Here is a 114,977-nt window from a genome sequence, read left to right on the forward strand (position 1 = left end):
ATGGGATTTCGTTCATCGACTGCAGTTGTTGTAAATATTTACTAATTAGAGATTTTTTAACTGTAGCAAAGTTGAATATAAAATATTTGATTATATGTTACATTTTTATTATAAAAAAATTATATTCATCCTTATTTGCTTTTAAAGTAGGCATTTTAAAATTATTTTAGAGCAAGAAATAAATAAATTAAAAAATTAATTAACACAATTTAAATTCATGTCGTTATGTTCCCAAAATTATGACCTATTGACTATTCATTAGATAAAGAAAGAAATTGATTTGATGAACAATTTTTTTGTTTTGAAATTTATTGACAGATAAGACGTTTTAATTAGATTTACTCAATCTATTATTAATATTTTAAAATGTACGAAGCATTGGTTCTTATGATTCTGATTCGATAAACATTCCTGATTTATTGATATGGAGGAGAAATGCGAGCGCGAAGCGTAATTTATTTTTAATATTTTATCACGATTCTTATATTATTTCTGAATATGAGCGCAAAGCGCAAGAGAATGAGCATAGAGCGCGAAATTTAGATTATTATCGAATCTGATTTCGTAATACGAGCGCAAAGCTCGATTTTTTGAGTGCAAAACACGAGATTATGAGAGCGAAAATATGATTATGTGCAAGAAATTTAGTTTCTTATTCTATTAATTTTTTTAATACGAGCACGAATATTATCTCTTCTTCATTATTATCTGATAAATATTTCTGATTTTTTAATTTGCTCGCGTATTTACGAGAACATAAGGTAAAATTTAGTTTCTTATCGTATCTGAGAAATATTTCTAAATTTTTAATAAGAGCGTGAAGCTCGAGTTTTCGAGCGTAAAGCATGCGATTATAAGCACAAATTTATGAATAAGTTAGAAAAAATCACTCTGAAAATTCTTTCTAAATTCTTAATAAGAGCGTGAAGCTCGAGATTTCGAGTGCAAAGCGTGCGATTATAAGCGCAAATTTATGAATAAAATAGATAACACTTACATCCGTTACAGAAATACATATATAATTTTAATTAAAAAACATGAAATATGGTGAGCTATTATCAAATAAAAATGTAGTTCGTAAAATTAGAAAATTTCTCACTGCGAGTTCTTAAACTATCACATATTTTCTTTGCAAAAGTACATTTAACGAGTCTAAAAAGTAGTAGTAGCAAATTTACTTATTACACATTCCGTAATTTCGGTAAAAAAGTATTATAATAGTAAATGTTTTTTAAAAAGTTTGGAAGCATCTGTATATTACAAAAAAATATCTATTATTTTTTGCATATAAGATAGATATTTTCTTAGATATGTTTTGTTTTTGAGTTTTTAAAATGTTTCTAAATTAAGTTTTAGCAAAGCAAAGTAAAGATATTTCAATAAATATAAAGTCAATGAACATACGCTGCTTCCACAGTATTACAAAAAATATTTGATCGATTGGTTTAATAAGATTCATAATACCGTCTTTCATATTGCATAAGAATACGAAATTGTATACGCATTATCCAGAAGATAATAACGGAAAGCAGACTTTCATTCATAAATATTGAACAACAACATTACAACTAGTTAACTCGGCGTGCCATTTTATTCAAATTAAGCAACGAATCTATTTTATTAATACGCGACTATTCAGCGTCTAGTTTTGTCTTTATCTCTTCGACTTTTTCCAACACAATCTCATCTGTCCCTACATCTTCAGTGTTAATATTTGCAACACTTTCAGAACTCTGAGTTGTGTCTTTGTCATCAGCTTTTGCATCGCTTTCGTTGTTTGTTTTTTGATCAAACGAAAACGTTTGATGCGCAGTAATGATAAAAAATATGGCCGATAATAAATAATTCAGGCGATACAAAGCCATGGGAGCTATCATAATTACCGCAACCGCCGTTACGTAGATCACCTTGTCCAGTATATTGTAATATTTTCTATAAATAAAAACAGAATCATAAATATAAATTATTAATAATTACTATAAAATATACTTACATATTATATTTTGGAGCGTCTATTTGCCATAAGCTGAAAGCGCTCGCTGACATTATGATGCTAGGATAGAACGACGGGTCCGTTTCTAATATTTTATTATATCTGTAAAAACATAAATCAGATTTTAAATTCAGATTTTTTAGATTAATATATTAATATGTATATTACTTGAAATTGTGAGCCCATGTTAACAGTGTCGGTATGTTTAAAATTGTAACCATCGCCCAAATGAAGAACATACAAAAGTGAAAGTGCAACGAATTTAAAACTGCCTCACTATCAATCTTTGGATTTTTTCTTTTATTTTTTGTGTCCTTTTCTTTGCTTTCTTCTTCTTTATTATTTTTGTCTTTCACTTCTTCGATCACAGGAACGAGTTTTGATTCGTCAACGATATCTTCATTGATTTTTGGTGCAATTTCTTCAGTTTTAGAAGTAGTAGTTTCTTCTTCAGATTTTTTATCATCACTCTTATCAATGTTAATCTTTCCGATCTTTTTTGCGACCTTCGCTATGGTTTTATAGACAAAGTCTTCCAAATAGTCTTCATATATTTTTGTAAGCTAAAAGAAAACATTTTCAATAAATACAGTTTGAAAATATAAAGCAACATATACTAACCAAAAAGAAGTAAAAAACTGCTCCGGCTACTAAAGAAGCTGCACCACAAGATCCAATTCCGATAGCAAAGAGAAGGAATCCGCCAAATCCAGGAGCGTTTCCGACCTCTTTGGCCACCCATTCCCAAAATTTACTTCCACCGCCTCTTCCGAAAGATACTAATCTATTAAAAATGAATAGTATTAAGAAATCATGAATAATATAAAATAGTACAGTAACAAAGACTTACCTCAATAATACTCGATGTGCAATTTGACCAGAACATATGATAAAGCCCCAACATACAGCTCCAAGTATATGCGCAACGCCAAGAGCTATGATAAACAGGAGTAAAGGTAAAACTAAAAAGTTCTGCGAAGGAGTTCCGCCGATTAGTAGCATGGAGCTCATTTTTTGGAATATGGGTAAACCTCTAAAATTTTATAAAAGCATTATAAAAAATATATATGCATACATAAATAAAATATTAACTAATTTACATTAAAAACATAGACCCTAGACGTGCTGATAGTAATATGTAGTAAGGCTTAACGAAATCGCTGCAAAGGCCGGCGTGGAATGATATACTAGACTTGGTTTTTGAGCCCATGACAGCAGCCCAATGGCGTAATACTAGTAATAGTATAGCGGCCAAGTAGGCAGGAAGGGAAGTGATGTAGTGTCTTGAAAACTGGCCGAGAACATCGTATAGTGACACTGAAATGCTGAAATTAAACATAAATGGATGAAACCATGAAGATTATTATTATTTGTTTTAGGTATTGTATACATTGAGATAAAAACGCTGATATATTCAATGGAAATAATCAAAGCCATCTTATTAGAGAAGGACTCATATCAGTTGATTGGTTTTTAATAAATTGTGGTGTCAGACACAATAGAAAATATATCATTGTTAAATTTCTTATTAAAAATCAGAAGATCAAATTGAGATCTCAAAACTTTTGGTGTAAATTCAATGAATGATTGTTTAATTTATACTAAAAGTTTTACTTACACATATTAAAAAAATCGATAATAACAAAAGTGTTTTACAAACAAACTCTAAATAAAAACTATCATGATAGAACAGTTTTGGCAAATTAAAAATAAGCAAAAATTATGATCTGTCTGTACTTCTTCTTCCGCTTATTTTTTACTGAGATGAGTTGGTTTAGTTTTTATATTGAAATTGCCTTAATGAAAGTTTTAAAACCATAATTAGTTTTAAAACTTTTATTAGGTCACGTTGGGTTTGGTTAATTCGTACAGGTTAGGTTTGAGTTTGAACAGCAAACATTTTGCTACTGTCAAATTGAGTTTCAAAGGCAATTTAGAGCAGCATATAATTTAATCAGTTAAATTATATTTTCGCTAGTAAAAATATATGTCTACTGGTGAAAATAAATTATATTTTCACTCAAACATATATATCTACTGGTGGAAATGTATTGCGATATAATTTCACTGAAATGACATATTTAAAAAAATATTTACAGAATAGATTCGAGACTGCTTTTTTTTAAGGATATAAACACGAGAATTTCTGATTTAGTATCAGGGACGTTATTTAAGCTTTTTTAGAGAAAAGGGGTGGGGGCAAAAGTTGGTCAGTCAATGGTCGTTTTTTTAATAATTCGATTTTATTATGATTTATAATTTTTAAATGATTTTTTTTTCTAAAATTAGAATCGAGAAATAATAATTCACTTTAGTACCCCTGCATACATATACAACACAAATAAGTCCTCTCTTTCTTGTTGCTCAAAGAGCGGGTTGCAAAAATGCATCTTAAGATTCCAACCCAGTATTTATTATATTTATATAGATATTTAAATTATTTGAAGCAATGTGTACTACACTCTATTTGTGTTAACACAGTCAGTGCGAGAGCTATCCATTTTATCATTATTCATAATTGAGAAAGAGATGTCAAGTTTGGGTTTACGGCCCTAATATTAGCTCTAAAGCATATGATACGGATATACGTTCGATATACTTACATAATTTTTATACAAATTTATAGAAGTTAAAATATTTTTCTATAAATTTGTATAATATAAAAGCAGGGCAAATGATAAGTATATTGAACGTATATCAGTATTGTGTGCTTTAGAGCTATAGCTCTCTTTTAAAATTATCAATAATGATGAAATGGATAGCTCTCAAACTGATTGTGTTAATGCGAATAGAGTAAAGTTACACATCCCAGAAAATAAAGGTTAAAAAAATAAGATAAAGTGGTGCCAAAATTATTGCTTTGGCTCTGATTATGGGGGTGTGACAAAATAATTGGACCACTGCAACACATATTTTGATATTTTGCAAGCAACTAATGTAGTAGGCGATGATTTTCAACAAAAAAAACAATGAACATATCTATAACCAAAGGGTTGGGCATATGATTCAGTGTGCAGCAATTTTTGGTGCTGTCAAAACATTCGAATAAAATAATTACGTTTTCTTTTTTAATCTCTTTCTAAACTTTCACCCATATCATAATTGGTAATTTGTAAATTAATTCGATAGTATTTAAAAAATATTTTTTTGTGTAAAACAGCTATTTTTATAAAATGGCCCAAAGAAGCACAATGATATAAATGTGGACGAAAACTCGGACGGACAGATTTCTATTGCATTGCGAAATAGATGGGTTACAAATAAAAGTGTAACAGATATTTTAAATGATGAAGAAAATGAAACATCTAAGAGATATTTAAAACGTCGATTACGCGAGGTGGATGTTAAAAGCAACACCAGTGAAAAAGCCACAATTAAAAAACGTGATGAAAAAAATGCTTTGAATGGGCCAAGGAACACCGAGATTAGACTGCTAATGATTGGAAATTGTATGTCTTTAAATTATTTTTGTCACTTCATGTTATAAATGTTTACTGTAATGTTTCTCTGACGAGACAAACATACGCACGTTGACAGAACAATGCGATTATGTAAATAGGTGACCTTCGGAGAAGTACAAAGAAGAATGTATAAAAAAAGTAGTAAAGTTCAGTGATGTTATGGTCTGTTATTAGCGGCAAGGGTGCCGGTCCCCTTAGTTTTGTTTGAGAAACGATTAATCAATATTAATATAAAAACGTTTTAGCTAGATATTTTTATCCATATTTTATTGACGAAAATATGAAAAATAACTATATTTATGCAAGATGCAGCTCCCTGCCACACGGGAAAATCAATAAAGACTTGCCAAGTAAAAATATATAAGTTTTACCTTTGCCAAGTATTTCACCTGATATGAATCCAATATAAAATTGTTAAGCAGTTCTTAATCCATCGTTTACAAGTGCTCAAATACTAATTTAGATATTTTGAAAAAAATAACATGGAAAATGTGTGGGTGAACTATCCAAAAAGAAATAAAACTATAATAGCGAGTATGCCGAGAAGAGTATTTAAAGTAAATTTGTTGCTATATAATAATTTTTTAAATTAAAAATATCTGGTCCTATTATTTTGTCACACCTGTATTTTCATCATATCTTTCCTAGTAATAATACTACCTTATTTGATAACTGCATTGAGGATCGAGCGTCAGTATAACATTGACATGATGTGTGCTGTTTTTCTGTATATTGGGATTTCCGTTCATTAAACGAATTTTCATTGGCGACTTTTGAGTTTCTCTGTAAAATTAAAGGCGTTGATTAGTGAGCTATGTTTATTTTACACCCTAAAAAAAATACTTACGTGAAAAAATGCGAGCTTTCGAAACCGTCAGCCCAAGGTATTATCAGCTCTGCTGTTGCATGATGACTTTTGGCTAATCCGCATTCATCCACTGGCTCAACATGTAATAAATACGCCTGATACAACATATCTAATCCGGGCAGAGTGATATTATACTGAAGCGCGTTTTTTTCGGTTTGTTTGATCAAAACCTTTTTAGATAAACCGTACAGAGGTGGAACGCTTCCTTGAATCTGTCTTGAGCCTTTGCTGTGAATATCCACTTGAATCTCCACCTATAAATTATACAAAATCAATACAAATGCTTCAGATAATAAGGCAAGAATATGTACCGGTCTGTTTATCGGCGAGACTCTCAATAAGACGTGAGTCCAATGCGGATAAGAGGCGCGAAGAGCTCGAAGATCCAACGTGGCAATACGTCTTCGTCCGAGACGAGAAGCTCCCCAGCGAGAAAAGTGAGATAAATGTCTACCGCTCATACTGTGTACCATATAATCATTTTTATATTACAATATATATTAGCATAGTAAGTTTAAAAATTACATACCATACTCGATGTTGTCCGTGTACGTATTTAGCTTGACAGCCAAATAACCACTCTTTATCCATCAGATCCACGGATTGAAAAGTTACAGCTTCGTTATTGGGTAAATCTATTAGCCGAATCATGTAATACCAGGTTCTGCAAATATTTATATATAGAGTAGTTCATTAAGATTAAATTTAATTATTGTGATGTATATGTTACTTTGAAATTTTATCATGTCTGAAGTTGTAATTGCGTCTGCTATCTTCGTGCCAATTTGCATCTGGTATGAATTCTACTGGAGTGTTGTACAATGTATAATTCTTACTGTGTCCTATCTGAAAGTATAATGTATATTAGGTAAGTTAGTCTTTAAGATTAATTTGAATTGAACGCTACCTTTAAAAAATGTTTTCCCATGTTTATCATATGAGTTGAATTCGTTGTCAATTGTTTAGTGTTTTGATCTATGACGGAAAATAGCAATCTGTTCAATACCAAAACAAGTTGTTTGCACCAAATAATGCACAAATGATCGGTTGATAGCCAAACGCCAGGTATTGCTGTAGTCTATAATTAAATGATAAATATAAAACAATTAAAATATTATTTGTATATAAGGAGTATAATTAAATTATACTATATAATAAAAATACTCTATATTTATAGTTTAACTCACCAAAGCAGTTATGTCACTATGGGTGGAAGTTATAAACGGCGGGGAAACCAGAAAGTCTCTCAATCCTCCGCCGATTGTAATAAACACTTTATTTTTCCAATGACTCGCTATCGGTGCTAAATTAGTACTGTTGATTAATTTTAAATTCCAATAATTATCAATGCGATCGTAAAAATTCTTAAAGTACGGATCTATAGTAACGATAGGCCATCGATGAGGCGCTGCTAAAGTTATTATTAAATTTACGATATTCTTATTTTGTGGATATGTCAATAAAGATCTGGCGACTACTCCGCCCTGTAAAAATTAAACATATATATATAATACTATAAATAAAGATTAAAAGGTGCAGAAGATTTAAAACAATACCATAGAATGTCCTATAATAATCACAGACTCAGGTTTAAGATTTGAACCTCTGTTCGATTGGTATAAATCGAGGATCGTTTTTAAACAATGCGATGAAAACGTTGCCTGATTCTCTAAAACGCCTCCAAACAACCCGGATAACTCTTCGTTAAAATCAACTATGAAAATCAATCAATATTATGAATTATTAACATCATTTATTTGAGGTATATTTGAAAATATTCATTATACCTGTAAAAAAATCAAAATGAAATCCATATCTAGTTAAAGGAAAGGCTTTCCTCAGTGCTACTGATGCTAAAGAACGCACTTGTTTATGGCTTCCGACATTTCCAGGTAAAAATAATACAGGTATTCCATCAAATCTGTAAACATTTTATATAAATATAATCTTATCTTATCGTCTGATTTATTATTCACTCACTATTATGCAATACCTCATCTTTCTGGCTTTCTCCGTGAATCTACCTTCGCTGTAAGCATACAATCCATACTGAGGAAATATGTTGTTCTCTGGTACTTTGATTCTCTGAAAACGCAAATAAGATATAACCATAAAGTAATATCAGTATATAGTTAAGTGAATAATATATCATTCTAATTAAAATGGCTTCGAATGTAATTTAATATGAGAGTGTTTTTAGCTATCATTAATTAAAACGAGGAACTTACCACGAACTGTGGATATTCGTACATATACGTCATCTCACATCCATTTTCCTTGTCGGTGAGTAAATTATTAAGTAAGCCGATTAAAAATATACATAGCGTAATTACAGAAAATATCTGAAAAACGCTAAAGATGGCCATTTTCGATGAGTCAACTTGACATTTTCAATTTGACAATTGATTTTGGCTCTAACAGCGTTGTTCGCGGCCATTGAAAAAATGACACTTGAGATTATTGTAAAATATGATTTTAATTTATAAAGGCGTAATTAATTATTAAATATATATTTTTTAACATAAAATATAATAATATATTGAAAAAAATATTAATATGCTTTATTTATTAAAATAATTTAAAAAAGGGTAAGTGGTTAATATAAATAAAAAAATATTTAATATAGTCATATATTGATTATCAATAAAAAAATATTAAATACATTTTACAATAATACATATAAAAACATGTTATTAGTTACAAACAAATAAAAGGTATATTATAATAATTAAATGTCTATTTGTCTCTCTTTTTCAATCCAATCCAAAATCCTTTCACAGGTAACATTTCAAAGAAATGGGGCTTAATTTGATAGCTGGAATCCGTTTTTGGTGTCGCTACTATATCAAAATTTGCCAGTATTTTCACAACAGCGATTTTTATTTCTAATATAGCAAACCTTGATCCTAAAATAAAAATAATATAATTTAAAATCAGCATATATTTAAAATTAAAAATATATTTACGTACCAATACAAGCACGTGGTCCATAACCAAATGGCAAATAACTATATGGATTTATTTTTGACTTGTTCTCTTCAGAAAAGCGTTCAGGAATGAATTTTTCTGGATCTGGATAATATTTAGGATCATGCTGAATGACATAATTGGGTATAAACAGAAGATCACCTTTTTTCATCTAAAATTTGGTATACGTATTATTAAAATATCTAGGAATTAAATCTACGTGAGTAAATAATGGACTTACTTCATGAGAGACACCTCCATTATCGTTCTGTGGTGGGAGTGTATAAGGTTTTACACACATTCTATCCAAAAAAGGCACTGGTGGCCAAATTCTCAAACTTTCTGAATTAAAAAACGTATATTAATGAATCAATTATGAATATTACCAGTATTATTAAAAAAATTATATATACAGTTGACCCCCTATAGAGTAAAGATTGGAACTTCGTTATAGGAATACTACGCTATAGGGGACTAGGCACTCATACAAAATTCTTTTAACTGTATTTTGTGAATTTAACAAAATCGGCAAATCAAACATTTTCCCTATTTTTATGTATTTAATGATTTTGTATTTAGTTTGTAAACAAGAACACGTCCCCTATGTTCTTATCTCATAAAATACGCACAAAAGAGAACGATTTCGCTTTTTATAAAGTATAATTTAAATTTACGCATTTTACAGCGTAAAAAGCAGTGACGACAAAAGGAGTTCACTAAAAGTTAACGTCGTATTAGACAAAAAAATGACCGCCAGTTACTTTTCTGTTTATTTTCACTTCGATTAATCATATATAATTATAATACAAACCACTCAAAACCATGTCGAGATATGTAAGCTTGTTAAGACTGAGATATTCTATTTTTCCATCATTTTCCAACATATAATCGTCTACTTCCTGTTGAAGTTTATTTCTTATATCATCATGTACAGCTAATCGATGCAGAAGATGACTGATACCGTTTGAAGTAGTGTCGAGACCAGCAAATAAAAATATCATTGCTTGAGCTAATATATCGTCATCGCTCCATTCTAAAAAAATAATATTTTTTATACATATGTTAAAAAATAAATAAACATTTAAGTATAATACCAATCTTTTTGGATTTGCTGCTAAATGTGTGTTTTTTTACAGTCGCAAAGGAAGAATCGGTGCCTTGTTCTTTTTCAGCTTGCAACGCTCCTTTTTTAGCCAGCATCAGTAAATGTATCATGTCTTGTCTGACAATATTTTTTTCTTCTCTCATCTTTATGTTGCTCATTACAACGTCGCGAAAAAACGACGTTATTTCATCTGATCTTAATTTTAAATTAAAAATCTGAAAAAATAATTAATGGTGATTTAGATAATTGAATACATGAGCAGTACCATGTCAACGTCTTACTTTAAACACTGAGGAAAACATGAAAAATGCCATTAGTTTTAAATTGTCCCAATTAGAGAATTGTGTAAATTTTTTAGCCAGTGTATAAAATTTATTTTTTTGGTCAGCAATAGAGTTTATTTTGTAGCCGAATGCGCAAGAAGCAATCACATCATTGGTCAAGTGTTCAATGAGATCTTTTATTTCTATTTCTACATATCCAATTTCTAAAAAAAAAAAACATATTTTACATATATATATTTTAATAAAAAATATTTTCATAATTATAAATCATAATAAACCTTTAGCAGATGGGTGTTCTATTTCTTTGTTGAGATATTCCACTAAGTTGTCGGTACATTCCAAGATTAGGGGTAGCATTCCGCGCATTTTGGCACTCGTGAAAGCTGGACTTAAAGTCGTTCTCATTTCGCGCCATCTGTCCTCATTTAAGGCAAATAGAGATTTTCCCATTGTAGGGTCCACATCTTCGTCCGTGAATGGCATATGATCCACGAAATGGTCGAAATCCTTTACTGTGACGTTTTTGATCAATTCCAAGTCTAGAATTAGGACCAATGGGTTCGTGAAGTTGTAAATACCGACATATCTGGAAGTGAAAAAATATAATAGTAGTAAGTTTTACGTGAGAAGTTGTTTTTTAGAAAAACTATAAAATAATTAGGTGTTACAAAGTTAAATTAAAATAGTGTTCATAAATATAATTTATATACTGTTAAGTACGAATAAAAAAGTATTTTAAAATCAAAAGTTATATGAATATTTTTTGGTATTGCTCGAGCACGCGACATATTTGCAATGTGTTAAGACACCACAAATAAATGTAAAGAAATGCGTGCTAAAGTGAGGTTTTCACTCACTAAAACCATCATCTTAGTTGAGATTGCGCCTTGGTACCCGTTTTAACGCATTTCTTCAAGGGGTAGGTGGATTTCTTTCTAGCTATAAATGACAAGGCTTCAGAGTTTTTATTTTTTGTATCGCTCTTTTGCTTTATTTGTCGTGATTATGATATCAGTTAAATATATATTCACTTGTGAAAATATATTTGGACTTCACAAGTCAAAATATAACTTCACTGAAAAACATACATTCACTATGTAAATGTATATATTACTACGTATGGAAAAGTTCATATAATTTTACCTGCTCCTGTCAGATAAAATATATTTTCATTGCTAAAAAATATACATTTACCGGTGAAAATGTATTTTATTATTATTTCACTGCAATGACATATTTAACAAATATTTATGGAGTAGATTCGAGACTGTTTTATTATATTTTTTTAAGGATAATTGGAGAATTTCTGGTTTAGAATCTATAATATTTTGATTTCGTTAAATGAAATACATTTTTCTGGCATTTTTCAAGAAGGGAAAATAACACCACCTGCCCCCCCCCTCACCCCCAAATGACGTCCCTGTTGAAGACACTGAAACTGAACTCCGTTCCTTTGAAATATTCAACACCGCATCTTTCGCAGGTTGCTTTATGCGCTTGTCAATGTCTTGTTGATATAATATAATTTAATTTATAAATGACCCAAACAGTCGTTGGAAATGCCAATCGTCGTAGAGAAATGCAATTACTTTAAATGCACTCGTTGGCGGGTTGTTAAGATTATTAGGAGTTTTGTTTGCATTTTAACGCGTATATGCGACAAGTTATTTTTTCACGGTTAATGCGGAAATTTCACTCAGTGCTTTATATCTGGTGATTGATTTTTTTAAAATATTTTGAAAAGCATTGTGTATCTAAATATAAAAAAATATATTGTTTTAAAATAAATAAACGTTTTTCACATGACTGTAAATATATAACTTTGGGAGAATTAACCATTTATAGCCATAGTAAACATTATAAATGACCATGAAATCATCTCCTAAATAGGCGTAGCGAGAATAATAAAGCTCGAAGGTCAGCTGGTTTTAGAGCGGGTCTGGAGTAGTCTGTGTTTTAAAAGCGACGTGAGTATACGCATATTCTGCAATATTTACCTATCATCTGGAAACGCGTCTTTTGCTTCCTTGTTGACATCTGACAAGTGCCTCTTCTCACGCATGACATCCAACGTATTTCCGAATAGCAGCTGAGGTGTCAGGTGATTTACTCCTTTTCTTTTAAAAAATTGATTCTGATTCCAAAAATATAACAAAATCAACCCTATAAGGGTTAACACTAACAAACACAAATCCCACCAGCCGAAAAACATGTTGAATATTTTTAGAGGAACACTTTTTAAATAGAAACAGTTTATCAGCAGAATACCATTGACTTGAATGGGTATAATTTTTATATAAATGCCAAAACAATACTTTTATCTTTTATCACTGATAATAATAATTGTTTGCAAAGTATACTTTAATTTGCCACATACGTACGTTAATATTACATAATGTTTATAATCTATAAGTGATGATAAACATCCACTTGTATTCTAAACACATATGGCAATGAGCTATTTTTAAAAGCAGGAGAAAAAGAAGCGAAACGTGTTAGTCGTTATGAATATATTCACATACTGCCAACATCTATCGAGTCACCTAATAAACATTCGTATTGTAGATGTGATATTGTAAAGCCACATTTACATACATTACATCACAGAATTTTATCGCTATAAATTAGAGCATATAGCGCATCATCTCTCACATGTGTAACATTACTTACAAAATTTGAACCGATATATGATTAATAAAACCAGATGGTTTAAGGAAAACTTCACTTCACTTAACTTTTTTATATTCCATCAGAGCAATATAAAAAAAATATTTGCGATCAATATAATAAAATGCATATTTTACGTGAATAAATAGTGTCTTGAATATGGTATTGAGATAGAACATCTTAAACGCGCGTTTGATAAGTACAATTACATTGTTCAGTGGTGATAATAATTTTAGAAATTTAATCCACAATAATTATTTTTTATTGTAAGATTTTTAGTAGACATTGAAAACGTAATTTCTTTAGGTTTTCAAAAAAATTGTGGTGCTTTTATTTCTGGGTGTTTTCATGTAGCGTTTATTTAAATGTCTTTTTAGCACAAAATTATGTAAGATTCCCTATCCGGTAATTATTTTTTAACTAAGTTTTTTTTAGTTTTTATATGAATATATCCATGTCAGCACTAATTTAAAAATTGCTTTACGATAATCTTGTCACAGTTATAAAACAGAAAAAAATATACGAAAATACCAGGGCTGTGGAGTCGATGGAAATTTTTCCCGACTCCGACTCCGAATTTAAAAATGTTGATAGTGTCTGCAATACACTCTCTGGAAGTTGTCCGAACCGAAGTTACAACTGAAGTCGACCGAGATCTACGACTTCGAGTAAGCGACCACACTGTCGCAAATTTCTTATGCCGTCCGGACGGCGACTTGTGTCACGTACAGCCAGCATATTTGAGCATTTTTAAATTGTCATATTATTAAGATTACGCTACTGATAATTATAAGAGTTTGTGTGGGCACTCACCAATACAATATCAGTGAAAACTTTTCGGTCATAAATATTCAATTTACGCAAAATCTTTGTCGGCTTTTGCAAAATGCCATAAGGCATAAAAATGATACTTCAGAATACGAACACTTCATCTGTGACTATCCTAGAATTTGTCGCCATCGATTCTAAATAAGAATTCGTTATGGTGTGACATGTATATAAACCGATCTAGGAAATACATAAGGATATTCGAAACGATTTTTTTTAACAAAATCAAGTACCACTAATTATTTTTTAATTATTTAATTTTATATGAAAAAAACTATAATAACGATATCTGTTAGAAGAATATACTATCAAAAATATAATTAATCCCTTTTGGTGCCCTAAAATATTCAAAGATGTCAGTAAGAGTCTGTTGAAGTCCCCGATAAGTATGTTGTATTATAACACGATGCAGCGCTTGACATGCGTGTTAACCATAGGACGCCTACGCGCATACTGAAATTGAACCGAGTTACTCGTTCTATTTCAGTTTACAAAACACCATATCATTATCTCTCGCACTGTCGTCACTAAACACGCGAGAGAGGAAGTATCTCACCGCTCGCACTCGAAACAGGAGCTCCAACTTCGGTCCCTTTGACTCGGAAAACAATGCCGACAATGTTCGGAAGCGCTCGAAGCTGGCCAAGTCGACTGAATTACCTTCATGGTAATCTCGGACAACTTCCGAGAGATTTTAGAGCGGGCAGACTCAACCGAAGTAAGCCACTAAATTCTCCGTCCTAGGCCAACCTTGGCCACTTCCAGAGAGTGTAGTGCAGGCATAATCTTAAAATATAAAATTTATTTTTAATTATTTTATTTATTTATTTTCATGTAATTAAAACAACAAAGAAGAAAGAACAAAAATTAATTTATAATTTTTGGTATACACTTTTTACGTGATTTTTTCTATAAAAATGTTGTTGAGTTCTAAATTTTTATAACAGAATGTGAGTCAGATAATGTGTTAGCGAATTAAGTGGGAATGTAATTACTATTCCTAATATGTGATATGTAAATATGACCAGTGTAGAAACATGACCATGGATGTCATTCGCTTGGATTAGTGCCGCGCCATTGTATGTGTCTACGCGTGACCACGTCGTTGTTTGGTATTCGATTAAGTGCATAAAAGCTTTTATTTAATTCATATTATCTACTTAAAACACGTGGTTTCGCATATATTTATTTTATTAGATTTATTTCTTACCGTTTGTGCTGCTAAAAGTCTGAATCCAAATGCATTCTCTAAAGGGGAGTATTTGTTTTTATTCACAAATTTATTTCTATCCATTTGTGTTGCTTTAAGTCCAAATTCGAATGATTCTCTGAAACAGGGTATCGACTTTTATTCTTCATTATCGAAAAAAATAAACCTCTTATACTTATTCGCCTACTTCTCTAACCATTTAGAGCTAGTGAGACGTAAATGGAATTCACACAAAAATCCGTTCATAAATAACAATCGGCTGAATGGACTATGCAAATTGTGATTTTAAACGATTTTTTTGCTACTTGCTATAATTTTTCTACCTGTCCCTTTTTAAGGGGACCAGATTTTAAAAATATCAAGGGTAGATACTAAAAATTAAAAAAGGTATTATTCGGAAATTTTCGTTTAATGAGCATAGTGGAACAGATTGCCGATAGAGTTCAAAAAAATCATTATAGATTTTTTTTTTTGAAGGAAGACAAAGGATAAAACGAGGACAAGGAAGCAAATATTTTAAGTAAAACGTCATATCACTTTACCTTTTTAAAGTTTTAGAACATGATATTAATAATTCATTTTACGTTATTATTAGAATCATCATTATAAAGGTCAAATAAGTAACCGTTCTCAATTGCACTTAGTTTACCACGAGCAATTTATCAATACAGAAATTGGTCTCAAAATTGACTGGGCTATAAATGGTAATTTGGAGATCGTTTTATACTATAAATACATTTTTTTATTGAATAAATACAGTACATAAAATAATGATTTATCTACTATTGATAACACTAAAACAATGTGTTGTATGATAACATTTGTTTTTTTATATATTACAGATAAAAGCACTCTGTTGTGTAAAAATCATTATTTGGAGTGCATGTATTGTTAAAGCATTTATTTATATATATAATGACTTTTACGTGGTTTGATTGTGTCGCCATTATTGTCATAAGTGTCACTTTATTTATTTACTATATAAAAACAAGACCCAATTCTTTCACTGGAACTGACGTTAAATATGTGAAACTTTTCAAAAAACGAAGAATGCTACACGATGAAATACAACTGCATTATAATTCGCACGCTGATCAAAAGTAAGCTTTTTAATAAATAAGTTAAATTAACATTTCTGTATTTGCAGTAAGAATATTTATTATGTATTTGCAGATATGTTGGGTGTATTAGTTTGGGTAAACAGATCATATTATTGAGAGATCTAAGTATTATAAAGCAAATATGCATTAAAGACTTCGACCACTTTCCGAATCATAGCAAAACTTTGTCTCCAGATTTGGATACTTTATTGGGAAACAGTTTATTCTTTCTTCAAGGTATATTTAATTTAGCTTTCGAGTTGAGAAATACTTATTTAATCGTGAAATATTTATTGTAATAGATGAAAAGTGGAAAGATATGCGGAGCACTTTAAGTCCGGCTTTCACAAGTTCTAAAATGAGACATATGTTTGTTTTCATCGAAAATTGTGCTAAGCAAGTTGCTGAGTATTACGCCAAAGAATCAGAAACAAACTCTGGTAATAATATTTTTATGAATAGTTATTAAATGAATCAATATGTATTTATTTCAATTAATATTAATTATACAGGTGATGTCGTAGCAATTGTTGCTAAAGATTTATCAACAAGATATGCAAACGACGTTATAGCAAATGCAGCATTTGGTTTAGAAATAAATTCGTTGAAAGATACAAATAATGAATTTTATAAGCATGCTAGTATCGCTACCAACATGAGAGGAATATATTTGTATAAGATGTATCTTTTCGTGATATTTCCCAAATTGTTCAAAGTAATGTTTGAGAATAATATAATATAAGTTGTGATAAAACATAACGACAATTTTAGTTTTTCGGTTATGCTCATATTTTATTTATTTTTTCGATTAAATTAAGACCATCGTGGCCTAACAGGTTACCCCAACACACCACACACATATGTTCTACTATATACAATAAACATGTTGATTGTTATATAAGAAGCGTAGTTTGTGTCTGTGAGACAAGCATTAATGACGCATTTTGTCACGCTCGATAATTTTTAAAATTTTAAAATGTCAAGTCAGTAAATTTTGCGATTTAGACAATCTTTGCTTTTCAGTTGAACTCATATTTTTTTAGCACGTTTCTATTGTATAGAATACACATGTCAATTGTCAGTCATAAAAGACGCTTAGTTTGAGTTTGAGAGCCAGGAATTGACAACGCATTTTGTCAGGCTAGGTGATTTCTTTATTCTGAAAATGAGAGAATATTAAAATTGCAGTAAATTTTGCGCTAAAGTAGGAGTATAGTGCAGTAAAGTAATGTAAATGTTAAAAAGCATTAAGCAAGGATATTATGTCCAAAATATGAGTTTATGAATGGTAAAATATTTTCAAGAGTGTCAAGAAAGTATCGTAGATGATTGAAAAGATAAAAAAATACAGATTTAAATGTGATTTTTTAAATAGAAACTGTACTAAATCACTAAAATAATATTGCTTAAGAATTTAGTATCTCATATGATTCATGAAAAGTAATCTTGATTGATATTTTGGCCATAAATCAAATAGTGGACAATTGGTTCCAACATTATTTATATTTACAATGCGACATATTAGATATTAAATCATAGGTGTTTAGTTATGCCATCAAAATAAAGGTGCGATTGTTCCAATGCCAGCGCACTGAAGAGCCTAAACCAAAAAAACACGTAAAGTTCGATCGAATTTTAAGGTTCTCTTTACTGTAGATATATATTTTATTTTAAATTAAAACGGTATTGCTTACTACGGCAATAAGGAGTAAAACTGTATATATTTTCATTGTTTTACTCGTACATTTTCAGCTAAAAGCTATCACTAGATATCCCTTCTGCGACTTTTTCATGACCTCGCAGATAAAGAGGATATTGAAAGTATAATGTATAATATGCTCGCGCGCTTCGCGGCGTGGATGACGTCCGGACGGCGGCTGCTGTCACGTACAGCGCGCGATCGAAAAAAGTGCCGAATAATTGCAATTTTTAAATTGTCATATTATTAAGATTACGCTACTGATAATTATAAGAGTTTGTGTGGGCACTCACCAATACAATATCAATGACAACTTTTCGGTCGTAAATATTCAATTTACGCAAAATCTTTGTCGGCTTTTGCAAAATGCCATAAGGCATAAAAATGATACTTCAGAATACGAACACCACATGTGTGACTATCCTAGAATTTGTCGCCATCGATTCTAAATAAGAATTTGTTTTGGTGTGACATTTATATAAACCGATCTAGGAAAATACATAAGGATATTCAAAAAAAATTTTTTTAAGAAAAGCTAGTACCACTAATTATTTTTTAATGATTTAATTTTATATGAAAAAAAAAATATAATAACGATATCTGTTAGAAGAAAATACTATCAAAAATATAATTAATCCCTTTTGGTGCCCTAATATATTCAAAAATGTCAGTAAGAGTCTATTGAAGTCCCCAATAACATGACCACATGACTACGATGCAGCGCTCGTCATGCGTGTTAACCATAGGACGCCTACGCTGATATTCAACCGAGTTACTCGTTCTATCTCAGTTTGCGATACACCATATCATTATCTCTCTCACTCTCGTCACTTAACACGCGAGAGAGCGAAATGGGAAGTATCTCAACGCTCGCGCTCGAAAGAGCAGCTCCGACTTCGGTCCCTTTGACTCGGAAAAAATGACGACAATGTTCGGAAGCGCTCGAAGCTGGCCATGTCACTTTACCTCCCGTCCTCGGTAACCTCGGACAACTTCCGAGGGATTTTAAAGCAGGCAGAACCGAGCTCGACTGAAGTAACCCACTATATTTTGCGTCCTTGGCCAAACTTGGCCAACTTACAGAGAGTGTAGTGCAGGCATAACGTTTTTTTACTAAGCTTTAGACTGAAATAAATATTTAATAATGGTATAGTCCACTATAAGTTCTAATATCTAGGTCGTACATTCATTTAGAAGTAATATATTGCAGATTTTAGACGCTTCTTGAATTTAAAACTAGGATAGTGCACAGTGGCACTCGTAAATTTTTGGGTAAAAGCGACACCGTTGTGATGCCGCATCTACCATGTAAACCAGATATGTCCAACTGTGACTTTTTCCTGTTCTTATAAATAAAGAGAATAAAGATTGTTTAATGACCATAGGTAAGATAAAAGGGAAATTTCTGAGTGAGCTATATTACTATAACAAATAGTGCATTCCAGAAATGTTTTACGGAACCGAAAAACGCTAGCTAAAGTCAAAGTATATATAAAAAAAATTGTCGATATTTCTTATTACATCTCGTATATATCATATATTAAACACGCCCTGATCATATTTTTAGATTATGTATGGTATTTTTATTAGGTAAAACGTGCTTATGATTAGTATAAAGGCGTCAAATTAAAATTTATTCGCCCGATGGCTGGAACGGAGTGATGCCATACTGTCATTATAAGCAATAACTTTTTTTTGTGATTTTGGATTATTTTATGTTTAAAAAGTAAAGTCGTTTTTAATATATTTAATATAAAATGTCAGATAGTATTAAAGTAAATGCAGATCCTATAAAATATGACTTGGGCTTGACTTATTTATTTGTTAACGCTAATTTTAAATTCGATTATTATAGTTTTTAGGGATTGAATATGTGAGCAAAAAAACTAAAACTTTCTTTCAATCATTGGTTCATAATACAATGAAATATAGACGAGAAAATTCAATAGTAAGAAAAGATATGATACAACTATTGATGGAAGCCGAAAAGGGAACTTTAAAGCACGATCAAGATTCTAAAGATACATTAAATATAGGCTTTGCTACAGTAGAAGAATCAAAAATTGGAAAAATAGAACATAACAGAAGTAAAAATATTTTTTTTATATAAAATATTACTTTGTATGCGGGATAGAAACAAAAAAATAATTGCAATCATCAAATCAATTTTTTCTTTATTATATTACAAATCAGGCTGAAATTTTATTCGCGAATCCATTTTCATATAGATATTTTTTTAATTTATATATCCCTGTCGCATTCAGATGGTTTTAGAAGCAAGACATGTTTTGGTTCAAGAAATCAAATTAGAACGAAATTTTAACATTCCAGAACAAAAAAAGTTTCGTCCTGGTCTCCCGCTTTTAATTATCTCCCGCATACAAAGTGTAAGAATTTTTGAAAAAAAAAACAATATTTTAGAATGGAGCTTGGATGAGATTGCGGCTCAAGCTTTTATATTTTTGGGCGCTGGTTTTGATACAACATCAAACGTAATCACTTTTCTGATTTATGAATTGGTGAAGAATCCAGATATACAAACATCTCTGCAAAAAGAGATTGATGAATATATATCAATGAACAATAAGCATGTATCATACGATGATCTTTCAAAATTAAAATATTTAGACAACTGCGTTTCAGGTAATATATGTTAAATGCATATATGATTATCATTACTATAATATGGATTTGTTTGAATTTAAGAAACGCTTAGATTATGGCCTGTTGCGGCGATGATGGATCGAGTTTGTGCAAAAGAATACACTTTACCGCCACCTAACGAAGATAGTAACTTGTCCTTCAAAGTAATTAATTTATTTATTTAATAAAATAAATATTTATTAAATGCGTCAGTCAAAATAAAAATATGAAGCTTAAAATCGGATCAGATCAAAGTTGACAGCGTATTAAGAAGCTGGATGACAAGTGCGTTCGTCCATGCTGAAACCTATTTATAAAAGGATTTATAAAAATTCTCTAGAATAAAAAGATCTTAATAATAAAAGACGCTGTATCTTAGAAATATTTTCTGGGCTTTTTAAATATAATAATTTTAAGTTTTTAAATTAAGAAACCTGTTTCAAAATTAATATGGATTAAAGTCTATTCCTCACAACATCTTAGAAATTTTATTAAAATTTAGACAGAATTTCCACTTTATCTCCAAAGTAAATAAGAAAATCGCAATAGAAATTATTATATTTAAGATATGAAGTATTAAAGCAATATAATTTAATGACTGCTTCTGTTTTATAACATACATATGATATTTTGGACTTAGGTGAAACCGGAATATGTTCTATGGATACCAATACACGCGATTCATCATGATCCTAAATATTTTCCAAATCCAGAAAAGTTTGATCCAGATCGGTATTCAGAAGAAAATAGATCATCTATAAATACTAATGCATATATGCCGTTTGGTATTGGGCCGAGGAATTGTATTGGTATTAACATTTCTTATGGTATTCGTACTGTTTTTTAATATGTTATTTGATGTTGTTATTATTTTTAGGGTCTCGTTTCGCTTTGATGGTTGTCAAGCTAATCATGATTCACATTCTGGCTAAATTTGATATAGTCGTGACTGAAAAAACCCAAATTCCACTAAAATTATACGTCCATACTTTTAATTTTGTAGCTAAGGATGGAGTCTGCGTGGGTTTGAAAGCAAGAAATTTTTAATAGTTATACGATAAATAAATATTATTATTATATTTATATATAAAGTGTTATTAAGACTGATATACTTAGTGTTCGTTAAACTTATCAGCTGTAGAGACGTGTGCAAACTATTAATTAGGTAGGTGTTTGCTATGCGACTTACAAAAATAATTTTTATCACACATTCGATCTCTTTTTTAATGTATAATAACAATATATATTTTTCATTAAATTAAGATGTTTGATAAAATATTTTTTAATTTTTTTTGTATGCAGTATTATTGTAATAGTTATAAGATTCAGATTAATACACATATATATGTATCAAAAAAATCCTTATCATAAATAAATATCATTTATCAATTACAAATAGTTTAATATTTATAAAATGTGATTTTGTAAGATAGTTCTGCAAATATCATATGGGAGATGCATCAATATATCGCAATTAAATATTTAAATAGTTGTGGTGGAGCACTTACCCTTTATATTGGTAAACTATGGCCTTTTCTTGTTGATTGCTGACAGCACTTAGTGGAATCAATAGTGTGTAGTATGCGATAGCATTCCAATTCCGTCAAATAAATAGTTGCCCAAATAATATTTACAAGTAAATATAAATCATCTGACTGGGAATCTATATAAATAATTATAAAATATTATGTTTCATTTTAATTTATAATAAATATATGTCATTTTGCATCTGGGAGCAGTTTTCAGTCCAGGTCTAACAGGGTTTAAACGTGACATTATTTGAGTGCAGCTAATTCTTTATGAAGTTCTGTAAAAGCTTGCATCAAAAACGTATGAATCGCCAAAACTTTTTTTTTTGTGAAGCAGTTTTAATTTCGTTCCGAGAAACGTAGTTATTTCATTGAAATTGATACAAGATTTTTTATGTCAAAACTTGATTCTTGATTTCAAAGAAGATTATTGCAACTTAAAAATATATTTTTTGAGCAAGAATCATATTTATATAAATAAATAATCGATATAAATAATAACAAAAAACTCCACACCTCAATTATTGACGTGTCCTTCCATATTATATGTCTTCCCAGCTTTTTAGGTTGAGTTAAATTTTGATTAGTCAGCAATCAACACTAATTATCTTCAAGTGACCCGCCCACCTCTTCGCCTTACAAAATCCAGTAGCTCTCCAATTTAATATTATTATTATATATTGTAATCCTGTGAATTTGTCTACAAATTTAAAAACTATATTAATAATTTTTTATCATCATAAGTTTAGATTTTTTTTCTTACTTAATTCTTGAGTCAAAATCATTTCGTAAGGATGCGATTTACTCGTAAAGAAGAGTATTTTCTGAATTTTCGGCAGTGTTTTTTCCTTATTTTGTTTATCAGTTATCGTAGTTATTATAAAATAATTTCAAAAAACAAAAGAATAATAAATAACATAGCGATATATCGAAGAAACAAATAACTACCTGAGTTGTCATAATAAACAAAGACTAAAAATATTAAATATCAAAAATAAAATATTTTTATTACTTAATATTTGAACATTAAAAATATAATTTATTTTATTTTATAATTAATACGATACATCTAATTGCTTTCAGCTGATAATGATTACATATTGGCAACTTGCATTAGCTTGCATTTTAATAATAACAGTATATTTTTACTTTAAAAAGTCACAACCAAATGATCTTGATATAGTTGGTGTCAAGTATGAGGCGTCACTTTTTCCATATTTTGGAAATTCTTTGTCAATGCTTGTGAAAGGAGAACATATCAGTGAATTTATGAGAAGACTTTATAACTCACATCCTAATGAGAAGTAAGATCATATTTAATACTGTAGTTTATTGATTTTTTATATAATTAATATTATGATTTAGATATGTAGCTGCTTTTGAACTAAATCGACCAGTGCTTATTCTGAGAGATTTGAACCTAATAAAACAAATCACTATAAAGGACTTTGACCATTTTCCTAATCATCGCAGTACAATAAACAAAGATATGGATTTGTTATTAGGAAACAGTTTATTTTTCCTAAAAGGTAAACTATGAAATAATCGACGTTAGTCTTTAAAGATATATTTTAGAATCAAGTTTTTTATGTTTTACTGAAAATTAAAATTAAAATAAAAAAATCTTTTGGACGGCACATATTTTTAACACTTTACCGACCGGCAGTTTCACTACCAGACTTACGCTAAATACCGGCACTTTTTCGCAAAACTTCGCGAATTTTACCTTTTTTATTTAAATTTATGTATCTTTTGATCGGGTCCGAATATTTCGTTGAATTTTTCTAGACATGTTATAAATGTATCAATGCATCGATTCAAGTTATTATTAGATGGTTCTCACCATGTGGTTCGCCGGAAATAAAAAATAATTATTACTTTTCCTTATTATTAGATTTTTAAAATGATTATCTTGATTTTAAAATTATAAAAACGAATAACCTAGAAATTTTAATAAAAATAATTTAAATTGTGTTAACCAGCGGTTCTCAAACCTTTTTAAATTTGTAAAAACTTTTTTCAAGCAAACTTTTCTTTTGTATTGTGACATTTTTACTAATACGAGTTTACTGATATATAATTTATTTGCAATAAAATATTCACTAACCGTTGTAATTCACTCCATCGTAATGTGAAATTTTCCAGGCACATACACAGATAATTTACATTGTCTTTCACGTGTAAATCACTTTTCACAATAACTAGTTATATAATGAAAGTTTAAAGTGTCTCGATTTTTTACCGTTTTTCGCAATTGCAACAATATTACCCCATATCGTTTATATTTGGTTTCAAATATTCGTAATTTTGCATTTTTCAGATATTCTGGTAAAATCCGATTCTTCCTTATGGTACCACAGATTCTATTTTTTTTTCATATATATTTTTTTTGCTATTTCAACACTGTTATAAAAATCGTCCATATAAAGATGATGACATTTGTATTTATTGTCTGATGTTAGATGTGATATTGAATCTTGTAACGAAATTCCAGGTCCTGAATATATTTTAAATTTCGATATGTATCCTGACACTAATTCACATACCATTCTTATCACTATACCGTACTTTGTGAGCTTACTGGGGTTGTATACGTGAAAATTTAATCTTCCACACCATGGGATCATACCCTCATCCAGAGATATGTTTTGGCTTGGTTTGTACATATTTTTTAATCTTTCGGAGAAATAATCAATAATTTTTTGTACTTTGAACAGTAATCCTACATTATCAGGAACATTTTCATTATTGGAAAAACGCAGGTAACGTAATATTTGCTAAAACCTATTTCTACTAATGGTTTTTGTAAATATCAAGGTTCCTATTAGTGGATTTATTGTCTAATACAGGTGTAATGAGCCTTTTTTTACCAGGCCCATTAGCAATATCAACTCAAACCAATTTTTAATTCTGGTACCGTTACATCCACCCATTTTTTAGATTTTATTTGCAGTTTGTATCTGTTGATGTGTTGATTATGGTGTCTATTCGTTTCTTCTGCAATAACGGGAAACAAGTCATCTTCAATAAAGTTTTGTGTCTTGTAAAGTGTCTTCTAAATATTTTTCTTGTTCATCTTCCTCATTGCTCATGAGCATCATAGCATGTGGACGATTTATTTCATGAACAGAGGAGTCTGAATAACTATCACTATAATTTTCATTGTCACTTGGAATATCTATATATATTTAACACTACATTAAAAAACATAAACTGTAATTATTTTCATGTAGATTCTACACTCGTATCTAACTAAAAAACTATGTTTTATAAACAGTTCGTAATATTTTTCAAATATTCACTCGAGCACACGAAAACCAGATGCACTTCACACGATAGTATAACTTAAACTTAATTCTTATCCATAAGTTGTTATGTGTATCGTGCTAATAATTCAAAAATAATAACTCGAAAAAATTCCCACTTTCTAAAATAAAGTGTCACTGAGATTCGGTATTTCCAGTAAGCCAGTAATATCTGACGAGAGATAATATTTACTCACAAAAAATATGTTGTAATTTCCTTATAGGGATAGAAAAAAATACAATAGAATCTTACTAATCTGACAATCTTGAGATTCTCAGTAATCCAATACTATCTAATGGTTAATGATATGATAAATTTTTAGTGTCTTGTACTTTTTATATATATACATCGTATTTTTTAATTTTATGTAATTTGACGTTATCTCTAAATAAACCCATTTACCCAATAAATTATTTTTAAATATACATATTTATATGTTTGTGTATAAAATATCATATTTTTTCTTTTTTTACACCGTCCGAAAAAAAAGTGTGCTGGATAAAAGTTTTTAGAAATTTGAAAAAGTTTGAGAGCCGCTGGTTAACTCAATTTAAATTATTTTTATTTAAATTCCTAGATTACTTGCTTTTATAATTTTAAAATCATCAATCAATTTTAAAATCTAATAATTAGGAAATGTAATAATTAATTTCTATTTCCGGCGAACCACATGTTGAGAACCACTTAATATTGGCTTGAATTGATGCATTGTTACATTTATAACAATGTCTAGAAAAATTTGTTAAAATATTCGGACTACATCAAAAGATACATAAGTTTGTCTGGTAGTGAAACTGCCTGATGAAAGAAATATAAAATATATTTATAAAACCTTCGCATTTGTCTAAATATAATTAAAAAAAAAAATTAAAATAAAATGAAAATTCATACATTTATTTAGTCATCTCTAAAAAAAAGCAAATAAAACACTAAACATATATTTTTAATTTGACATGGAAACGAAAACATACACAGGACGCCAATTGGCGTCTGCGGTGTTTAACTTTCGGCACACTCAGGACGCCAATTGGCGTGAGCGGTAGGTAAAGTGTTAAGTATCAATAATATATAATTATTATAGATGAGAAATGGAAAGATATGCGTAGCACATTGAGTCCGGCGTTTACAGGTTCAAAAATGAGAAATATGTTTGTTTTCATTGAAGATTGTGCTAAACAAGTTGCTAATTATTTTCATAAGAAATCTGATCAGATTGCTGGTAAAATTTACTGAAATTTATTAAACGTATATCTGTGAATATAAATCGATTCATTATCAAACAGGCGGTGTTATTAAAATTGAGGCAAAAGACATATTCACAAGATACACAAATGATGTTATTGCTAATTCTGCATTTGGATTGGAAATTAATTCGTTGGAAGATAGAAATAATATATTTTATCAAAACGCTAAAACTGCTACGACATTCACAGGGTTTAGATTTTTCATTAAATTCTTTGCATTTATCTTTTGTCCAAAATTAGTAAAGGTATGTATTATAATATAATATATACAAAACAGATTGTATCAATAAATGATGTTTTAGATGTTGGGAATTCCATTTGTTGATAAGAATTCAGGAGATTTCTTATTGAATATTATCCGTAACACAATCAAATACAGGAGAGTGAATTCTGTTGTCAGAAAAGACATGATTCATCTTTTGATGGAAGCTGAAAGAGGATCGCTTAAGCACGAGATAGATTCTAAGGATTCGTCAGAAGCTGGTTTAGCTACAGTGCAAGAATCGAACATTGGAAAACGTGAAATAAATAAAAGTGATTTTAATTCAATTAAATTTAATATTAAAAATATAGAATATTTAAAAAATATAAATGACGTTTTCAGAATGGAACGATGAAGAAATTTATGCACAAGGATTCATATTTTTAGCTGCAGGCTTTGAAACAACTGCAACTTTGATTACCTTTATCTTTTATGAAATGGTCAGGAATCTTGACGTGCAAAAAAAATTACAAGATGAAATTGATGAATTCATATCAATTTATGGAAATAAAATAACATATGATGATCTTCCCAAATTAAAATATTTAGATAATTGCGTTTCAGGTTACAATACATATTTATGATTTATATATTTTTTTATAGCAATATAATTATGATCCATTGATGTTTCATATACAGAAACTTTAAGATTTTGGCCTCTGGTGTCTGCATTAGATAGAGTTTGTGTGAAGAAATATAATATGCCACCACCAAATAATAACAGTACAAAAACTTATGCAGTAAATCAGAATAATATATTTTTAAATATGCTGAAATATTAGGAAGATGTGCTAAAATATATATTTTATTCAGGTGCAAGTTAAAGATTATGTGTGGGTTCCGGTACACGCGTTGCATTTAGATCCTGCTTACTTTCCAAATCCTGAAAAGTTTGATCCAGATAGATTTTTAGATGAAAACAGATTTTCTATTGATCTAAATGCATATATGCCATTTGGTATTGGACCTAGAAATTGCATCGGTAAATCAATATTAAATTTATTATATAAATATTTAATCAAAAATATACAATAAAAAACTTTTTTTACAGGTTCTCGTTTTGCATTAATGGTGGTTAAATTGATCGTTTTTCACATATTTGCAATGTTTGATGTGATTCGCACTGATAAAACACAAATACCAATACAAATAGATAAAATGTCGTTCAATTTGGTTCCAAAAAATGGTGTACATGTTGGATTAAGACCTAGAAATAAATAAAATTAGATACATACATATTATGTGTTTGAGATTATACATTGTAAATGTATAAATAAAAATCTGATATGAACTAAAGATAACGTTTATCTGATTTGTTTTATTCCCAATGTCATTATGTCACTTATTATATAAATTGCTATCAATTGGTAACAAAGTGTTTGTATGTTCCTCAAATGTTGATAGATATCTACAATATATACTATGATTCTTAAATGTATTTAATATGATAAACATTAAAACTAAATTGAATAAGTTGTATCTTTGCAGCGATAGAAAATCAGTTTTTAATATCATTAAAAAAATTTGGCGACAGTGACGAGCGTTACAGTAAATTTGCGATCGCGATCAGCAAAGATCGGCTTAAGTTAAGCGGCGAATACGTGACATGACTCAGCTTTATAAAATGAGATATATATATATATTTTAAGTAATATGATATTTTTTTTGTGTTTATACTTTACAAATTTTTCTACTATTTTTTTAAATATGTAATTACAATGTTACGTTGACCGAAACAAAATATTGAAAAGGCCAACCTTTTATTATCGTTTAATGATTATCTCAAAAACAGGTGTGCGTCGCAAATTTTTGTAAAGTTCGTGTTGCGTCTTTGCATTTGTTGTTTCAAGACGCAAATCATTTATTTTAGCCAAATCAATAATTCAATTGCGGTAAATATATTTTATTTTTTTTAAAAACAATGTTCCATATTTTTTTTATTATTAACAATTATTATCAACTATTTCACTAAATTTTGTAGCGAACACAGATTTAACTGAGACCAAAATGATCAACCATTAACAAGGCATAGGATAGGATCACACACAAAAGCCCTCATTACGACCAGAAAAATCACATAACACGTAAGTGTTCTTACTGTAAATATTCTTCGTCATTGTTGCGAAACGGTCATGGATATAATAAATCACCGGATCCATAAGATTCCCGCTGCAATGCAATACGACCTTGGACAATGCCCATCAAGCGAATGTCGCTTTCTAAAGGCGTATACAGGCGGCCCTCGACTTTCGCACATAATTGGTTCCTGAAAATGTGTGCGAATGTTGAATGTACGAAAGTCGAGGGAAGTAAAAAAAATTGAAATTGTGTGTATTTTAAAATATTTATTTATCAAATAAATATAATATGTTAAAGAGACACGCTTAAGTGGGGTTTACGGGTGTTTTTTTTGAAAAGTTATCAAGAGCTAACTGTTTTCCACTATTATTTTCTTCATATATTATTTTATAACATGCTATGTTTTTATTGATCTCCCCACGCACTTGAGATATGCGTTCTCCATTGGGATCACAATCTTTCATATTATTTAAAAACTTGTCAAGGTGCGTGAAGGCTTCATTCATATTTTTCATTGTTAAAGAGCTTTACAAAATAAGCCTGTCTCATCTACATTAAATATTTGGCTAGAGGAATATTCTACATCTTCAATAATTTTGGATAATTAGGAAATAAATTCTTTTGCAACATCTTAATCCGCATCAGCCGATTCTCCAGTAAATTTAATATTATGAAAAGAATACTTCATTTTAAAATTGTAAAACCAACAGTTACTTGCTTGAAAAACCGTGGTAAAATATTTTTTTAATTTATCCTTCCAATCTTTGTGCAAAGTAAGAGCTTTTGCTTGAATAATTGAAATACTCAGAGGGACATCTTTTTGATGTTGGTCATCGATCCACAATGACAAAGATTTTCCATTTCATCCATGTTTTTTTTTGCTGTGTTTTTTTTTGGAAACATATCATTAAAGATTGTGGAAATATATCTTTATTTTCCACAATTTTGAACGTATTCTTTAATTATATTTTTTTTGCAAAATTGAACATATCGTAGACCTTCAGCATATTTAAAAAAAAAAATTAAATTTTTTTTTTTTTAATGTGCGAAAGTCGAACGTTCGAAAGTCGAGAGCCGCCTGTACATATTTCACTAAGAAACGAGTACATCTATTGTATGGATGTGATTGGTCAGCAAGCTTTGCAGTCCTGGATACTTAAGTATGGATTATAATGAGGAAGTTTTACTACGTGTTATTCATTGCGTGCACCACTGCCGTTACCGGTAAAAAGGACCTACGAGTCCAACTCCTTGGGTGGGCACCCAGCTTGTGACGGCGGGAGAGCGTTTCTCTACCCCCCGTAGTACTAAATATGTTTTTGGAAATATATTAGTTTTTCTCCCGAGGCCCGCTTGCGTTACTCTGCTATGCTTTGTTCGTCCTAGGTAGTGCCTCGCGCCCTATCTCAGCCAGCCAGCCCGATAGGTCCCTTCCGATATGATTTCACTAAAATGACATATTTTCTGGATAGATTTATTTTCATTGAAGTATAACATGAAAATTCGACGTAATTTAAGATTTTTCTAGAGGGGGGGGGGGCAAATTTGTTCAATAACTATGTATTTTTTATTTTGATCTCATTAAAATTCATAGTATTTCATTAAATGTCATGCATTTTTTTGGCCAAATTCAAGGGGGGGGGGGAATGACATCTCTGAGTTTGTGATTCTGTTAAGTTTCTTATTTATGGGTGGTCTTAAACTATTTTTAAAATACGATTTACTAATCAAAAATTATGTTTTTATAATTTATTTTATTTTTACTGTATAAATCGATTTTAAAAACAGGGGTTTTAAAATTCTGTAACTATATATTTACATTGCTTATTTATTTATGATAAAGTTATTAATCGTAAAATAATTAAAGCCTCAAATATTTTAATGGTTATAAAAGGTTATACGTTTAGTTGAAGCATGCTGAGTTAAAAAATATTTAATACACACACATTTATGATTTTTATAAAAAAATATAGTTTTAAATATTGATAAAATCATGAAATTTCAATGCAAATATTTCTTATTAATTCTTAACTTACCTAATTAAATTTAATGATTTGGCAATTAAACTGAAAATTTTAAGAACCGGTATGTTCGTAGTATATATAATATATTATACCGATATATAATGTTGATAATATGATGTTTAGTGTATGTTCAACTTATCATTTATATAGACGTGTGTTTAAATTTGGCTATTAAAAAAAAATATTCCATATATTCATAAATAATATATTTTATTTTATATTAACCATTTATTATAATTTCAGAAAATTATGTTTACATTCTGGGAGATCTCATTAGCATGCGTGCTAATAATTACAATATATTATTATCTAAAAAAATCGAAGCCAAATGATTTTGAAATAGCTGGCGTTAAATATGATAAGCCAGCTATTCCATTTTTCGGAATTTCTTTCGAATCTATGCTGAAGGGAGAGCATGTAACTGAATTAATGGCGCGAATTTATAATTCACATCCCAACGAAAAGTAAGATATGTGTGAATGTTTTTTTTTTTTAATAAATTATATTTTAAGTTAATGTGTATTTAAAAATTGTAGATATTCGGGCACTTATGAAATGAATAAGCCAATGCTTCTTTTGAGAGATTTGGATGTTATAAAACAAGTGGCTATTAAAGACTTTGATCATTTTCCTAATCATCAAAACATGATAAATCAAGATCTGGATTTGTTATTAGGAAATAGTTTATTTTTTCTACAAGGTAATGTTAATGATTGAACTGATTTTTTAATAATTATTTTAATATGATTAAAATTTAATTTTAGATGAGAAATGGAAAGATATGCGTAGCACATTAAGTCCGGCATTTACAAGTTCTAAAATGAGAAACATGTTTGTTTTTATTGAACACTGTGCTAAGCAAGTTGCTGATTATTTTTTGAAAGAATCTGAGCAGAGTGCTGGTAATATTTAATATAAATATACGCATAAGAAAAATTACTAAAAACATGGATTTTTTAAGCAGACAATGTTGTCGAAATTGAGGCTAAAGACATATTCACAAGATACACTAACGACGTTATTGCAAATTCTGCTTTTGGATTAGAAGTAGATTCATTGAAAAATAGGCATAATGTTTTTTATGAAAACGCTAAAGCTGCTACGACTTTTACAGGAGCAATTAGCCTTCTAAAGTCTTTGGCGTTCTTTTTATGTCCAAGATTAGTAAAAGTAATATATTGATAAATATTGCAAATATGAATAAAAGTAAAATCTGGTGTAATTGTGTATTTGCTATTTAGATGTTGAAAATTCCGTTTGTCGATAAGAAATCAGGAGACTTTCTAATGAATATTATTCATAGCACAATAACGCACAGAAAAGAGCATTCTATCGTTAGAAAAGATATGATCCATCTCTTGATGGAAGCTGAAAAAGGATCTCTTAAGCACGAAACAGACTCTAGAGATACTTCAGAAGCTGGTTTTGCTACAGTGGAAGAATCAAACGTTGGAAAAAGTGATGTTAAGAAAAGTGAGCCTCTTTACTATATAAATATAATAACATGCAAATGATCACATACATATATTTGATATTTTCAGAATGGAACAACGATGATATTTATGCGCAGGCTTTCTTATTTTTAACTGGAGGTTTTGAAACGACAGCGACTTATATCCAATTTTTCTTTTACGAAATGGTGAATAATCCTGACGTACAAAAAAAATTACATGAGGAGATAGACGAATATATTTCAATCCATGGAAAGCATATAACATATGACGATCTTCCCAAATTGAAATATTTGGATTGCTGTATTTCAGGTTATATTTTATTGGTTTTATATATTTTTTATAATATCACAATAATATTTTTTTTTTAAATTACATATAGAAACTTTAAGATTGTGGCCTCCAGTTGCTCTAACAGATAGAATGTGTGTAAAGAAATATAATATGCCTCCCGTTAATATTAATACCACAAAAAATTATCAAGTAAATATTTCTAGGTTAAATAAAAATGTAAAGCAATCATCATTAATGATTTCTCCGTATTTTAAATAGGTAAATTGTGGTGAATGCATTTGGATTCCCGTATTTGCAATCCATCATGATCCTGCGTACTTTCCAAATCCTAAGAAGTTTGATCCGGAGAGATTTTCAGATGAAAACAGATCATCTATTGAATTGAATGCTTTCATGCCATTTGGAGTTGGACCTAGAAATTGCATTGGTAGGTTAGCTATGCTTACACATAACATAGTATTCTTAAATTAAATCACTTATTAATTTCAAGGTTCACGTTTTGCATTGATGATTGCAAAGTTGATCGTATTTCATACGCTTCTCACATTCGAAGTTGTGCGCACAGATAAAACAGAAATACCAGTACAGTTAAATAAAAGGGTTTTTTCTTACTTAGCGAAAGATGGTATGTACTTGGGATTAAAACCAAGACACTTGAAGCCTTAGGTAGATAAGAATTACCTGCGATTATATATAAATTATTCAATCATATAAATAATGATTATTCTATAGAAAATATTTGTATTTTCATATATTTTTAGGAATAATAAACTTTAAATAATTAACGTGCATTTTTATTTATATTTAACGAACCTAGAAAATAGTTAAACTGCGGTATTTAATTTTTTAAATTAGTGTATTTATCAGGCGCGTATGAACAGATACTTTCCCTTTCGCTCGCTCGCGTGTAAAGTGACAAGAGCGAATGAGAGATAAGAGCGGGCGTTTCGCACGCCCCAAAGAAAATGTTTCTCACCATACGCGCCTGTTATTTATTTTATTTATCGTCGATTGTTTCAGTGTATTGCGTTGTATGTGTTGTTTGAAATATAAGCGATTTTGATTCTTCTTTCGTAATAAAAAAATATCTCAGATTGTAACAAAATGACAGAGCGCGTTTATGATTGACGCTTTAATTTTATTAATTTTAAGAGGAGAATAATCGTATCTGTGTTATTTTAATAGCCAAACAGTATTCTGCCGAATCGATTCGCAAATGAAAAATTCTAATTAGTTAAAATAACAGATCTTCCAAGACCAAACACAGCATCAAAATCGCTTCGAACCTACTCATTTCGCAATGGTATCGAAGTTAATAGTGTTAATAATAAATCACGCGTGCTTCATCTATTTTATTGCAAATATTGCAATTTTTCCAGCTGGAATTAAGGGCTATAGATATGTTTCGGTGTCTTCGATTTTAGTACTAGGGTTCTCAATTATTCGTAGTTTTTAACTATTCGAACATTGAATGAAAAATATAGTAAGTATTCAAATATATTCGTAATATTTTTCTCGGTTTTTACCGATACTTTTTTATTTAACCAATTAGTGCAAAAAATTAAATAATTATCTGTAAATTATTTTTTTAATTAAATTCATTAATTATTAATTGCTTTCATATACGTTAAACTTTTTGAATTTTATAAAATATGCTGTTCAAATTATTGGGGTTAAAAAAATGTTTTATTTATTATTTCATACTTTTTGATCTATTTTTAAATCACCAGAAATAAGATCAGCTGCGTTTGAGTTAATTCAGCAAAAATGATGAACATTTTAATTACATATTTCTTTTTGTGCGGATTTGCATATAAATTAAATTGACTGAAATAAACTTTTTGCGTCTTGAAACAATAAGTGCAAAAATGTAACATAAGCTTCACAAAAATTTGCGACGCACACTTGTTTTTGAGATAAGCGTTAAACGATGATAAAGAGTGGGCATGTTTAACATTTTGTTTTATTCAACAAAAAAATTCTGCGTATTTCAGTCATAGTAGATACCACTGATAAACATGCATTTTGAAGGCGTAAAATTTTTTTTTAATAAGAAGCGTCTTATTATCACGCATTTCGAAACAAAATAGAGGCACATAAAGGACCACGAATTTAGAATCAATAGTATATTATGAAAATTAAAAGTAGAGATTACGCCCGTGTTATTTTTGGAGATTGAACATGGATTTGAGCTTCTTCTTCTATATTTATTAAATTCGTGAATGCGCGAGCAAGTCGTGTTATGTACGGCACGAAGTGCCCGCTTACGACCGACACACACAGTGATTTTTTTAAAGACACATATGTCATACGGTTCAGTTCTATGTCCAAACATATTTTTACAGAATAAAAGGCAAATTTTAAGTAAAAGTAAAAATAAAATAAAACATAATTGCTTTTTTTATTTCCAATTACTGTCAAAATAAAGACTTATTTTAATAATAGTAAAATATGAACAACAGAGGGCTATTGTCCTCCAGGTACAACAAAATAAGTCACACTTCATAAGATAAAACATTTACTCATTATATAAATAAATAATGACCGTACTTTTTTGAGGAAAATTTCTTTCCTCAAAAATTTGGTCTTCCTTCTTTGTCCTCTTTGAATAAAAATTTACAAAATGACTTTTATTTTGAGCTTCTATAGCAGCATTTTCTCCTTCAAAAATATTCGGAGATGGTCTTTTTAGAGGATAAAATATTATCATAACATTTTTTTAGTTCTTGTGGCTATCTATTCTCCTTCAACCTCCTCGGACAAAAATTTATGAGATAGATTTTGAACAAAAATTTCCGTAATGACCATTTTTTTAGCACCTGCAGCAATAAAGACCTGTTAATTTTAGTGTCTTTCTGGTTATCTTAATATAAACCATTACCCTACTCTTGCTTTTGATAAAATATAACATAAAAAGTCAACCAGGTGGAGGAGAATAGTCTTCCACATAATCAGTAGTAGCGCTACAAAAAGCATTGTTTATTTTACAAGCAATTTATACCAGTAACTACCCGTTATAAACACTATTTGCTTTTTCAAATATTTATTTCGAAAGCCATATGTTAAAAATAAGATAGGAGTCTCCTAAATAGATAAAGTCAATTGCAAACATATTTTTGTTAAGACTCCACACTTTTTACATTAATATTCATTACACATGAACATGCAAATGTTTTAATAAATATATGTAGTTTTCACTAACTCGTCAATTTTAAAACTTGTTTGTTGTTTTATTTAACTAACTAAAATTAATGGAGCTAAACATTTTCAAAACCAATTCGTCTGTACTAAACATAACCACTTTATGTAATACCGATAGTATTTAGTGTGTGTTTAGCTTATCATGTACATAGACGTCTAAAATATTAACAAACATGTGCGTGTAATAAAAAGCTATCAATAAAAAAAAAACTGTATTTTTATCAGCAATTATTATCTAATAATATATTTTATATTAAATATAAATTATAATATATACTGTACTTTCAGAAAATCATGTTTACATACTGGGAGATCTCATTAGCATGTGTGCTAATAATAACGATTTATTTTTTTCTAAGAAAATCTAAGCCAAATGCTTTTGAAATAGCTGGAGTTAAATATGATAGACCTATTATTCCTCTCTTTGGAAATTATTTTGAATCGATGATAAAGGGAGAGCACATCACTGAATTTATGGCACGAATTTATAATTCACATCCTGATGAAAAGTAAGTAATGTGTAATTTTTTTATAATCAATAATATTAAAAGTTAATATGTATTTAAACTTGCAGATATTCAGGCACTTATGAAATGAACAAGCCAATGTTAATTCTACGAGATTTGGATGTTATAAAACAAATCACTATAAAGGACTTTGATCATTTTCCCAATCATCGCAATCTGATAAATCAAGATCTGGATTTGTTATTAGGAAATAGTTTAGTTTTCCTTCAAGGTAATGTTTATGATAGTACTGATCTTTTAATAAATTTGGTTATAATATTATATTAAAATATTACATTGTAGATGAGAAATGGAAAGATATGCGCAGCATATTAAGCCCAGCGTTTACCAGTTCAAAAATGAGAAACATGTTTGTTTTTATTGAACACTGTGCTAAGCAAGTTACTAATTATTTCTTGAAAGAATCTGAGCAAAGTGCTGGTAAAATTTGATACAAATATGCATACGAAATATAAATAAATAAATACAAGCAGATAATTTTTTAAACAGATAATATCGTCGAGATCGAGGCGAAAGATGTATTTACAAGATACACTAACGACGTGATTGCGAATTCTGCTTTTGGGCTAGAAGTAGATTCATTGAAAGATAGACATAATGAATTCTATGAAAATGCTAAAGCTTCTACGACTTTCACAGGAGTGAAAAACTTGATGAAAACTTTGGCGTTCTTCTTAGTTCCGGGAATAGTAAAAGTAATTGGGAATATATTTAAGAAAATGTGAATGAACTCAGAATATAAAATAATTGTGTAATTGTTGTTTAGATGTTGAAGATTCCGTTTGTTGATAAGAAATCAGGAGACTATTTAATGAATATTATTCATAGCACAATAACGTACAGAAGAGAGCATTCTATTGTTAGAAAAGATATGATCCATCTCTTGATGGAAGCTGAAAAAGGATCTCTCAAACATGAAACCGACTCTAGAGATACTTCAGAAGCTGGTTTTGCTACAGTGCAAGAATCGAATTTTGGAAAAAGTGATGTGAAGAAAAGTGAGCCTCATTATTATAAATATAAATATCATAACATACAAATTATCACATATATTTGATTTTTCAGAATGGAGCGACGTTGAGATTTACGCGCAGGCTTTCTTATTTTTAGCTGGAGGCTTTGAAACGACAGCGACTTATATCCAATTTTTCTTTTACGAAATGGTGAATAATCCTGACGTTCAAAAAAAATTACACGAAGAGATAGACGAATATATTTCAATCCATGGAAAGCATATAACATATGATGATCTTCCAAAATTGAAATATTTAGATAACTGTATTTCAGGTTATATATTTTATTTGTTATATATATATATATTTTTTATAACGTCGCAATAATATTTTTTTAAATTACAAATAGAAACATTGAGAATGTGGCCTCCAGCTGCTGTAACAGATAGAGTGTGTGGGAAGAAATATAATATGCCACCCGCAAACAATAACACCACAAAACGTTATCAAGTAAATTCTAATACTTCTGGTTTGAATAAAGATGCAAAACAATTATAATTAATGGTTTCTTTATATTTTAAATAGGTGGAATGTGGGGATTGTATCTGGATTCCTGTCTTTGCAATACATCATGATCCTAATTACTTTCCAAATCCTGAAAAGTTTTATCCGGATAGATTTTCGGATGAAAACAGATCATCTATCGAATTGAATGCGTTTATGCCGTTTGGAGTCGGGCCTAGAAATTGCATTGGTAATTTAACTACGATTATAAATATAATGTTTTTATTTTAATTCATATTTGTATGCTTTTTAGGTTCACGTTTTGCATTGATGATTGCAAAATTGATTGCATTTCATATGCTTCTCACATTCGACATTGTGCACACAGATAAAACACAAATACCAATACAGCTAGATAAAAAGTCGTTTAATTTGCTAGCAAAAGGTGGTATGTATGTGGGATTAAAACCAAGAAATTTGGAGCTATAGGTACCAGTAATTCAGTATTAATTATATTTATTATTCTATATGATGGTATGGAAATATTTTTATTTGATGTATTTTTTTAATCAATAAACATATGTAGTTTTTTACTTAAAATATTTAATTACATTTTTAGTTGTGCAAATCATAATTAACCTACTTTTTAAGAATCTTTGGTTTGTTACGTTACTATTGTGGCGGCGTTCTGACAGTTCCCAGTGCTGCCACACCACCGCTCAACTTGTAAAGCGTGTGGCTTTTAACATCTGGCGAAAAAGTTTGCGAAAAAAATAAACCATGCAAAATTATTTGCCTTGATATTAAATTGCCTATTGATGTTACTCACAATGTGCTCAACTCTGTTTTATATAATATAAATAAATCTATTTTTTCTGTTTCAAAAATCAAACATGACTTAATTAATTCCCCATTGGTAGAGTACGCTCGGGATAAGGATTCCGGTTTGTTATTGTGTGCGTGAACTGTGTGGCTCAAAACAATTTCGCTCAGAATATTTAATTTATTTTTATTTTAAAAGACAATATATGTTTATTTAACATACATAGATCTGAGCTAAGTTGGAAAATTCAACGGTCAATTAAAAATATATTATAGAATCGAAGAAACCAGACATTGATGTCATTAATTAAATATTTGCAAAATTCAAAATCTTTCACTAGTCAAAAAAATAATGAAGTTTTTAACTATTCTTCAAAAGCAAAAAGATATAAAATGGGGGAAAAAATTATTCGCAGATTGTTTAATGGCTCGATGACTCTGTTAAATCATTAGAGTTCATTGAATAAATTAAAAAATTATCATTGGCGCAACGATAAGAATAATAACTTTTTTAAGTCTTACAGAGAATAGTTTAAAAAAAACCAACAACGTACGGATTAATGGAAAAATAATTTAAATATTTTAATCCACGGGTAAGAAAACGAACAACTTACAGTGTATATTTGAAGCCTTGATATCAATTAACCCAGATATGCCCAAGAAATTTTGTTCTCTTAAAATTTCATTTATAAATAATAAACAGTGGCACGAGTTTAGTGACCTACCCATGGGACAGTGGGCATATCTGGGTTTTAAACCTATATCAACACAAAATTATTTAAAATAAATCACTTGAGAAGATCGAACTTCTGTGCCACACTGCACTTTAATGACGAATACCAGCGTTGACGAATCAGCGACTGTCCTTAAAAGAGAAAGTGAGACAACGAAGTACACGCTACATCGCTTCTCCCTCTCATATACATGTATACGCACACAATAACAAACCGGCATCCTTATCCCGAGCGTACTTTAAATAACCATCCTTTATTAATTCATAAATTTAAACTTATTTTTGGCTTTAATCACTTAGCACATATGATGTTAGTAGACCGCCGCCAATAATTTAAATGGCAGGTCGCTTGTAGTGATTAAAAGTTTGGCTACCCCTGTTATACAGGCTCAAAAGATTATACAGGGATATTGGCACTAACAAAATACTTGGCATTCAACTCTGACATTCTACTTTAAACTTCTTCTATCAATACCAAATTGCCATTTCGGCTCAGTGAATATTTAAATTAATCTGTACTCGTCGATAATTATTTTTATTATGAAATAAATATAAAACATAAGATCACAATTCACACTATTTAATTTTTCTAAAGTGCATGTTAAACAGTGCATTATATTTTTACACATTCTGTAAAAATAAAGATTAATAAATTTGCTCCTCTATTTGAAGTTTTTAAACTAAAATTGAAAAAATCTGGCAAAAATATATTTTTGTCATGTAAAAATCGTACAAAATAATAAGATATATTGTTTTTTTGAATTACGATGATTTAGCAAAATATTTAAAATTTAATGTTCGAATATATAGACGTTATGGCCAAAGTTAAAAAGCACTCTGTTTTGACAGTTCTGCTTCGCTTGACAGATGAACGGGCGTATACCTTTTGAAATATAAAGATGACAAATATTGCTGACAAAATGGATCCGTTCAAGAAAGGATTCACTCAAAGTGATCTGGAAATAATGAAGAGGTTAGAAAAACTTAGAGAAGATAGAGTGATACAGGAACCCATTCCTTCTGATTCAGATATACGTAAAAGGCTCGCCAATCTGCGAAACGAACCAGAAGCGTCATATTCTAAGGTTAGTCATTAATATATTTTCTTCCTAAGAACATATTTTTATTTTATGATATTTGTAGTCAAACCTACCTATAGTTAAACCTAAGTCTGATCAAGAGCAATGCGATAATTTGCTAAAGCAATATATGGATGAATGTAAAATAGAAGATAAACGAAATGCCGTCGATTCGGATTTATCAAAACGATTGCAAAATTTGAAGGGAGAGCCAGTTTTATCGACGGGTCAAGCTGGTATGGCTTCTGAAGCAGTCGGGGGTGCGATTGAAAGTAAGAGTGATGCCATAACACGCGTAATCCAAGAGGTATGTATATAATATATTGGTTTGTAATAAATATTTTGATTATAATGACTTATTTTTATTTAAGGCGATGTTAGCTCCGTCAGATGACGAACTTTCGGACACTTATGACTATGAAAATAACACTTCGGATGAATTATCTTCTTCGGACGAAGACAACGATGATTCTATATAATTTATTTGAAATTTTAATGTCATATAATTTACTGTAAATAAAGCTAAATGTTATTGTATAATTTAAAGTTATAATATATTTTGAAATCTAATATTTTAATAATCATTTCTGTTAGTAAGATAATGCAAAACTATTATATTAAAATATCACTTTGTTTAATGTTTAATTAAATATTGTATTAATTAAGTTCAAGATCAATCAAGGATGGATAAATTATTCTATTTACAGTCACATTTATAACATACATTAGTTAAAAACAATATTAAATTATAGTGAAGTATTAATATTAGCAACTATGTACTTCACAATATTTTTCTTTAAAATTATACTAACATAATGACCAGAATGTTGTATATTACTGTTTCTCATTTTGCTTGTACCGTCTCTATATTTTCTACTTTTAGATTAGCAACTGATCACATTAATAATTAATAAATAAAATGTTATTTTTAATTCCTGTCATTCTGTCATATTTAAATAAATGTTTAAATATACCCATTTATATATTTTAAATATATATCTTTATCTAAACAGGCACTGTTAACATTTTGTCGATTCTTTCTTACAAAAAATAATGTATTTTTTATTTAAAGCAATTCTAAACAAATAATTAATTCCATCATATGTGTTTATATTATATTTACAATAAAATTAAAACTAAGTTAGTTTAATATATGCAACTTACAAGCAACTTGAACCAAATACACATCTAATATATACATAACATCATTATTAATATAAATAAAGAGCTATTAAAAACATCTTTAATAATGACTTTCATTTTTATAATAAAATGAGTTTTTTTAGGGAAATACCAGTTATAATTAACAATTTTATTGCGTATAAATTATTTAATACAAGAGAGAAATTATCATTTAAATAATAGATGAACACCCAGAATTAGATATTGCCACTAACTTTCGAAAATATTAACAAAGTACGTTTAAGAATAAACAATAGTCATTCGTATGTGATCATAAATTCAGCATTAGAAATTGTTATTTGAATAAAGGCGATTTATAAATCAACTGTGGATATTAATCGTTATATAAATAAAACATGAGACGAGAATACGCATAATTATAAATAGCCAGACTTTCAAAAAATATAAGCAATCATATTTTTGGGACCCTCAAAATAGGGGCGTAGTTTATTCTCAAACAATAAACATAAATTTCTATGCCACTTGCCTTATTCAAACGTTATTACCACAAACATTATTTTCTTCATTTATATGCGTATAAAGAACACAAACCCTTCTTGATAATATTTTTAAAGGATATTAAAATTTCTAATAATTGAAATTATTTGATATAAAAATGCAACATTTTATTTTTATAGATACATATACAACAGCGGTGTGCCGTCCATACATGCGGTAGATTCAAAACGTCACCAGCATGCACGGTTGATGGCGAGCGACTCAGACGTTACACGTGATCGTGCTTATAGTCGATCAACTGTGCATGCTGGTGACGTTTTGAATCTACCGCTTGTATGGACGGCACGCCACTGATATACAATAATAATATATGAAAAATATAATATATCTTAAACAAGTTATTAGAATGCACGTAAAAGAAAAAATAATTCTGTGATGAAGTCTATTAATCTAATCATCAAAAAATGAACATAAAATATGTCTTAGGTACTAAATAAAGGTTTTATTTTATAATTAAAATCGGTCGAGTAAACAAGAGTAGGAATTAGGACATGATAAGTAACAAACGCAACGTCATTTGTAATAAATGTCAATTCTTCTATTAAGCTGTTACTCTCTTTCATCACCGATAAACGCTTACAAAGAACTTGAATGAACGGTGAACCCAAATCATTAAAATGGTTTGAAAGGTTGAATGTACTTTTGTAAAGTATCATGTTTTTCGATGGTAGATTGATTAATTTATTGCAGGGAATTTCTTCAACGTCGTCAGATCTTAGGTTACAGTTTAACTAAAATATTTGAAAAAACATCAATATATATGAGTTATTCAATATTTTATAGTGTTACTCACATTAACTATGCAAAATTTTATTCTAGCTTTCTTTTCACTTAAAGAAGAAAGCAAATCGTCTTCTTCGAACTTAGAATCTTTGGCATAATATTTACTGTATATACCACGAGCTAGTAAAGCAATAGCAAAACAATCGTATTCTCCGTTGTCTATAATTAAAACATAACTTTATTATTCGATATTAGTGAGATTACTGTTTACATAATTTAAATATTAGTACCATTCTCGATTATTTTAAAAATATCATCTTTTGTAGAATCAATGTATTCAACGCATTTAAAACTCAATTTAGTGAACGTGTTTTTCAAATTAGTTACATCAATTTGACTCACAATATCATTTGTATCATCTAAAAAAATTACCATTATTTTATTTTTTTATATTTTTGTATATGATATTATCTAAATACGTACTTTTAAAGTTGGTGATATTAAAAATTATAAGCTTTTTGCTGCCTTCTATTTTTATCTCATCAGTTTCTTTGTTCTCCGGAAGTGGCTTTATATAAATTGGAATATATGATGCTAACCTTTCATAACTATGAGTTAAAAAATACATATGTAGATTAATGTTTCTTTAAGATATATGTGTATATATTAAAAAAAAATTGATTCTTACATTTGTGCATCCATAGCCAGTTAATTAATTGTATATTATGGGTTCTAGTGATGACGTTCAACTCGAACAGTTCTAACGTGTGAATGAATTTTACTATATCATTTTATTTATCTGTTTATCTTACATTTTATCTTTATCGATAATATATTTCTATGAAAAGTCTAAGTATGTACTTGAATTATTGTAAAATATCTAATCAGTTTATTATATATATGTATTTTTTACATATATTGCACACGAATAAATTTAATTTATGCTTCAAGTCTAACTAATGGCATCCTAATGATGTGTTTCTGTAGATAAATGTGAAAGCGTTGCTTCTCTAATCTTTTTTTCCTAATTCAAAAATTTTTTTTTTCTTACTTTTACTTAACGGTTAAGGGTCCACAACTTGAAAATAGTATCTGTTTACAACAACTATACAGTTGATATTCTGGCCTTAGAAATTTGTGCAATAAAATAATATTTAGAAATAGATACATGATTCGTATCACATAAGAAACCTTTCCGAAGGTGTTCATGCCAGATGTTTAAAAATATGCATACTTTCTCGGAAGATCGAAAGTATTTAAATGACCAACAATCTTCTTTGCGATTTTCTATTACTCTAACCGGCCGGCGGTTTTATCTTGGCGTTGGTGATTTAAGCTATCTTTGCGGGTACAAACCCCAAGTTAACAAACTTGTTTTTGTATTTTTTATTAATTAAAAAAAAATAGATAGACTAGATTTATTATGCTGAAGTGCGTCGCGTAAGTTGACACTGGAGTACATCGTAAAAAAAATATTCTGACACTTTTCATACAAAAATGAGTATCCAAGATGACGTCATTGTTATGCTTATATTGTTCTTATTTTCCACAACACCAAAATCCATTTTTTATGATATTTGTCATATTTTATCAAACGATCGTCTTGGGTTTAACCCCAAGTTAAGGGAGCCCGTTTTAGTATTTTTTTAAAAATAAATAACAGTATCTTTATTTATAAAGTTTTCGAAAGGAGCACCCTTAATAATTTCAAATTTAATTTAAATTACTTTTTATGAAAATACATGTCATTTAACCGTTAAATGACATGTATTTTCATAAAAAGTAATTTAAATTAAATTTTAAATTACTAAGAGTGCTCCTGTCGAAAACTTTACAAATAAAGATAGTGTTAATTAATTAAAAAATATTAAAAAATACAAAAACATGTCCGCTAACTTAGGGTTTGAACCTGCAACGATCGTTATAAATATCACCCTCACTAGCTGGGCACCGAACGAGCACTGCTGAGATGACAAATAAGAAAGATATAGGGGTAACAATGACGTCATCTTTGTGACTCAATTTTGTATGAGAAGAAGCAGAATACATTTTTTGCATTTCTAGCATAGTACTGACACTATCTGCATTACATATATATAATAACAGTGAAACGGGCAATAAGATAATAATATTGAGTACAAAAAAACAATACCGCCCTACGTTCTTTCACGTTTCTGTGCCGCCTCTCAGAGCGACCGACCGATTACAGTGCAAAAATTTAATAGTTCGTGATGATCATGATTTGAACGATATTCTTGTGTATTAATTGGTGAAAATAGACTAGTTTTGGGACGTTCAGGTGCGTCGCGTAAGTTGACACTGGAATAGGTACATCGCAAATATATTGACAATTCTCATACAAAGCGAGTCACCAAGATGACGTCATTGTTTCAATTATATTCTTGTTATTTCTTACAACAGTCGGGTCCGTGCGGTAGCCAACTGGCTAGGATGCTGTTAAACACACTCCACTTTACATGGTCGGTCGTTGCGGGTTCTAACCCCGTAGACGATCCGAACAGCGGGCCTTTTTTTGTCATTTTTTTTAAACAGGAGCACTCTTGGTAATTTAAGTATTTTTTCATTTTTATTGCTGTTGTTTTTTATTAATTATTATTTATTATTACATTTACAGTAAATAATAGAAAAAAATCAGTAAAGAGACTAGTTTTATAACGCTGAAGTACGTCGTTTAAGTCGCCAATAGAGTACATCGCAAAAAATGTATTTTGCCACTTCTCATACAAAATTGAGCCACAAAGATGACGTAATTGTTACCCCTATACTGTTCTAATTTCTCCAGTCAGCAGGGCTCGTTCGGTAGCCAGCTGATAAGGGTGATATGTATTGACACTTCTCATACAATGCGAGTCACCAAGATGATGTCATTGTTCCAATTATATTCTTGTTATTTTTTCCAGCAACTGGGTCCGCTCGGTAGCCAACTGGCTAGGGGACTGTTTATCACACTCCAATTTAAGGTCGGGTCGTTGCGGGTTCAAACCCCGAGGCGATCCGATCAGCAGGCCTTTTTTTGTTATTTTTAAACAGGAGCACTCTTGGTAAATAAAAATTTACGTATTTTTTCATTTTTATTGCTGTTGTTTTTTATTAATTATTATTATATTTTATTACTTTTATAAGAAATCATAGAAAAAATATCAGTGAAGAAAGACTATTTTCATTATGACTACTTCATTAAACTATTGTTATTTGTCTTTATAATTATAAATAAAATTTATTTTCATAAAAAGTAATTAAATTAAATTTGAAATTACTAAGAGTGCTCCTGTCGAAAACTTTACAAATAACGATAGTGTTAATTAATTTTTAAAAAATAATAAGAAATACAAAAAACAGTATTAAACCGTTAACTTGGGGTTTGAACCCGCAACGATCGTTTAATGAAGTGTGATAAATATCACCCTTATCAGCTGGCTACCGAACGAATCCTGCTAATAGGTGAAATTAGAACAGTATAGGGGTAACCATGACGTCATATTTGTGACTTATTTTGTATGAGAGGTGTCAAAATACATTTTTTACGATTTACTTATGTCAACTTACGTGACGTTCTTCAGCGTCATAAAAATAGTCTTTCTTCACTGTTTTTTTTCTATAATTTCGTATAAATGTAATATAATTAATAAAAAAACAACAGCAATAAATATGAAAAATACGTTAATTTTAAATAACCAAGAGTGCGTCTGTTTAAAAATTACAAAAAAGGGCCCGCTGATCGGATCGCCTCGGGGTTTGAACCCGCAACGACCCAACCTATAAATGATGTGTGAAAAACAGCACCCTAGCACGTTGGCTACCGAGCGGACCCTGCAGTAGTAAGAAATAAGAAGAATATACAGCAATAAAAATGAAAAAATACGTAATACGTGTATGAGAAGTGTCAATACATATCACCCTTATCAGCTGGCTACCGAACGAGCCCTGCTGACTGGAGAAATTAGAACAATATAGGGGTAACAATTACGTCATCTTTGTGGCTCAATTTTGTATGAGAAGTGGCAAAATACATTTTTTGCGATGTACTCTATTGGCGACTTAAACGACGTACTTCAGCGTTATAAAACTAGTCTCTTTACTGATTTTTTTCTATTATTTACTGTAAATGTAATATTAAATAATAATTAATAAAAAACAACAGCAATAATTATGAAAAAATACTTAAATTACCAAGAGTGCTCCTGTTTAAAAAAAATGACAAAAAAAGGCCCGCTGTTCGGATCGTCTACGGGGTTAGAACCCGCAACGACCGACCATGTAAAGTGGAGTGTGTTTAACAGCATCCTAGCCAGTTGGCTACCGCACGGACCCGACTGTTATAAGAAATAACATGAATATAATTGGAACAATGACGTCATCTTGGTGACTCGCTTTGTATGAGAATTGTCAATATATTTGCGATGTACCTATTCCAGTGTCAACTTACGCGACGCACCTGAACGTCCCAAAACTAGTCTATTTTCACCAATTAATACACAAGAATATCGTTCAAATCATCACGAACTATTAAATTTTTGCACTGTAATCGGTCGGTCGCTCTGAGGGGCGGCACAGAAACGCGAAAGAACGTAGGGCGGTATTGTTTTATGTACTCAATATTATTATCTTATTGCCCGTTTCACTATTATTATAGTTATATATATTTAATGCAGATAGTGTCAGTACTATGCTAGAGTGTAAGTCTGGAATGAGCACACGAGTAAAAAATATTTTCCCAATGTTATTATCTAGCATTTATTTAATCATCAATTACAATTTGTTTTTGATGATACAATTAAATACTTTACACAAGTTATTCTATTATCACTTCAAAATGTTCGTTAATAAAAATAATTGAATATTTTACCAATCGTAATAAAAGCCAACAAACGCTTTTTGATATTTCCAAGGACCATGGAATTGAAATTATAAAAAATAGTCGAGTTTTGCGACCAAGATGAACTGCCTGTAGTTTTCTATCAACTTGTGCTGTTGAGTAAATTTATAATTGTTATTTTGTTAGTAGTACTCGTAAATTTGACGTATTTTTTATATTTATTGCTGAGCGTTTGTCATTGGAATACATCGCAAATGTATTGACACTTCTCATACAGTGAGTCACTAAGATGACGTCATTGTTACACTTATATTCTTCTTATTTCTTACAACTGCAGGGTCCGCTCGGTAGCCAACGAGCTAGGGTGCTGTTTTTCACACATCATTTATAGGTCGGGTCGTTGCGGGTTCAAACCCCGAGGCGATCCGATCAGCGGGCTCTTTTTTGTAATTTTTAAACAGACGCACTCTTGGTTATTTAAAATTAACGTATTTTTTCATATTTATTGCTGTTGTTTTTTTATTAATTATATTACATTTATACGAAATTATAGAAAAAAAACAGTGAAGAAAGACTATTTTTATGACGCTGAAGAACGTCACGTAAGTTGACATAAGTAAATCGTAAAAAATGTATTTTGACACCTCTCATACAAAATAAGTCACAAATATGACGTCATGGTTACCCCTATACTGTTCTAATTTCACCTGTTAGCAGGATTCGTTCGGTAGCCAGCTGATAAGGGTGATATTTATCGCACTTCATTAAGCGATCGTTGTGGGTTCAAACCCCAAGTTAACGTTTAATACTGTTTTTGTATTTCTTATTATTTAAAAAAAATTAATTAACACCATCTTTATTTGTAAAGTTTTCGACAGGAGCACTCTTAGTAATTTCAAATTTAATTTAATTACTTTTTATGAAAATAAATTTTATTTATAATTATAAAGACAAATAACAATAGTTTAATGAAGTAGTCATAATGAAAATAGTCTTTCTTCACTGATATTTTTTCTATGATTTCTTATAAAAGTAATAAAATATAATAATAATTAACAAAAAACAACAGCAATAAATATGAAAAAATACGTTCATTTTAATTTACCAAAAGTGCTTCTGTTTTATAATAACAAAAAAAGGCCCGCTGATCGGATCGCCTCGGGGTTTGAACCCGCAATGCCCCGACCTTAAATTGGAGTGTGATAAACAGCACCCTAGCCAGTTGGCTACCGAGCGGACCCAGTCACCGTAAGAAATAACAATAATATAATTGTAACAATGACGTCATCTTGGTGACTCGCATTGTATGAGAAGTGTCAATAAATATCACCCTTATCAGCTGTCTACCGAACGAACCCTGCTGACAGGAGAAATTAGAACAGTATAGGGGTAACAATTACGTCATCTTTGTGGCTCAATTTTGTATGAGAAGTGGCAAAATACATTTTTTGCGATGTACTCTATTGGCAACCTAAACGACGTACTTCAGTGTTATAAAACTAGTCATTCTTCACTGATTTTTTTTCTATTATTTACTGTAAATGTAATATTAAATAATAATTAATAAAAAACAACAGCAATAAATATGAAAAAATACTTATAGTATTACCAAGAGTGCTCCTGTAAAAAAAAAATAACAAAATAAGGCTCGCTGATCGGATCGCCTCGGGGTTTGAACCCGCAACGACCCGACCATAAATTAGAGTGGGATAAACACCACCCTAGCCAGTTGGCTACCGAGCGGACCTTACCGTTAAGAGAAATAACAAGAATATAATAGTAACAATGACGTCATCTTGGTGACTCGCTTTGTATGAGAAGTGTCAATACATTTGCGATGTATTCAAGTGTCAACTTACGCGACGCACTTGAACGTCCCAAAACTAGTCTATTTTCCAGGGCTGTGGAGTCGGAGTCGGAGTCATGGAGTCGTGGGGTTTTGGCCGGAGTCGGAGTCGGAGTCGTGAAAAATGAGCGACTCCGACCATTTTTTTATAAAATGCATTTTTTTAATTACGAAATTTATGAAATTTTAATTTCGTAATAATGAATGTGTATAGCGTATAGAGTCTCCAATTACTCGAACCATCAACTACTCGAGTATCGAATATTAAAATTTTAAAATACTCGAGTACTCGAGTACTTTAGAGTATTTACCAAATGTACCAAAATAGCTATTATTCAAATTCGTGCACATATAAATAAATAAATAAAATACTTGGTATGTTAATTTTTACAATTATTTTAACTTCAAGAACATACTTTTTAAAAACAATAATGCAAAATGTGTCTCGAATTTAATATTACTGCGAACCTTTGGTTTTATTATTCCCGTTGTGGAAAAAACCCTTTCCGTTGCTGTTGATGTTGGTCTTATTGTCATTAACGCGTTGGATAAGGCTTCTAATTTATCTGTTCGCTTTTTATAGATATAACATTTTTTGAACTCTCTTTTTGTGTTCTCTTTCATTCCCTTCTCTGCTTTTCTCTTATTTCCTTCGACTATTGACAAAATAGCATTTTGTAATTCTTCTTGAATAGATTTTTTTTCTTAACAATATACAATCTTCTAATCCTTCTGATTAATGCGAAAAATTTAAATCTATATCCTTCGAAGATGTATTTGGGTGAATCCCTTTCACTCTAGAGCTAAACGGTTCGCAAAGAACTGACTTTACTTTAAATGCCTTTAAAACACACAATTGTTTTGGTTTATATTTTAAGCTGAGGGATCAGTATAAACAATTTACAACACTTTACGCTACAACTGCATAGTCATAAAACCTAAATTTTTTTTTTTGATATTTCATATTGTTCATTGCCATAAATTAGGTAAGTCGGGACTGTCAGACAGAAAACACAAAAGAAATTTCTCCGTCGTACCCACTAACAGAGCCGACGACCGGAACTATGCAACTATGGAACTATGAAAAAATTATACCTGATAGTAACCGCTCTAACTCGGGACTTCGGGCATAAACGCCAAATAAAAGCAAGACGTTAACCTTTACCGGACCGAGTTAAAGTTATTTTTGTTTCTGAAATATTTCAAATTTTTTTAATTTCGAGAATTAATCGAGTAATTTTCAAAATACTCGATTATCAAGTACTTGAAAAATAGACAAGTATACTCGAGTATCGAGTACTCGATTACTCGAATTGGAGACTCTAATAGCGTATGAATATTAAACGTGTAGGTGCCATGAGTTGCACCAAGACCGTGAGTCACCAAAATCCAATGCATACAAGTCAACGCAAAAATTTTTGGTCTCTTTCTTTCTTATGTTGAAAAGCGAGATCCGATATATTTGTTTCATCTGTTACTCGAATTGCATACATTTATTTGCTCGGTAAAATTCGAGTTTTTTTTCTTTGTTTAGTCATTGTTTTGCATCAATCACGTCTGCGCGCTACAAATTACTTTCCATTTCTGTGTTTTAATTCCAAGGATCAGAGGTACGTTTTCTTTATAATAACAACATATTTAATTTTTATTTATAGTGATAGTAAATAAAAATTTTTAAATCCCCTTTGTTTTAGATGTCTCAGGAATCGAGAAAAAAATCCACGGTTAACGAATATTTTAAGAAAACTGAAGACGATCTATTTCTTGTATGTCAAGCTGAGGATGACTTTGAAAACCAAATCTGTGGCATAAAAATCAGTGCTTTCGGTGGGAAAGGATCTAGTGCGCCCAGTAGGGTATCGAATATTAAACGTCATATTCAACGCCATCACCCTAATTTATATAGGATTATTTGTGAGAAAGACAACGCTAGTTTAAAAGCAAGTGTTAATCCGAATCGTCAAGTGTTAGTAACTAAGTATTTTACAAGTGAAAATGTTACCGTGTCTATGACGGCCGACAAATTTAAGAACTGCATCAGTGAAATGGTGTTTAAAAATTCTTTGCCTCTCACTTTTTTCTCCAGTCCAGCTTTCATTAAATTGAACGGTGAAACGGCTCGTAAAGTTGGGATATCCTTAGAAAGAAGCAGTGTACGAAATATAGTAATGGAGGACGCTAAAAAACAGAAAAATGAACTAAAAAATCAATTACACGGAAAGTTAATTTATTTAAAAATGGACACATGCACACGTCATCGGGTAAATTACTTGGGCATTAATGCTCAATTCGTTGATGATCAAAAATAAATTATAAAACGTACATTGGCAGTCAAGGACACTAAATCCAACCACTCAAGCGATTATTTAAAAAAACTTATGATGGATGTTCTGCAAGAGTTTAATATTAAAATAAAACAAGTTTTATCAATCGTGTCAGACGCAATATGCTAAGTACTGTCGAAAAACTAAGTACAATTGAGTCGGAAGTGGAAGACGATATCGATGAATATGGTATTATGGATGATTATTGCATTTTGGGTGATATATTTGGTGATGCCGCTTCTGAACTTTTTAAGATCCATCACATGCGATGTGCAGTACATACGTTACAATTAGCAATCCTTGAGAGATGTGCAAGCGACAAGTATCTGTGAAAATGTACGAAACGTCGCAATAGCCGCCAGAACACCAAAAATACATGCCATAATAAAGCGAAGAGCTGGAAAGGGGGCGATTTTGGATCAAGCTACTAGATGGGGTAGTACATATTTAATGATTCAGCGACTTATTGAGCTGAAATTTTACCTCGAGGACATGGACAACCCGAACGTGACTATGACTGAGATGTAATGGAAAGAAGTAGAGGAACTTGAAGTTTTGCTTCGCTATCCTTATATCGTTACAAAAGTGTTGCAACCAGAAGACTTGACTCCTGGTAAATTTTTCAAGGAGTGGAAGAGCATTATTTTTCATTTGTCTAAAATTCAGAGTAATACTATTGCTGATGGAATAAAAAACGCCATGCTATGCAGAGAAAAACATTTACTGGACAATGATATTCTATTGGCTGGAATTTATGTTGACCCCATGGTTCGATCCATATTGACGGAAGAACAAATAAATAGAGCTAAGAACGTACTGTTTGAATTAACCATTCGTATGAAAGGCCTTCGAGTGGGAAACGAGACGACATCAAGCAGTTTTGAGCAAGCAATACTTGAATTATCATCATCTTCATTCGAAACCGCTGAATCTGAAGACGATTTTGAGAAATATCTCAATGAAGAAGAGAAAATAAAACGTCCTCGTTTGAGTCCCAATATACTACAGGAAGGAGACTCTATTTCAAAATTTAAAAATGAATTTTACGATGCACTGAAAATGGTGGAAAAAATTGACCGAGCTTATAATTTAAACGTTAAAATGGCAATACAGCGGTATCCAGAAATAGTAAAAGATTCAGCGTTGACCGTTACAGCATTGCCGCTAACCCAAGTATCCGTAGAGCGGTTATTTTCCGCTCTTAAAATCCTTAATTCTGATTTGAGAGCTTCTACGAATACAGATTTAATAGAAGCAATGTTGTTTTTAAGAATAAATTAAAATAAATAATTAATAAAGTTTGATCTTGTTTTATTTTTATGCCATACATGAAAAAGTTGCCTATTTGCAAAGGTAGGAAAACAACCTGTTAAAATTAAACTTTCTTGAGTCGGAGTCGGAGTCGTGTTTTTTTTAACGACTCCACAGCCCTGCTATTTTCACCAATTAATACGCAAGAATATCGTTCAAACCATGATCATCACGAACATCATATTAAATTTTTGCACTGTAATCGGTCGGTCGCTCTGAGGGGCGGCACCGAAACGCGAAAGAACGCAGGGCGGTATTGCTTTTTGTACTCAATATTATTATCTTATTGCCCGTTTCACTATTATTATAGTTATATATATTCAATGCAGATAGTGTTAGTACTATGCTAGGGTGTAAATCTGGAGTGAGCAAACGAGTAAAAAAAGATTTTCATAATGTTATTATCTAGCATTTTTTGAATCATCAATTACAATTTGTTTTTGATGATACAATTAAATACTTCACACAAGTTATTCTATTATCACTTCAAAATATTCGTTAATATAAATAATTGAATATTTTACCATTCGTAATAAAAGCCAACAAACACTTTTTAATATTTCCAAGGACTATGGAATTGAAATTATAAAAAATAGTCGAGTTTTGCGACCAATAAGAACTGCCTGTAGTTTTCTATCCACTTGTGCTGTTGAGTAAGTGAGTAAATTTATAATTTTTATTTTGTTAGTAATACTCGTAAATTTTACGTATTTTTTTATATTTGTTGCTGTTGTTTTTTATTAAATAATTTCTAATTACATTTATAGTAAATTATAAAAAAAAATCAGTGAAGAAAGACTAGTTTTATGACGATGAAGTACGTCGTTTAAGTTGACACTGGAGTACATCGCAAAAAATGTATTTTGCCAATTCCCATACAAAATTGAGCCACAAAGATGACGTAATTGTTACCCCTATACTGTTCTAATTTCTCCTGTCAGCAGGGTTCGTTCGGAAGCCAGCTGATAAGGGTGATATTTATTGACACTTCTCATATAATGCGAGTCACCAAGATGACGTCATTGTTACAATTATATTATTGTTATTTCTTACTGCAGCTGAGTCCGCTCGGTAGCCAACTGGCTAGGGTGCTGTTTATCACATTCCAATTTAAGGTCGGGTCGTTGCGGGTTCAAACCCCGAGGCGATCCGATCAGCGGGCCTTTTTTTGTCATTTTTTAAACAGGAGCATTCTTGGTAATTTAAATTTTACGTATTTTTTTATATTTATTGCTGTTATTTTTTATTATTTCTTATTTAACATAACATTTATAGTAAATAATAGAATAAAAATCAGCGAAGAAAGACTTGTTTTATGACGTTGAAGTACGTCGTTTAAGTTGACAATAGAGTGCATCGCAAAAAAATTATTTTGCCAATTCTCATACAAAATTGAGCCACAAAGATGACGTCATTGTTACCCCTATACTGTTATAATTTCTCCTGTCAGCAGGGTTCGTTCGGTAGGCAGCTGATAAGGGTGATATTTATTGACACTTCTCATACAAAATGAGTCACCAAGATGACGTCATTGTTCCAATTATATTCTTGTTATTTCTTACAGTAGCTGGGTCCGCTCGGTAGCCAACTGGCTAGGGAGTTGTTTATCACACTCCAATTTAAGGTCGGGTCGTTGCGGGTTCAAACCCCGAGGCGATCCGATCAGCGGGCCTTTTTTTGTCATTTTTTAAACAGGAGCACTCTTGGTAATTTAAATTTTACGTATTTTTTTATATTTATTGCTGTTATTTTTTATTAATTCTTATTTACATAACATTTATAGTAAATAATAGAATAAAAATCAGCGAAAAAAGACTAGTTTTATGACGTTGAAGTACGTCGTTTAAGTAGACAATAGAGTGCGTCGCAAAAAAATTATTTTGCCAGTTCTCATACAAAATTAAGTCACAAATATGACGTCATGGTTACCCCTATACTGTTCTAATTTCACCTGTTAGCAGGATTCGTTCGGTAGCCAGCTGATAAGGGTGATATTTATAACACTTCATTAAACGATCGTTGCGGGTTCAAACCCCAAGTTAACGGTTTAATACTGTTTTTTGTATTTCTTATTATTTTTTAAAAATTAATTAACACTATCTTTATTTGTAAAGTTTTCGACAGGAGCACTCTTAGTAATTTCAAATTTAATATAATTACTTTTTATGAAAATAAATTTTATTTATAATTATAAAGACAAATAACAATAGTTTAATGAAGTAGTCATAATGAAAATAGTCTTTCTTCACTGATATTTTTTCTATGATTTCCTATAAATGCTATAAAATATAATAATAATTAATAAAAAACAACAGCAATAAATATGAAAAAATACATAAATTTTAATTCACCAAGAAAAGTAAAGTTTTCGACAGGAGCACTCTTAGTAATTTCAAATTTAATTTAATTACTTTTTATGAAAATAAATTTTATTTATAATTATAAAGACAAATAACAATAGTTTAATGAAGTAGTCATAATGAAAATAGTCTTTCTTCACTGATATTTTTTCTATGATTTCCTATAAATGCTATAAAATATAATAATAATTAATAAAAAACAACAGCAATAAATATGAAAAAATACATAAATTTTAATTCACCAAGAGTGCTCCTGTTTAAAAATAACAAAAAAGGCCCGCTGATCGGATCGCCTCGGGGTTTGAACCCGCAACGACCCGACCTTATATTGGAGTGTGATAAACAGCACCCTAGCCAGTTGGCTACCGAGCGGACCTTGCTGGTTTAAGAAATAACAATAATATAAGTGTAATAATGACGTCATCTTGGAGACTCACTTTGTATGAGAAGTGTCAATAAATATCACCCTTATCAGCTGGCTACCGAACGAACCCTGCTGACAGGAGAAATTAGAACAGTATAGGGGTAACAATTACGTCATCTTTGTGGCTCAATTTTGTATGAGAAATGGCAAAATACATTTTTTGCGATGTACTCTATTGGCAACTTAAACGACGTACTTCAGCGTTATAAAACTAGTCTCTTTACTGATTTTTTTCTATTATTTACGGTAAATGTAATATTAAATAATAATTAATAAAAAACAACAGCAATAAAAATGAAAAAATACTTAAATTACCAAGAGTGCTCCTGTTTAAAAAAAATGACAAAAAAAGGCCCGCTGTTCGGATCGTCTACGGGGTTAGAACCCGCAACGACCGACCATGTAAAGTGGAGTGTGTTTAACAGCATCCTAGCCAGTTGGCTACCGCACGGACCCAACTGTTATAAGAAATAACATGAATATAATTGGAACAATGACGTCATCTTGGTGACTCGCTTTGTATGAGAATTGTCAATATATTTGCGATGTACCTATTCCAGTGTCAACTTACGCGACGCACCTGAACGTCCCAAAACTAGTCTATTTTCACCAATTAATACACAAGAATATCGTTCAAATCATCACGAACTATTAAATTTTTGCACTGTAATCGGTCGGTCGCTCTGAGGGGCGGCACAGAAACGCGAAAGAACGTAGGGCGGTATTGTTTTATGTACTCAATATTATTATCTTATTGCCCGGTGTCACTATTATTATAGTTATATATATTTAATGCAGATATTGTCAGTACAATGCTAGAGTGTAAGTCTGGAGTGAGCACACGATTAAAAAAAGATTTTCCCAATGTTATTATCAGGCATTGTTTGAATCATAAATTACAATTTGTTTTTGATGATACAATTTAATACTTTACACAAGTTATTCTATTATCACTTCAAAATGTTCGTTAATAAAAATAATTGAATATTTTACCAATCATAATAAAAGCTAAAAGTTGACACTGGAGTACATCGAAAAAAATGTATTTTGACACTTCTCATACAAAATTGAGTCACAAAGATGACGTCATTGTTACCCTATACTGTTCTAATTTCTCCTGTCACCAGGGATAGTTCGGTAACCACTATTATACAACTACAAATAACTACTTCTGTAGCAGTCCGCACTGTATCTTATTGCCACCTGTCGCTATATGTTTGACTAACTTGTTTAAAAAAACACTATTAATTACCATACATTTTAGAATGTAAGCGCTAATTGCTCTGAAAAGGAAATTTAAGCGTCATACCGCTAGTCAATTGTAACCAAAACCCTTTTATGGTTGTCCGCGCAATTCTTTATTTATACGTGCACCGGGCTACTTAAGATTTTTGGTATACAATCTAGATTTGTTTTAATGAAACTTTTGTATAAATTTTTAAAAAAGTATTATAATATATATTGTATTGTAATAGTATATAAGTAGATTTGAGAGACGATTCTATAGCTGTCCGAGCGTTGATATTCTTAATTGGCAGATTCGAAACGACGTCAACGTTCATAACGTTTCTCTTTCATGAGATGGGTAAGAACTCAGTCGTAAAATTTAAATTACAGGAAGGAGAGAGAAGAGATTGACTGGTTCATATTGGACAATAGCGATAATTTAGCCTATATATATCTTCGAAGGTTGACATATTCAGATACTAGTGTATCAGGTTATTTTTTACTATAAATTATAATAAAAATACTAATGCATTAGTATTTTTATAATAATTTATAATAATAGCAGCTTGTGATAGTGATAATATATATCCAAATTAATTTTATTAGAAATCTTATTCCCATCGCCGAATAAATAATATTATCACGAAAAATTAATGGTATAGGTTGGTGACTATTACCCAAAATACCTTAGTTCAAATCCTATATGATGTGTTCAAAATTAGCGATTATAACTTATGCACTAAATCACCGTAACTGTAAAATACTGTAAGTGAACGGACCACCACAATAGCCTTCGCTATGTCCAGGAGAAAAAAAGGAACAAGTAAACACTTTGTAACTACACTCCGATGTAGACAAAAAATATTTATTTGTTAAAACAATACACCATCGGACGACAAAAGAAGCACCGCTTAGCAACATATAACCGGTGCACAATTCGACTTTCGAAAGATGTCCATCACGCAAATCTACAACACGAACATATTTTGTTGGTCGAATAAACGAGTGCAACGATTGGTTAAATGGCCGCTGCATTATTATGATTCGTCAGACAGCTTTCTGAACCTACGATACTTAAGGTGGGTCTCCAAGGGACGAATAATCAGAGAGGAACGCAGACAGAGAGAGATAGCCAAAGAGGAACATACATCAAGGAATATCGTCAGACAGCAAGAAGAATGTGTCACAGAGGGAGGAACATCGCCAGACTACAAAACATCAGAGGACCACCCACTGGATATCATCACTCCGCCAGCTTCTCCACCAGCGCTCGGAAAAAACAATATTCGCCCACAATAATTTGTTGCAATATATATTATTTAATGAAAATCGTTACCAGTTTCCAATGGAGTGTTTTGGATGCGAAGTCATACCCCTTGGGCATTAAAATCAAGTTCAAAAATTGATCATGTTTTATATTCTAGTAAAGTTTGATATTTTCGAAATTTCTAAAACAGAAATACCGTTTTGTATAAGATTACATTTAATTTGATAAAAAATATGGTCTATATGTTGATTAAAAGCCATTACAGATGTAGTAACATTTATATATAATAATTTTATTTTATCACAATTATTATGTTTAGGCTATTACATATATATATGTGTTTGTATACACTCATATATATTTATACTAAACATGTTTATTTTATTGAATGGATTGCGTCTGCGAATCATTACTCTATTCTTTATATAGTAAAGAGTCGAGAGATTTATTTATCAGTATACTCGCAGCTTCCGTGCATTTGATACCTTTAAATTAGCAAACGATGTTTTGGAATTTTGTGTGTAATGTTATAATCGTTCTCGTATCAGTGTTTATATTATTTTGCTTCTACGGAAAATGGAAACATCGTCATTATATTGGAACTGGAGTGAAATTCATAAATCCACCTCTTCCGTTTATCGGAAACAATGGGAAATCTTTAGTGGGTTTAGAGCATATGACGCAATATGTAAAAGGAATTTATAACTATTATCCAGATCAGAAGTATGATATTTAATTAAATACTATAAAAAATAAGTTTTATTCAACGTCGCATATCGTTTAGATACATCGGCGTATTCGAAGGTCTAAGACCCATGATTATTTTAAGAGATTTGGAATTGATAAAGATGATTTGTATCAAAGACTTCGACATGTTTCACGACCATCGTTCGATGGCGAACGAAGAAGTTGATATGTTTGGAAAATCTATACTTAATATGCATGGTAAGATATTCTTCAAGTAATTTATTAGTATTAGGACTAAATTATATTTTATAGGACAAAGTTGGAGGGATATGAGAGCTACTTTGAGTCCTGCATTTTCTTCATCTAAAATGAGAAACATGTTTCATTATATTAATAAATGTGCGGAAAACACGTGTGAATATTATAAAGAAAAATTTGATTCAAAAGGTAATGCCTTTTTTTTTAATTATATTGAAATGTTATAAATGCATCATATATTCATAATTAATCTTATAGGAATGGATATAATGGACATTGAAGTAAAAGATGAATTTTCTAAATACACGATAGATTCAATAGCAACGTCTGCTTTTGGAATTGAGATTAATTCAATGAAAGATACTAAAAACGATTTTTTAAGAATGGGTAAAGCTGCGACGTACTTTTCCATTATCCAATTATTGAGGTTTATGTTAATGATTTCATTTCCAAATCTAATGAAGGTGATTTGATAATTTGATATTAAATAAAAACAGATCAGATTGCTAATGATATCAAATAATTCCAGAAATTTAAAATTGGTCTTGGATTTGAAAAAGTGACTAATTTCTTTACAAGCTTGGTAAAAAGTTCAATGAAAACTAGAGAAGAAAACAAGTTTGTTAGATATGATATGATCCATCTACTAATGGAATCTAAAAAAGGATCGTTGGTTCATGATAAATTGGAAGATAAAACTACAGATACAGGGTTCTCTACAGTCGAAGAATCAACTATTGGAAAATCTACTGTGAAGAGATGTATGAAAAATAAAAATATTATCAACTATTTATCAATAATATAATGATTAATCCATAGTTTGGGACGATGACTATTTAGCAGCACAAGCGTACGTGTTTTTTCTTGGCGGATTTGATACAACTTCTAGTGGCATAGCTTTCTTTCTATATGAAATAGCAAAAGCTCCAGAAATACAGAAAAAAATTCAGAACGAAATAGATGAGTTTAAAAATAAATCTAATGAAGAGTTTATCTATGATGATATACACAAATTAAAATATTTAGATATGTGTGTATCTGGTAAGATTTAAACGGCTGCTTTATTAAATTAAGAATAGACATCAAAACAATTTTTTTTACTAGAATCATTGAGAAAGTGGCCACCTGGAATTGCATTGGATAGAATGTGTACTAAAAATTATACATTGCCACCACCGTCTGAAGAAAGTGACAAAACTTATGAAGTAAGTCAATTATATAAACCATTTAATCATGATTATCATATTAAATATTGTGCATATTTAGATAAAAGTAGGAGAATCGATCTGGATACCAGTCTATGGCATCCACCACGATCCGAAGTATTATCCAAATCCAGAGAAGTTCGATCCAGAAAGGTTTTCTGATGAGAATATATCTAATATAAATCAATTTTCTTATATGCCGTTTGGCAGAGGACCCAGGAACTGTATAGGTATAAAATTAATTTGCTCATATAGTTTTGGATATTTAATAATTATATTATATATTCCAGGATCTCGTTATGCTTTAATGGTGTTTAAGGCTATTTTGTTTCATTTTTTATCACGTTTTGACATTGTCGTTACCAAAAGGACTGAAATTCCACTTCGATTAGCTAATAGCCCATTTACTTTACAGGGAAAAAATGGTATCTGGCTTGGATTAAAAAAGAGAACATAAATTTCATAATAATATGTATATTATATTACTATTTTTTTATATTAAAATCTCATTTATTTTAATTTAGAACTTTAAAAAGTTATTATTATTGAATATATTTATAATAAATATATATTTGAGAACATTTTCTGTCTATTTTATTTATTATCAAATGTGTTATACTAAGTAGTTAAATTAAAAAAAAAACTGGAACTTGATATGCAATTGTTTAAAATTTAAATTTTAAATATTTAAATGTAATTATACAAAAATGTGTTAGTCCAGCGTGCGTGTGGTTTGGATAAAAAGTGGAAGCTGTGACGTTCACTGCTGAAAGGGATTCTATTAAATTTATGTAAACAAAAACGCTTAATGAAGCAAGCAATTAAACAAAACGCAACATGAACACAATCAGAATTAGAAATTGTTACAAATTTAAAAAAATGTGAACAAAATATATTTACTAGGACTTAAAAAAACATAGTTGCTTTTGCGAAGCGAAAAATTAATTATTGTTGGCATTATTTTTAATTGGTTAAAATAAATAAAAGTAAAATATAAAAGGTGTAACAAGAATTAATATATAATATATAACAGCTAATTTACGACTTTTCCACTACAATTCATCCGGATTTCGGTTTAAATAAAAATATATAATTGACGAATCCATTGAGAATTTTACTTGCTAACAAAGCCACGTGGACTTTTAATTACTTTAATGTAAAATACAGAGATATGCACTTATAGAAAGCTTTTAAGTTTAAGTTTAAAAACATCTTATTAGTTACATAAGTTACTCGTTTTATGTTTAGATACATAGTTCTAAGATTTAGATTTGTCCTATCAACTCAGATATGCTATTGCAGTATTTGAAGCGACTATATCTCTTAACGACTTTTATCTAATCTGGTAAGGGACATCTTCATAGATAAATATGTAACATTTTTAATGCATTACGAACGTTATCTTGATATTTATAAAAATCCTATAATACACACCACAATAAATATAATAAAAAATAAGTAAAAACAAAATTATTTTTAAGTAAGGGGAGAGAACGGATTTTCAGGGTCCTACAGTGACACTGTAAAATTTTGTAGCGAATGATATTCAATAAAAATATTTAAATTTGAAGTGGAGGTAATTAGAAGATCCTTAAGAACAACTGTGCAAAATTTAATTAAAGTCGGTTAGGATTGTATATAAATATATATAGCAAAAATCATGTTACATAATTATCACGATATTATCATTTTTGACTAATTAATTTTTGACTTTTTGACTTTTATGTCGCAATACATATTTCATATCACATTTTTTTTATACATTTACAAATATCATGACTTGCAAATGATTATAATTATTGTTATTACATAAACATATGCATACATACGTTGTACGAGTATATATTGTATATGTTATGTAATTATAAAAATAAAGTCACATATATGTTTATTTGATAGAATAAAGATAGAATTAACAAGATTGCATTTTTTTTATATAATGATTATTAGATTTAGCAACTAGTTTATTTTTAAAATAATATTTGGTTAGTAATCATAGAAATTGTGAAGGTGTAATTTTTATAATCGAGAAATAATAAATAACTTAAAACCAACATATTTTGTGCTATGTGCTATATTTATTTTTAGACAAGGCGTGCCTTTAATGTACATTTATATCAGAGAGAAAGAGTGGAGACGGAAACTGTATTTTTACAGCATCCTATAGGTATAACTAGAGCAAGTTGAGGAGCAAGTTGAGGAGCAAGTCCTTCGTATATTATTATACATAAAACATATTGTTTTAATTTGTTTGCTTAATGTTTGTTATATGTGACATGTTGATATATCAATGTATCATAGACTAATTACAAAGGTATAGTATGATATTGATACAACCATTTTACAGTTTTCTGGGGGCGCAGCCTCTGGGGGTCGCTGGCGACGCAGTATCTAAGAATGCAAAGCCCTAGCAGTGACTCGGCGTGGCTGTCAAGATCTGGCTCCTAATGTGTTTGTGTAAAAATATTGATTGATCTTGAACTTTTGTACAATAATATATTTCAACGTGCTTACACACGTCTAAAAGATTCTATTAGCGGTAATAGCTTAAGTTTTATCAACCTGCTAATGTACCTGACATGAAAGGAACGATCAACGCGACTGAGCTAAATATTTTTCTCAAGTTACCAAACATGTTGTAACTGAGCTTTGGAATTTGTTTTAAAGTGCATGACGTCGAGCGATGGAAAATCCTTTGTAAAAAATAGTATTTTTAAGACTTGATTTTTGTCGGTATTTTTGTATTTTTTTACCATTTGTGCAATATAATAATAGCTATGAAGTTTTCGCGCTATTATATGCATTGTTTTATACCTTGTCACATTTTTTAACCTGACAGGCGTAAGCTCAATGCGTTACAACAAAGTAAATCTGCACCGTACGAGTAAGTCAATTAGATATAATGAATTCCTACAAGTAAGTATTAATCACCACAATGAAAGTCTGGGAATCAGCGACATCTACTATATTAATAATTATAAATGAATATAATTTATAACCAATATACATCACTGCAGCTGGGGTAGCTTTTTTTAATAATATTTTTATATACAAAAATTCGAGTATTACTGTCGTGGCTCGAACCCGCAACCTTAGAGTTATTAGTCTTAGACGTTACGGACTTACACATATTTATTTTTTAAGAAAGGAGATTGAGTAGCTAAATAGTTAAATCATCATTTAAAAATAAAATATAAAAATCAAATAATTGATTAACGTGATAAGGATTTTTATTATTTTTTTACGATCGAAACATAACGATGATAAAGATATTTATAGTTCACCACCTTATTTAAATATATTCATAAAGGCGAACCCAAAGGAGTGAGAATTGATTATACAGAATATTTGTCCATAATACACTCGTTCACCATTCGTCAAAGCCGCTCGCATTGAACGTAATAAAGATGAATTTCAATAACTCTTGACTTCGAGTTAGGAGAGTATTGTTTGATACGATAGCTTATGCAGCAGAAAAATAATTATTATATTACATTTCGCGTAAACAATAATGTGTTGCTCATAACTGTGATAATACTGTTTTATTTAGCCATATTTTTCAGTTCTACGGGTAATTAGTTGGCAGAGCAAACCATAATTGGCCAACATATAACCGTTCACCATTAGTCAAAGCTGCGCATATTAAACAAATATAGGATTTTACTCACTCTTATAAAATTTATTTGTAACACTCGATAAACGCAACTTTTGCTATCATATAGACCAAAGATTGGTAGATGTATGAAGTGCTTGGCATTGCCTCATATTACACCTAGAATAATTAGTATTATTGACCTAAACCTTTTAATAGTTTTTCTTTTAAATTGAACTATTATATGTTAGATCTTTCTAAAGAGACACAAAAACATTTTAGAGCCACTGATAAGCATGCCAGTAGCGCTTGTTTAAGAAACAATTGATAAATAGCACTAGCGTATATTTTCGATATGTTTATATTACATAAGTCGTTGAGAGATTGTCTGCTTAGTACGCTCTGAGATTCCGCGCATATAATACCTAAATATTTGTTAGCAATGTATTATCATTTAGTGTACGACGTATTAATTTTTCTTGTGTCAGTATTTATAGTGATATGTGTTTATGGAAAATGGAAACATCGCCATTATGTTGGAACTGGAGTCAAATGTATACAACCTCCTTTGCCATTCATGGGTAACAATATAAAAGCACTCATGGGTTTTGAGCCTTTTACGAAGTTCACAAAACAAATTTACAACCGATTTCCGGATCAAAGGTATGCACATATTAATAAATTTATTTCATTAAAAAAATATTATTTAATATCACGAATCTTGTAGATACTTTGGTATATTCGAAGGTCTTAGACCAGTGATTGTTTTGAGGGATTTAGAACTGATAAAGAAGATATGCATCAAAGAGTTTGATTCGTTTCACGATCATCGTGAAATGGCAAATGTAGAACTTGATATGTTCGGAAAAGCCTTAGTGGGTTTATACGGTAAGCTAATTTTTAATACTGCATATTCGATACTATTGCAAAAAACCGTACATTGATTTATAGGTCAAGAGTGGAGGGACATGAGAGCTACTTTGAGTCCTGCTTTTTCATCTTCTAAGATGAGAAACATGTTTAATTATATAGAACAGTGTGCCAAGAATATGTGTGTGTACTATATGGAAAAGCTAAATTCGAAAGGTATTTATTAATTTGTAAGATATACAAAAGATAAGCTGATTGTATTATGTAATATATATAATATGATTTATTAATTTGTTTCATTATCTTAATCATATAGATATGGAAATATTAGATATTGAAGTCAAAGATGAATTTTCCAAGTACACAGTAGATTCAATAGCAACGTCTGCATTTGGAATCGAAATCAATACAATGAGAGATAGCACAAATGAATTTTATATGATGGGAAAAGCTGCAACAAATTTTTCTATGCATCAATTATTGAAATTTATGTTATTAATTTCGTTTCCCAAGCTTATGAAGGTATTTTTATTACAGTGATATTTAAAACAATATAATTTTAAATTACTAATGAACATATTACATTGCAGAAGTTACATGTTAGTCTAGGTTTTGAACGTGTATATGAATTCTTCGGAAGTTTGGTTAAAAATACAATGAAAGTTAGAGAGCAGAATAATATTATAAGACCTGATTTAATCCATCTGTTGATGCAAGCCAAAAAAGGATCCTTAGTTCATGATAAAGTAGAAGAGAAGATAACTGATACAGGATTTTCTACAGTCGAAGAATCGGCTATTGGAAAATCATCTGTAAAGAGAAGTATGTCTATATATTACATAACATATTAAGATTAATAATTAATAATTGAATACATATTTCACAGCTTGGGACGATGATTATTTGGCAGCTCAAGCTTACGTATTCTTCCTAGGAGGATTCGATGCGACTTCCAGTGCAATAGCATTCGTGCTATATGAAATAGCAAAAGCTCCGGAAATACAAAAAAAGATTCAGGACGAAATAGACGAATTTAAAAAGCAATCCAATGACGAGTTTCTCTACAATGATATACAAAAATTAAAATATTTAGATATGTGTGTATCTGGTAAGTACTATATAATAACTGTTTTAATGAATTGAAAAAATACAATAATTTAATTTGGGTTAAAATTTAGAATCATTAAGAATGTGGCCACCTGGAATTTTATTGGATAGAAAATGCAATAAAGATTACACATTACCACCGCCATCTGATGAAAGCGACCAAACTTATGAAGTACACTAATTATATAACATTTTTGACTCAATTAAAACGTTTATTTCTTTATAATTACTGTTGAATTTTAGGTGAAACAAGGAGATGTTATTATTTTCCCGATTTATGGTATTCATCATGATCCAGAATATTATCCAAATCCTGATAAATTTGATCCAGAAAGATTTTCTGAAGAGAATCAATCTAGTATAGATCCATTTTCCTACATGCCATTTGGCAGAGGACCTAGAAACTGTATAGGTATACTATTAAAATTATTTTTACATCAAACATTTTGAAGAAAATGTATTGTAGCATATTTAGGAGAATAATTTGTGTGCATTTTTTTTATTTTTTAATTAAAAGATTTGCTATTTAATTTGTTGTGCAATGGTCGAGACTGCAGGAGTCTTCAAGGTATGTTCGTTTTGAATTCTGGACGTTGGGGTGAACCAGTGGCTGCAAAGAGAGAAGCAGCTGTTTTTGCGATTTTGAGACGGCTTCCTCTCGATTGTAGTCCAAATTAAACGGTTCTTGAACATCTGAACTCCAAAGTAGACGCCAATAATGTCAAAGAAAATGTCTGAGAAATGGTTTCCCACGTTCCAGTAGTAATATCCATGGCCTCCTCTATGATAGATTTTGTTGTCCATCCCTTTTTCAGTGGGATGAGCAATAACAGAAATTTGACAATTTTTTTATACGATAAATTGCCGCTGAGGCAGATCAGAAACGGTCACTTTAAGGGTACACCTTAATGCACGTATTATAGCATCTCAAAGCGGCAGATATATACTTTCTGTTTTATGGCACATACCTTGTGACTTTAAGAGGTTTCCCACGGTGTTTCAATTTAATCACAAGTCAAACCGGTTTTTTAATGTGATCAATTAATTACATCATCATATAATTTTGTAAATATTATTTTTTAATAAATGAATTATTTTATTTATGTTTTAGGATCTCGATATGCTCTTATGGTTGCCAAGGCAATCTTATTTCACATTTTATCAAATTTTGAAGTAGTTGTCACTAAAAAGACAGAAATTCCACTACAATTGGCTAATAATCCATTTTCTCTAAGGGGCAAAAATGGAATGTGGCTTGGATTGAAAAAGAGAGTGTAATTTTACAACTAAAATGTTAAAAATATATTTGTTTTTATGTTTAAATGACATATATATAATATGTATGTGCATTTTTAATATACAAAATAAAACTTTATGAACTTATTTTTAAGATACGCGTTTATTTAAAAACATATTTTACGTTACAACAGTTGATATACTAGCCTCGAACAAATCTCAAAAGTATCTGCGACAGGGTCATATTTTGAGGATCGATGTTAAAAAAATACTTGTCCGCCTTTTGTTTTCTAATATGATCCACAAAATTATCCAGATCCTAAGATACTAACCAAATATAAATACAGAAAACACATGATTCCCTACACTTGTTTACCATTGCGATACGAACCACGAACCGTTGAGGAAGATAATCAAGGGCTGGTGACACACCAGAGCGAACCAGAGGGGCGCTGTCGAAAGCGCACCAGCACCACCACTACCAGGGCTCACAGTAGCTAGAGCTAACCATAAACTCTAGGCAGGTTAAGGTCTGACCAGAACCAAGCAGCAGATCACAGATATTCAGAAGACTTTCTCGGCCGACCGATCAAATCTGGGAGCCGTCTAGAGACGCAGCCACAGCATCACGTATAAACCGACGGCAGAGACGCCCTAACTTTCGGACGCACGCGGTGTCACCACCCTGCATCAACAGCTCTCTATATTAAGGACCTACAAAATCAAGCGAGCTTCTTTGTAACAGCTTGGCAGCCATGTATAATTAATTTATCTATGTATATATTTTCTTAGTCAATTACATATATTCGAAAAATGTTTTATACTACATTACATTTTACTTTTTTTAAAAGTATTTGTATTAATATTATATCATTTGTATTACATTGAAATATTTATATTTGCATTATTAATTAGTAAATACATTAAAATACAATTTCTTATTGTATGCAACAGCGGTTTTATTTTTTTTGTTTAAAAAAGTTAAGACTGTAAATGAAAATCAATATATTTATATTTTTAGCTACTTCTGAAAATGTTTAGTTAAAGGCAATTTAATCTATACATATATATAATCAGAGAAACGCTGATTATATATGTATAGATTATCTTGTAATGACATTTTTGTACAGTCTACTAAAAGACGTACATAATCTAAGGAGATTAGATATATCTAAATCTATTATAATATATAAATATGAATTATTGCTAACGAGTGTATTTTGTGTTTATATCTTCCTTGGATAAGTAATCTTTGCATAAGAAGTAATTAATTTGTTATCATTCACTGTTTCATATAAGTGTTACGTAATATACATAAATTATACTAAATTATATTTTTAATTTTGTGTTTACTACATGATTAATTGTATTCATATTTGGGAGTACTTTATTTATGAAATTCTAAAGCTAGCCTTTCAGCATTAACCAACCATAAAATTAAGCACTTATATTTTTCATATAACTTTAAAAAAAATAAAAGCTGGATATTCCCATTGCACATTGATATATTTAATGTCAGCTAAGAGGAGCTGGTCCAGTTAAAATAATTTTATTTATATTTTTTTAAATTCAATTTAAATATTCAAGAACAGTATCAATGGAGAGTGCTGCATTTTCTTTTTCCAAAATGAAAAATATGTTTGGTTACATAGGAAAGTGCGCCAAAATTATAATTTAATTTAATGTATATTAATATTAGTATATATTATATGTATTTTTTAAAAATATATGTGATTTTGCAATATGGTAGACATGATTTACCTTGAAACAGTTTTGTTTATACAATCACACAATAAACACACACTATAAGTAGGTACATAAACTTTTGCCTTAATTTGATTATTAAAAAATTAAAAAAAAAAAAATTAAAAGCAAACATTTTGTTTAAAATATATTTTGATAACTAAAGAAATAGCTGTTCTTTGTATATTTTTGGCGAACCTTTACTTATTGTTTAGAGATCACTTTGTATTCGAAAAAAGAGAATCTTGGTTTCGTAACATTTATCGGTTAAAAGTGGGAGGCAAGGACAAAACTTTTTTGTACTGTATTGTTGGGGTTACCGGTATCGTTACCAAATATTTTCAAACATCTGAAATTGATTTCAGAAATTTGACTTGCACTTGAACAATCACTTGTACGAGTATTGATAACTCCCCACTACCTGTCGCTCTTATCTTTTCCTTTGCATACCTTCAACTATCTCACTCACACGCACCATTGTCGTGTCGGAATTCTCAACTGAACCATTTCTATATCTATAATTGGACGGAAAGATTTACGAATATCATCATAAAATAGGATAAAATCATTTTTTACCGCTTAAGAAAAAATTAATTTTTGCGTTTAAAAAGAAACACCATTGGGAGAACACTTAACGGATTCGTCCCATAATCAGGGCACCGCTAAGAACTTCCCGGAGTTCTAAAGAATCATCAAATCCTTTACTAATTAATTTATCGAGTACTAATTCGGGGGACTTTCAAAAATAGCGCGTTGAAGTCGCCTAATAAAAAATAAATAAAGATAAAAATGATAAAAAGAACCCCAAATATAAAAGGAAGACACTAAAAATATAATGGCCATATCGGACGTTTTTGTTTGAAAGGATAAATATTGCAAGGTAAGGAGTATAAGGAATACTGCTCACCTCACAATATTTATAAGAGGTTTAAACGATAAGTTTAAAATATACATAGTAGCAATTATTTCTAACTTATATATAAATACACTATTCTTCAATATTTTTTAGAATATCCAACCACTCCAATCTATCAATTTCTATCAAAACTTCTACAACTAGTAAATTTATTTATATTTAAAACTACTCTCATTTTTTTCGTTAATATAATAATTAACATATTTCTCATCCTAGATAAAATACTATTTTCCTACTAATTATTTTAATAAATTAAATATTAAATAACAAGAAAAAAAATATGCTATATGAAGTGTTTAATTTAATAAAAGCATTTATGGTTAAATTGTTACTTTTTTGTATAAAATATTAGAGAAGTAAAATAAATCCCTTTTCCATTGTGAAAAAATGACAGAAATTTCAGATTAGTTATTGTACTAAAAAAAATCTATTTTCCTAAATATTTAGGGAAACGCTGATCAATTTGTAAGTATATAATAACGTAAAGCTAAGACTGTCTAGTATTTGCTTTTCTCTACAGGCGTCTATAGCAATTATTACATATACTTATGAATAATTGATAACAAGTACGTATTGTGTAATTATTTTTCTTGGTCAAGTATAATAATCTTTGCATAATAAGTAATTATTGTGTTTTTATCAACTGCTACTTAATATATGTATATGATACTAAAACTTATATTTAGTCTTGTATTTGTCTCAGAATGGATTGGATATATATAATTGTATTTATACTTGGATGTATCATTGGATTCTTTATTTATGGAATGCGAAAACATCGACATTTTAAAAGTCATGGTGTAAAATATATTAAACCGATTATTCCGATTGTCGGAAGCGATTTTATGGTGTTGTCTGGATTTGAACACATATCGACATATCTAAGAAGAATTTATGAAAAATATCCGGATCAAAGGTATTTATATATATAATATAATTATTGTTTTTTTAAGTATAGTGTACTTATGTAATAAATGTCGATTATAGCTTAAAAAAATAGAAAGTCTAAGTATTTTTATTTATTTCAGATATATTGGAGTATATGATTCATTCAGACCAACTATTTTAATGAGAGACCCAGAATTGTTGAAAATGATTGCTATGAAGCATTTTGACAATTTTTCTGATCATCGAATAATAGCACCTGGCCAAAATGATATACTATTTTCAAAAACTCTTTTGGGCTTAGAAGGTTTGTACTTGTTTTGAAAATAATATTGCATTTAAGAATATGTTATAAAAATAATAAACACTTAAATTTCGTATTATTCACATATAAAAAATACTGTTTCAAGGTATTTTATTTAATCAAATATAAAGCATTTATATATTTCGATTTGTAAGAAAAAATATAATTTTATTTCAAGGTGATCAATGGAGAGATATGAGAGCTACTTTGAGTCCTGCATTTTCTTCTGCTAAAATGAAAAACATGTTTGACTACATAGCACATTGTGCAAAAAATATGAGTCAGTTCTATGTTAAAGAATTGGACAAACCAGGTGATTCTTTACTATAGTCAATATTTAATTAGTTGCACATTTATTAAACAATAGAAGTGGAAGTAAGAATTCTTACCAAAAATAAAAAAATTCTATACATAATAATTTATAATGACAATTTGCAGGCAAAGAAGTGATTGAGATTGACATAAAAGACGCATTGTCCAAATATCTAATAGATGCAATTGCATCATCTGCTTATGGTATTGAAACAAACACTTTGATCGATGACAAGAACGACTTTTATAGACTAAGCAAAGATATTTCAGAATTTTCAACAGGTCGTTTGATTAAATTTTTTATTATGGTCTCTCTTCCTTCGATCGCTAAAGTAAGTATATATTAAAATTATTATTTTTTGCTATAATGGTAAAAAAAATATTTTTCTAGTTGTTCAATGTTACTCTAACCAGTGAAAAAGTAGTATCATTTTTTTCAAATTTGGTCAAACAATCGATGAAGACCAGAGAGGAAAATAATATTGTGAGACATGATATGATACACTTGCTAATGCAAGCCAAGAAAGGCACTCTAGTTCATGAAAAGACTCCAGATGATGTAGCCGATACTGGTTTTTCAACAGTGGAAGAATCTGACGTTGGAAAGCAAACTACGATAAGAAGTAAGAGCAATAATATACCTAAGATAATAAGCAGCACCTTTAAATTTCTGTATGTTTAGAATGGGAAGATGATATTTTGGAAGCCCAAGCTTTCATATTCTTCGTGGGAGGATTTGACACAACCAATACAATGCTATCGTTCTTCTTTTATGAAATAGCGCGAGATCCAGATGTTCAGAAAAAGCTTCAAGATGAAATAGACGAGCATAGGAAACATTTCGGCAGTGATGTATCGTATTATGATCTTAAAAAGTTAACATATCTTGATATGTGTGTGTCAGGTATGTTTTTATTTATTAAACGAAAATCAAGATAGATAAACTATTTTGGAAAATGTACTCTAATTATATTGATACATTTTTAGAAATTTTAAGAATGTATCCTTCAATCACTGCAACTGACAGACTATGTATTAAAGATTTTGTTCTACCAAGTCCAGATGGAGATGCTAACAAGACGTATCAAGTATATATTATTTAGCATATATGAATTATTCACATCATTTAAATAATAAATAATATATTTTATAGATTAGAAAAGGAGAAGTGATACTTTTTCCAATATATGCTATTCATTACGATCCTGAATATTATCCGGAACCAGAAAGGTTTAATCCAGAGAGGTTCTCGAACGAAGCAAAAATAAACCCCGCCACATTTCTACCATTTGGTATTGGACCAAGAGGCTGTATAGGTATATTTTATATTATTATATTCAAAATACAGCAGTAGGAAACTATATTACTGTATATATTTAAGGTTCTCGTTACGCTCTAATGGTAGCCAAATCTCTGATCTTCCATATGCTGTCTAACTTCGAAGTAATCGTCACTAAAAATACTGAAATACCTATACAATTGGCTAACATCCCTTTTGGTATCAAGGCTAAGAATGGAATATGGGTTGGTTTGAAGAAAAGAATCCACAATTAATATATTTTTGTATAATAACATTTTTTAAATATTGTTTAAAGGCACTAGATATGTTTTAGAAAAAAAGCATATATAATTTATAAAGAGCTATTTTTAAAATCCAGCTGACTTTAAAATTAACAAGCATTCAGAATAATAGTCGACTAGTCGAATATAATGATTTAAATTGCTAATAATTAAAAAAAAATTGTATGCTACGTATAAAATAGTTATAATGACCTCACGTTCATTATGATTAAGTTTTATAATTTTTTTAGGATTAAATGCCTTTGTATTTAACATTTTTGCTAACTATGATATCGTAGTTACTAAAAATAACTTTATAAAAAAATGTTTTTTTTTAATTGTAATACTGATCTATAAAATCTAAATTAAATAAATAGAATTGAGCAACTGAGAATGTATTATGACTTTATAAGATAATAAATATCGATTTTTCATGTTATATAAAACTTTTATGAGTACGCACTTTTTATCAAAGATCAAACACTTTATCATATCAATAATATTAAGCCAGTTCATCTCAAATATTAATTGTATTAAAATAATTGCAATAATATATAATAAATACATATTAATTTATGTACTTACAATAATTGTCAAATAATTAAAAAATATAAACTTATGCTTTTCAACACATTTTAAAATTTAGTGGATCGAAAAGAAATCTTTTATTTGTAGAGCAATATAATATTTTTTTAATTGTGACATAGTGTCATTTAAATATATGTTTTTGACATTTTTGCTACATTATACAATTAGCTAATAGCTAAATGGGTAAATGATTATTAATTACTATCAAATTTCCTATCCATTTTGAAACTTTATGATTTAATTAATTTATTTAATTTTTTTGTGATTAAAATTAAATTAATTAATTTATTTCAATTAAATGTAGGGTCTTATACTTAAAACTCACGTTAATTCATTGAGACCAAAATGATCATCCATCAATAAGAAAACAAGCTTTGGACCAAACAAAAGCCTTTGTTACGACCAGAAAATCACATAAATATAACGCAAGTGTTTTTACAGTAAATATTCTCCGCCATTGAAAGAATATTTATTTGTTGCTAAACGGTCACTGATATAATAAATCACCGGATCCACAAAATTCCCGTTGTAGTATACGACCTTGGACAATGCCCATCAAGCAAATGTCGCTTTCTAAAGGCGTATACCTATTTCGCTAGTCTAAGAAATGAGTACATCTAATGGCTGGATGATCGCTGCATGATTGTGATTGGATCAGCAAGCTTTGCAGCCCTGGATAGTTAAGCTTGGACTCCGGGTAGTCACAAGCAGCCATTCGAAGAGACCAGCAGATGCTCACATCCCGTGAGGGACTCATCCATACAAGCACCACCGTAACAGAGAGACCTTTGAGGACCTCCCACGGATTTCACCCCTGCGCCAGCTTCTCGCCATTTATCGTCTGTCGCAATTATAATATAATAAAACTTTAACTAGATTCCACCAAGCGTCTCACTAGCTACAAAGTTACACCCCTATGGTTCTCAATTTACTTATTTGAATTATATTTATATATTTTAACTAAATTAAGAACACCGTGATTTAACAGGTACACAAAGTACACAATGTTTGAGAAGCACTAAAATAATATATAATTCAATTAAATTTCTATGAAATAGTTTTACATAAAAAATGTTTCAATATTATTTTAATATTTAGAGGATGAGAATCGCTGGAATGCTAGTAGTTAATTATATCTCGATTTGTATACAAGTTTAGTTTCATCCACACGATCAGACGTGCAACAACGCATTCAAAGCTTGTTACCACACATAAACAAAGTTGTCAAGATAGCAGATTGTATTTTATATATAATTATAGATTTTAAATAAAAAGCAATGTATTTGACTGTTTTCAATTATTTACTATTGCTTTTGCTCATACTTTTCGTAGCGTTATTCCTTTATGGTAGAAAGAAACAGTCGCATTTCGATAAATTGGGTATCAAATGCGTAAAACCTTTAGTGCCAATCGTTGGAACAAATTTTTGCATCTTAGCAGGGTTCGAAAACGTTGCAAAATTTGTTAAAAGAATATACAACGCATATCCGGATGAGAAGTAAGAAATTTCTATTTATACGCTTTTATATTTATAAGAAGAGTTGTATGTATTTAAAAGTATATAGTATATGTATGTAGTAAGTTATAAGTCAGTGATATCAACTGTTTATAAACTATCATTATAGATAACAAGCAATAAATATCACTGTAAATAGCAAACTCGTTTTAAAAAAAATAGTACCATATTAATCTGTGAGATTAGGAAAATCTATGAAATCCTAATTTGTGGTGATCAATCGAAATTTTAATTATATGATCAATAATCACTAACTTGATATTTGGGACACGATAGAAATTATTTCGAACCCACTATTTAGAGGTATTAGTCACAGACCATTGGTCTATAGTGTTGCTTAATAACACTTGCTGCTTAATTTAGGTTAGACAAAATGATTTATTAACAGGTATTATGCTAATATTATATCTATAAACGCCTTGACGTATATGTATGTATGTGCTTCGGTCACGCACGCCCATTGTTGTTTCAATTTTAAAGAGGCATAGCGCGGTGACCTTGTCAATGAAACAGATCGTCAGCTTACCAGTTTCTCCAAACTGTGTATCATATTACTATAATATGAAATGAAGTTAATATATAAATAGTTTTTGCTAAGTACTGTTAACATTATGCGTAAAAATCAATTCAATTGCTAAATAAGCAAGAACAAAAACGCTAATAGCTCGTAACATGAACAATAATATACACATCTCCCGATACTTTTTTCTGTAATCAGTTTATCGTCAAATAACAAATCACATTGTTGTCTTTGCAGCATTTGAAAAAATACATTCTTATTTATAGACAACCATATGAGTCATTATGGTTGACCACCCCGAAAGATAACCATCGCCAAAGTCGAATAATATGATACAAATGTTATGCCAAACTGCTTGCCAAAGACACAATTTTGCCCCAGAGGCGTATTAATGACGATGAATCTCTTATTTGCTCTAATTGGTCCAAATAAACCCACACCCTATTTGTCAAAGTTAGCCTTTCTCTTCAATTAACTTTATAAACAATTGGTATAAGAAATGTACGTGAATATTATTATTTTTCCGATTTTTATCTACTAATCTTGGCATGTATGTATGTATGTATATAAAATACACAGCACAGTAACGCGCGGATTTTTTCGGCACAGTTATGTAATATAGAAATTGTTATTCTTTTATTTTAGATACGTGGGATTGTATGACGGTTTCACTCCATGCATTCTTTTGAAGGACTTAGATCTGATCAAAAATGTTGCTATTAAGGATTTTGACACTTTTCACGATCATCGCTTGTTTGTCGATGAAGACATGGATATCTTCGGAAAAACGCTCTTGGGTCTTACTGGTAGCAAATGGAGAGACATGAGGGCAACTTTGAGTCCCGCTTTTTCGTCATCTAAGATGAAAAACATGTTCGGTTATATAGAAACATGCGCCAAGAACATGAGCGAGTATTTTTTAAAGGAATTGGACAAACAAGGTAGATTAATTTTGATATTTTTTAACTAAGCTGTGCTTATAATATAATTGATTACAGGAGTAGACGTCATAGATATCGAAGCCAAAGATACACTGTCTAAATATACGATAGATACTATAGCAACATCTGCTTTTGGAGTCGAAATAAATTCACTCAAAGACGAAAAGAACGATTTTTATAGACTGAGCAAACTTTTATCGACAGTAACTTACACACAGATGGTTAAACTTGTGACGTTGTTTATGTTTCCTAATTTTTCTAAAGTAAGGCAATAGTTATATATGGACTAAGCTTTTACTAATTAAATATAATTTTAATTATGAATATTTTATCGTTGCAGAAAATACATCTGAGCTTTTTTCAACCGGAACTAACTTCATTTTTTACTGATTTGGTCAAAACTGCTATGAAAGTAAGAGAAGAGAAGAATATAATTAGACATGATATGATTCACTTATTAATGGAAGCAAAGAAAGGCACTCTTATGCATGAAAAAATCGATGATCTTTCCGAAACTGGATTTTCAACTGTAGAAGAATCTGACGTAGGAAAGCAAACTGTCAAACGAAGTAATTATTCAATTTTAATACAAATGTTGGGAATCATTGCAGTAGAATCAACTTTTGATTGCTTTGACCTCGGTGGCTCAACGTTAGTGTCGATTATATTAACGAAATATTGTTTTTATAGAGTGGGATGATGATCTTCTAATAGCACAAGCTTTCTTGTTCTTTGCTGGAGGTTTCGACACTACTTCTACGGTACTGGCGTTCTTTTTCTATGAATTGGCTCGCAATCCAGACATTCAGCAGAAACTTCATGAAGAAATCGATGAACATCGCCAGAAATTTGGAAATACAGTATCTTATTATGATCTTCAAAAGTTGAAGTATCTTGATATGTGTTTTACTGGTAATCACATAACAATCGTTTAATCAATATTGTAAAGAAGGTTATTACAACATGTATTTATTTTTAGAAACACTAAGAATGTGGCCTCCAATAGCTGCTGTAGACAGATTTTGCTCTAAAGATTACCTTTTACCACCTCCTAACGATTCTTCAGAACCATATCTGGTAATATAAAATACATATTTTTTGTTAAGTACACATTATAGAACAAAATATTATTTTAGGTTAAAAAAGGAAGTACTATCTTCATTCCTAGTTTAGCGCTTCACTTCGATCCCCAATATTATACAGATCCTGAAAGATTTGATCCTGAGAGATTCTCCGAAGAGAATAAATCTAAAATAAATGCTACGACTTATTTACCATTTGGAATTGGGCCAAGAAATTGCATTGGTATAAATTATTTATATTTCAACTTTTATGTAAACCTATAAATAATAAAAAAAAATTTTTTAGGATCTCGTTACGCATTAATGGTGGCTAAAGCTATACTATTCCACATTTTTGCTAATTTTGATGTCGTAGTTACTAAAAAGACTGTTATACCAGTGGTATTGGAAAACGTTCCATTTAATGCGAAGGCCAAGAATGGTATATGGGTCGGATTAAAGAAGAGAGTAAATGAAAAAAATGCTTAATTAGATTATACATATATTTTATAAATATTATTTTTAATTGCATGTGCTTTTATTAAATAATCATTATATCTATAGAATAAAAATTAATAATCCTAATATAGCAATTGTTTACATATTTATTGGAGTGTACTATGTTTTTAAATTTAAATTAAGTATTTTATAAATATGGACATTTAAAAATATAGTTGAAAAAATTTTGTAATAATACATATATGTATATGTGTCTTTTCTTGTCTTCGTAGATCAAGTATAACTCCTTAGGAAACAGTCGTTACGGTCAATTCGGCGTAGCTCCGTTTGATGGGAGTACGTCTAATCTCTCGTTTATTTTAAGTCTCATTGTTAATGACCGTGACCAAAAACGGTCATTCATTAACAATGAAACAAATATCATGGCACAAGAGAGATTTTTTTTGACCACACAACACGAGTCGTTAAGAGAATCTTTTTGTGACAAAACGGTACGGACGCAATCAATCACCACATTGCAAACCCTTTCCGAAGAATTCGAAAGTCTGGGGCAAGCAGAAAACCGCCTCAATTGACCGTATAAAACCCGCCTACATCCAGACAACGGATCGAGAGACGTCGCCTGCCCCCATCGTCATTATGGAAAACACTCCACCACAAGATATTTCACATCAACAAACTACGCAGACACGATCCGGACGGCAAGTTCGATTTCCAGACCGACTTCAGGTGGGTCGCTGAAACGATAGAACCTCGTCCTAGTAACTTGAAACGTAAATACGACTGTTACGCCCAATGATTGGAATCTTACAAAAAAAAAAAACACATGGGCACCGGAACAATGGGAGTATTGCGAACAACAAAACTTACTACACCCCCTTTCATTTTTTTTGTTCTTTGTATCGTGACAATGTCACTTCGCCGGGAATATCTGTGGCGACCACACAAATAGCCACACAATTGGCCAACAAGCGTGCAACTCCTAAAGGATATAAGCCCGGACTCCGATGAGGAGAGGGCAGACGGGCAGAGACTGGCAGAAGGGCTGAGGCCCCAGACAAGGGACAGCCGGAGATAGCAGAGAGACCAGACAACCAGAGAGAGAAGATCTACCAGAAGCCATCCGGAGGAACCAGCCACGCGCCCTCACCGACGGACCAGAAGATCACTCCTGGAACTCCCGAACCACTCGCCGTACGCAGCTACAAGAGCCCTGAGACATCACTACCTGCGTCACCTTCACCGCGAGTAACGTCACGTCCATAGTCGAATGTAAATATAACTTAATAAAAATTCCATCTAGATTCACACAAGAGTCTCATTTGCCGCAAGGTCAACCACCCCTAGGGCTATGCCCCCCTAAATAATCAACCCCTCACCGACGCGCGGAACCAAGAGCAACCAAGAATTAAGAGTTTGCATACAGAGGAATAACATTTTACGTCTACCTATATTAAAAGTAAGAAAACTAGTCTGAAACCGACAATCCCACGCAAAAAGGGAAACGACATTTTACTTTTAATACGTCACGGATTATTTTATAATAAAATTCGGAATAAATATATGAGATATTTTGCCCTTTATATTTATTGGTGGCTTATAATTGTCCATCAATATTTTTTTCTTCTAATAAATAAAGGGTTAAAAAGCCGGAATAAAAGCTATCTAAAATGCACTTTTCCTTCTCAAACGAGAAATGCGACTAAAAATTGACAAGCTGTGGGTTCGTTAATATTCTCGGCGTCTGGTGGAGGGAGGAGGTTTCATGGAACTAAAAACCAATTCATGCTTAGGTTTATTTAATAAAAATATAGCCAAAACCATCAGGTTTAATTTTGTAAAATTATTTTACTTTTCAAACTTTTATATAATTTTTAAATACAAATAGTTTAAAATAAAACACTTTAAAAGGTGAAGCAGAAGAAGCGAAATGTATAAATCATAAATAGAAGCATGAAAAGGTTAAAAAAACGTGACTCAAATTTATTTTCAATAACCCACGTTTTTTTATCTTTTTTGGAACGCAGCTTTAATATATTTCCGAGAAACGGGGTTATCTCATTCTATGTAATAACGGTCGTTACATAACCATATTATTTTAAATTTTAAACACAATGTCAAGTTAAAAAATAATAAAATAAAAGTTTTTTGTTAGCAATCTCATTGAGAATGCTAAAAAAAATTTAACTTATCTAATCGGGCTCTTTAAGATACTGATATATAAATATAGATTGACACAAGTAGATTAAAAAATAAGCAGCCATTTACATTTGATACTTTAATCTACATTTATCATTATAACATACAATTTATTTATTGATAACAAAATAATATAAATTATGAAAATTTAATATTTTTATTTTGTATTTTATTACAGCATCATCAACACAGCTATAAAAACGCTTAATTAAATTAATTATATTTACAATTTTATGTAAATATACGTCAAAAATAATAAAAATTAAACGTTAACAGTTATAAACTATTTAACGTGTTTAACTGTTAATGTAATACGTTAATAAACAACGGTAATTTAGAAAGATGCAAGTTTGTCTAAACAAAACGTTGATGAAATTATAATTTAAGAACACATAAGAATTGTACAACAGCAATGCAAGCTTTTAAAAGCCATCAGTTATTATTAATTAATACAACATACAAATCTTCAAATATATTTTTTCATAAGCATCTAGACATGTTTAAAAAATTATATTTGTATTGGATCGAACAAGTGTTGTACGTATTCTTTGTAATTATCGCACGGTCGCTTACCGTGGGACCACTTTGAAAGCTAAGCTTACATGGATCGAAGGCAAAGCGAGTCTTTACATTTTTTTTATAACTACATGTGCAGAATAAAATCTCTTTTTTACATAATTCAGTTAAGATTTTATTGCATGATTCTAATATTCGCCTAACAGCAACTTTAATTCAAGTTCAAATTGAAAAAATATAAATTCGTCACGCTTGAATTAACTCCTGGCTATTCCATACGACAAAATGTTTTGGCTAAGTCTGGCGATCGAAGTAAAAAGGTTTTTTAGACTTTAGTGGTATTGAGCTAAATGTCTAGACTGGTATTGGGTCATTAGTGTCAATGTTGTCGGATAAATAGGAGGATATATCAATAATTCTCCTGTCTGGTCTTTTCTTGACCAATGGTGATACTGGAATAAAATTGTCTTGCACATGTTTCGTTACTTTTTCAAGTATCAAAATAATTAATAAAATTAATTTAAAAAACAGGTCTTATAATCAAAACAAAAAAATATTTTTAGAAACATTTTTGGATTAAAAGTAAAAAATCATTTTTTTTAGAATCAATAGTTTTTTAAAAATCATTTAAGATTACAAAGATTTTCACCAGATGTATGTCGTAGTTTTTTAGGTTACATATCATGGATTATATATGTATGTCAACACAAACTTTTATTTTTAGACTTCATTTAAAAATATATATTTTTTAATGGGAAGGTACAACCAGCTGCGCCATTAACACTAAGGTCATTCACACAATCATTTAATTATCAAGAAAAAAATAGTAAATAATAACTCGTTTTGACAAGAGGCCCAACAAAAATAAGAGAATACTCAATACCAAAATTACGTAATATTTAGAGATTTCACAGATCATCTACCTGCTAGCACACTAACCCTTCCCAAACACCAGAAAAAATATACTTTGGTGCGAAAAGGATGCGCGATAAATGATGCGTCCATCCTGCATAAAAAACGCAATTGTAATTTTACCCCTGCACTAACGATCTTCAAAAGTTCACATTGCAGTTTCTCTTCTTCAATGCGTAAACACATTTCAAGCGATGCAATTGGACCACCAGAAACTGAATCTGTGATTCGACACGACTGTCTCGAGTCAAAAATAAACCAGAACGATCCAGACGACTTTAGAAGGCACTGAGTGTATAAAAACACATTGATTGTATAAGAACACAATACCCGGGTATCGGTTTGAAAAAACAGTCGTTTATTATTAATAAAAATATGCTTTTTATCGTTATTCAAACCATGCCAGACCACAGCACACGTCTGTTTCAAAAGCTTCAATTGCGTCGGAAAAGAAATTTTAGCATCATATCACTAGTCTAACAAAAAATAATATATATATTCAATCAATCAAAAATCAAAAAGTAGGTAAAGAAATCTATAAAAAAAATGCGTCGCTCAGTTTAACAAGTGCGTATCCATCAGTGGTTTTAATTGCACAAACGCATCTAAGGGCAGTGTAAGACCTTAAAAAAGCATACACATACAACCTATAAAATAATAAGCGGTCAAGACAATATTTTGTAAGAATTTTTTTATTATGAAACGGTAATATTTCTTAGCAGCTAATTAGTGATAAAAAATATGTCTAATAATAAAATATTAGAAACGCTTTCATAAAAAAAGAACTCGAAATATTTCCTTGATTTAATATGAAATAAAGGAGCAAAGTCTACATATAAAATTTTAACACAACACAAACATTTACTTTGAGAAACGCTGGCCAATTTATGAGTATAAATTCTATATATTATTAACCTGTTATGCCATGACTGTTGCTCAGTCATTGATAATACTTTGAGATGTGTGTATCTATTTAAATAAATATTTGATATCGGGCGTGTTTTTGTGATTATATTTTTTGTTATCGAGTAATATTAAAGGTAATTAATTAATTTTTTTTATTAATATTATGTAATATACATTTAATATTTCATTATTTTTGGTCATAAGATGGATTGGCTATATTTTTTCGTATTCATACTTGGGTGCATTATCGGACTCCTTATTTATGGATCGCGAAAACAGCAACATTTCACTAAGTATGGTATAAAATACATTAAACCGATTATTCCCATTGTTGGAAGCAATTTTGTGGTTCTTTCTGGAATTGAACATGTTACGACATATCTAAAAAGAATTTATAACACATATCCGGATCAGAGGTATGTATATATATAAATTATAAATATATTTGTTATTATACAAATAATTTTTTGTCAACTATATATATAAAAAATATATAGGTATATTGGCATATATGAATCACTCCAACCAGCTATTTTAATGAGAGATCCAGAATTGTTAAAAATGATTGCTATGAAGCACTTCGATAATTTTCCTGATCATCGTTTAATATCACCTGGAAAAGACGATATTTTTGTAAAAACCCTTTTGGGATTAAAAGGCACGTGAGAGTTAAATTTCTTAATATGAACTTTAATTTAATAATATGTTACTATATATATATATATATTTAATAATATGTTACTATATATATATGGTAATGTTTTATATTAGTGTTTACAAATGTTTCGACTATATCATAAAAAAATTGACAATAACATTATCGTTCTCAGGTGATAAATGGAGAGACATGAGAGCTACGTTAAGTCCTGCATTTTCTTCTTCAAAAATGAAGAACATGTTTGGTTACATAGAAAAGTGCGCCAAGAACATGAGTCAATTTTATGTAAAAGAGTTGGAAAGATCAGGTGATTTTTATTATAAGACATATGCATATCTTTTCAATATAATATATAGTAAAATGTAAATGGGATTGGAATGCTTTATAATATAACCACTAATAAAAAGTTGCAGGCAAAACTATGATCGAGATAGATGTAAAAGACTCACTATCTAAATACCTAATAGACGCAATCGCATCGTCTGCTTTCGGTATCGAAACAAACACTTTGATCGATGACAAGAATGAGTTTTATAGAGTTAGTAAAGATATTTCTGAATCTTCAATAGGTCGCTTAATAAACTTTTTTATCATTGTCACAATCCCTCCGATCGCTCAAGTAAACATATTTTTAATAACTATTATTTTTTATACTCAAATCAACACTTACTCAACTATAAATATGATTTTTAGCTCTTAAATTTGACTTTCTTCGGTAAAGAATATTCGTCCTTTTTCTCTAATTTGGTCAAAAAATCAATAAAGGCCAGAGAGGAAAATAATATCGTGAGACACGATATGATACACTTGCTAATGCAAGCCAAGAAAGGCACTCTTGTTCATGAAAAGACTTCTGATGATGTGGCCGATACTGGTTTTTCAACTGTGGAAGAATCTGACGTTGGAAAGCAAACTACGAAAACTAGTAAGTACAATAATATACTTTAAAATCTAAAGATAACTAATCAGGCGCGTACGGTGAGATACATTATCTTTCGCTCGCTCGCGTGTTCAGGGCCGGCCCTAGGTTATTTGGCGCCCCAGGCAAAAATAAATTTGCACATCCCCCCCCTCCCTTATTAATACTTCAATAACTTATTACATGAGCACAAAAATATATTTCAAATGAAACTAGTTTAATTTTATATTTAACACCATACTCTTTTTTGCGATTGTGGGTATGTAAGAATTTGTAGTTTATTTTTCGTCGCCATTTTTTACGCGTGAAATAATCTAAAGAGTACACAGTAGTGTATACAAAAAAAATATCAGATTATATTCTTTAACAATATTGTTTGATAATTTTAAGTGAATATTGCGCCTTTTATTGGTATCACGGCGCCCCACAAGATCTAGCGCCCCAGGCGACCGCCTGTACTGCCTGCCCCTCGGGCCGGCCCTGCGCGTGTTAAGTGACGAGACTGAGTGAGAGGTAAAGGCGTGCGTTACACCTGCTCCGCACGCCCACTTCTTCTCACTCACTCTCGTCACTTAACAAGCGAGCGAGCGAAAGGCAATGAATCTTACCGTACGCGCCTCTAAGTATTACCTCAATATTGCTATTTATTTAGAATGGGAAGATGATATTTTGGAAGCCCAAGCGTTCATATTCTTCGTCGGAGGATTTGACACAACCAATACAATGCTATCGTTCTTTTTCTATGAAATGGCACGAGATCCAGATGTTCAGAAAAAGCTTCATAATGAAATAGACGAGCACAGGAAACACTTCGGCAATGATGTGTCATATAATGATCTTAAAAAGTTAAAATATCTTGACATGTGTGTATCTGGTATGTTTATATTTATTAAACGAAACATACTGCTTAATTAAATTAATGTCTTAGTATAATACACATTTAAAAAATTATATTCTGATTATACTTTTACATTTTTAGAAATTTTGCGAATGTATCCCTCAATTCCCGCAGTCGACAGACTTTGTAATAAAGACTTCGTTCTACCAAGTCCAGATGGAGATGATAACAAGACATATCTAGTATTATATATTTAGTTTAACACATACAAATATATCACAATTTTTTTTTAATTTTAATTAATCACTCAATTATATAGATAAGAAAAGGAGAAGTGGTACTTTTCCCAATATATGCTATTCACTACAATCCTGAGTATTATCCTGAACCGGAAAAGTTCAATCCAGAGAGGTTCTCAGACGAAGCAACAATAAACCCGACCACGTTCCTTCCATTCGGAATTGGACCAAGAAACTGCATAGGTATTTGATACATTTATATATTTAATGTTGTTGGAAATTATCTATTTTTTTTTATATATTTCAGGTTCTCGTTATGCTCTAATGGTAGCCAAATCTTTAATCTTCCACATGCTGTCTAATTTTGAAGTAGTTGTTACAGAAAAAACGGAAATACCTGTAAAGCTGGCTTACATACCTTTCGGTATCAAGGCTAAGAATGGAATATATATTGGCTTAAAGAAAAGAGTAAACAATTAATACGTTTTTTTTTTGTAATCGGTGCTCACTTCTTATCATAGATTAAAATGTTTCATCATGATAATGAAATTAAATAAGTGTTTCACATATAATATATATTTTAGTAAAAAATATTGATATTCGTATGTATGACAATAATACGTTGATATCTGTACCGCAGTGATGATGAAGAGCTATTTTTAAACTTTAATTGAATCCAATTTTCCAGTATACTGAATAATAGTTGAGCAATTGTTAGTTGTAAATTAACAAAAAACTTTTTATTTTAATAAAAAAACTTGAAAATTAAATTTATGCGTTTTAATGGAATGTACAGTCCGTCCAAGATATGAACGCTCATCGTCACAGTATTGGTGAGAGCATATAATAGGGTGACCATGTGAAATTACAAGTGCAATTAATTTTTTTTGTTGAGGAAAGTGTAAAATATCACTTTCTTACTTATTTTGATTATTTATATACATATTTAACTCAAAAACATGAGAGCAGGTTTGGTATCACTGGTTGAATATCTGTTCAATATAATATTTTTTAAAATACCAATAGGAATTGTTTTATTGATTACAAAATACCACAACATGACAATAATTTATAATAAAAATATAACACATTATTTTTAATGCAATTTCCAACGTATGGTCCCCTACACATTAAAACAGCCCTGATTTAGTATTGGTAACGTTCTCCTATATAAACAAATTCGCGGAAAACTGTGTATGTATGCATGTATGCGTACACGCACCCTTATTTCCAACACAACGATGATGAGCGTTAACATCTTGGATGGACTATACCTTATCGACACATTTAATTAAATAGTGAGCCAACATACAGTACATTTGTGATATGTACACGACCTAGCTCCAGTCTGAGAGATTAAGAAAGTATAAGAAATCCGGATGTGTGATGATTCAATCGGAATTATAATTATATAATAATCACAAATTCTGATTTTTTTTAAACGATGGTTATTGAAAAATACTGAGGTTCATATGAGATTCAAACCTAGGCTTTTTAAGTATAAGTCATTAACTATTATATCACTAGTCTATAATGCTTGTGTTTTTATTTAATTTAATAAAATTTGTAATATTATGTGGGAAGTCCATTGAGCTTCATAGTTAACGTTAAAGTTGTTTAAACAATAATTTTAAAATTATGAAAAGGAAAAACAATGTGTTAACATATACCATAATTGTTCGTTTAGCAGTATTTAATAACCATTTTGTGTATAAATTATGAAATAGAAAATGCGTCTAACCGGTGTAAAAACCACTATTGTAATCTACCCCTTTTCAGTTGCATTTTATTCAAAGAGTATACATTTTACGTTGTTCGAATATGCATGCGATGCAATTGATCAACCAACTTCTGTAACTCTGTTTTGATAGAGATGACACTTTGTCTCAACAGGAGACGATCAAGCGGTCAGAGACAATCACACGCATCGAGAGCAGACGAGCACATAATTCGAGACTACAGATAATCATACTGAGAACAATCAACAAACACCATACCTTTTCCACCATATTTACAAAGACAGATACTCTTATCTCTCACTCCCTCTCGTCACTTAGAACGCGAGCGAGCGAAAGGAAAGAGATCTCACCGTACGTGTCTGCTCAACCGAAACTATCTTTGGATAAATATATAACGCAAAGTATTTCTAAAATCGTAAATAATACAAAAGGAAAAGATAAAATTTACTTTGCTTGATGGGTGGCAATTAGACACAGATTGAGCCGCTGTGCTATCAGAGTGCCGCCTAGTTTTGTGGCAAAATATATTGGGCCCCCACACCCTTGCATAACATTGCGTTCAATGCACCATAATAACCAGATATTTTGACCGAAATGTAAGCTGATAAAATGTATTTGCATTTGAAAGTCATGAGCTGAAAATATTTTTATTTTTAATTACACTATTTTTTTATAATGTTTTAAAATTCGATGGCAACTCTAGATTAACTATATACCAAAATAAGCTTTAAGTGATTTACTATTGATATTGCTACCTGATATATGCTGCATAATATGCAATGCAATATAAATAAATTAAGAGTCAGCGTGACTTGGCATTCAAAAACCCGTTTTAATGGAAAGTAATTCTGCGTGGTCAGTGGCCAAATGTTTGAGGATCACTGTTGAGATAACTGGCAGACGGATATTATTTAACATTCGCGTGATGGCGATTTAGTACCGAGGTGAACTCGGCTCAACAACAACGTAACACTGTAGTAACAATCTAAACGTAAGTTTGATTCAATTTATATAACAGTTCATAACACAAGTTTTTTTCTGATGCTGCTTTTTGTTATGTACTATATACTAATTTATTCAAGATTGAGCTTGATACATTGTCTAAGGAATATTCGTAATATAAACAAACAAAGGCAGTATTCGAGAGTCAAGTACAAAAGAACTGACTCACATGATGCAGCATTTTCATAAAACAAGTTAATTTATATATTTTGCTTCATTGTTTCTATCTATCAAATTAAGCGATCTGATATCAACTAATTGATACTGCTATTTATATTACTATCACATATACAGATAACCAGTTATACTTGCAATTTCACCATATTATGTAAACATCATTTTACCACCTGTTAACAAATATATTGTATTATCTGTCCATAGAATTTTAATACAGAATAGTGTATTTTTACAAAGATTAATACACTTTTAATGCTTCAGTTATCTATTGTATGGAACGGATATGATGTAATATTAAGTGTAATTAGTAACGATTAAAAAAATGGTTTTACTTCATCCGTTGTATAATACTTGTGTTTATGTCACTATTTGGTATTTTCAAACATTTTTTGACTTTGCAATTTGACATTAATTACTAAAATTTTGTATTTTGTCACAGGCATGATTGCAAACCATTGTACTATTTATGGTCAAAACAATCAACAGAGAGTACAAAAAATATTTATAATTTAAATTATTTTTTATGTATTATTACACTATGTTTAAATAATAGTTATTAATATATATCAAAAATTAATTTGAGCTGCGTCTTTAGCAACTCTATAGCGAAAAGATAAAATCAATTTTAATAATATTAAAAATCTGTAATGTAAATTTATATAATTATAAAAAGCACTGCACAGAAAAGTAACAATCAAAAACTATTAAAAAAAAAGAAACGCAACGGTCGCGACAAAGGAAAAACGTAAAGAAAAACTGTCAGAATCTATTAATTTTTCATTGAATTCCTTAAAGTTTATATACACTATATTTATATTAATTATTTTCTAAATACGACTTCCCTAAATCTCATAAGATGCCCGTAAAACGGTTGACGTCAATAGACGTCCATGGCATTAATGGAACATTTTATGTTGACGTCAACAGAGAATAAATTAATTATAGAAAAATAAAAAAGTAACGATTTTTATTTAAAAGTATTAATAAACATTTAATAAAATAGAAATGATTTATTTTTAATAATTATTAAATGAATTTATGTATTTAATTAAACACTTAAATAATCATTACTTTAATTATTACGTAAGGGTTAAAGGCATTTCAAAGCTAATTTGAAACCTAAAAATGGGTTTCCAACTTAGCAAAATAATAATAAAAAAGCTTTTGCTACATATCCTCTTAAAAATATGACGCGGAAAAATAATTCATTTTATATGACTAACCTTTTGTATGTGTGTTATAATGTGACTAATTATAAGTCATTGATTGTGTTGTAGCTGATTTTCGATGTTTGAATTCCCGCTCTCCTAGAATCATACATATTTTTTAAATGTATCAATATAAAAACAATATAGCTTAATATTTTATATAAAAATAAAGAATATACATCTAATTATACACGTTAAATAACAAATTAATAATTAATACATGAGAACTTTTTTTTATTAGACTATTAGTGACTTTATAATTAAAAACACATTTTTCACGTTTCATGTGGAAATATAAAAGTATGTGTTGAATAACATTTTTCATTTAAAAAAAATATAATAGACTGATCTATTTATTAAGACTAAAAATAGACACTTTAAGGTAAGCGCAATGTGTTATTTAAAAATTTAGAGACCGTTGTCTATTTTTGATGGAATTTATTTTGTACATCTTATCTCAAGCAATGTTTTTTTGAGCAGCATAATATATTTTGATAATTTTATAAAACCAATTAGCTTGGAAAAGTAAATATATATTAAAAACAATAAATATAAAATTAAATCACACACACAACGAAATAAATATAATTTTTTTTCTTAAAAGTTATGTTACTTTTAGTAAGGTGACCAGTATTGCTTTCAGCAATATTGTACTGTAAAGGATTAATATACATGATTTTTTAACAGGTTATATATTAGTAAAATCATTATATATTAGCAATATATTATTGCCATTGAAATTATATCAGTTCTTATAAATATACATAATTTTTGTATAACTGTTGCAAAAATTGCCTAAAACAAATTTAATTTTTTTATTTTATATTTTAAAAATATTTAAATTTTATGTATTATTTAAAAAAAAGATTTTAAGAATATACGCTAATTCTTATTTTAAATAATTAAAATGAAAAGGGGATTGAATCCTTAAATATTAGCAGACGTTGAAATTAAATGGCCGTTCAGGAATCTTCTTTTGACCAACTGTCAAATCGTAACTGTCAATCGCACGCGCGTGCATTGACCTTTGTACATTTGTTTATAAAAAATGTAATTTGATGATATCTACGCTTTTCTAAATTAAGGTATGCACAATGTTTATTTAATCAAGTTCAACTAAATGTTTAAATTGCTGTCATTTAGGAAATTACGCGTAAAACTGCTTTGTATATACACATCACAATGGAATCAGATATTAAAACATTTTCTGGATTGCATATAATTTATTATGAATGAAAGAATATCATCTATATTTTTCTGATCAGTAAGTATTTTATATATTGAAATATAAATGCTATAACAAACTCTGACTTGTTAAATATTATATATGCAATATTTACATTAAGGGTTAAAATATAATCACCGCCTATGTACTCTATAATATTAAATTAAGTGTAAAATGCATTACTTTTAATCAATACATAAATAACATTATTACTTTAAGCATGAAATTAGTGTCCTTTCACTTATTTTTTTTAATGTAATAATCTGATAATACCGATCTCCCAGACATGATAGAAATTTAAAAACACTAAGGTCCATATGGGATTTGAACACAGGTCTTTCAGGTCAATAGTCGGAGACTTATACCACTCGTCTATTAACTTTATTCATTTAAGTCGGTCAATAGTTTATTTAGATATATAATTTCTGTTTTTGGTCGTAATATAGAAAGAAATACATACTATGTATTATACAAAACGAATCAAAATTCGATCGCAAATATTAAGTTTTATAAAGAACATACTAAGTTGTACTAAGTAAGCTGTACAACTTAGTATGTTCTATAAGCTGTACAACTTAGTAAGAAATAATATTTTGACAGAATTAACTATTCAGGTTGTGCATTATACTATTATATGATATTTACCAACTATGTGTATACTCTATTTGTTACATTATCTGTAGGTATTTGTTTTATAAAGAACACAGTAAGTTAATATGTTAAATTTGACCATTCTTCAAGAAAAATGACCCCATAGAACAAAAACCGTTAACATTGTAACGAAAAGTAAAATAATTGTCACAATTAACCCTCTTATATACTTTAGCTATAATAGTTGATCATAAGTTTATATTAATAATTATATACTTTGCAATTACACAAATATTTCAATGTCCGAAAATTCATAAGCCGCTTTGAAAATTAACCTTTTATAATTGTCTCCATAGTGTATTCAACGTTTTCTTTCATTCCTCACGCATGTTATATACATATATATTGCATTTTTATAAATAAAACGTACCTAGTTAATTTGCAAGCTGAACAACGCTTTCAACCAAATTGTATGAACGAAAAACAGCTTTCACTTTGTCAGCCATCTTGTTTTATTTTATTTGAATTATTCATTTTTTTTTTTTTTGGTCGACATTATTCAAATATTTAAATTATTTTTTTCATCTCCTTGTACTTTTCATAGTTTAGCTTTAGATTTTTGTGAATATCCTGCAGTCCTTCTTTCAATGCTTATTTCTCTATATTTTTAAACTGTCAAACATTGCAGTTTAAAAATATCTAACTACAAATGAATTGATACTTCATCTAAATTAAAAAAAAGTGTATCTCCAATTAGTTTCAACTCAATTTCTTCTTCTTTATCTAATTCTTATATCAAAAGATAAGAGGCTACTCATTTTTACACTGCAGCAAACATGTCAAATACAAGTTGGGTGTTTTTACTTAAGTTAACTGCTAAGACCGTTAAAATGCGTTGCTATATCATAAAAATATAATATTTATTTATTATTGGACTCATATTTAAACTCAGGAATTCATTTACTTCGTTATCTATGAATTTTAATATTTCCTCTTTCTGCTGGTGTACTTTTCACATACCTAACAATCCTGTCTATGCACGATATAAAAAGCATACATCATCGTCAATCTCTTCAATAAACACTCTAAAGATCTCTGTTGATCAAATATTATTTATTATTTTAACAAAAACTGACATTACCTGTTTGCAACACGTACCTGCAAATATAACACAGTGATTGGTTATTTGTCTTGCAACTGTTGGTACGAATGACCATTTAATTTTTTTTAATACAATTCCAACTTATCTTTCATGACCTTTTTATTCCAATACAAATATCTTTTCAGGTTACAATGACGCAATATAAATATTTTACATAGAGCACAATTTTTGGTAAACAACTTTAATGAAAATTAGAGGTTGAACAATGTCTTTAAAATCTGTGCTGAATTATAAAATAAAAATTGATAAGCTTTCTGCTTTTATTCTTTCCAAAGATTTATGGATATAGGTACTGGTCGATTAGTGCCAGGCTTACACTGCGTTTGCACACATACACTGAAGCAATTGTGCACACAATTTAAACGAGACTCCACTTATCTGCTTATTGCAAGGGTGGCGTCTATTTCAAGCTAGTGTTGTAATACCACCCTTCAAACTATAGATATGTAACACTACTGACAATTTAAAGAGCAATAAAGCAGTGATATGTATATGGCATAAATATTAAAGCTATGTTTATTTATTATAAATATTATATATAGCCCAAAGCGTTACAACACGGTAATTACAATCAACAATTATTAAATAGCGAAACACCAGACTGAAAAACAGTTACATATATTTTAATAATTATATATTAATATTACAATTTAAATTAATAGACATTATAATGCATGACTTAGATATCATGATATTTATCCGTGAGATTAGGGAAATCTAGAAAAACTCAATATATATTGTTCAGTACGAATAATTCTAATACAAAGATAAATCCGGTGTATATTAATAACATTGATATATATTTTCTAGATCATGGCGTGGAGCGGCTTAATAGACATGTTCTTTTTTTCTCTGGGTCTATTTATAGCTTATTGCATCTATGGAAAATGGAAACAGATGCGCTATAGAAATACAGGAATCAAATATGTGACACCTCCGTTTCCAATATTCGGAAATAACATAAAAATGTTAGCTGGTATTGAGAATATGACGACGTTTGTCTCCAACGTGTACAACGCTTATCCAGATCAAAAGTAATATTGAATTTTGACTAATAATTATTAAAAAATATATAAATTTTAATATGCTTGTATTGTACAATAGATACATTGGCATATTTCAAGGATTGAGCCCATTGCTCGTTTTGAGAGACGTAGAGCTCATTAAGACGATTGGAGTTAAAGACTTTGACACTTTCCACGATCACTTGTCATTAATTGACGAACAAGGACAAGACCTGTTTGGAAAGACTTTGTTCAGTCTCAAAGGTGAGTCTTTGTGGAATAAAAATGCTTGAATAAATATTCATTTATATACGTGGATATTGGTAGAATATTTTAAGATAAAAATTAAGATAGAAGTGGTTAATGTTCATACAATTTTTTTATTTTTATTATATTTTAATACAAATCTGAGCATAATGTCTTGATAGTTTTCCCCAATGATTTCATTTAAATAAACGAAGGTATACATTAAAAAAAAATAATGATTCATATTCAAGTACGCTACAAACTAGCGTATCGCCAATAAATTGTTTAAGCGATACGCGCTCCGCATAACGAAGCTGAGAATCCTTGACACCTTATTGCAAATATTGGCGATGCTTATACAAAATCTTCGTCTCTACTCAAGTGTCACTTCCAAGTCATCGACAAAATTATTTCTGCTTAAAACACCTCCTCCTAAATTATAAGAGAATTCCGTTGGGTAAGATGATTTGGAAAATGTAACAACTTAACTATTTGTAAAGTAAATGAATCTAAATTTAGGCAAATACTATGAACCACTTTCAGGTCATCAGCATATAATAAATATTTAAAGTTATTATTTGCCCCATGTATGTCGTTAATAAAGAGTAAAAAAACAGAGGACCCTGATTGGATCCCTGTGGTATTCCAGAATGAGCGAATTGCCATAGTTAATTGCTGGTTGCCATAATGTTATATTTATAAATTACAGGTAACAGATGGAGAGAAATGCGAGCAGCGTTAAGTCCTGCCTTTTCGTCTTCAAAAATGAAGAACATGTTCATTTACATAGAACAATGCGCAAAGAATATGAGCGAATTTTACCTTAAGGAGTTGGAGAGACAAGGTATACAAAAGTGTTTCAATATTTAATATGTTTTATTTTTACTGTGCTTTTAGATGTATTTTTTGATGATAATTGTATTACATAATTATTATATAATTTTTTTTATTTTTAATTACAGGAAAGGATGTGATTGATTTTGAAGCAAAAGATACATTTTCAAAATACACAATTGACACGATTGCCACGTCAGCTTTTGGAGTCGTTAATGATTCGCTAACAGACAACAACAACGAATTTTACAGAATGAGCAAACTCACGTCTAACTTCGACAAATTTCAAACCCTAAAATTATTCATTCTAGTGTCTTTTCCTAAGCTAGCTAGGGTAACTTGACATATACAGATTTTTAATATGTTGCCATGAAATTTAAATAAAAATATTAATGTACATATTTCAGATGATGAATTTGACAATAGGACGTCCTGAGATGTCAGCATTTTTCACTAATTTGGTCAAAGGATCTATGAAGAACAGGGAAGAAAATAAAATCATCCGACATGACATGATTCATTTGTTGATGCAAGCGAAGAAAGGATCATTAGTTCATGAAAAAGATGCAGAAGATACAGCAGATACTGGTTTTGCAACTGTAGAGGAATCAGCATTGGGAAAGAAAACATCAAACATGCGTAAATATTCACACGATACATTATAATATCATATAAATATTTTTCTTAATATGTTGTTGATATTTCAGAATGGACGGACGAATACTTGGTGGCTCAAGCGTTCTTATTCTTCATTGGAGGATTTGACACAACTTCTTCAGCACTCGCATTCTTTTTCTATGAAATATCTAAAGATCCAGAAATACAGAAAAAGCTGCATGAAGAAATTGACGAACATAAAAAAAAATCAGATAACAAATTTGTGTATTATGACATTCAAAAGTTAACATATCTTGATATGTGTGTTTCAGGTTAGTTTCTAAACCTATTTTGATTACGGTCTAATGCAATATTATAATAAAATTATTATTTTATAGAAACTTTAAGACTATGGCCTCCAGCTCCTGCTGTAGATAGAGTTTGCGATAAAACATACAACCTTCCTCCTCCATCAGACGATTCTGATATTACATTTGAAGTAAGAACTATATTATATATTTAATATGAATCAACGAAATCTAATATTACGATGTTTTCAGTTAAGAGAAAACGAATTAATTTGGCTGCCAATATACGCTCTACATCGTGATCCAAAGTTATTTTCAGACCCTGATAAATTTGATCCCGAAAGGTTCTCCGATGAGAACAAACACAATATCCAACCAGGGTCTTACATTCCATTTGGAATTGGTCCTAGGAATTGCATAGGTTTTACTCAATATATTTATAAAGGTATTCCTTTACTTTGAAGCTATATTAATTATATAATATTATTCAATTTTAGCATCTCGCTATGCGCTGATGGTGGTCAAGGCAGTGATATATCACATTTTGTCCAATTTAGAAGTTGTTGTGACTGCAAAGTCTGAAATTCCATTAAAACTGGCAAATATTCCATTTAATATGAAGACTAAAAATGGTATTTGGGTTGGTTTCAAGAAAAGAAATACATAACTATACAAGACAATATCTTTTTTTCAACTAATAATTGTATTTTAATATAGTTATAAAATATATTACAATTTAAATGAATGTAACAAACTTACTATACTTTATAGATTTTAATCATGTTAATTACTTAATTTTTTTGTAAGGTATTTTAATACCATACTAGTGAGATTATTGTATAAAGTATGATATATAAGCTTAATATTATATTTACAAATAAAATATATTGTTATTATTAAATTATACTTATTTATTGAAATCCTTCTAAGTTATTAAATTATTGTTTTGATATTTATGGAATATGTGCATACTCAAATTAAATTTGAAAACAAATAATAATAAAATCCTGTTGCACAAAATGTCACATGCGCCTATGACGGATGGCAAGGTTAGTATCACAGAATCAATTATTGTTTCCAAATTAAGCATTACGACCTCTTATAAACATCGTACTTTTTTCAATAATTTATTAATATCATTTACAAAGTTTAATACCTACACCAAGTACTTATTTATTTTTACAAAATATGTACTTTCTAATACTTTCCCTTTATTATGTTTTATTTTGCAATTTAGTGATTTTTCTACAATACATTTACTGCGCTACATTCTTAGCTACATTAAATTAATAATTACTGATAAGATAAATAAGACCAATTGTTTCATGATAGCACATAAATTGTTGTTTAATATTTGAGAATCCCTGTTAAGATTACATCTAGACAAATATAATATAATGTTGAAGAGATTGCGAATTAGTACCAAGTACAACACGGCTCGAACAGCAACGCAATAAGCTGTGATAAAAAAATAAACGTAAGCTCGATTCAATTAACATACCAAAGTAAAATATAATAATAATCTATAGTACAAATAAGACAGTTTTTATTGTTTTGTTGCAAGGGTTAGACAGTGTTTAGTAAGTATTATTAATATTAAAAAATTAATATTAAAAAATGCAATAGTTGTATTTGGAAGTGAAGGTCAATAACCAAATTGACTCACAGGGTCAGAATTGAATCATTTTAATTAATAGCATTTGCTTCTTTGTCTGTACCTGTGGAGCATTATTTTAAATAATGATAAGATATTAATTGATTGATAATGCTTTTTATATACATAACTATAATATGAACAGATAACTTGCAACTGTATTAGTAAACGCCATATTATATCACCATATGTCTACAAATTGTGTTATTTGTCATTGTAAGTGAAATTAAAATATTGATATACACATGGTGCAATTTAACATTTCAGTAATTATGAATTTATTATGTGTTTATTTTGTTAAGAAAATTAACACATATAGAACACTTTTTGGTCAATTTGACAGTAACATTAATATATGTATAATAAAATATTTTTTAAATATCTAATACTTATAAAAAACTTTAATGATTTTGCTAAAAGTTTACCTTTTTTGTCTTTTAATATATAGATAATGAGTTATTATTTATGTATGTCTATTCATCTTTTGTAGATCATGGGGTGTGGCTGTTTATTGGACATTCTCTACCTTTTTCTGGGTATCTTTATAGCTTATTGCATCTATGGAAAATGGAAGCAAATGCGCTTTAGAAACACAGGAATTAAGTATGTTACACCTCCATTGCCAATATTTGGAAATAACATAAAAATGTTAGTTGTTCGTGAAAATATGATAACGTTCGTCAGCAGGATGTACAACGCTTATCCAGATCAAAAGTGATATAGGTTTTTCCATAAATAGTTATTAGTGGAAAATTATATATAATATAAGGTTTGTATTGTAGATACATCGGTATATTTTTAGGATTAAATCCGTTGCTCGTATTAAGAGATGTGGAGATCATCAAAACTATTGGAGTAAAAGACTTTGACACTTTCCACGACCATATGGCGCTCGTTGACGAAGAAGGACAGGATTTATTTGGAAAGTCTTTGTTTAGTCTTAAAGGTTATATGGGCTTGATATAGGATATTTTTTCGAATACGCTATATATATATTAAATGAAATGTTCATAAAATTACAGGGAATAGATGGAGAGAAATGCGAGCCACTTTAAGTCCTGCCTTTTCGTCTTCAAAAATGAAGAACATGTTCATTTACATAGAACAATGCGCAAAGAACATGAGCGAATTTTATATTAAGGAGTTGGAGAGACAAGGTAAGAATTTTATAATATGATATATTAAATTTTGTATATATAAATATATAAAATTTAATATGTTAAGATATATGTATATATAAGTAATGAATATTTTTAATATAGATATTGACAATTTACATAAATAAAGAATATTTTTGATAATGTATTAAAATTATTATGATATTAAGTTAAAATGTTATCCGTATATTTTATATGATAATATGACATTATTAGTATAAAACCATTTTTAATTTGTATTAACAGGAAAGGATGTGATTGATTTTGAAGCAAAAGATACCTTTTCAAAATACACAATTGACACGATTGCCACATCGGCATATGGAGTCGTTAATGATTCTCTGACAGACAGCCAAAACGAATTTTACAGAATGAGCAAGCTCTCCTCGAACCTTACCATAATGCAAAACATAAAATTTTTATTTTTGCTGACTTTCCCTAAGCTAGCTAAGGTAACTTTACATATATAGATTTTTGAGATGATTTTAGGAAGTTAAAATTAAAATAAATCGTTACATTTCAGATGATGAAATTAACAATTGGACGTCCTGAGATAACGGATTTTTTCACGAATTTGGTCAAAGGCTCCATGAAGAATAGGGAAGAGAATAAAATCATCAGACATGACATGATTCATTTGTTGATGCAAGCCAAGAAAGGATCCTTAATTCACGAGAAAGATACAGAAGAGAAATCCGATACAGGTTTTTCTACTGTAGAGGAATCGGAATTGGGAAAGAAAACATCAAACATGAGTTATTATTCACAATATGAGATATATTAACATATTATAAAAATTTTGTGCTGAATTTTTTGGTTATATTTCAGAATGGACAGACGAATACTTAGTAGCTCAAGCGTTACTATTCTTCATCGGAGGATTTGATACAACTTCTTCTACACTAGCGTTCTTTTTCTATGAAATATCTCGAGATCCAGAAATACAGAAGAAACTGCACGAGGAAATTGATGAACACAAAAGAAATTCGGATAATAAATTCGTTTATTACGACATACAAAAGTTAACATATCTTGACATGTGCGTATCAGGTGGGTCATTAAGCATTTTATTATTATAATATAGTGCCATATTTTTAATATATTTATATATTTTTCAGAAACTTTAAGACTATGGCCTCCACTTCCTGCTATAGATAGAGTATGCGATAAAACATACAACCTTCCTCCTCCATCAGACGATTCAGATATTTCATATGAGGTAAAACTATTTGTTTTTTTTAATACTCAACAAAATGCAATGTTTATGTTGGTTTCAGTTGAAAAAAGGCGAATTGGTTTGGCTGCCAGTATCCGCTCTACATCGTGATCCAAAGCTATTTTCAGACCCTGATAAATTCAATCCTGAAAGGTTCTCTGATGAGAACAAACACAATATTCAACCAGGGTCTTATATACCATTTGGAATAGGTCCTAGAAATTGCATAGGTTTTACACAATATATTTATAAAGGTATTCCTTTACTTTGAAGCTATATTAATTATATAATATTATTAAATTTTAGCATCTCGCTATGCGCTGATGGTGGTCAAGGCAGTAATATATCACATTTTGTCCAATTTAGAAGTTGTTGTTACTGAGAAGTCTGAAATTCCATTACAACTTGCAAATATTCCTTTTAATGTAAAGGCGAAAAATGGCATTTGGGCTGGGTTCAAGAAAAGAAGTACATAACAAAATACGGTTATATGTATTTTATTTAATCTATTATTTTGTATAACATGGTAATAAAATATATGGATCAATTATAATGAATTTTATTTATTAAATTATATAATATATATTCTATTGAACAACACAACCATGAATTTTAATAAAATATACAAGACATTATATTTATATAACGTAATGGTTTTTAATAACATACTAATGCATCAGTAGTCAACCTTTCGGACTTTACGGACCACTAAACTTAAAATGCTATATCACGTGGACTACAACCATGATTTTCTTAAGCAAGAATCATTATAAACATAATGGTACTTATATTTGCACTTCAAGCTATTGAAAGATAATGAATATCAATAATGGATGTATTAATAATGATATAATGCCACTATTATAATGAAAAAATCTTAATATATAATATAATCACAGATTTGTTAATAATAGTTTTAATATACACAAAAATAATAGTTGTGTGAAAATTTCTCTGCGGACCACCAAAATTCTTTTGCGGGTTAAAGTTTTAAAATAAATATTTTTTCGCAATGAAACTGTCTTTTATTTTATAATAAAATAATTTGATTACATACACTCTTGTTTTAAAATCTATGTAAAATAAAGTGCTTTTTTATAACTTATATTTTAGTAATCTTAGTAAAAAAATATTCTCGATATACTATTTATTAAGATTGGTTAAGATTAACAAATTATAAATAAAATATGGTGATAAATCGTGTATTAAAAACTTCAAATCTATACCAAAAACACGGTTTTCGTCAGCGTCTTTACACGGTCACTAAGCTTTTGTGGCGGTGCGATTTTTAAATTCACCCCTAACTCCATTGTTATAAAATACAATAGCGACTCTAGATTATCTAAATACATATGATACTAAAACAGTTTATCGGTTATCAGATGATGTACTATTGCTACCTATTATATTCTCCGTTTAAAACATGGATTCAAATAAATTTATCGTGACATAATAGCACAAAAACAACTTTAAAAGCATTTTTATTTGAAAGTAAGGACTGTTGTATGCTACTAAATTTTTGAGAATCGTTATTGAGATAATAGCCAGTCTGATATTATTTAATACTTGGTGATTGTCAATTAGTTTCGAGGTGAACTCGACTCGAACATCAACGTGATACGCTGTAGTAACAAAATAAAAGTAAGTTTGATATTATTGATATAAAAAAGTTAAATAATATCTAAAGGAAAACTAAAACCTATGTTTGTATTATACTAAATTACTATATTTTAAGTTCAAGGTCAAAGCATTATTTATTATCAGTATTTATGATCTCATCAGTATTAAAGTCATATTTTGGACAGTATTTAATATTAAATGGTCATTGCTTTAAGTGAATGGTTCTATATTTATAAATAATAGCCAATATTTATATTATATAATTTGTATTTTAATCTCAAGGTCAGTTTTATTTGACAGTTGCGAAATGTCCATTTGCTGTTTAAACCCAAACCTAACATAAATTAATATAATAACGGTATAATGATTGAAGTTATTTAGGTTTGTACTGATAACATATAAAATGCCTAATAAAACTATTTAAATACTGACTAATTAATATAAGTAAAATATGAATAATATTCCATTTTAATAAGCTTATTAATACAACTTCGCCTTTGTTGGTATCTGTCAAATTAAAATTTAATTTTAATTCATAATAAACTAATTAGTATTGCTCTTTATATTGTAATTACATATACAGATAACAATTTATGCCTACAACTTTATTTGTACAATATTTTTGCATCATAATATTACATATACTATCTTTCGACAAATTTATTGCATTATCTGAACATGTATTATACATAAATGTTTTTTCAGAAACATTGATATACTTTTAATATAATGTTATACTAAGAATAATTAGCAACGATTATAAAAAAATAGATTTGCTTTTTACATTGTGTAATAGTGTTTATGATACTAGGTATTTGGTATTTTTTTATTCAGAAATATAACAAGCAATTCCTGAATTTAGTATTTTGTCATACTTATTATTTAAGACTTATAATCGTACCCGTTAAAAAATCAATAGAGAACATTAAAAATAAGTTAAAATTTAATTATTTTAATATGTCATTTATAAAAAAATTAGGCTGACTTATAACATCATATTTTATTACACCTGCAATTATATGTTAGGCAGCATAAATCAATAGTTTTATTACTAACTTATTTCGTATAAAATTTAGTTTAGTGTTAATATCAGTCGACTGTATTGTATCTTCCATAGCAAAATGTACTGCGCAATACATAAAATGATGGCGCAATATTTAAATTTTCTTATGTAGTCGTGTCGTCACATACCATAACAGGTCTGCACAAGTCGAAATCAGATAGGAGTCATATTCTTTAAGGAAAACTGCTGAGGTAAAATAAATTTAATATAAAATATATTGCAACGTTTTTTGCTAACAAGCAGTGGCGTAGCTAGAGATTGTGCCGCCCAGGGCGATCCTTAAAATTGCCGCCCCCCCCATACAATTTGTGCAGGGTCATAAAATCAGCATTTCTTAAAATAATAAATTGGTTATTATTAAGCTCTTGTTATTCGTGATTTATATATGTTTTAGTGCATTCAGTGTTAAGAACCACACTAGACGATCCCATCGCGAATATGCCGCCCCGAGCAAGTGCCGCCCGGGACTGCCAGCCCCCCCCCCATAGCTATGTTTATAATCGAGAATGTCTGTTCATATACATAATAATGTTATATATTCGCGGGTACTCGATGAAAATCGGTATTTAGGGTGGTCGTCAGACGGAGGACTGACCGTATGGTTTGAAGTAATTAGTAGGAATGCTGACGAACAAAGGACATTCCCCTATTTATATAATTATGCTAATTAAATGTAAGAAAAGGGGTGTCTTGCTGGATCAAAACTCGTATGAGGGTTCGTTGAACTTACGAAAGCAAAGAGTTATAATATATAACAATAATTTCAAACATGCAAAAAGTTTTAGCGCAACTTTTTGTACCTTTCACGGTTCAGATTTTTATAAAAATCCTTCAGTTGTATTTGCATAGTTTATTTCGGTAAATATCAGTTTAATAACCTTTAACCTCAATTTTATTAGTACTTAATCCACATTCATACAATATTGATCTCAAATTATTTTCAACTCAATTTGTTCTTCCTTAGTTAAATTAAGACATTCACGAAATTCTTCTCACTCAAAAATTTATTTTATACGTATATTTTTGTAAACATAAAATGCTTGTTTACAAAAATTTGAGGTGTGATCAAAAATTACGGTGAATGAATTTTTGCAGCAGCAACTGCTGACGCTACATCCATTTGAATTAATAAGTCCGATAGCCTGATCCGTTAAGATAGTCGGTGTCAAGTTTGAACAAGCTGTAATTAGGTCGTGTTTATTGTGTTTGTCGCGCACCGTCTGTAAAAATGACTAGTTAATATGTAAAACTCTATCACTTTTTCATTTCAAATTAAATATATTTTCCCGACGTGCGATCTGACATAGAATCAGTGAGTTTATATTAAACTTAATTTTTTTGGTCTATAACTTAAATGAAAATATAAGTTTAACGGTATATTTTAAATATATGTTTTAATCTGTTCTTAGTGAACAAATATTTTTATTTGTATATGTTAAAAATACTTATTTTTAATATTTATCTATATTTTTGTAGATCATGGGTTGGAGCGGTTTATGGGACTTTTTCTACCTATTTCTGGGTCTCTTTATAGTTTATTGTATATATGGAAAATGGAAGCAGATGCGCTATAGAAACACAGGAATAAAATATGTGACACCTCCACTGCCAATATTTGGGAATAACATAAAAATGTTAGCCTGTCTTGAAAATATGACGACGTTCGTAACCAACATGTATAACGCTTATCCAGATCAAAAGTAATATAAATGTTTTATCAAAAATTACTATAAAATAATTCAATTACAATAGTCTTGTATCGTAGATACATCGGCATATTTCTAGGATTAAAACCGATGCTAGTTTTGAGAGATGTGGAAATCATCAAGACGGTCGGAGTGAAGGACTTTGACACTTTCCACGATCACCTGCCATTCCTTGACGAACAAGGGGATGACTTATTTGGAAAGGCTTTGTTTAGTCTTAAAGGTGAGACAATAGTATTATTTAAATAGAGTAAATACAGTTCATTCATTCATTTTTAAATTACAGGTAACAAATGGAGAGATATGCGAGCAACGTTGAGTCCTGCCTTTTCGTCTTCTAAAATGAAGAATATGTTTATTTACATAGAACAATGCGCAAAAAACATGAGCGAATTTTACCTTAAAGAGTTGGAGAGACAAGGTATATAAATGATAATTAATATCTATTATATTCTATATGCACACAAAGATATGCAGATAAAGTACGTAAAAAATATTATATAAAGACTTCATCATTTACTAAAATAGAGTAGATTAAATAGTTGAAATATCACTGTTGACATGTTAATGTGTGTAGCTTTTAAGCAATATTATAATATCACATAATTGCTATGAATTCTATTGTATATTCTTAATTACAGGAAAGGATGTGATTGAATTTGAAGCAAAAGATACATTTTCAAAATACACAATTGACACAATTGCCACATCAGCTTTTGGAGTTGTTAATAATTCTTTGACAGACAGCAACAACGAATTTTACAGAATGGGCAAACTCACGTCGACATTCAACAAATTCCAAACCTTAAAATTATTCATCCTAGTGACTTTTCCTAAGCTTGCTAGGGTATATTGACATATACAGATTTTTAATATGTTTCTAAGAAAATCAAAGTTTAATATATAATATATGTATATATTTCAGCTGATGAATTTAACAATAGCAAGTCCTGAGATATCGACCTTTTTCAGGAATTTAGTCATAGGCTCTATGAAAAATAGGGAAGAAAATAATATCATAAGACATGACATGATTCATTTACTGATGCAAGCCAAGAAAGGATCTTTAGTTCACGAGAAAGATGCAGATGATACAGCAGATACTGGTTTTGCTACAGTAGAGGAATCGGCATTAGGAAAGAAAACATCGAACATGAGTTAATATCCACATTTTCTGTATAATAATATCATTAAAATATTGTGCTAAGTATTTGCTTAATATTTCAGAATGGACAGACGAATACTTAGTGGCCCAAGCGTTTTTATTCTTCTTAGGAGGATTTGACACAACTTCTTCGACACTCGCGTTCTTTTTCTATGAAATATCTCGAGATCCAGAAATACAGAAAAAGCTGCACAAAGAAATTGACGAACACAAAAAAAAATCAGATAACAAATTCGTTTATTACGACATTCAAAAGTTAACATATCTTGACATGTGCGTTTCAGGTGAGCCATTAAACATATTCGTATTATAATATTGTTAAATACTATAATCATATTTATATATATTTTAGAAGCTTTAAGGCTATGGCCTCCACTTCCTGCTTTAGATAGAGTATGCGATAAAACATACAAACTTCCTCCTCCATCAGATGATTCTGATATTTCATATGAAGTAAAAACTATATATATTTTTTTAATATTCAATTACATCTAATATGTTATGATGCTTTTAGTTGAAAGAGAATGAATTTATATGGCTTCCAGTATACGCTCTACATCGTGATCCTAAGCTATTTTCTGACCCTGAAAAATTTGACCCTGAAAGATTTTCCGATGAAAACAAACACAATATCCAACCAGGGTCTTATATTCCGTTTGGAATCGGTCCTAGGAATTGCATAGGTTTTATTAATTATAATTATTAAGATATTTCTTAAATTTAAAATTAAATTAATCATGTAACATTATTATATTTTAGCATCTCGCTATGCACTGATGGTGGTCAAGGCAGTGATATATCACATTTTGTCTAATTTGGAAGTTGTTGTGACTGCAAAATCTGAAATTCCAGTGAAACTGGCAAATATACCGTTTAGTATAAAAACTCAAAATGGTATTTGGGCGGGTTTTAAGAGAAGAAGTACCTAAGCAGATAAAGCTATATTTGTATTTAAAACTACTTTTAAAAACATAATTATAAAATATATTGTGTAATTAAAATAAACTAGCTGTCGGTTTCTCACTGTCGTGAGGTACCGCATCTATTAAGTGTGTAAATACCGGACCCGCAACTTTTGCGTTTTAAATTAAATTTTACTTTTGATTCGTTCTGATTTTTTATTATATTTTAAGTATTATATTGTTGATAGTAAATATTTTAATTATATTGCAGCTTTTCTCAATATGGTGTATTATAAATGAGATAAAAACATTTCTATATATTTTTTCTGAATATTTACCGGTTAGTTAGTAATAATTTTATTTACATTCCAACATTAAAGTTTATATTAGTTAAATACATGTGCAGGGCATAGTAGCAGAAAAAATAAAAACATTAAATGTTTGACCACAATGTGCCCACCAACTGCGAATACATGGATGAGAACTAATCAATAAGTCAGATAGCTGTGTTTATTAATGAGTTGTTCAATACTCCCGGTCCTTAATCGTGAACGGAAACCTGGCGGCTGTCATTGATCGTGACGGCAAAGCCTACAGGAGTTTTCGGCAGGTGGGTAAAGGCCTATGCTCAATCTTAGTTACCTAAGTAAGTACCTTAATTTTTGATTTTTCATGTTGTACTTATAAAAATACGCAGGAACACAATCGCTGGTAATTAGGTGGTGTTAATGGCGTAGCTATGGGGGGGCGGGCCGCGATGGGATCGTCTAGTGTGGTTCTTTTCCCTAAATGCACTAAAACATATATAAATCCACGAATAACAAGGGCTAAATAATAACCAATTTATTATTTTAAGAAATGCTGATTTTATGACCCTGCAAAAAATATATGGGGGGGGGGCACATATCCCAGCTACACCACTGGGTGGCGCATAAAGAATGTACCTTACCAGCAGCTTAAAGAAGTGAAATAATCATTTACCTTGTAATACTTTTATAGAATTTAAAAATTTAAAATATTTTGAGAAATCTTTTCTAGACATTTCGATTGCATTATTTGCCAGCCAGATCAAAAAACATGCTCTTATATAACGCTAACGACCATTTTCACACTTCTGCGTTTTAATATTAGTCAAAATACTGGCATTTTATGAGAAGCTATGTAGTTATTTAATGTCAGAACTAGCAATACAATTAAAATATACGTAAGCAACTTAGTTAAATACTAATAATAAAAATCATATTCAACATTTTTTTTCAGAAATATGATGCTGATTTTTTTACTCTTTGTCTATTTATTTCGATATAATTAATTTTCGCATATTGAATGTTGTATCAGGCGTATTTGTTAATAAAATCATTGTTTTATAATTTTCTTATTTAATTATTAAAAAATAACTAACGCCGAACAGAAAAAAGTAATTGACTAATAAAAAATAACCGAACAGAGCCTTAGATAAAAATATTAAATCCCCTCCTTTGAAGTGCAAAATGTTGCCGTCAGAATCGCAAATGTAGAGCCCATGGCGATCAAAAACTGAGGTTTTGGTGGACTTTTTCCAGTCGGTCGTCACTAATAAGTGGACCGGTTGGTGCGCCTTGACCATACCAGGTAAAATAAATGTTTGAATTCAGATCTAAGTTTTAATAGCCAGTCCGAACTTCGCAGTACTATAATATTAGTTTAAAAAGCAGCCCTTGCAGAACGAAAAACTATTCAATGTCTCTCTATATATATATTATTTTGTGACTTTTTCAGAAAAATATACAAATAATTTTATTAAAAATTTAATGCGTTCTAGTTCTATATTATCTTATTTTGAATACACGTTTTAAATAAATTCTAGATATTAGGTTGAAAAATTAAAAAATATGATTATATATTATAATCATGACGAAAAAAATACTTATAATAATTAAAGTTTTGTTGATGCAGTGCACGCACGCAACCACAATTTTACCACAAATTTAGATTTTTATCATGATAACTTTTTTTAATGACACTTATGCCATAAGTTATTTTAAAATTATTAAAAAAATATCATTACAAAATTGCGTTTTATATGTTTAATGTGGATATTTATAAAAATATTATTATTAATATTTACTAATTTTAAAAACTTAATTTGATTCTAAATTTTGAAAAATTGCTAATCTTAAATATAAAAATCTAAGCTGAAACACCTGTGAGCGGGGACATTTTGTGCCTTAAATAAATTTGTAATATTGAGGGTTTTTTAAAAAATATTTTTATTTTGAATTTTTTCAACAATTTAGTTTCGTTGCGTTATAATATATTATAAAATTATTTTTGGTATGAAAAATAAAAAAATATATGTATCATACCAAAATAAAGTGTTAGCTATCAGATAATGTACTATTGGTAACTAATATATACTGCATTATATTACTATAAAAACTACTCTTAAATCTTTTTAATAAAAAGTAAGCTGTAAATATTTGAGAATCGATGTTGAGTTTGTCAGACAGATATTACTTAATATTCTAGTGATGTCAATTAGTACCGAGTTGAACCTGGCTCGAATATCAACGTGATACGCTGTAGTAACAGAATAAAAGTGAGCTTGATTTAATTATATAATAATGTAAATGAATATCTTAGGCAAAACTAAGACCTTCTATTGTTATAATATACTATTCTATTGTTGCTTGTTTTAATATACTTAATTATTTAAGTTCAAGGTTGAAGCATTAATTAATAGATATAAATTATTTAACCAAACAATATTAGTATTTATGAGCCAAGTCTAACAATATTAATTTGCTAGATACAAAATGTATGTTCATTTAGAATGCTGCACTTCTTATCATGTTCTTAAAATTAAATTCTGATTTGATATTAACTGATTAAATTTTACATTACTATTACATATACAGGTAGCGATTCATATCTACAACTTTATATGTATGACATTCCAATATACTTTTAACAAAATAATATTCTGCTATCTGTCAACAAATTTATTGTATTATCTGACTATGTAAGTGTTGTATAATATAGATTATAGTGTATTCTCACTATTGTATGAAATAATTATAATGTAATATTAAGAATAATTAGTACTGTAAAAATTTCTTTATAATTAAACACTCTATAAATATAATTTATTACTAAAAAATAAATAGTTTTACATAGAATTAATCTAAAAAAAAATATGTAGCAATCAATAAAAACGAAATGGTTTAAAACCATAATTAAAATATTTAATACTTCTAATTTTAATATTACTGTAGTGGATATGTTAGGCAGCATGAATCAATAGTTATATTACTAACCTATTTATTATAAAATTAATTTTAGTCATACTGATTTGAATATGTTATATAGTATCGTCCATTGCAAAATGTACTGCGCAATATTCTTATTCTTCACAATCTATAAAACAGACATGCAAAACTCGCAATGAGATAGTTATCATATTGTTTAAGAAAGAATGCAGGGATTCTGAAAAATACTACACATTGCATCGTTTTTCTCACTGGCTGATATTTAGGCGCAAATTTTTAAAATTTTATTGATATTTTTTAACGATATGCGTGACGTGTCACCATAAAATGATTACATAGCCTTTATCTCAGGCAAATCTAAAGGTACCTAGCAGTTTCCAGTTATGTAACAGAGAAATAAGCGTACCGCCGTGGCCTGACAGCTTATTTTTTTATGATAGGGATGGCTGGCGAAGTGAAAAAAAGCAAGTATTGCATCCACACACTATTATTTATTTTGATTAAATTGAGACCATCGTAACCTAACAGATTACCCCAATGCGTCACGATGGTCGAAACAAATAAAATCTCCATTCAGACATATTTTCACCCAAATAATCAATGGAATATGTTACACTAAGCATAAGTATTAAATATTAGCAGTAAGTCTCAATAAGTAAATTTAAATAAAAAATGAATTTGAAAAATTGGCGCAAAATGTATGTTTTTTTTTTAAAAACAAGAACATTTTTCATTAGAAAATATAGCTATATAAATGTTATTAATTTTTTGTTATTAACTAAAAATAGGTTGTACTAGACAATGTAACTAAAATGTGTTGGCTAATGTTTTTTTCACATCAAACTCTATTTATCTTTTATATTTTTAAGTGAATAAATATGAAAATATAATATTTTTTGCGCTATAACAAATAAATAAATAACAAAATTTATTTTTAAAAAATGCAACGCAATGTTTTTAAAAAATAGATTCACTTATATTAGGAAAAATCATATTTACAACTCCAACACCACAAATAGACAGAAAGTACACGAGAGATAAATCTTTCGAAAATAAATATTTCTGCGATATCTTAAAATAACTATTAAGCGTGCAATAATTAAATTAAAATGATATATATTAATTAATAAAATATCATACTCATCAATCATAAAAATCTGTTTTTTTAATAATATGTCGCATTTTGTACAAACAGAAAAAAATTCACGAAAAACCTGCGACTCAATATATGGAAACCGCCCAAGGTTTTTTCGGATAATTGTAACTGACATAAAAATAATGAGTTGTTAGCTATATTTTTTATTGAGAATTAATTACAATTGTTTACAATTGAACGGGGCGCGGGCCCATAACAGCGCGCGAGCGCGCCGAAAGTTGCCAGTCGAGAGTGTTACCAGAGTGCCGCCAAGTTTTGGCTATAACGAAATGTAAATGAAAATATATAAATATAAATAGGCCCCTATACCAGTATTAACTGTTTTTATCTTTGTAATACCGGTAGAGAAAATTGCAATCCCTATTCATTACTTAAAAACGAGCTTCGCTTGATTTTATCAATATTTATAATGGAGAATGTACTGTCACAAATGCACATACATGGTTTTCAGTGTAACTTTTGGTACCTTTACGGCTCAGATTTTTGTGAAAATATTACAGTTGTTCTTCAATGCTTATTTTATTAAACTGGCAAAGATTGCAGTCAATAAACTTAAACTACAGTCTAATACTCTAATTGGTACTTGATCCACATTCACAGAAAAAATCTTCAAATAGTTTCAATTCAATTTTTTCTTCTTTACTTAAAGTAAAACATTCAACAAATTCTTGAATCAAATGATTTATTTGATTCGAATATTTTTTTAATATGACATTCTTGTACTAAGGAATATGCTGAATATATAAGAAGAGGACAATAATTTTGCAAGCAACGGAAAAGTTAATTTTTTATATTGAAATCTTACACAAGTGAAATAAAAGTTGCTGTTTTTAAGACAATTTAAATCATAAGACAATTAAATAATTTAAAATAGGTATACGCCTTTAGAAAGTGACATTCGTTTCATGGGCATTCCAATGCACCCGAGACTCCTTGCGTGTTATTTTTCTGGTCGTAGCGAGGGTTATTATGTGGTCCCAATCCTTTACGCTATTGTTGCTGGATGATCATTTTGGTCACAATAAATTAACGCAAATTTTGAGACAAAGACCCTTTCAAACGTAATGATCTGTGTGTAGTCGCAACAACTCAAATGAAAATGAGAGCTAAGCGGCGTATTTTTTTAATCTATGCTTTTATCTATAGTTTGTGAATTAACCGTTTAATTTTTATGTGTAGAATAGAAAAAATAGTTATTTTTTTAATATGTACGTATATTCATAACTTTGCCATTTTTTGTAGATCATGGGTTGGAGCGGTTTATTGGACTTTTTCTACATTTTCCTGGGTCTCTTTATAGCTTATTGTATATATGGAAAATGGAAGCAGATGCGCTTTAGAAACACAGGAATAAAATATGTGACACCTCCACTGCCAATATTTGGGAATAACATAAAAATGTTAGCATGTCTTGAAAATATGCCGACATTCATCACCAGTATGTATAACGCCTATCCAGATCAAAAGTAATATAATACTCATGATTAATAATTGTTGAAAGATATAAATTAATATACGACTGTGTTGTAGATACATTGGAATATTTCAAGGATTAAGTCCGTTGATCGTTTTGAGAGATGTGGAGCTCATCAAAACGATTGGAGTAAAAGACTTTGACACTTTCCACGATCACTTGTCGTTGCTTGACGAACAAGGAAAAGAATTGTTTGGAAAAACTTTGCTCAATCTTAAAGGTGAGTTTTATTATTTTATGGGAGTATTATTATATTTTGGATGATATTTTGAGAAAATACTGCTAATAATTATTTAAACATTAAAATATTTATATTAGGTACTATTTTTTTAATTAAGGTAACAGATGGAGAGATATGCGAGCAACGTTAAGTCCTGCCTTTTCATCTTCAAAGATGAAGAACATGTTCATTTATATAGAACAATGCGCAAAGAACATGAGCGAATTTTACCTAAAAGAGTTGGAGAAACAAGGTATACAAACACCATTAATCACATATTAAATTTAATATGTACATAAGAATATGTATGGCGATGTTTTAATTTTTTTAAATTTTAATTACTATTATGTGATAATATTACATAATTGGTATACAAATTTTGGTTTATTTTAACAGGGAAGGATGTGATTGATTTTGAAGCAAAAGATACATTTTCAAAATACACAGTTGACACTATTGCCACTTCGGCTTTTGGTGTAGTTAATAATTCTTTGACAGACAACAACAACGAATTTTACAGAATGAGTAAACTAACGACGAACTTGAGCTCAATTCAAATTCTTAAATTTTTTATCTTTGCGACTTTTCCTAGGCTAGCAAAGGTAACTTTAATTATACGGATTAATAATGTTTCTAAAAACAATTAATTATAATATATAAACATATTTCAGTTTCTGAATATGACAATAGGACGTCCTGAGATGTCGGCCTTTTTTAGGAATTTGGTCTTAGGCTCTATAAAAAACAGGGAAGAAAATAAAATCATAAGACATGACATGATTCATTTGCTGATGCAAGTCAAGAAAGGATCTTTAGTTCACGAGAAAGATGCAGATGACACAGCAGATACTGGTTTTTCTACAGTAGAGGAATCGGCATTGGGAAAGAAAACATCAAACATGCGTTAATATTCACATATTGTATAATAATATCATAAAAATGTTGTGCTGAATATGCTATTCATATTTTAGAATGGACAGACGAATACTTAGTAGCCCAAGCGTTCATATTCTTCATCGGAGGATTTGACACAACTTCTTCGACACTCGCGTTCTTTTTCTATGAAATATCTCGAGATCCAGAAATACAGAAGAAGCTGCACGAAGAAATTGACGAACACAAAAGAAATTCAGATGATAAATTCGTTTATTACGACATTCAAAAGTTAACATACCTCGATATGTGCGTTTCAGGTGAGTTTTCAAACATATTCTTAATATAATCTAGTGCAATGTTATAATCATATTTATATTAATTTTTAGAAACTTTAAGGTTATGGCCTCCACTTACAGCTGTAGATAGAGTTTGCGATAAAACATACAACCTTCCTCCTCCGTCAGATGATTCTGATATTACATTTGAAGTAATAACTATATTATATATTTTTAAAGACAACGCAATCTAATATTTTATAATGCTTTTAGTTAAAAGAAAACGAATTAATTTGGCTGCCAATATACGCGCTACATCGTGACCCAAAGTATTTTTCAGACCCTGATAAATTCGATCCTGAAAGGTTCTCCAATGAGAACAAACACAATATCCTACCAGGGTCTTACATTCCATTTGGAATTGGTCCTAGGAATTGCATAGGTTTTACTCAATATATTTATAAAGGTATTCCTTTACTTTGAAGTTATATTAATTATATAATATTATTAAATTTTAGCATCTCGCTATGCGCTGATGGTGGTCAAGGCAGTGATATATCACATTTTGTCCAATTTAGAAGTTGTTGTGACTGCAAAGTCTGAAATTCCATTAAAACTGGAAAATGTCCCTTTTAACTTAAGGGTGAAAAATGGTATCTGGGTTGGTTTTAAGAAAAGAAGTACTTAACCAGATACGATCATATTTTTATTTCTGTTTTTATTTATATAAAAAAAAATATATAAGAAACATGGATATTAAATTTATTGTTTTGAAATTTTATATGTAGTATTAAACAAGATTGCTATAATAAATATATGATTTTTTAATAATACTGTTTACTAATTTGTATATTTTTGGCCAAAAACGACACCGTTGTAATATTGTAGCCATCGTATTTACTAGATAAGCCGCATCCAACTTTTTGTTTCTGCAAATAAAGAGGATGTTGTAAGGTCAACATTTTGTGACCAAAAAGACCAAACCAACTAACGTATTAAAATATTTTTTGCGAATAGGATTTTATTTGTTTGGAATTTTTTAACGAATAAGCAATATAAAAAGTAAAAAAATATATACTTTTTAATAATAATAATACAGTTTGAAAGAGTCTTTGTCCTAAAACTTGCGTTAATTTACTGTGACCAAAATGATTATCGGTCAACAAGGAAACAAGACAAGCGAACGTCGCTTTCCAATGCTTGCAGTACACTCTCTGGAAGTTGTCCGAACCGAAGTTCAACTGAAGTCGGCCGAGGTCGCCGACTTACGAGTAGCGGCCACACTGCCACAAATTTCATATGCCGTCCGGACGGCGGCCGTGAATCACGTCTGCACGGCGGCTGCTGTCACG

General features: G+C 29.9%; 9 protein-coding genes and 2 long non-coding RNA genes across 11 annotated transcripts; 8 read left to right on the top strand and 3 right to left on the bottom strand.

The window, feature by feature from the left end:
* Window positions 1-1,313: 1,313 nt before the first annotated feature.
* On the bottom strand, window positions 1,314-8,732 carry PGAP1 (GPI inositol-deacylase). The gene is made up of 17 exons (XM_088202743.1): window positions 8,551-8,732; window positions 8,316-8,407; window positions 8,110-8,243; window positions 7,879-8,036; window positions 7,510-7,806; window positions 7,230-7,400; window positions 7,053-7,168; window positions 6,852-6,986; window positions 6,634-6,784; window positions 6,302-6,576; window positions 6,115-6,237; window positions 3,094-3,318; window positions 2,844-3,026; window positions 2,615-2,777; window positions 2,162-2,556; window positions 1,994-2,095; window positions 1,314-1,932 (listed from the first exon to the last, which is right to left on the bottom strand). The coding sequence occupies exons 1-17, from the start codon at window positions 8,686-8,688 to the stop codon at window positions 1,632-1,634; spliced, it is 3,159 nt and encodes a 1,052-aa protein (XP_088058869.1). The 5' UTR covers window positions 8,689-8,732; the 3' UTR covers window positions 1,314-1,631.
* Window positions 8,733-8,938: 206 nt separating this feature from the next.
* Window positions 8,939-13,207, bottom strand: LOC148227029 (cytochrome P450 9e2-like). The gene is made up of 8 exons (XM_088202766.1): window positions 12,676-13,207; window positions 10,957-11,264; window positions 10,676-10,881; window positions 10,384-10,609; window positions 10,101-10,322; window positions 9,531-9,631; window positions 9,293-9,461; window positions 8,939-9,228 (listed from the first exon to the last, which is right to left on the bottom strand). The coding sequence occupies exons 1-8, from the start codon at window positions 12,888-12,890 to the stop codon at window positions 9,059-9,061; spliced, it is 1,617 nt and encodes a 538-aa protein (XP_088058892.1). The 5' UTR covers window positions 12,891-13,207; the 3' UTR covers window positions 8,939-9,058.
* On the top strand, window positions 12,641-28,462 carry LOC148227030 (uncharacterized). The gene is made up of 19 exons (XM_088201901.1): window positions 12,641-12,779; window positions 16,226-16,483; window positions 16,557-16,720; window positions 16,786-16,923; window positions 16,996-17,198; window positions 20,038-20,269; window positions 20,604-20,825; window positions 20,889-20,989; window positions 21,466-21,634; window positions 21,703-21,866; window positions 23,438-23,658; window positions 23,720-23,883; window positions 26,742-26,879; window positions 26,944-27,149; window positions 27,207-27,438; window positions 27,509-27,730; window positions 27,806-27,906; window positions 27,980-28,148; window positions 28,218-28,462. Exons 2-19 carry the CDS (start codon window positions 16,299-16,301, stop codon window positions 28,385-28,387), a joined length of 3,201 nt encoding a protein of 1,066 aa, XP_088058027.1. The 5' UTR covers window positions 12,641-12,779; window positions 16,226-16,298; the 3' UTR covers window positions 28,388-28,462.
* Window positions 28,463-29,341: 879 nt separating this feature from the next.
* On the top strand, window positions 29,342-38,792 carry LOC148227031 (uncharacterized). The gene is made up of 20 exons (XM_088201903.1): window positions 29,342-29,493; window positions 31,513-31,733; window positions 31,806-31,969; window positions 32,034-32,171; window positions 32,231-32,439; window positions 32,511-32,742; window positions 32,811-33,032; window positions 33,103-33,203; window positions 33,273-33,441; window positions 33,505-33,673; window positions 34,439-34,445; window positions 36,504-36,724; window positions 36,790-36,953; window positions 37,025-37,162; window positions 37,232-37,437; window positions 37,509-37,740; window positions 37,808-38,029; window positions 38,105-38,205; window positions 38,281-38,449; window positions 38,513-38,792. Exons 1-20 carry the CDS (start codon window positions 29,449-29,451, stop codon window positions 38,686-38,688), a joined length of 3,306 nt encoding a protein of 1,101 aa, XP_088058029.1. The 5' UTR covers window positions 29,342-29,448; the 3' UTR covers window positions 38,689-38,792.
* A 1,796-nt stretch (window positions 38,793-40,588) lies between these two features.
* Window positions 40,589-42,077, top strand: LOC148227032 (uncharacterized). Its single transcript, XM_088202793.1, has 3 exons — window positions 40,589-40,839; window positions 40,898-41,140; window positions 41,205-42,077. Exons 1-3 carry the CDS (start codon window positions 40,654-40,656, stop codon window positions 41,310-41,312), a joined length of 537 nt encoding a protein of 178 aa, XP_088058919.1. The 5' UTR covers window positions 40,589-40,653; the 3' UTR covers window positions 41,313-42,077.
* Window positions 42,078-43,547: 1,470 nt separating this feature from the next.
* On the bottom strand, window positions 43,548-44,049 carry LOC148227033 (uncharacterized). Its single transcript, XR_015812080.1, has 3 exons — window positions 43,946-44,049; window positions 43,741-43,865; window positions 43,548-43,676 (listed from the first exon to the last, which is right to left on the bottom strand). It is a non-coding gene; the product is annotated as an uncharacterized LOC148227033 (long non-coding RNA).
* Window positions 44,050-59,304: 15,255 nt separating this feature from the next.
* LOC148227034 (uncharacterized) lies at window positions 59,305-67,959 on the top strand. Its single transcript, XM_088201905.1, has 18 exons — window positions 59,305-59,576; window positions 59,638-59,798; window positions 59,853-59,987; window positions 60,057-60,262; window positions 60,328-60,559; window positions 60,618-60,839; window positions 60,903-61,003; window positions 61,065-61,233; window positions 61,294-61,458; window positions 65,003-65,258; window positions 65,323-65,483; window positions 65,547-65,681; window positions 65,782-65,987; window positions 66,056-66,287; window positions 66,352-66,573; window positions 66,644-66,744; window positions 66,816-66,984; window positions 67,684-67,959. Exons 1-18 carry the CDS (start codon window positions 59,356-59,358, stop codon window positions 67,848-67,850), a joined length of 3,261 nt encoding a protein of 1,086 aa, XP_088058031.1. The 5' UTR covers window positions 59,305-59,355; the 3' UTR covers window positions 67,851-67,959.
* A 3,211-nt stretch (window positions 67,960-71,170) lies between these two features.
* Window positions 71,171-96,787, top strand: LOC148227035 (uncharacterized). The gene is made up of 37 exons (XM_088201906.1): window positions 71,171-71,383; window positions 71,496-71,659; window positions 71,835-71,969; window positions 72,095-72,300; window positions 72,360-72,591; window positions 72,651-72,872; window positions 72,956-73,056; window positions 73,122-73,284; window positions 73,350-73,520; window positions 75,392-75,614; window positions 76,798-77,093; window positions 77,151-77,356; window positions 77,434-77,662; window positions 77,784-78,005; window positions 78,073-78,170; window positions 78,230-78,398; window positions 78,462-78,637; window positions 78,886-78,949; window positions 79,626-79,861; window positions 83,351-83,562; window positions 83,644-83,804; window positions 83,977-84,111; window positions 84,212-84,423; window positions 84,498-84,729; window positions 85,376-85,597; window positions 85,703-85,803; window positions 85,881-86,043; window positions 86,108-86,277; window positions 93,715-93,938; window positions 94,009-94,172; window positions 94,864-94,998; window positions 95,117-95,322; window positions 95,396-95,627; window positions 95,696-95,917; window positions 95,984-96,084; window positions 96,146-96,314; window positions 96,391-96,787. The coding sequence occupies exons 1-37, from the start codon at window positions 71,172-71,174 to the stop codon at window positions 96,558-96,560; spliced, it is 6,756 nt and encodes a 2,251-aa protein (XP_088058032.1). The 5' UTR covers window position 71,171; the 3' UTR covers window positions 96,561-96,787.
* LOC148227036 (uncharacterized) lies at window positions 90,905-91,300 on the top strand. Its single transcript, XR_015812079.1, has 3 exons — window positions 90,905-91,011; window positions 91,070-91,190; window positions 91,273-91,300. It is a non-coding gene; the product is annotated as an uncharacterized LOC148227036 (long non-coding RNA).
* Window positions 96,788-97,311: 524 nt separating the features above from the next.
* Window positions 97,312-100,468, top strand: LOC148227037 (cytochrome P450 9e2-like). The gene is made up of 10 exons (XM_088202763.1): window positions 97,312-97,370; window positions 98,038-98,261; window positions 98,330-98,493; window positions 98,570-98,704; window positions 98,951-99,156; window positions 99,228-99,459; window positions 99,533-99,754; window positions 99,823-99,923; window positions 99,982-100,150; window positions 100,227-100,468. Exons 2-10 carry the CDS (start codon window positions 98,041-98,043, stop codon window positions 100,394-100,396), a joined length of 1,620 nt encoding a protein of 539 aa, XP_088058889.1. The 5' UTR covers window positions 97,312-97,370; window positions 98,038-98,040; the 3' UTR covers window positions 100,397-100,468.
* A 1,034-nt stretch (window positions 100,469-101,502) lies between these two features.
* Window positions 101,503-114,434, top strand: LOC148227038 (uncharacterized). Its single transcript, XM_088201907.1, has 21 exons — window positions 101,503-101,561; window positions 104,080-104,303; window positions 104,369-104,532; window positions 104,596-104,730; window positions 104,951-105,156; window positions 105,235-105,466; window positions 105,537-105,758; window positions 105,827-105,927; window positions 105,989-106,157; window positions 106,234-106,395; window positions 107,074-107,087; window positions 108,898-108,954; window positions 112,023-112,246; window positions 112,311-112,474; window positions 112,593-112,727; window positions 112,871-113,076; window positions 113,146-113,377; window positions 113,446-113,667; window positions 113,737-113,837; window positions 113,899-114,067; window positions 114,144-114,434. Exons 2-21 carry the CDS (start codon window positions 104,083-104,085, stop codon window positions 114,311-114,313), a joined length of 3,306 nt encoding a protein of 1,101 aa, XP_088058033.1. The 5' UTR covers window positions 101,503-101,561; window positions 104,080-104,082; the 3' UTR covers window positions 114,314-114,434.
* The last annotated feature ends 543 nt before the right edge of the window (window positions 114,435-114,977 follow it).

The sequence above is a fragment of the Plectrocnemia conspersa genome, unplaced genomic scaffold, assembly GCF_051122295.1.
Source record: "Plectrocnemia conspersa isolate PC_06_02 unplaced genomic scaffold, ASM5112229v1 ptg000013l, whole genome shotgun sequence".
In the NCBI taxonomy this organism is placed as follows: domain Eukaryota; kingdom Metazoa; phylum Arthropoda; class Insecta; order Trichoptera; family Polycentropodidae; genus Plectrocnemia; species Plectrocnemia conspersa.

Coding starts and splice junctions, on each gene's coding strand:
- LOC148227032 (XM_088202793.1), top strand. CDS start 40,654: ATGACAAATATTGCTGACAAAATGGATCCGTTCAAGAAAGGATTCACT. Junction 40,840..40,897: donor CAGAAGCGTCATATTCTAAG/GTTAGTCATTAA, acceptor TGATATTTGTAG/TCAAACCTACCTATAGTTAA. Junction 41,141..41,204: donor TAACACGCGTAATCCAAGAG/GTATGTATATAA, acceptor TTTTTATTTAAG/GCGATGTTAGCTCCGTCAGA.
- LOC148227031 (XM_088201903.1), top strand. CDS start 29,449: ATGTTGAATGTACGAAAGTCGAGGGAAGTAAAAAAAATTGAAATT. Junction 33,033..33,102: donor TTTGGATTGCTGTATTTCAG/GTTATATTTTAT, acceptor AATTACATATAG/AAACTTTAAGATTGTGGCCT. Junction 36,954..37,024: donor TAGTTTAGTTTTCCTTCAAG/GTAATGTTTATG, acceptor ATTACATTGTAG/ATGAGAAATGGAAAGATATG.
- LOC148227038 (XM_088201907.1), top strand. CDS start 104,083: ATGGGTTGGAGCGGTTTATGGGACTTTTTCTACCTATTTCTGGGTCTC. Junction 108,955..112,022: donor GCTGTAGTAACAGAATAAAA/GTGAGCTTGATT, acceptor CATTTTTTGTAG/ATCATGGGTTGGAGCGGTTT. Junction 114,068..114,143: donor TGGTCCTAGGAATTGCATAG/GTTTTACTCAAT, acceptor ATTAAATTTTAG/CATCTCGCTATGCGCTGATG.
- PGAP1 (XM_088202743.1), bottom strand. CDS start 8,688: ATGGCCATCTTTAGCGTTTTTCAGATATTTTCTGTAATTACGCTATGT. Junction 8,037..8,109: donor TCATTTTGATTTTTTTACAG/GTATAATGAATA, acceptor TGATTTTCATAG/TTGATTTTAACGAAGAGTTA. Junction 2,557..2,614: donor CAGTTTTTTACTTCTTTTTG/GTTAGTATATGT, acceptor GTTTTCTTTTAG/CTTACAAAAATATATGAAGA.
- LOC148227029 (XM_088202766.1), bottom strand. CDS start 12,890: ATGTTTTTCGGCTGGTGGGATTTGTGTTTGTTAGTGTTAACCCTTATA. Junction 11,265..12,675: donor GACGCGTTTCCAGATGATAG/GTAAATATTGCA, acceptor TTTCACTTCCAG/ATATGTCGGTATTTACAACT. Junction 9,229..9,292: donor TGGACCACGTGCTTGTATTG/GTACGTAAATAT, acceptor TTTTTATTTTAG/GATCAAGGTTTGCTATATTA.
- LOC148227035 (XM_088201906.1), top strand. CDS start 71,172: ATGGATTGGATATATATAATTGTATTTATACTTGGATGTATCATTGGA. Junction 75,615..76,797: donor AACGCATATCCGGATGAGAA/GTAAGAAATTTC, acceptor CTTTTATTTTAG/ATACGTGGGATTGTATGACG. Junction 95,323..95,395: donor CTTTTCCTAAGCTAGCTAGG/GTAACTTGACAT, acceptor TACATATTTCAG/ATGATGAATTTGACAATAGG.
- LOC148227037 (XM_088202763.1), top strand. CDS start 98,041: ATGGGGTGTGGCTGTTTATTGGACATTCTCTACCTTTTTCTGGGTATC. Junction 98,494..98,569: donor GTCTTTGTTTAGTCTTAAAG/GTTATATGGGCT, acceptor ATAAAATTACAG/GGAATAGATGGAGAGAAATG. Junction 98,705..98,950: donor TAAGGAGTTGGAGAGACAAG/GTAAGAATTTTA, acceptor TTGTATTAACAG/GAAAGGATGTGATTGATTTT.
- LOC148227034 (XM_088201905.1), top strand. CDS start 59,356: ATGTTTTGGAATTTTGTGTGTAATGTTATAATCGTTCTCGTATCAGTG. Junction 65,988..66,055: donor CGTTTCCCAAGCTTATGAAG/GTATTTTTATTA, acceptor ATTACATTGCAG/AAGTTACATGTTAGTCTAGG. Junction 66,985..67,683: donor AGGACCTAGAAACTGTATAG/GTATACTATTAA, acceptor TTTATGTTTTAG/GATCTCGATATGCTCTTATG.
- LOC148227030 (XM_088201901.1), top strand. CDS start 16,299: ATGACTTTTACGTGGTTTGATTGTGTCGCCATTATTGTCATAAGTGTC. Junction 16,721..16,785: donor CAGTTTATTCTTTCTTCAAG/GTATATTTAATT, acceptor TTATTGTAATAG/ATGAAAAGTGGAAAGATATG. Junction 16,924..16,995: donor AGAATCAGAAACAAACTCTG/GTAATAATATTT, acceptor TTAATTATACAG/GTGATGTCGTAGCAATTGTT.